A 144,179-nucleotide genomic window follows, 5' to 3' on the forward strand; every position below is an offset into this window, starting at 1 on the left:
TTACATGTTTATATAATTATTATTATATGTATTTTTAATATGTGTGGAGAATATTTATTCAATATCTATTGAATATTGCATAAACAAATTGAATTGAATTGCAAATATTTATCCTTGGCTTGGTGTAGGCCTACTAAAAAAGGTTGAGAATACAGAACCAAAACTGATAGTAATGTATGACAAAGTGAACAAACTTTTATAGTCTAAGGAACTTTCTTAGCCAATACATACAAGATTAAACCATTAGGTAAGAGTTCAAAATCTATTTCAAAGACCCATCCCTATAATTTTCGACTTTTTGTAAAAATAATGCAATATTACTTTAAAAACATTAAACCAGGTTATTCCTTGTCTTAGATGTACGTTTTATGGTAAATTATGATAAAATGAAAGAAACAATGCACTACCTAAGTAGCTCGCAGTTTATTTATTATTATAAAGTTGATTAAAATCATTAATAAACTTATATTAGTTTTCAACTTTCTGATCGTACCAGACGTAGCCATAGCCAGTGGAACAAAGCAAATCATTAACTTGTTTAGCCCAACAATGTTCATTTCTATTAGTTTTTCTTAGTTGAAACATGTAACGTTTAAAAGGAAATCTATTTTGATCCATTTCAATGATTTGTAACCAATAATGAATAATAGAAATAAAGCAATCAATGTTTAAGGATAGTCTGCCTAATTCTGATTTGACAGCCACGCTGGATGCGCTGTTTCCAATGCCTAAAATAAATCTTGAAAAACGTGTCCGTAAATGATCAATTGGTGATAAATTCGAAAATCCCCATGTCTCCCGTAAATTAAAATTGGTAAAACTTTGTCAAAAATGTGTTTCCATATATTCTCTGGTAGGTATTTTGTTTTGCTATTAATTGATTGTAAATAGTTACCATACGTTGTTTGCTTTTTGACAATTGTGTTCAATTGTGTTATTCCACTGACCATTTGAATTGAAAACCACTTCCAAGTAAGTATACGATTTAACAACTTCCATTTTAATGTTTATGTAATACCATTTTTCATATTTCCTTAATTTTTCACCTTTTTTAAATACCATTATTTTTTATTTGTTTACATTTACACTAAGACCCCATATGTCACAAAATATTTCCAATATAATTATTAAATTTTGTAAGCCTTTACTGTGTCTGCAAATAGTAATAAATCAGCAGCATATAGCAGATGGTTTATAAAGCAATCCGGCTCGAGTTATCTTTATTGTGTTTTGACAAACAGGTATAAAAACAAAATTGATTTCTGGTCATAAAACAGAATATAAATAAAAACATTCAAAAAGTTCAAAGCATATTGAAAACTTACGATAGATGTTTTTAATCGCATTTCCTACTGCCTAATTCTGAATCATACCAGTTATTCATTTCAGAATTACTTTATTTGCACTTTACCCATTGAAACCATGCTAATCAACCATATGTTGCTATAATTTCAACGATTTAGATTCAGGATCGCTGTCAAAAAATGTTGCATTTACGTCTATATGTTTGGATGAGTTTGAGTTCCACAATTTTTTTTGGACATAATTTAAATTAATAACTGTAGTTGTTAACTGTATACATTGTAGTTAAAAATATACATTATTATTATAGTATATTTAGAATGAATGATTGCTTGTACACAGTCACCCACAAGTGTTTGTAAGGCTTTGTATCACACAGAGCCTTATATAACCTTATACCATTGAAAAAAAAAAGCTATGACTTTTAATATAGTGTTTTTTATGAAAATATATAATATGTAATATTTTTGTTTTGTGCATTTTTTTAGATTTACCAAGTACTGTTGATGAGCAATTTCAAACACAATTTCAGAAACAGACAAGTGACGAACAGAAAACAAAACTTCTTAAGCCAGAGAGTGGTAAGTTTAAGAATAAGAGCTGCTGTATGTTTTATGATTGTATCTATATATAATTTAACAGAATTGTGATTAAAATGGGATTTCAGTAAAGAGAGAATTAGACGCTAATGTTATTTAAAAAATCATTTCTGAGCAGTACTGTAAAAAGGCGAAAAAGGGTGCAACTGATAACAAATAACAAATGGAGAGATTTTATTTATCATAAATAACAGTTGATTGTTTCCATTTAAAATACTGTAATAATGGAATGAAGCTAGTTTGCAGATTTATGTGGCATGCTTGCTTGATTTTTGCTTGATTGTTGATTTTTAGGTTATAATTATGCATTATCATGCGATCACGCGATCTACGCGCGATTTAATGAAATCACGTTTGTAATCTTCACAAGCATGAATCACTTTTTTAAACAAAATTTGGTACTCATAAATTTCAGGTCATTATTTCATCATATGACAATACAATTACGTGCGTAGCGCATATAACGCATGCGTACGCGCGCTTAAAATTTCCAAAATCGTCAACATTTATTTTCGATGAAATTAGACACTGCTTGTTAAACGTTAATGCGCACTCTTTTTTGTCCGATTTCTGTTGTACAACCTTTCTTTATATAATATCATCATATTTTATTCACTTTTCAACTCGAATTTGCGTTTTCTTACGAGCATGTCAAAAGTGACAGGCTACGCACGTGTAAGTTAACAAAATGGTGAAAATATGCTAAATTTAAAAAATAATATAGATCGTAAGAATGCTCGGGAACACATATTTTTTATTTCATTTTCTTGAAGTGTATGTATCATATGTATGATTTATTATGAAATTAAGAGTACAAAAGTTGATAAAGTCATCATTAATTGCATTTTAAATTAAAAAAAATTTATTTCGACAATCAAAAATTTATGACATTTTCTTAGGCCGAAATAACAAACTTTAACTTTCTTCCTTCAAAATAAAAGTTCATATATTAAAGTTAAAAGTATATAGAATACAATGTGGTTAATGATATTATACGCAGAGGGATCTTTAATCGGATTGTGATACCGGCTATTGTATTCGCGTTAGCAAGATCCTATATTATAAATAATTAAAGATTCTGAGAAAATCAATCAATCAATATATCTTTTAAAAATCAATTATCTTTATTTAAATCAATGCATATAACCTAATTCTAGTTTTTTTTTACTTTATTTACTCCAGATGTTTAAAAAATCTATTAAAATCTTGATTCAATTTTCAGATATTGCTGCACGTGAATTAGATTTTCAGAAAGCATACAATGAAGCCTTGAAAGATGGATCCGTTCCAGTCAATCTTGGAATGCTTAAAGTGATTGGGCAAGAAGGAGTGGGTAAAACATGCCTCATCAATGCATGTCTTGGAAAAGAGTAAGTAGTAGTAGTAGGACAGTGAAATGAACATTACAAAATATTTGTGAGTCAACTAAGAATTACAAACCAGCCAACTTTATTGATTTGTTTTTGATAAACTACCACTTTTTAAATATTGCAGTGATAGATAACAATAGTTGAATAAAAACGTCTATAAATATATAAATCGGTTTCTACATTAATCATAACACCATCAAATTTTCTATTGATTATAGAATTTACTTTTAGGCTTGTATTTAAAAAAAAGATCATACGAATGGTCGGATAACTTGACTTCCTAAATGTATAATTAATGAATATATTAAAATGGTTTTGAAGTAAAAGGAGAAAAGTGCATGTTTTACAATACCTGTACTTAAAATGACTGAAGTTCATAATTGGTTTCAAATATTTTTGCCAGATTTGAGGAAAAGCATGTAGTTACAGATGGCATAGCGGTAATAAGAACAGCAAGCACAACATGGACAGAGGCTAAAGCTGATAGTGGTAAACATGAATACATTTAGCATATTACTCTTCCCACCATCATACGTTATGTAACAATATTATCAATAATAATTATTATCATAGACACAGACAAGTTCACAATGAAATGGAGACATAGAATTGAATTCAATGCATACAACTGTAGTATGTGTCACATACATTACAATTGTTACTCTATGATCCCTTTATAACGCGCAAGTTACTGTATGTTACATTTTATGATGATGTACTGTAATTGTAATTTTACATTGACAGTGGTAAAATATCCAAAGTATAGTCACATATGAACGTATCTACTGAAATAATATGTACACACTTTCTCTTTCTCTACAGGTAATACAATACAACAGTATACAAAAATGGTCACTGACAAATTGAGAAAAAAGAAAACTGTAAACGTATGTCAGTAATAGTGTAATGAAAACGGGTCTAGGACAACTACCCCCTGGACAGCTACCACCCGGACAATCACCCTCCTAGGACAACTACCCTCTTAGGACAACTACCCTCTTAGGACAATTACCCTCTTAGGACAATTACCCCTAGGACAACTACCCCCTAGGACAACTACTAACTTCAAAACATAGGGAGAGAGATTGATCTTAAATGAAAGACTGTTTGATTGACTGGTGCAGCTAGGAAAACTGTATGTTCCTAGATTTATATACGGCATCTTCATGTCACACAAGAATAAAATAAGCCACCCCTTTATTTTTCAAGATTGGAATACATTTTAATAATTTTATCAATTCTCGTTTAATGTAAAATAACTGCTGACGATACGCATATTAAAAAATTGAAAAGCTTTCATATAAGATCAATCTCTCTCCCTCTGTTTTGAAGTTCAGTAAGTTTTACAAGATCGTAATTATAACCTACGGTGTAGGTGTCATGATATAGGTGTGGCTGTTCAGAGGGTGTTGTTTTCCTAGTAGACCGGCAGCCCAGAGACATTTGGTTAGATGAGCTAGGTACCAATATCTGACTATTTGAGTGTGTTGGGGGTCACTTGAAGTGAATGAAAATGGGAGTCTGCCGGGTACCCCCTGCTGCGTCTAGACCGGGGGGACCCCGAAACGTGCTAAAAAATCGGCACAGGTTAGATGAGAGAGATACCACCTAATTTTACCACCATGGGATGCCCATTGGCATCCTTATAACAGTATCACAAACGACAGACTTTTTCTCTGCTGCAAAAGGCCCGCCAGACCCCCCGAGGGAGGGCCTAAAATGGGGTTAGCATAGATGAGTGAGGTACCACTCAAAATCAATTCCAAACGAACAAGTTGTGTTCATACAATACTAAATGGATAACAACAGACTAATTGTCTGCTGCACCGCAAGTGCCAGACACCCTAAAGTTAGGCCCCCCTTCCCCCAACTAACCCAGCTTAGATATTGTAGATACCACCAGCAACCAATGTTATATGATTTAGCACATGTAGGCAATACCAAATGACCTATAATTACAGACTATCTGAACACTGCCCTGGCCCTGGCAGACCCCTCTAAAGTTAGACTAGAGACCCCTCTTTCCCCAACTAGCCCAGCTTAGATATTGTAGATACCACCAGCAACCAATGTTATATGATTTAGCACATTGTAAGCAATCACCAAATGACCTATTACAAACTATCTGTACACTGCCTTGGCCCTGGCAGACCCCTCTAAAGTTCGACTAGAGACTCCATTCCCCCAACTGGCCTAGCTTAGATATTGTAGATACCACCAGCAACCAATGTTATAATTATGATTTAGCACATTGTAAGCAATATCAAATGACCTATAACAGACTATCTGTACACTGCCTTGGCACTGGCAGACCCCTCTAAAGTTCCCCCATTTACCCCAAGTATATCCTTAGATATTGTAGATACCAACAAAAAAACCACACAAAACAACATATTTAATTGAATAAAGTTTAACTTTAATCGAACTAACACAAAACAATTGAAAATATATCACATCAATGACGATAAAATGACCATTACCATTTTAAAGGGAAAAATAGTTTAAGAGTTTCACTTCAAACTTATATAAGCCAAATATAAACAAGTACGGATTCGAGTAAATTTAGCATTCCTGCTAAGAATTGTGAGGATCTGGAATTCCTTGCCTTTGAATGTCAAAGATACATTCGTCTGTAACTCTTGCAACCTATTTTAAGAGAAAGCTTAGTAATCACCTTAATCAAATTCAGGATTGTAGTAACTTAATCAAAAGTGATTTGATTAATTAATAGTTGGTAATTTTAAATGCTGTATATTATAATCTTAATCCTCTATATATATTTATATATATAAATCCAAAGGCAAATAACTGAAAAAATGACAATGCTGTGGGTATCAGTGGCTGAATCTCAATAAAGATACAAAAAAAAAGTGAAAAGCTAAATCAAAAGGCTAAAGTAAAACAGCCAGAAACGTTAGCAGAGCTTTCGGGCAACACTAGCCCTTCATCATTGCAAGTGAAGGATAAGAGCTGGCAAGTGCTGCCTGGGTGGACAGGAATAAAAGAAATACAACAAAAGGAGACAGGGTGGAGTCTGAATAAGAGTAGAAAACAAAGAAGGTAGCTTGGTAGAGATACAGTATAAACAATTTTGGAATGAAACTAAACACGGCCAACAGCCATAAGTCGCGTGCTAAAACGCATAGTGATACCGGACCGACAGACAGACCGACAGACCGACCGACCGCCGACATAGTGAACTATAGAGTCGCGTCCACGCGACTAAAAACAGCTTAAATGGTGGTTAATATTGATACTTAAATTTAGGTAGACAATGGAATAATTTTACCAACCTGGGAGTATGTTTCTAATGTTAAGTACAAAAGGTTTTGTGGTTTTAAGTTGTAATTCCCAGTGGTTTTCCTTGTCTTTGCAAGTTTTGTCGCTCCATTTGACACATGGAATATTGCAATAACTCTGAAATTTGTTATCGAGTGACCAGATGAATTAAAATGTTCGGCTACAGGTTGAACAAGCTTTAATGTGTTGATAGCTGATCTGTGTTGTGTCATTCTCATACGGAGAGTGTTTTTGGTTTCTCCGACGTACTGTTTGCCACAAATATTACAGTATATGAGATAAATGACGTTTTTGGTTAGACAATTAATTGATTGTCTTATCCGAAAAATGTGGCCAGTTTGGTTACTCTTAAATTTTTCAGTAGAATCAACCAATGAACAAGTTTTGCAAGATTTGCCGCAAAGGTGACTGCCCAAATTTTGACTGTCATGAGAGTTAATTTCACTCTTACATTTGGATCTGACTAATATATCACGAAGGTTGGGAGGTCTACGAAATGCAATAATGGGTGGTTCCGGAAAAACAGTCTTGAGACGTTCTGTGGACTGTAGAATGGGCATATGTTTCTCAATAAATTAATAGCCCCGTAATGGAGGCAACCTAGGTTGATAGGTTTGTAATTTCTATTCCGGAGATGTCCGGTTAGTTCTTCGGTACGATTCTGAAAATCTAAATCTGAAGAACAGATACGTCTGATAGGTAATGCTTTACTGTTCGGTATGTTTTTAGTACAATGTTGGGGATGACAACTGCTAGGGAGCAGGTACATATTTTTATCAGTGGGTTTACGGAATAGGTCAGTTTTGAGAGTACCATTTTCTATGGTCACTATAGTGTCCACAAAATCAACGCTACTAGTGGATTTGGTAACTGTAAATCTTAGGATCGATGGAGTGTTTTTTTTTACCATCACAGAAACAGATTTTGCCACCTTATCCGCAATTTCCGGGGTGGGTTCCGTTGTGAGTTTACGATATATAATGAAGCTGTCTTAAGGATTCCTCTTAATAAAATTTGATGTCCATAGCAACAGTGGCAGAACCTTTATCAGCGGGTTTAATGATGATATCATTACGCTGACGCAATTTGGCAATGGCCTGCCTCTCTTGTTTTGAGATTGTCACGTTTATCTGGACTCGGGACGTAGTTTTGTACATCCTCCTCAATAGCCTGGATAAATGTTTCTAAAGCTGGACAACGATTTTTAGGTGGATTCCAGGAACTTTTTGGTTTAAATTTGTTAACGTTGCCTTCGTTTTGCGTGGTGCTGCTGTCTGAATCAGCAAAATATTCACGTAATCGTAATCTTCTAGAAAAAGACTCTATATCCAAAGATAGTTGTTGTGCGCCGACCTGCCTTGGTTTTGGGCAGAATTTAAGTCCTCGGGAAGGAAGTTTTTTCTCTCCTTCGGAAAGTCGACAATTTCAACAACTGAATCAGAGGTGTTGCTCTGATTCTTGTTATATGTCCCAACGAACCTTCTGCAGGGTTTCCTAAAAGCCCTGAAGTCATCCGAAGGTAGAGTCATTTGTGTTGAAATGACCAAGTCTGCATGGTAGACCAAATTTGTGATGTTCCCTTCGGGCCATTATCGTTGATTGTTTACGGCAGTCATTGGCGATAATCCTGAGTTTGTTTTGAAACTAGGATGCAGGAAGTTCTCTTTTCAACTTCTTAGTTCTAGAGTGAATTTCAACGTCAAACTCAGTGAGGATTTTGCGGCAATTGTCAATTTGGATCTCATTGAGATCTCTAATTTTGTTCAAATACCTTTTTTAATAGATACAGTACTACATATCTACATAAATAAAGTACATAAAAAAAAATTATATATATTTATAATTTTTTTTTTAAATATTTTTTTCGATCGAGATACGGTATTGTTCAGTCTATCTGAAGATCGTTTAACGTGAAACACCGTGTAGTAGACGTCCGTGTTCCATCTACTTTATAAAAATATATATTCGCTCTTGATTCCAATTGAGCACGTTTGCAGCCTCAACGCATCTATATAAGACTTGCACTGATGAAGGGCTAGTGTTGCGCGAAAGCTCTGCTAACTTTTCTGGCTGTTTACTTTATCGTTTTGATTTAGCTTTTCGCTTTTTTTTTGTATCTCCATTGAGATCCAGCCACTGATACCCACAGCATTGTCATTTTTTCAGTAATTTGCCTTTGGATTTATAAATATATATATATACATATGAATACAGGATTAAGATTATAATATACAGCATTTAAAATTACCCACTATTAATTAATCAAATCACTTTAGATTAAGTTACTACCATCCTGAATTTGATTAGGGTGATTACTAAGCTTTCTCTCAAAATATGTCCAAGAGTTACAGACGGATGTATCTTTGACATCCAAAGGCAAGGAATGCTAAATTTACCCGAATCCATACTTGTTATATATATTTGGCTTATAATTATATAAGTTTTAATTGAAACTCTTAAACTATTTTCCCCTTTAGAATGGTAATGGTCATTTTATCGTCATTGATATATTTTCAATTGTTTTGTGTTAGTTCGATTAAAGTTAAACTTTATTCAATTAAACATGTTGTTTTGGGTGGTTATTTTTTTGCTGCTGGTGGTATCTACAATATCTAAGGTAGGCTATATACTTGGGGTAAATGGGGGAACTTTAGAGGGGTCTGCCAGTGCCAAGGCAGTGTACAGATAGTCTGTTATAGGTCATTTTGTATTGCTTACAATGTGCTAAATCATAATTATAACATTGGTTGCTGGTGGTATCAACAATATCTAAGCTAGGCCAGTTGGGGGAATGGAGTCTCTAGTCGAACTTTAGAGGGGTCTGCCAGGGTCAAGGCAGTGTACAGATAGTTTGTAATAGGTCATTTGGTGATTGCTTACAATGTGCTAAATCATAACATTGGTTGCTGGTGGTATCTACAATATCTAAGCTGGGCTAGTTGGGGAAAGAGGGTTTCTAGTCTAACTTTAGAGGGGTCTGCCAGGGCCAGGGCAGTGTTCAGATAGTCTGTAATAGGTCATTTGGTATTGCTTACAATGTGCTAAATCATATAACATTGGTTGCTGGTGGTATCTACAATATCTAAGCTGGGTTAGTTGGGGGAAGGGGGGCCTCTAGTCTAACTTTGGGGTGTCTGGCACTTGCGGTGCAGCAGACAATTAGTCTGTTGTTATCCATTTAGTATTGTATGAACACAACTTGTTCGTTTGGAATTGATTTTGAGTGGTACCTCACTCATCTATGCTAACCCCATTTTAGGCCCTCCCTCGGGGGGTCTGGCGGGCCTTTTGCAGCAGAGAAAAAGTCTGTCGTTTGTGATACTGTTTTAAGGATGCCAATGGGCATCCCATGGTGGTAAAATTGGGTGGTATCTCTCTCATCTAACCTGTGCCGATTTTTTAGCACGTTTCGGGGTCCCCCCGGTCTAGACGCAGCAGGGGGTACCCGGCAGACTCCCATTTTCATTCACTTCAAGTGACCCCCAACACACTCAAATAGTCAGATATTGGTACCTAGCTCATCTAACCAAATGTCTCTGGGCTGCCGGTCTATAGGGGAATAGCAGTTGGATTAGAGGGTAGTTGTCCTAGTAGGGTAGTTGTCCTAGGGGGTAGTTGTCCTAGGGGGTAGTTGTCCTAGGGGGTAGTTGTCCTAGGGGGTAGTTGTCCTAGGGGGTAGTTGTCCTAGGGGGTAGTTGTCCTAGGTGGGAGTTGTCCTAGGTGGGAGTTGTCCGGGTGGGAGTTGTCCTAGTGGGAGTTGTCCTAGGGGGTAGTTGTCCTAGGGGTAGTTGTCCTAGGGGGTAGTTGTCCTAGGGGGTAGTTGTACTAGGGGGTAGTTGTACTAGGGGGTAGTTGTACTAGGGGGTAGTTGTCCGGGTGGGAGTTGTCCTAAGGGGTAATTGTCCGGGTGGTAATTGTCCGGGTGGTAATTGTCCGGGGGTAGTTGTCCTAGGGTGGTAGTTGTCCGGGCGGTAGTTGTCCGGGGTAAAGTTGTCCGGGCGGTAGTTGTCCGGGCGGTAGTTGTCCGGGCGGTAGTTGTCCGGGCGGTAGTTGTCCGGGCGGTTGTTGTCCGGGCGGTAGTTGTCCGGGCTGTAGTTGTCCGGGCGGTAGTTGTCCGGGCGGTAGTTGTCCAGGGGATAGTTGTCCTAGGGGGTAGTTGTCCGGGTGGAAGTTGTCCTAAGGGGTAATTGTCCGGATGGTAGTTGTCCTAGGGGGTAGTTGTCCTAGGGGGTAGTTGTCCTAAGGGGTAATTGTCCGGATGGTAGTTGTCCTAGGGGGATACTTGTCCGGATGTTAGTTGTCCTAGAGGGATCATTGTCTGGGTGGTAGTTGTCTGGGTGTTTGTTGTCCGGGTGTTTGTTGTCCGGGTGTTAATTGTCCGGGTGGTAGTTGTCCGGGTGGTAATTGTCCGGGTGGTAATTGTCCAGGGTGGTAATTGTCCAGGGTGGTAATTGTCCGGGCGGTAGTTGTCCGGGCGGTAGTTGTCCGGGCGGTAGTTGTCCGGGCGGTAGTTGTCCAGGGGGTAGTTGTCCGGGGGTAGTTGTCCGGGCGGTAGTTGTCCGGGCGGTAGTTGTCCGGGCGGTAGTTGTCCGGGCGGTAGTTGTCCAGGGGGTAGTTGTCCAGGGGATAGTTGTCCAGGGGATAGTTGTCCAGGGGGTAGTTGTCCAGGTGGTAGTTGTCCAGGTGGTAGTTGTGCAGGGGGTAGTTGTGCAGGGGGTGATTGTCCAGGGGGTAGTTGTCCTAGGGTGGTAGTTGTCCTAGGGTGGTAGTTGTCCAGGGGGTAATTGTCCTAGGGGGTAGTTGTCCTAGGGGGTAGTTGTCCGGGTGCTAGTTGTCCTAGGGGCTAGTTGTCCGGGGGTTAGTTGTCCGGGGGTTAGTTGTCCGGGTGGTAGTTGTCCGGGTGGTAGTTGTCCGGGTGGTAGTTGTCCGGGTGGTAGTTGTCCGGGTGGTAGTTGTCCGGGTGGTAGTTGTCCAGGGGGTAATTGTTCCGATACGAATGAAAACATAAAATGAATAAAGTAGTACCTACAGGACTATTGCAAACCAGTCACTTAGGCTTTCTTTCTAAATGAATCAATGATGCATTTATGAGCGGCTATTTCATTTTTTTTTTTGCTTCAATCCTTTTAAAATTTACTCCAAAAATTAATTTGGTTTTGCTTTTGAGAGTAAATAATATTAGTTTTTCTTATATTAAATTGTAAACAATACTGTATTTAACTTTGAATAAACATTTATTTCATTTTTATATCCATATATTGTTTTTGTTTTATGTGTCAGATTGACATGAAACCACTTACAGATGATGATGATGATGATGAGGATGGTATTGTTGTTGACTACAATAACGATGGCAACAATGATGGTATGTAACTTTCCCTTAAATTTTAATTATAATTACACAAGACAAAAACATTCTAATTATTCTTACATTTTTGTAGTAAAAGCATTAATAAATAAGTTTAACATGGCAGCGGCCATCCCACTCCTAGACAGTCCAACTTATACAACGTAATTTTGAAAACTACAACCATTTTTCTATATACATACAACGTACATTTCTAGTTGAACAAAAACATTTTTCTAAACTTTCTATTATTTAAAAGTCGAAGATAGCCAGGTCTCGGGTCCATTCTATTGTCGCCACAGATTGATATCTTCATCAGTACTTCTATAAATGGATGATTAGGTGGGAACACGAACGCTAGTTGATCATACCCAGTACCGTTTTGATCGTACGATTAATCGGGAAACCACCTCACGACATAGTCGAAAGACGCTGTACATGCAGGCTTGATGGGCATGTTTCCTAGTTAGCAAAGTTAAACAAAGATGAACTAAAACACTTAATTAAAACCTTAAAAGGGCCTTACAAAGATGCTTATTTTTTTGTATGAATCTAGAAGAATCAAAGTGAATTCACAGTCTACACCTACTATATAATATACATAAATATATACTGGGCTTATACAAATGTGCAGATTAATAGTTTGTACATATTAAAGTATCCTTTCATATCTACCATCCCCTTTCACTTACCTTCCCCTTTCACTTACCTTCCCCTTTCACTTACCTTCCCGGTGCGAAAGCTCATATGATGATAATGAAGACAACTATACTCATAGTAACTTTTTAACTGACTGATTAAATATGATGAATTGAAATTTTTGAAATAAAATTATGCTTGTTACGTCGTTTGTGGAATGACCAAAAAATTTGTTTCCACTACAGGTACTGATACAGCTACTCAAGCTGTTCCATTTGATACAGATCAACAATTAGATAAGGATGTAATCAAGAAAGTTGAGGAAAATAAGGAGGAGACTTTGGAAGAAACATTCAACATCTGGGACCATGGGGGACAATTAATATACCATGGTCTACATCGGGTAAGTAGGTTTCTGTATAGACTAACATGATTGTATGGCCAAGGTATAGTTGGTCTCCCGTCGTGCTGATCTGGTAGGCGCTTCACTGCTGGCTGCTGTTGGTCAGTGTCAGTGGTCAAGCTCACTTTTCAGTTAAGCTTGAGGACAACTATTAATACCTTTACCTTTTACCTTTATGAAAGTCTTTATTATATTAATATGTATTGTCCCCTGAAAAAATAATTCTTAAATATTTTTTTTTTAATATTCCATTTTAATGTAACATAATAGTTATCCACTTTGACCACAAATTGGATCGAAAAAAAAAATGTATATACCTGAAAAAATGTAATTTAAAGCAAAAAATTGTCAAATTGGCTACCAGCCAATGGATTTTTATATTTTGTCAATTTATAAGTGAAAACATTATTTTTTTCGTTTTTTTTTTCAATGGAAGTGATTAACTTTATTAAAACTACAAAATAAATATTCAAATTCTGATTTAATTAATCTTCATTTTTCATGTTTTTGGGGGACAATACATCTTTAAGGTCCACATACAATTAAAAATAATATTTGTTCATATGTTGTCAAAAGGCCTTCAAGAATATTAATCAGTCAATATTTAAATATTTTTGCAGATGTTCATGACACTTCAAGCACTATATATTGTTGTGTTTGATCTCAGTAAACCCTTGGATGATCTTGCTACTTTCATTGATTCATCTGGAGTAAGTATTTCTAGAGCATGGCAGCAGTAAGGTATTGTGATTGAACAAGTCTTTTATAAGAACAGTTTTTAAAAACTAAGCATTTCAAGTTTAACTGTGGTTAATTGTTCTGTAATTCTTTTTCAGAGGAAATTTCAACATCATTGGACCAATCTCCAGTTCATATTATCTTACATGCTGTCAGTTTATTCTCATAGTCGTATTGTGGAAGAAGACGAGGAGAATGAAGTTGACAAACCAACTATCCTTATTGTGGGTACACATAAGGGTAAGCTTGGTAAGACAGAAAAACAGCAAAATGATGAGGTTAATACTTCTTTTGTTTCTATATTATTATAAATAGCCACAACCAAAGATACATTGCAGTTGTAACTGTTTTTAAATATTACTTTAAATAAATTACAAAATTGACACATTCTTATTATGCGTAAACTGTTATTAAAATTATATACAAACAGGCAGAAAAGGTGTTTAAAATTATTCAAGATGTGCTTAAAACTAAACCATATGGAAATCATGTCTACCACAAATATTTTGCCATTGAAAACAGCCAACCAACTACAGATAAGAGCTTTAGTGATCTCAAACAAGTTATTGATACGCTTATGAATGCTTTAGAACAGCCTTTTCCTTTAAAGTGGATGCGTTTTCGATGTGATCTACATGATCTAAGAGGAAAAAAACAGCCCTCCTTTTCTTTGTGTTCTTTAAAAGAGGTAAATGTTATTTGTTTTGTTTACATTTTTTGAAATATTAAGTCGCAAGTATCTATCAAGTATCTAAAAAAAAAAATTTACGTTTCTAAATATAAGTACCCTTTAATTAAAAAATGTCCATAGACTAGCCAATTAGATTACAATATCCAAAATCAAATTTTCATCTCAGATATTTGCTGCCATTGTTTTATTTATAAATTGTTTGTTTGAAAATACTGAGGTAATTAGCCATTGAAATTGAATATTTCAAACTATTTTTTCATGTAATACCCACATTTTTTATTTAATTCTGAATAATACTAATTATTGTTTCTTTTAGATAAAAATTCTGACAAGTAAGAATGGTATTGTTGAAGAAAAAAACAAATCAGTCCTGCTTAACTACTTGTACGATATTGGTGAAATTGTTTACATGCCTGACAACAAATTATTAAGAGATAAAGTCGTGCTAGATCCGATGAGGCTGGTTGAAATTGTCACCAAATTTGTAACTGTGGTTCCCCCAAAATATCCCGTAAGTAGACTCATGTAATGTCTTGCATTGTAAAAACGTGTTACAGTAGTATAATTACTACTGTTCTGTGTAATTTATTATTCCTTAGCAAAGAATTTGTCATTGATAATATTTGATAGAGATGCTTAACATTTTCTATAGATAAAATAAAAGTATGCCGTAAGGCATCATTTGTAATTCACTGTAATTTTTTTACAAGTTTTAATTAGTTCACTTTTAATATTCTGCTTTCAATCTATTATAATTGAAGAACTATAAAAGTGAATAGCAAACTAACTTGGAGTCATTTCACAGTTTAACCCTTTTACTGCGTGTACCCGGTATTACCGGGTATAAACATGTCGTCCAACTGCATATAACCATCATTACCGGGTATGCCGGTATTAAACTATTTTCCTGCACTACATGTGACCTCTATATTTTTTAATATCGTCTTCTGTAATGATGTCATTAGTATGCAAATTACCATTTTTTTATCCACCACAAAAATATTTACAAAATTATCTCATTTAGTAGGTTTTTGCAATTTATTAAAAATCACCTGTCTCTCATTGTTACGCACAGTGAAAGGGTTAAACCACAATACGGTATTATACCAAATACCAACACATGGTTCATCTCTATTCTAAATGCTATTTCCGTCATCCTCACAAAATACGATGCATGGTTGATAGTTGGTTTTTTTTTAGGCCGCTAAATTTAGAGAATCTTTTGATAAGCTGGACAAAGGCATACTGGAAGAAGACTTGTTGCGAAAATTATGGAAAGATAGTAAAGTTGACAACGGAAAGAATTTTGAGTTCCTTGTAGCACTGATGATTCAATTAGGTTTTATTTGTGAGAGGAAGACAACCATCAGCCAAGATGTGGCAAGTACATCTACAGTAGGTTTTGTTTCTTTAATCTTTCATTTTATGCATGTAAGATTTGGGATAAAAAGTATTATTTTAATAGTTTGGATGTTTAATGTTCAGACAAAGCTTGAATAAACTTTCTAATGAAAATGTCTACATGACAGAGTATCTTTAGTTTGCTTAAAATAGTTTAAATGGCATTGTTACAAATTAACAATTTCAGAAATCAGTTGGAAAACGATCCTTTTTTGTGCCACTGCGACTTGCTATCAAGACAAGTAAAGTGAGACAATTACCTGATGATTCACAATCTATCAGCAGGCCTATCTATTATGACTTTGAGGGATATCTGCCAGACGTGTTGTTTCCGTATTTAATTATTGAATTCCTTAACAAATTTCAAAAGGAAGGAGTTAACCCAATACTCGCATGTAATTATGCAGAACTTTACCTCGACGAAAATCATCATGTGACTTTGTCTCTTGACAAATTTATTACTAAGAATGATGAGCGAAAGTTCTTGTTAAAGGTAATATATAATCTCTAATGTTCAATAAATATCACTAAATTATGAAAGTTAAATATTGTTGCTTAGTCTTTCCCTGATCTGTCATGTCAGAATCTACTTTAAATGCATATAAAACTAAAACTAAATTCTGATAACAAAACATTACATCTATTTTTACTTTCTAGATGGCTATTAAAAGAACAGATTCTTTTGATGAAACGAGTAATGAGGAGCCTTCAGCTGAAGCATGTAAATTGGTATGTATCTATACCAGTTTTGTTATCTATCTATTTGGAGGTAGTTTATGAAAATACACGTAGAAAGTTTTCTCCTCAATTTTTTGTCAGGTTTGCTTGATGTCTGAAAATGTCTGCATATTTACAATGTATACTGATTTTAAAAACCAATTACATATTACTTTCCAACATTGCATTGTATAGTATAATAATGAATGTCTATGAGTTGGATGGTAAGAATATTTTATGAGTTGAAAGATTGACTGCACTATTTTTAACAAAGCAGAGCCGAAAATAGAGCAATCAATGAATAACATATTCTCTCCATTCAACGAATACAAAATATTCATTATTTATTTTATAACACACCTATTTTTGATTAAATGTGTCCATCGTAAATCAGTGACGAATGTTAGGTCCGGGAAGCTAGGTCATTTAAAAAGGCGGTGATCCAACTTTGGACACGGAGTAGAACCGTAAACAGCGTAAACAAATTACATCCATGTTCTCTTTTATTTTTGTAATTGAATTGTAATTAATTTTAATATGTATCTGCCTATTAAAAGATTTATTCCCAATCAAGTTTTCAGATTTACACCATAAATCTAAAAACATTGCCTGCCTCACATTACATAAAATTTCTAACTTTGTAAGCTACTGCACCATTGATGCTTTTATATTTGTTGATATGATATTTGTTAAATTCAATTAAATTCAAATCAACCTTAAATTTATATCTTTAGGTTTTGTCAACAGTTGAGAAGTCATTCAAGCAATCTAAAGATGGTGGTAGAAGAGGGATTCCATTCAAGAGATGCATTCCTTGTCGGTGTAGTGATCAATTAGACAAAAAGCATTTTCAAATTCTTAAAGATTTCCAATGCAGGAAGTTTACGTGCACAGAAACTGGCAAGTCTGTTACGATGGATGTCACATGTTACAAGCGGCTGTTTGGAGGTAAGAGTCATTAAATTTATTTATTTTAATTAAGTACATTTTCATTAATACACTACTTTCTTCATGAAGGACTCTCACTCATAGAGCACAGGAAACTGAAAAACAAAAGGCTATTTCTGTTCTATAAACAATTTGTGACCTATTTTTGCAAAAAAGTGACATGTTTAAATAATTATAGAATAGAAAAAGAGGATACCTTACCTTATTTGAAAATAGACATTTGATAATACTCTTCCAGTAGTAGTACAACAATCATTATTGATAATCTATACATTGTTACAACATGCTGCTATTAGCTGTGATATTTTCATTCCTCTTAATACCAGTAGTAGTACAACATAATCATTATTGATAATCTATACATTGTTACAACATGCTGCTATTAGCTGTGATATCTTCATTCCTCGTAATACCAGTAGTAGTACTATCAGAATCATTATTGATAATCTATACATTGTTACAACATGCTGTTATTAGCTGTTCATTCCTCTTAATACCAGTAGTAGTACTATCAGAATCATTATTGATAATCTGTACATTGTTACAACATGCTGTTATTAGCTGTGATATCTTCATTCCTCTTACCAGTAGTAGTACTAGCAGAATCATTATTGATAATCTATACATTGTTACAACATGCTGCTATTAGCTGTGATATCTTCATTCCTCTTACCAGTAGTAGTACTATCAGAATCATTATTGATAATCTATACATTGTTACAACATGCTGCTATTAGCTGTGATATCTTCATTCGTCTTACCAGTAGTAGTACTATCAGAATCATTATTGATAATTTCTACTTTAGAGAATGAATTAAAATATTAACAATCTATTTACTAATGTCAAGATATTTAGAATAAAAAAAATGTTAATGTTGGTTCAATATTATAAACCTTTTTTTTTATTTGAGAAGAGTTTAATTTGTTGGCTCACTAGGATGCAACACAAGAATATAGGCACAACAAGTAATTTGACCAATGCCCAGTGAAAGATTGGATAAGCTCAGATGAGTTGTGCATTGCATCTTGGTGTGCATCCATGAGATACTTTGCTGGACCCAATGGTGTCCACTTACAACTAATATTTTTTATTTTATTTGCAGATGAAACAGAAAGAAAAAGAAGAAATTCAAATCAAGGTAATTGATTGAAATAAGTAGATAAGTTTTGCAAAATGTTGTACTTTTATGGACTCAATGATATTTAATTATAATAAAGTATTTGCCTTTGTTAATGCTGTGCTGCCCTCAATGACGATTATTTGGATCTCTAGGATGCAACACAAGAACGTAGGCACAACAATAGTAATTTGACCAATGACAAGTGAAGGATTGGATAAGCTCAGATGAGCTGTCGCTTGTTGTAGATTACTTGCATGGCCATTTCATCTTTGTGTCTCACATGATTATAGTTATTAAACATGGTATGCAGTGCTCCTCCCCTCCCTTAACAAACACTTAATTGATACTATCAGCTGAATCTGTCATAAGTAGGCACTTTTATAAGCAGATACTTTTCTGGACCCAATGGTGTCCACTTACAGAAGGTTCAACTGTGTAATATTTTTCATTTTATTTGCAGATGAAATTGGAAAGGGAAGAAAAAGAAGAAAACCAGACCAAGGTGATTGAAATATTATATATCAGATAAATAGATTATCTAAAAAAAAATTTAAATTGTACCTATGTTTTACTTTTATGGACTCGATGATAATTAACTAGTATTATAACATGGGTTCAAGGATGTACAGTGGCCAATCAGATGCGCTGAAATGAGTCACATGTGCGCTCTTATTTTTCACTATCATGTACTGAAGTGGAAAAAGTTCCCAGCAAAAAAGCATAACACCACTGCATGTAAATCATATGGCAGAGTATTACCGATCGTGCTAGGCATTTTCTAGGCTAGGCGGTAATTTGGTCGGCAAGCAAAGTGGTGATTGCTGCTCCCTAGGCCTTGTCGGTGATTTGGTCGCTGAGCAGAGTGGTGATAATAATTCATAGACCCATGTTGTAAAACAAATAACGCACAATTCTAAGTTTGTGCGTTACTGGAGATGCAACGCACTCTCTGGTATTAACAATGTTGTGCAACATACACCATTGTAAATACCCTCAAGTTTGCCGCATCTCCTCCAACGCACAAATTTAGACTTGTGCGTTATTTGTATAATAAATTATTTGTCTTTGTTAATATCAATGAATTTTATTTTAGCATAAGATGGGCACCATGATTTATTCAGTGCATACATGTTCTAGAAATGGATATGTGTATATGGCACGTCATTGTGAGAGTCTAACAAATACGCAGAGTATTTATATTATAATATCATGGACTAATATAAAGCTCTGTATGTTGTGAAACCTCTCAAAGCGCTGATCATACAGTAGAAACTGAGGAAAAAAACTAAACCCAAACCTAAGTATGTGATATGCCCTTGCAATGTGTGACTTGGCCCGTCATCCCCGACTCGAGTGCTTCCTACCCTAGTAAACAGAATATAACTATAGCAAGATATCAAATTTATATTCATGAAAGTGTTTTGGTATTGCGACTCGTAAACAAGCTTAAACTTGGTAAATCACCAGGTCAAGATGGTATAACTTCTACTATGCTCAAGATAACTGCTACATTTATTGCTGAGCCGCTTTAAAAATTGTTTAATTTATCCCTCTCAACCGGTAACATTCTCAATGACTGGATGAAGGCCAACGTGATTCCTTTCCATAAATGAAATTGGTATAGACAATTTTAAGTAGCAAATTTATGTTAGTGGCGGTTTTCATCACTGTTGGTTTTGATCGAATAAAAAATAAAATGATGAAAGAAATAACAGAATGTGATGATGATCTAAAACACTTTAATAGTTTAAAAAAATACATTGCTGCCTTTATTATAACAATTAAACATGTGATAATGTGCTGTATTGCTGGCAATGTAGAATTTGTATAGCATCCATTGAATTCATTATTGTATATTTTATTTGTTACAGATGATGTGGGGACAAGTTCAAATCAAGGTATGTTATATTAGGCCTATGTGTCACTAATGTTAATGTGATGTGCCCACATATGGACATGATGATGTCATATCACTACCATATTTGGGCATATCACTCATATTTGGGCACAGCACACTTTTTTTGTCAAACAAGTTTGATAGTGTAAACAGAGTTTTAGTAATGCACTACTTTCTTAATGATCAAATCTCGATCATCCAGTGTAAAAGTGCCATGTATATAAACAAATCCTAACATACTTTAAACATATACTTCTCATTTTTATTATTTTTAGGCAGCAGTGATGAGGATGAAAGAGAAGGAACATCACAGAGCCACCAACAAAGTGAAGGTAAGATACTAGTACTGTAGAAAAAGATATAGTTTTCAAAACACTCTAAAAACCCATCTTTTTTCTTTGTAATTTCTTTCTGTTTTTTCTCTCAGCGCTTTGGGACAATCTTTTGATTGTATAAGCGCTTTATAAATCGAACAACACACACACACATAATGATGATGAACAAGATGATAATAATTTGAAATTTAAGTTGGTGATAATGATCATAATATATTCTCTATATTTAGGATCATACAATGAACACAAAGAATATAACGTGGATTATTACGATAAAAATAAAACTAGATTTGAACTTTTTTCATTATTGACCTCAATTACTGTTCAATTTGTATAATTTGATTTTACATATTGTTGATATTCTATACTGATAATTAAATAAATTAAATTTATTTTGATGTCAAATGAATGTCCTGTAATTTTATTTGCAGACAATTTCCGAGACCTAAAAGCTGGTCTCAGTAGGTGCTTTGATGGTGAAAGATACTGTTGGCTGAGATTCCTACTATTTGATAAGTTGGATGTCAGTGACATTACAAATAAAGATTTCAATGGAAATGACCTACTCAATGCACTTGAAGTTAAAGGTTTAATCTCACCAACCAATGTTAATTTGCTGTTAGAGATTACAAATACATCTGAAATAGCACAGGCCAAAGATCTTGTATCAAAGTATATGACAGACAACAGCGTTCTGAATAGACATACTGATAGAACCAAGTTGTCATCTTACAGAAAGCGACTGTTTAAGGCCCTGAAACAAGTTGACCCAGAAGCATTCCAAAGAATTATTTCAAACTATGAATTGAGAATACATAGCTTCTCAAATGTTTGGAATGCCGTTCTCCATCTAGAGAAAGAGGAAGAATTAGCAGATGATCCAAACAAAATAAATAGGTTTGCAGATCGTCTCGGCACAATAGCAAAAAAAAAATTACTTGGTAAAAATATGTATTTTATTTTGTATTCATTTTGTAAACAATTTACGTAATTGTAATTTGATTAAAATGAAATATTTGGTTTAATTGTAAAAAAAAAAAAGGTAAAGTCGAAACCTAAGCTAATGCTAACGGCCGTGGTGCCCATCTCCATTTCCATAGCGTTTGGGCCAGACTCCACTAAGTGTGTATGTTTGTGTGGGGTACGCCACTCCTCCCGCACAAACGAGTCTGATTTACCTTCCCAGTACTTTTTACATACCGGTACCCATTTCTATCACCTGGGTGGGGAGGAACAATGTGGATAAAGAATCTTGCTCAAGGACTCAACACTGCAGTGACCGAGCCGGGGCTTGAACCGACAACCTCTTGATTGCAAGTCCAATGCTCTAACCACAGTGCTCCACTATTAATTGTAATCATAAAAGTTTTACCTGATTATTTACAGACGATAGTGGGAAAGAATGAGACAGCATCATAAACCAAGTGAAGGTAAATTATTAATTAAGTATTATACAAAATTGGGAGATAAACATAAAAATGAAGATCATATATGATTATAATATGATTAAGATGATAATGACATAGAAGTTGGTGATATTGAGGATATTACTCAAAAATTTAGGATTTATAAAACAAAGAATATACTGTAACTTATTATAGGAATAAAATAATTAGAGTGAGTAGTTTTTTTGTAGTTGTTTCTAAAAGCTGATTATAGATATAGAAAATTGTTGAATTTAATTTATATGAATTATGATTTCAACAAATTTATTTACTTAAAATTGAAAATGATTTTGTGGTTTTTCAAGAATTTGTATTCATAATCTTAAAACATTAATTATGATAAGAATGTTATCTACTGAATTTATTACATGAAATTTGAAATGATTTTGTGGCATTCCATGAATTATCATACTGTAAGTAATCATATTCAGATAATGATTATGATTTCAACAATGATTATGATCAATTATTATTCTTATATTATTATTATACTGAATTTATTACATTGGAAAATATTGTGGTGTTTTATGAATTTATATTCATTATTCATAATCTTAAAAAAGCAATTACAACTAGATTTAAACTCGTCACTTTGGACAAGTTTGGTTATCCGCCCGCAACAAAACGTATCTTGCGCATCAAGTACTTTTATGACTTTTCCAAAAAGTAGCCCATTCAGAATTAAAACTGCCCTTTCAGTGTAATAACAAAATAAATCCTTTTATTTGATTGTTTTCTCGTGATTCATTTTAAAATTTCAAACGCCGTTTACGCGCGCCCTTTCTAATGTTACAAATTTCGGTAGCTATAAAACAGTTAAAAATTGATGTGAAGCAAACATGGCTGAAAATTACGTTAAAAAATATTCATTTATTTCAAAGTTATAACCAATTTAAGATTTTCAGAAAATCGCGCTTAACTTACGCTGCGCGGCTCTGACAGCGTCCAAAAGCTTGGCTGCACAACTTCAGTTAAATGTCTAAATGCTGAACAAGTTTATACAACATATTATGTATAAGAGAAACAACGTGTACAAAATAAGAAGAATAAAACATTTCAAACGCCGTTTACGCGCGCACTTTCTAATGTTACAAATTTCGGTAGCGATACAAAAAGTTAGCAATTGATGTGAAGCAAACGTGGCTGAAAGTTACGTTAAAAAATGTTTATCGGTTTCGAAGTTATGACCGATTTAAGATTTTCAGAAAATCGCGCGTGACTTGCGCTACGCGGATCTGACATCGTCAAAAAGTTTGACTGCACATCTTCAGTTAAATGTCTATAATGTTGACCAAGTTACAGCATCATGTTGAAGAGAAAAAGCCTGCACAAAATCTGAGAAAGAAAGAAGAATAATAAAAAAAAAAAGTAACACTACAATAACAAATGCTTATCCGCTTGAGGCGGATAACCAATTTCCACAATAATCATGATACCATGATAACTAAATTTATTGATACTATTTTTCATTCGTATAGATCTCTCAGAGGATGATGATGAAGACTTAAGTCACAGACTTAGCCCAATGATGCAATAAACATGGACAAATTTATACAAATGTTAGACGACGTTAAAGTGTTGAAAACTGGTACCAGTACAATCGATTTTATCTGCGAATTAAATAGCGATTGGGTTGCGATGTAATGTTAGCGTGTCATACCTCAATGTACAATTGCATAGATATCCTGGTATCCCAGGATTAAAACACACTAGTTATTGTCTGTGGTGTTCTCTTTCCACAAAAAATTATCTGTCCCCTTATAATAGGATTAAATCAACCATTTGGCACTCTCAAACGTGTCCCTGTCCCTTTAATAGGGTTGTCCCCTGGAGGAGTTGGCTGTAGAGTTAAAACATATTTCCCCTCGTTTTATGAGGAAATGTCCCCTGAATGGGGGTGTCCTAAAGAAGGGTTTACTCCAGTAGTAAAGAGGAGGGGTGTGTCCCCTGAATGGGGGTGTACTAAACAAGGGGTTTACTCCAGTAGTAAAGAGGAGGGGTGTGTCCCCTGAATGGGGGTGTACTAAACAAGGGGTTTACTCCAGTAGTAAAGAGGAGGGGTGTGTTCCCTGAATGGGGGTGCACTAAACAAGGGGTTTACTCCAGTAGTAAAGAGGAGGGGTGTGTCCCCTGAATGGGGGTGTACTAAAGAAGGGGTTTACTCCAGTAGTAAAGAGGAGGGGTTCTACTGTTGAAAGATTTATTATAAGATTTCAGTGTACTAAATGGTACATGAATGTTAGCAACAAAAAAAAGATGACAAAACAAAATAACAATACTGGAATATTACAAAAAATAACAGTAGGCCTAATGGTGTCCCTTCCTTTAATAAGTACATGCGAAAATCAACCTATGGTTTCATGCAACGTATGTTGAATAGTGGTAACATCCTTGTTGCTTGTGTTTGCAAACATATGCTCCAAAACTCCAAAATGTATTGTAGATGGAGAAGCATTCTATATACTAAAGTTTAGAGTTTACGATTTTTCTTTTTATAAGTTTATTAATATGGGTGATATTTCCGAAATAAAAAGAAATTGATAATTGAAAACCAAAAAAAATGTCATCATGTGACCTAAAAATATACATGTGGGTATAAAACATTCCTACTGTTCCTCAGGCATTACCTATTGCTATATTTCTGTTTTTATATTTTGGCAAAAATCAAATGACATTTTTTTAATAAGAATTGATTTAAGTAAGAAGAATATGTGTTACTCCAGACCTCAATGCCATAAACAAATAAATAATAATTTTTTTTTTCTTATATTTTGGGCATAAACTATCAATATTATTTTTCCATGAAAGAAATTTATCAAATTTTACTCCAACAAACAAGACTTCATCTACTTCATTGATTACATTCTCTCCAATATACAGACATCCAATTTTTTTTAAATGTTTCTTCTGTTTTGAAAAATAATCCAAAGGTCAAAGTCACAATCCACTCTTGATTCCCTCTTTTATAAAAAACATTTGTAAAAAAAAAAGTAGTTCAAGGAATGCAGCCTTGCTTGTCAAATGAAACGACAACATTGATTTCAAGATTTTTGTCAAATACAGTCAGCTTTCTTAAAACAGAACTTTACAAATTTCAATTTTGTTACCGTTTCAAATTCTATTATTGATTTTATAAAAAGATTAAAAAGAAAATTAGACTTTTAGTTTCCTCAAGGAAATTGAGTAATTGTGTATTAAAAAGACCAAAGAAATCATGAAATAAAGTAGGTAATGCCGTAGTAGACAGTTGTCATCATATTGAAGCTGTAACTCAGTTGTCAATTGTGTACTCAATGCTGTAGTAGACAGTTGTCAACATATAGAAGCTGTAACTCAGTTGTCAATTGTGTACTCAATGCTGTAGTAGACAGTTGTCATCATATTGAAGCTGTAACTCAGTTGTCAATTGTGTACTCAATGCTGTAGTAGATAGTTGTCAACATATTGAAGCTGTAACTCAGTTGTTAATTGTGTACTCAATGCTGTAGTAGACAGTTGTCAACATATTGAAGCTGTAACTCAGTTGTCAATTGTGTACTCAATGCTGTAGTAGATAGTTGTCAACATATTGAAGCTGTAACTCAGTTGTCAATTGTGTACTCAATGCTGTAGTAGATAGTTGTCATCATATTGAAGCTGTAACTCAGTTGTCAATTGTGTACTCAATGCTGTAGTAGATAGTTGTCAACATATTGAAGCTGTAACTCAGTTGTCAATTGTGTACTCAATGCTGTAGTAGATAGTTGTCAACATATTGAAGCTGTAACTCAGTTGTCAATTGTGTACTCAATGCTGTAGTAGACAGTTGTTAACATATTGGAAGCTGTAACTCAGTTGTCAATTGTCTACTCAATGCTGTAGTAGACAGTTGTAAACATATTGAAGTTGTAACTCAGTTGTCAATTGTCTACTCAATGCTGTAGTAGACAGTTTAGTAGAGCAGTTAGTGCCATAAAAATAGCCAAGTTGTGCACTTTATTACCAAAGCATGAAACTTGCCACAAAGTTTCTTTGATGTATATAGATTAAAAATATCGGGGGGTGCCAAGTGTCCAACGTCCGGTATGGCGGCCATCTTGATTTCAAAATGGCCACCATAAAAACAAAAAGTCTTCATATCTTGGCAACTATAAACAGTAGAGACTTGATTCTGGTGTTAAATTGTTCACAAACCACATATTTCTATTTACTCTAATGAAAAGTTTCGTCAAAAAATGACCGGAAATGACGTTTCTCCCAGTTTGACCTTTGACCTCTTATCTGTATATCTCAGTAACTACTGATCATTTTCAATCGATTTTGGTGTCATTTTGTTCAGAATAGAGACATTTATATTTGTAGTAATGAAACATTTTCACATAAAATGACTGGAAATACAATTTATAACCTTTGACATATATAATATGTAAACAAGGTTTACATTGGTATAAATGCACCTAATTTTTTTAACGAAATAAATGACACTGCAAAAATGAGCAGGAATTATTATTCTGAATTTTTGACTTTTGATGTGATAGGATAGGTGTAAAGTATGACAGATCACTGAGAAACAGCAATCACTGAGCTCATCTATGCCGACTTGTTTGCTAAACTGTGATGTGTCAATCGTTAGATAAAAGTTTTGGTCCTCTCTCCATCTTTTTTTTTGCAATGTATTATACCATATGGACAATTGTCTGAAATAAAAGTTGAATTGAATTGTTAGATGCCATTTGGAAATATTTTTGATGTAAAGTAGCATTCTTTCGTTGGCCTCTTTGATGTTGCATATGAGACAAGTTCGGAAAGTTTGCATTTTCATGAGTTAAGAGAATACCGTCTTTCAAACTTACTACAAACTTATCCTGCATTTGTGCAGTAGACCTACTTTCATTAGTCAGAAACTCAAATAATTCTTGTTCATTTTCGTTGCATCTAAAAAAATGTACTCCATTTTTATGGTAATGGGCCTTTGCTGTAAACCATCTGTATCCTTTTCCTCGATTTTCTCTACTCATTGATTTTTTAGCAAAATCCGAACCAAATCAATTCGTAAAAGACATCTCAATATAATTATTCAAGTAATTCTCAAATTAGTGACATGGACCTACAATATACTGTTCTGTACAAGACCTTTTTAGGCATCCACTTGTGGACTTTCACTTTGAAGGTCTTGGTCTCCTAATCATACAAGAAACAATGTCTGATTTAATCAATCAAAGTAGTGGGTCCAGACAAAGAAGGGGATGTAAGACCATCCACAGACAAAGAAGGGGGTATAAGACTATCCACAGACAAAGAAGGGGTGTAAGACCATCCACAGACAAAGAAGGGGGTGTAAGACCATCCACAGACAAAGAAGGGGGTATAAGACCATCCATACACAAAGAAAGGGGTGTAAGGCCATCTACAGACAAAGAAGGGGGTGTAGGACCATCCACAGACAAAGAAGGGGGTGTAAGACCATCCACAGACAAAGAAGAAAGGGGTGTAGGACCGTCCACAGACAAAGAAAGGGTGTAAGGCCATCCACAGAGAAAGAAGGGGTGTAAGACCATCCACAGACAAAGAAGGGGTGTAAGACCATCCACAGACAAAGAAGGGGTGTAAGACCATCCACACACAAATAAAGGGGTGTAATACCATCAACAGACAAAGAAAGGGGTGTAATACCATGAACAGACAAGGAAGGGGATATAAGACCGTCCACAGGCACAGAAGGGGTGTAAGACCGTCCACAGACAAAGAAAGCGGTGTAAGACCGTCCACAGACAAAGAAGGGGGTGTAGGACCGTCCACAGACAAAGAAGGGGGTGTAAGACCACCCACTGACAAAGAAAGGGTATAGGACCACTTACAGACAAAGAAGGGGGTATAAGACCATCCACAGACAAAGAAGGTGATGTAGGACCATCCACAGACAAAGAAGGGGGTGTCGGACAATCCACAGACAAAGAAGGGGATGTAAGACCACCCACAGACAAAGAAGGGGTTGTAAGACCATCCACACACAAAAAAGGGATTATAAGACCATCTACAGACAAAGAAGGGGGTATAAGACCATCCACAGACAAAGAAGGGGTATAAGACCATCCACAGAGAAAGAAGGAGGTGTACAGTGTAAGACCATCCACAGACAAAGAAGGGGTGTAAGACCATCCACAAACAAAGAAAGGGGTGTAATACCATCAACAGACAAAGAAAGGGGTTTAATACCATCAACAGACAAAAAAAGGGGGTATAAGACCGTCCACAGACAAAGAAAGGGGTTCACGACCATCCACAGACAAAGAAGGGGGTATAAGACCATCCATAGACAACGAAGGGGGTGTAGGACTATCCACAGACAAAGAAGGGGGTGTAGGACCATCCACATACAAAGAAGGGAGTGTAGGACCATCCACAGACAAAGAAGGGGTGTAAGACCATCTACATACAAAGAAAGGGGTGTAAGATCATCCACAGACAAAGAAGCGGGTATAAGACCATCCACAGACAAAGAAGGGGGGTATAAGACCATCCACAGACAAAGAAGCGGGTATAAGACCATCCACAGACAAAGAAGCGGGTATAAGACTATCCACAGACAAGGAAGGGGGGTATAAGACCATCCACAGACAAAGAATGGGGTATAAGACCATCTACAGACAAAGAAGGAGGGGTAGGACCATATTACCGAGGAAGCATAGGCCTACAAAAAGAAGATGCAATCAAAATAGGCCTACCAGCCACTTGGAAAACAATAAATTGTAGAATAACTGAGGCTTGATTGTTGAAATATAAAGGGTTCTTTGTAAGGTCATTAATAATATATTGATATAAACACGATCATCATACTATTCATTTGACATTCAAATACAGTCTATCTCGAAAAGAAGCTCATACTATCACCTTTTCGAGGTTTGACGGTATTCCATAACATGTATGTTATTTCCTCTGTCAAACTATTAAAACTTTTAGCGAATCAGAAGGTGCCAACATCGTTGAACTACTAACCAAGCACAATATTTACCAATTTTATGTACAATATACAATTTAAGTACATTAATCATTTAATATAATTACGCCTATCAGGTCAAAGTTCAAAATTAGGTGCATTTAAGACCACCAAAAACCACATACAGTATATTCACATAATTAAAAATCAATAATTAAATGTCAAAGGTCATAAATTGTATTTCCGGTTATTTTATGTGAAAATGTTTCATTACTACAAATATAAATGTATTTATTCTGAACAAAATGACACCAAAATTGATTGAAAATGACCAGTAGTTACAGAGATATACAAATACGAGGTCAAAGGTCAAACTGAAAGAAACGTCATTTCCGGTCATTTTTGGACGAAAATTTTCATTAGAGTAAATAGAAATATATAGTTTGTGAACAATTTGAGACCAGAATTAAGTCTCTAATGTGTATAGTTGCCAAGATATGAACATTTTTTGTTTTTATGGTGGCCATTTTGAAATCAAGATGGCCGCCATACCGGACGTTGGACACTTGGCACCCCCCGATATTTTGAATCTATATACATTATAGAAACTTTGTGCCAAGTTTCATGCTTTGGTAATAAAATGCACAGCTCATGTCATTAACTGCTCTACTAGTTGTCAACATATTGAAGCTGTAACTCAGTTGTCAATTGTGTACTCAATGTTGTAGTAGACAGTTGTCAACATATTGAAGCTGTAACTCAGTTGTCAATTGTGTACTCAATGCTGTAGTAGACAGTTGTCAACATATTGAAGCTGTAACTCAGTTGTCAATTGTGTACTCAATGCTGTAGTAGACAGTTGTAAACATATTGAAGCTGTAACTCAGTTGTCAATTGTGTACTCAATGCTGTAGTAGACAGTTGTCAACATATTGAAGCTGTAACTCAGTTGTCAATTGTGTACTCAATGTTGTAGTAGACAGTTGTCAACAGATTGAAGCTGTAACTCAGTTGTCAATCGTGTACTCAATGTTGTAGTAGACAGTTGTCAACATATTGAAGCTGTAACTCAGTTGTCAATTGTGTACTCAATGTTGTAGTAGACAGTTGTCAACATATTGAAGCTGCAACTCAGTTGTCAATTGTGTACTCAATGTTTTAGTAGACAGTTGTCAACATATTGAAGCTGTAACTCAGTTGACAATTGTTTACTCATTTATTTGTCATTTCATATTGAAAAACAATTGCTCTTGCTATTTGAAAATGGACAGACAGACATGCTTACTATGTTTATATGATTACAGTCTAGATATCTGAAGTTAGATAATTAGTATACACATTCTGATTGGTAGGAAGTTACATTTTTTTTATATTGGAACAAAAAGTGGGGTTTTTTCAAATATTGATACAGTATTTTATAGTTAGATGGACAATTAGAGATGCCCCTACAGTCTTGTTGTTTCAAAGTGTATATTGCAGCTATAAACATGTTAAAGTAAAATAATAATTTGATAAATGAAGAAAATTCAAATTTATAAGGGGATGGGATATGAGGGCAGCAAATATGTGTTTGATGGTGATAAAATGATACTGATGATGATAATGTTGCTATTTGTTTTGTATTAATATCAATCAATCGTTGGATTTATAACTACGGTAGTTATGATTAATGATGCTAAATTGTATTTTAAATCAAGAAATCATGTAATAATTAGACCATGACAATCTAAATGTATTGTGACCAAGACAATGATATTTTCCACTCAACAACACAATTTGTTGTGGATAAATCTAAAAGCTGTAGGAATCACTGTATTTATGGTACAGGGATTTTAACAACACAATTTGTTGTGGATAAATCTAAAAGCTGTAGGAATCCCTGTATTTATGGTACAGGGATTTTAACAACACAATTTGTTGTGGATAAATCTAAAAGCTGTAGGAATCACTGTATTTATAATACAGGGATTTTAACAACACAATTTGTTGTGGATAAATCTAAAAGCTGTAGGAATCACTGTATTTATGGTACAGGGATTTCAACAACACAATTTGTTGTGGAAAAATCTAAAAGCTGTAGGAATCCCTGTATTTATAGTACAGGGATTTTAACAACACAATTTGTTGTGGATAAATCTAAAAGCTGTAGGAATCCCTGTATTTATGGTACAGGGATTTTAACAACACAATTTGTTGTGGATAAATCCAAAAGCTGTAGGAATCCCTGTATTTATAGTGCAGGGATTTTAACAACACAATTTGTTGTGGATAAATCTAAAAGCTGTAGGAATCACTGTATTTATAGTACAGGGATTTTAACAACACAATTTGTTGTGGATAAATCTAAAAGCTGTAGGAATCCCTGTATTTATAGTACAGGGATTTTAACAACACAATTTGTTGTGGATAAATCTAAAAGCTGTAGGAATCCCTGTATTTATAGTACAGGGATTTTAACAACACAATTTGTTGTGGATAAATCCAAAAGCTGTAGGAATCACTGTATTTAAGTACTGGGATTTTAACAACACAATTTGTTGTGGATAAATCTAAAAGCTGTAGGAATCCCTGTATTTATAGTACAGGGATTTTAACAACACAATTTGTTGTGGATAAATCCAAAAGCTGTAGGAATCACTGTATTTATAGTACTGGGATTTTAACAACACAATTTGTTGTGGATAAATCTAAAAGCTGTAGGAATCCCTGTATTTATAGTACAGGGATTTTTACGAAAAAATGACCAAAGTGGTGTTTGGCAGGTTGGGGAGGACAGACAATATTGTCACAAAATGTATTTATGAATTTGCTTTTCCTTCATCCAATGTACATGGTAGATGGATGAAGCTATTGTTCTAACCACGTGACTGGCATAGGTTTTTTTTTATATATCTATATATATATATATATATTTGTTATATTTATAATAATGTACACTAATTTGTTATTGAGCTATGGAGAATTTTTTTTTTCCGAAATAAAAGATGAATGAATGATAACTATTAATGATGTGCAATTGTCAGTCTGTGTTAACTGTCACCCTTTTTAATTCATATTTTGCAATATCAATATTGTCATTCTTCATACTGAATTTTGGTTAAAGTGTGGCCTAACTGTACTTAATAGGCCTAACAATAAATATAATAAGTCAATTCACATTAATATTTTGTTCTTTCTTTTCTAAGTTTGTAAAATTACAAAAACAAAACAGAACAAACACATATGTGTTTGTTCTGTTTTGTTTTTGTAATTTTGAACATATTTACATTAATTATAAATAACTAACATGTGCATATTATGCAAATGAGACCAGGTAAACGGAAGTACAGAATGATGTTTAAATATAATGAATTGAATAAATTGTAAATTTTTTGTACGGAACTGAATTATATTTTTTATATGAATGAATTTTATAATACCTATTTGTTAAAAATGAAATATTTTATATTTTGATATTTTGATATTTTAATTCAATTTTGTAGGCCTAAATTAAAACTCAATTAAGTATTTATGCTGCTGTGTTTTAATGTTTATATTCATATATTTTTAAATAAATAGGTGAATGAAAAGCTTTTGTTTGTTTGTAAGGATTGTGTATTTGTTTGGAAAGGGGAGATTTTAACATCGAGGATATCATTATACTGTATCAAAATGTACGTGGTTTGCTATTCATCGTATATTATACAAAATATCCATTCCACCAATCCAGAGAGTAATAAAGTTCTTCGATATATTACACATATAATGTTACGTAGACAACAGAGCCATATTTATAAAGAGTTACGACATTGGATTTAAGTCACGTGATATGCAGATCAATTTGTGTCAAACTTGTCTCCGTTAATGCATGTAAAGTATAGGAGCAAGAAATTACTTTAAACTTTTTCTTATATTAAAAAAATGTAATTGCACATTTTACGGTGGAATATCGACGTGCACAGCGTACAGAACCACTTGCGCCAAAGAATATTGCGCGCGCGTACGCTAGTACATTATAACGTTCGATTGATTGATTTTGGAACAAAACATCCCATAACTACGTCCCATTAATAACAATTATGTAATATTTTCAATTCATAATGCATGCTTTGATGACTAAATAAAATAATAAAGTGTCGTGGATATATTTGTTAATATATTGAATAGGTATGAACAATATTAAAATAATAAAGGCAAATTATTACAAATGAAATGATGAACGAGTCTCTGAAAGTTTGTGTCAAAAACACACAGAGAGCCATATACTGTATAAAAAGAGGGGTGAATTTGTGTGTTTTTTGTATTGGTTCATGCTTTGATGTATCCTGACTTGCATGTAGGCCCTAGCATTTATTCTTTTGTTATTATAGACACAATATATATATGTTACCAAATTAATACCATTAATAACATTATTTACTAAAATAAAAACGGAATCTAAGCGTTATTTCATTGACAACAAAATCTAAAAATAATGCATGGAACTACAGGAAAACGCTATACAAAAGAGACGCGCGCGCCCTCAGCGTGCGAATTCTTTGACACAAAAATGGCTTCTAATCTTCAATGTCGTAACTCTTTATATATATGGCTCTGGTAGACAAATAGTGGTTGCGCCCTCTATAAAAAATAAAAGTTTATTCACCCACCAACAAACCACTCACAACATGTCGAAGAATGTCAAACACAAGAAGTAAGTTTTTGTTTCATAATTTTATCATATACCATATCATATACGGTATACGGTTTATACTGTATCCTAGGCCTGCCTACTTAGTACTATATTATATCAGCCTAGATAGGCCTATAGGCCTAGCTAGGCTAGTTCTAAGTAGCTGGGGCAGGCCCTACCTCTAGCTATCAAAAAAGGCTTTTTAGTGGGCCTAGAGTAGAAAGCTGAGGGAGTCTCCACGAATACCGTCTCCACAACATGTCGTTAGAGAACAGATATCAACTGCATTGTGATTGGTCCTAAGACGAACATAAACACATGGATGGATGAGGTTGTTTTAAAGGGGGATTCTGGGTTTAAAATTGCTTTTAAATATCGTTTTTTATTAAATAAAAAGTATTATAACTAGGCCTAGGCCCCGGGGGGGTCACTCTTAAATATTTCCATACGGGAGGAGGTGCCGCATTTACGGGTATATTTTCGAGGGCCTGGTAGCACAAATATTGGGAGTTGGTAGCACAAGTGTGGGAAATGACAGGGTGAAATTAGTAGTTTAAGTCCCTGGCCCGCCCACCCGTGTCAAAATTTCACGATTTATCGCTAAATTTTGCAGGAATTTTAGCTTACTGGATGCTATAAGCCCGGCTATATAAGCCCATCGCGGGGCCCATCGCTAAATACCTTTTAATAGAGTTTTCCCCGAGAGTTTTCGCATCATCAGTATAACACGAAACATAGCTGGCCTAGGACAAAATCATTCAACTGTGACCGCTCTTGATCATCGGTGGTGTGCACCACTGCAAACGCGTCAAAATTCGCCATGAACGGTGGAGGTCTCTTTGGCTATGCGCAGATCATGCTGGGAACCAGTACAAATATTGCGCCCTCTCAGGCGTGGCCTTGATTTTGGTAAATGGTAGTTCAAGTCCGTAGTATTTTTCAGTAAAACAGGTAGCGCAAGTGCCTCATGTCTTGAAGTGGCTGCGGCACCCCCTTGTTTGGTTTATATACAAAACCCGGGGCCTAGGCCTATACTTACTATATATACAAACTAAACTAAACACTACAGTATATACATACAATCGGAATGAAAACATGTTAAACTACAAAACAACTAAACTAAATATCACAATCGGACGAGCATAATTGAAGATTTATTGACATAATTATGTTTTTTGTTTGTTTTACTGATCACCTGATACATTTACATTAAATGTTAAGTGTAAATAAATGAAACGAATGTAGATACAGAAACAAAATCATAATGGTAACAGATTCATTGACGTAATTACCGGTATATGTTTATTTGTTTTACTGATTACCTGATACATTTACATTTAATGTTAAATGTAAATAAATGAAACGAATATAGTACCGTAGTTAAACGAAATTGTAACAGATTCATTGACGTAATTATTATGTATGTTTGCTTTACTGATCATCTGATAGCCTACATTTACATTTAATGTTAAATGTAAATAAATGAAACGATTGTAGATACAGAAACAAAATGGTAACGGATTCATTGACGACATATTTATGTATTTTTGTTTTTTGTTTTACGACGACTCGGCTATACTAGTTGAACCTATTTTCCCATCTTTTTATAATGGTATAGTCCATACAAGTCGAGGTGGCCGAAATTGTTTTGTTTTGATCCTATTGTTTTAATGGCAGGTCTTTCTTAAGAAGGGCCTAGACCTAGACTTTTTTTATTTAGCCATGCTAGGCCTAGGCCTAGCCTACACAGACAGCCAATACGGCGCTAGGCCTACGCCCATAATACTAGTAACTAGGCCTAGCCTAGGCCTACTAGCTAGGCCTAGTAGTACTGTACGTAGAGAGGCATTAGGGCCAGGCCTAGCTTTCTACCTAGACCTACTATTCTCTTTTAGTCTAGACCCTTGTACTAGGCTAGCCTAGTAATAATGATGTAAGACGATCAGAGAAACTTAAACCAATAGACGATTTTCGTGCTACGGAAGCCATCTTGCAGAATATGTACAAAAAATAAAAAATATATTTAGATTATTAAGATAATAAATGTTTGCTGATGTCTTTAATATGACTGTATAGTCCCCTGGACCAGTCCAGATCAAATGTGAGATAACAAATTACCTACAGTCTTTAATGACTGTGTATAGCCCCCTGGACCAGACCAAATTAAATGTGAGATAACAAATTACCTACAGTCTTTAATATGACTGTCTATAGCCCCTGGACCAGACCAGATCCAAGGTGAGATAACAAATTACCTACAGTCTTTAATATGACTGTCTATAGCCCCCTGGACCAGACCAGATCAAATGTGAGATAACAAATTAGGCCTAAAGAGATCTGTGGAGCCCAAAAGTCTTTTTAGTATGACTTTGAAGCCCCCAAAACATTTTTTCATAGCTTTCACTCAATCACCATACTACTGTACTGTTATTGAGATTAAATAGTAAAGTTCATTAATAATGGATACAAAAGAAACATATTGTGGTTTTGGTTTACAAGTTGAAATAATTAATTAGGCCAAACAAAATATATTGTTAAGTTACCACTCTCTTCCCTGATTTTTTTAGCCTCTTCTCTTTTTCTTTTCTGAGGGACAACAAAATAACTAAACAATTACGATAAATCATTACATTTTATTTTACCAACAGGAACAATTTTATTGCATTAAATAGTTTCTTAAAGTTGAAAATATATGTATAGTGATTCATTTGTTCATGTTTGAAGGAATTAGTATCACTTTATTTCAAGATGGTAGCATGAAACAATGTTGATGACCTATTAAAGCATAGTACTTTAGTAAAAAAAAAAAAACGCCCTTGATGCTTAACAATTTTGACCTTATAAAACAGGTATTCTAAAATGTGAAACCTCAATAATATATAGAGTATGATTTAAACACTAGCATTCGTTTCCTTTCTTTTTGAATAATTGAAGTTGTGAATATGTTTTAACTTCCTGTTTTTGCAGTTAAATATTTTGCAAGATTGTTTGAGGAAGTCAGTATTGTATTTGGTGAATATTCATTTATTTATGGTCAAACACAGTAAAATATTGTACATTACATGGTTTGAAATTATTTTCGTTTAAAAAAAAATATAAAAATCAGTTAAAAAGGTTAAAATTTGGTAAATACAGATAAAGCATATATAAATTCAGATAAAATACATCATTTAAAATACAAAATACAAAAGATTGGTGTGTGTAGTAATGGAATAGCATAAAATGACTACTGTTTCCATGTTTCATTAAATTGCCTCATTGCAGTAGGGAGAAACAAGTTTCTCATCCTGTTGGTTTTCCATCTTGGGTACGGTACACTAAACGCCTTGACAATTGCTAAAAAATCACTCACTTGAACCGCATGAGCGCGCAGTAAGCTCTCTATTTGTTAGAGAAAGAAGACAGGGTTTTTAGTCACAATAACGATTTAGATTTATCTGCCAATAGTGATATCGATGTTTCACAAATATGTAGTATATTATGCTATTGAAATTAGTAAATTTTAGGTCATAATTTATTATTTCAAGCCCAGCTAGGCCTTCCTCTAGTAAGCCAGCCTTCAATTGGGCGAAAACATGCAGCCTGTCCACCAGGCTACGAACGAGATAGGCTAGTTTGTCTAGCCTAGGCCTAATATCGTCAAATGGTCATGATTAGCTTGTCAAATGTCCACAAAATGATACTATTTATTTAGTATTCTTTCAAATAAATACAACTTGTAATGCAAACTTATGAACCAGAAAAAAAATGTTGTATTTTGTTTGTAATAGTCTCTGATTTCCTACATATTTAAATAACTGTACAGGAAGTAATATATAAAACATTACATTATTGCTTCAGGTGCTGAAGGGTTAAGGGGGTGATTTATTATTTATTATTTTATTAGCTGCCTTCACTATCCAATCAATGTATATGTCATCTACTATAGTGTAATTAATTGTATAAACAGCCCCTTTAATTTAATGATATATTCAGCTTTCATCATCTATGCCATTTTCATCTATTCTATTTTCATCATCTATTCATCATTGATAGAAATTTCATTGATGCAATTTTCATCATAACCAATAACTTGCGTAAGCGATGTTTCATAGATTCTGGTATCACCAAAATATGTTCTGCTTGATGTTAATGAATAGTTTTGAGTTATGACATCGAAGAGAGCTTAGTTGTACAATCTTCATGGTAAATTCAAGCTAATTTACTACTGATGTTTATACTATGTATGCTGGTTTTGAATAAAATTGCATATAAGCAAGCTGCATCATTTTAATCGTCCCTAGATAATTATACTAATTTATCAAACTAAATGATATTAAAGCTTGTTAATATTTATTTTATATAATGTCATAGTAAAATTTATTTTTCACAGCATAGGTTTATCGTATTACTGTATGTTGACCAGGTTTATATAAGATGTTCTATCCACAAATTTTAGAGAATGGCAGGCACTAAATCAACAGAAAAAAAAATAACATTGATAAAAAAAAAAGATTCTTGACAATCACAACAGGTTCAATGCAGATCACTTAACCTTAAAGAAGGCAAGACTGATTGAGGAAGTAATGTAATTCACAGAATAAGGAAATAGGGTGTTGGCCCTTGGTATAACAATAAGCATCTTATAATAGGCAGCTTTATGATCGGACTGTGCAATTTTGAATGTAATGTTATTTTATCATGTATGTTTCTTTAGATTCAGTGTGTAAATGTGAGTTGTAATAGTATAGTTATTTATTTCATTTTATAATACTGTATTTTTACTTGTTGTAATTGTACAATGATCGTTTAGTATCAAACAGTATTTATACAAATAATTATTATTATCTATTTTAAGATCACAAACTATATTTAATGTAAAAATAATACTATATGGTCCTATTGCGATAACTTTTTTCGTCTTTAAATGGTTAAACATTTGAAAAATTAGTCGATTCTAATAATTATAGCGGCCCGCTATAAATGCCAAAATGCATTGCGCGTGGATTGATATTTCTGTTTTTCTTCTGTAATTCACCCACTTTTCGATCGATCGTGAGGCCAAAACAAATGGAAGACTCCTAACTTTTCAGCGAAAATACCGGGTTTTCCCCAATTTGTATCAACGGAGTCTGGCAAAAATAGAAAGACAATTAATGCAGCAACTATACAACGTCAGGCTAGGTATATAGCTAGCGTACGATGTTTGTACTTTACCGATGTTTACCAGCTAGGCCTACAAAACTAAGCCTAGATAGGCTAGGCCTAAAGACCGTCCACGAGAGGTCAGTCGCCGCGAGCTACTTAGGTAGTGCATTGTTTCTCACTTTTTATCATAATTTACCATAAAACGTACATTTAAGACAAGGAATGACCTGGTTTAATGTTTTTAAAGTAATATATGTATTATTTTTACAAAACCTCACAAATTGTAGGGAAGGTGTCTTTAATGTTTTATATTCTAATGGTACAAACAATGGCATCTAGTGTTAATAAGTCAACAAATGACCAAACAATCCTATAGACCTAGCTAGTAATAGCAATTAGCCTAGCAAGGTAGAAAGGCAGCAATTCTATTACAAAATTTCGAAAAGCAACTGAAACTTATCTACTAATTCTAAAAACTAACTAAAGGATTGACTAATTCTGGTTTTTTTTCCAAGATTTCATGTCTTGTAGAGATTAAAGATTAAGAGATTAATTAATCAAAATCATAAAAACAATCTAAAGCTATAAATTGAATTGCTTTTTTTGTCTAATTTAATACATGTATCTCAAACCTGCCAACTTTTTCAGTGGCCAATGCGTGAGACATTAAATTAAATTGTATATAGCGCCCTCTATGTTATAATAACTTGAAAAACGCCCTGAGCTGTATGTTAAATTTTTCGCCGAATTGAGTTTGCCTTTCCTGTACTACTGTACCTCAACCATAAAATACAAATAAACATATGCTTTAATAGGCCGGTCAGTCTAATTACCAAAAACAACCGAAAACAACCAAAACAACTGAAAACAGCCATAAACAACCGAAAACAAAATAAAATAATCTAAATACCGAAAACAAATTTGTATATACATTTTTAATGTCGCCCTCTACTGATGGTTGTTTCTAGAGTTAAGTCCATGACAGAGAGAAGGTTAAGACCGCGTGCGCAAAAGCCAAGGAAGACCCTACGAAATGGTAGTGTGCACAAAATACAACTAAAAATCGTACAATCAATCAATGATAACATCGCATTTACTTACATACAGAATCTATGAACATATTTTAATTTTAGTCATTTCGATTTTTAATCCAGAAACCAACGCATTTACTCCTCACAATAATTGTGAATCACATTAATCCATAGTATAGAAAGTAAATTGACTATGGTTAATCATGATCAATTTAATTATAGATTTTCAAAGATAATAATACAAAAATGATATTTTAAGAATATTGATAACATTAGGGACTATAAAGTATACTTAAAACCAGCTCACGATTAAGGATTCAATAAAATCTATTCAGTAAAATTACCGTAGTCGAGTAAATAACGTTTTTATCCTTAATCACTTCAGTATAGTGACGAAAATGCAAAGTTAGGTAAAATCATGCTTTGTTTTTGAAAATCTAAAGACTAAAAACGAAATGTGTTAGATTTTGGAAGTAAATGTAGTCTACGGTGTATATCATTGAATTTGTACGATTTTTTGGAGTTGTATTTTGTGCACACTACCATTTCGTAGGATCTTCCTTGGCTTTTGCGCGTGTGGTTTTCTCTCTGTACGGTCTTAGCTTTAGAAACACTCATCAATAGAGAGCGACATTAAAAAAAATATTAATTTTTTATTTTGTTTATTGGTTTGTTTTCGATTGTTTACGGTTGTTTGTGGTTGTTTTCGGTTATTTTCGGTTGTTTTCGGTAATTAGACTGACCCGCTTAGGCTATTTTATGCTCAAATTAAATGAAGTGTAGTCCTGGACTATTTTCCCTTCAAAATAGGCAACATTTTTCAGCATCAATACAATTTTCAGCATCAATACAATTTTCAGCATCAATACAATTTTCAGCATCAATACAATTTTCAGCATCAATACAATTTTCAGCATCAATACAATTTTCACCATCAATACAATTTTCACCATCAATACAATTTTCACCATCAATACAATTTTCACCATCAGTACAATTTTCACCATCAGTACAATTTTCACCATCAATACAATTTTCACCATCAATACAATTTTCACCATCAATACAATTTTCACCATCAATACAATTTTCACCATCAATACAATTTTCACCATCAATACAATTTTCATTATCAATACAATTTTCACCATCAATACAATTTTCACCATCAATACAATTTTCACCATCAGTACAATTTTCACCATCAATACAATTTTCACCATCAATACAATTTTTATTATCAATACAATTTTCACCATCAATACAATTTTCACCATCAATACGATTTTCACCATCAGTACAATTTTCACCATTAATACAATTTTCACCATCAATACGATTTTCACCATCAGTACAATTTTCATTGTCTGTGCCATTTTATTGATGCAATTTTCATCATGATGATGATTAGGTTTAAAAAAGGTGGTAAAAAATCCTTTTTTTGAACCAGAGGCTTCCATTGGTACACCATAGAGACAAAGAATCTAATATTAAATAACCAGGCCATTTTCTTGGGTGTTTATCTTGTTAAGTTTTAATAAATTGCAGTTGATAAAGAGGTTGTTAACAATAACTAGATATGAATATCAATCAATATGTTACTACAAAATAGAAAAAAAAATCATTAGAAGAATGTTGTAAACATTTAAAAATAAATCACAATTGACAATTTAATAATTATCATTGTCAAATTGACCTTATAATATACTAGCAATTTTACCCGCCCCAGGGCGGGTTTCAAACTTAGTTTAAAGCCTTCTCAGTACATAACACCCGACTCCAGTATCTCCCTATACTCACCAACCCCCAACCCTCTTCAATAACTCTTTTTTTTTTTAAATAAATTCTTCCCCCAACAAATTCAATTCAACTTTAGCTTCAAAATGAGAGGGGTATACATAGCTATGATATGCCTATGGTTTAAGTACGTTGTAAACTGTGTAAATGAATAGGTGTCATATTGGCTGATAATTAAAATATCTAATTTTGGTATTGTGTCCCCCCAGCCTTCTTTCTCCTTTAGCCATCCCAGCCACAATTAACTAACTTTAACTCTACCCCAGGACAGTTCAAATGTAGTAACTTTTCCTAGTACAATTCCAATCATTATACTTCATTACGCCAGTATTTCTACTCCCCTCCTCCTTCCCAACACACCCCAGATACTGGGTGATGTGTTTAGACGGTTCCAGTACTAATAATGTTAGCCATCACTCCAACCCATAATCCCTCAGTGGCAGTTTTCAAATGTAGTTTAAAATGTTCCCAGTACAGTTTCAGTCATGGTGATAGGCCTACATCCCCACCCCAAACTCTCAGCCCCTTCCCAGTGATAATTAAAATACTTTAACAATTTCCTACCACAATTCTGGTCAATTTTATAGCCTACCACCCCTACCCTAAGCAAAATCCCCACTATCCCCTGAACCCCAACTCTCACATCCTATCTCCCCACCCCCTCTCCCACTAAATCCCCGGACTTTTTGAAATGTAGTTTAAAACCTTCCCGGTACAATTGCGATCATTTTGATACCCCTGCATATGTATGGTTACATGCAGAAACAGAAATTTGTATAATGAACAAACATCGAAAGTATTTTCACATTTAATTTTTCCTTTTCTCTTCATGTCAAGCAATTTCTGTTATTTTCTTCATCACGTCTGTCTAATGAGTGAGTTCTCTCCTTTCAATTAGTTTAGTATGTCAACTTCAGTATTTGGGTAGTCTATAGAATGTGTTTTGACATAATTTTAGTAAAAAGATAAATATATTGCCACATATGGTGTTTCATACATATGCTAATTTATCGATTATCGAAAAAAAACACAGTGGTCTCCAAAAAAAATTGAAACGCTATCCGGTGGACTAACATAAAAAAGAGAATATTAACTACAGACTTGGGGCAAGTCGTCTAATATTTGGGCAACTAATCTTTGTTATATGGATGATTTTACCAATGTACAGAAACAATTTTATTGCATTAAATATTTTTTCTTTAGTTTAAAATGTATGTCAGTATAGTGATTCATTTGTTCATGTTTGAAAGAGTTGGTGTCAGTTTATTTCAAAATGTTAGCATAACTCAATGTCGATGACCTATTACAATATAGTACACCCTTCCTCCCCTGAAATTGACACTTAACAAGTATATATAACTTTACTTATTTAATTTAACTTTACAATCAATTGTGTTAATAATTAATGCATTTTAAGTTAAAGGCTAAAACTTGAATAGAGAAAGCTGATTTGTTTTGGTCTTTTTTGTCATAATTGTTAAAGTTATATTATTATATTATGAGAGTGACAAATAAAGTATTTACACAAATATATATATTTTGGCATTATGTGTACAATATAAATATAAAAAAAGATATTTTAAGTTTAAACACTCAAGTCGCTAGCATTACAAAGAATATATAATTTCTTTTTAAAGAATTGTAGGCAATTTAAAAAAATGTCCTAAATAGGATAGTTTTTGCAGTTTAATAAGCATGACAGATTTGCTCCTGTATACTGAAATCCATTAAAGATATATTGTCACCTGGAAAATATATATATATTTTTCTTGAATATGCAATTTTAATTTCATAATAGTTATTCACTTTGACCAAAAATTGGAGCGAAAATAAAAATTTTTACCTGAAAATAATGCAAAAAATAGTCAAATTATCAGACAATGGGTTGAAACTGCAGAATTCCCTATTCAAAGTTTGATTTTATTAATCTTCATTTTTCATGTTTTTGGGGGACAATATATCCAGTACCCTGTGGACCCCTGTTGAATAAATTTGAACCTGGTGAACTTAAGAACAACAATAATTAATGTTTAAATTTAAGCAACAACAAAATAAAGCTTAATGACTGATGATTGACAGTTTGGATTTATTTGTCATTGTCATGATAATAAAACAATTTAAAATAAAAAAGTAAACAAAATGTTTTTATTGTTCATGTGGATTGTTATTTTTTGTTTAATTTTGCATAAAGCATGCACACTACTCCCAGATAGTGTATCTTAGTTTCATTATGCAAATTACGATTTTGTAGGTTTAGATATTCATAATTAGGTGATACATTTTATATAAGGGCACTCTCCATACTAATGGGGAATTTAGGTGTAAGTTTTTATTGTTCATATGGATTGTTAATTAGGTGATACATTTTATATAAGTGCACTCTCCATACTAATGGGGAATTTAGGTGTAAGTTTTTATTGTTCATATGGATTGTTAATTAGGTGATACATTTTATATAAGGGCACTCTCCATACTAATGAGGAATTTAGGTGTAAGTTTTTATTGTTCATAAGGAGTGTTAATTAGGTGATACATTTGATATAAGTGCACTCTCCATACTAATGGGGAATTTAGGTGTAAGTTTTTATTGTTCATAAGGAGTGTTAATTAGGTGATACATTTTATATAAGGGCACTCTCCATACTAATGGGGAATTTAGGTGTAAGTTTTTATTGTTCATAAGGAGTGTTAATTAGGTGATACATTTGATATAAGTGCACTCTCCATACTAATGGGGAATTTAGGTGTAAGTTTTAATTGTTCATATGGATTGTTAATTAGGTGATACATTTTATATAAGGGCACTCTCCATACTAATGAGGAATTTAGGTGTAAGTTTTTATTGTTCATATGGATTGTTAATTAGGTGATACATTTTATATAAGGGCACTCTCCATACTAATGGGGAATTTAGGTGTAAGTTTTTATTGTTCATATGGATTGTTAATTAGGTGATACATTTTATATAAGGGCACTCTCCATACTAATGAGGAATTTAGGTGTAAGTTTTTATTGTTCATAAGGAGTGTTAATTAGGTGATACATTTGATATAAGGGCACTCTCCATACTAATGGGGAATTTAGGTGTAAGTTTTTATTGTTCATATGGATTGTTAATTAGGTGATACATTTTATATAAGGGCACACTCCATACTAATGGGGAATTTAGGTGTAAGTTTTTATTGTTCATAAGGAGTGTTAATTAGGTGATACATTTTATATAAGGGCACACTCCATACTAATGGGGAATTTAGGTGTAAGTTTTTATTGTTCATATGGATTGTTAATTAGGTGATACATTTTATATAAGGGCACTCTCCATACTAATGGGGAATTTAGGTGCAAGTTTCATTTTGATTGGTTCAGAAATGGTAATGGTAACATGCATAGTGAACAGGCTTGTTGTGGTTTTTGTTTATTATATATATAATTTAAATTTATATAAATTATTTAATAATTAAGTTAATATAAATATCAGGATAAGGATAAAACTGGTCAACAATTGTGGACAAATATTTCACTGTCACCTATCACCATCCTCAGACAGTGTGTCTTGCTTTTGTGACGTGTGTACACTCTTTTATTGACTTAACCAACTTGACTGTTAACATGTTCTTTACAAAAGGTTCTTTGTTAATATAAGTATGCAAGACCATGGATTAAAGAATAGAAGGATATGCATCGATGTGAGATCAAGGGTTCCTTGACTCTCGCCGACAGACCGCGGACCGCCCACAATGTTACAGTTTAATTAACCGCATGGTAACAACGAAACGGTCGCGTGCCTAATACTGTATATTGTTTACTGCACATGTGCAACGACATTTAACCTTGTTGTTGACTGCGCTTCTTTCGCACGTTCTCTGTTGCCCTGTATGTATTCATACATATTTGAACAGTATAATCAGTGCCGTAACGGCTATGTGCGCTCACTGGCTAAATCGAAGCTTGGGGCCCATGAGCAGTGCCCAGAGGAACAGGCATAAAATATGTCGAAAATGCTAAAAACGTCCGAGGCCTCAATCTTTGAAACTTGGAGGGCCACTTAGGTTTCCTAAACAAGTGGCTTCAGGCCTCTGCCTCACGCCACTGAGTATAATGTTTATTGAAGACAGTTATTAAATTTACATTGTATGTTATTTTTTTTTTTTTTTTTTTTTATTTTATTTTTAAAACCAGAAACAACAGCAGAAACAAATCCGCCACTTACAGCTTGGTTTAACAGATACAAAACAATTACAACAACTCAGAAACACTTAAATTACGACGGAACAGATAAAGATTGGAATTAAAAATGTCAATATGGGGATGGGCCTGGACTAAACTATTATAATATAAACTTAATCTACTGATGTAACCACTTTTGAGAACATTGACTCTACAAAAGGGAACACAAAGGATACTATTGTTTCTTAAATTACGGGCGGGAACACGAATACCGAAATTGGAGATAAAGTTGCAGTCAAAAATAGAATGAAGACATTTAAAAAGAAAAATAAGATCATTGTGACATCTACGTAATGAAGGGGGAGATATAGGATATATTTTTTTATCATCACAATTATAAAGATTGTTACATTTAAAAAGATTATTCTGATTGTGGTTGTGGCTGATGTAGCGCAAAAATCTAGAATAGAGTCGGTCAATACGTGAGGCTTGGGTTTTGGAGATTGAATTGTAAATAACAGAACAAAAGTCTAAATTAGGTTGGATTAAGGTGATATATAGATAAACTTTGGAAGAACGACCGAGATATTTTCCATTGCGCCACATCAGCCCAAGCAGCTTATTGCATTTATTTAGAAGATGATCAACATGAAAAGAAAAAGTAAGGGAACTATCTAAAATAATACCGAGATCACGATGTTGATGCACCTTATTAATAGGTTTGTCGTCGACGGAATAGACATAAACAATTTTATTTTTATTTAAAGTAAAGGACAAAATATTGCACTTGGAAGAGTTTAACATCATGCCCCACAAAGTGGACCAGGAACTAAATTTAGTAAGGTCTCCCTGAAGCATTTCAGCATCTTCATAACTGTTGATAGTTTTAATAATTTTTAGATCGTCAGCAAACATAAGACAATCTGAATAGCGAAACAGCGATGGAATATCGTTCACATACAAATTAAAAAGGAGGGGACCGAGGATTGACCCCTGAGGAACACCGGAATGAACTGGAAGCCACTCAGATGCCTCGCCATCGATAACTACACGTTGACGTCTACCATCCAAATAGCTTCTGAACCAGGACAAAAGATGAGGATTAAAACCAAGTCGTTAAAGTTTAAAAATAAGAAGATTGTGTGGCACCAAATCAAAAGCTTTTGAGAAGTCAGTATATATAACATCACATTGTGCTCTGCCCTTGATGGCATCATACACAGTTGTCAGAAGACAAGCAAGATTTGTTTCACATGACCTGTTGGGAACGAAACCATGCTGATAGAGAGAGATGGTAGAATGAACATGGGACCAAATGTGATTATACATGACTCGTTCGAAAAGTTTTGAGATGGTAGGCAAAATTGAAATCGGTCTGTAATTGGTGACGGATTTCTTGGAACCAGATTTGTAGATAGGAACAACATTGTTATTGTGAAGACCCTAGTGTAGGCCTACTTCATCAATATACCAGATAAAAACAATACTATATTGTTATTGGCTTAGAATTGTAGATGCTATAATTGTAATTAGTATAGGTTTCTACCGCGATTGATCTACGCTAATGTTTTTATGACATTAAAGTAGCATTTTATGACCTGTAGTAGCCCTACATCTGAGACAATAACTATTTATTTGTTGGTATTGTACTACCTTACTTTATGATCCATTTATTAATAGACTAAAAAAAACGCACTGCTTCCCCAGGGCTGTTAGTCAGGGTATTTGTGTGGGGTATTGTACTACCTTACTTTATGATCCATTTATTAATAGACTAAAATGCACTGCTTCCCCAGGGCTGTTAGTCAGGGTATTTGTGTGGGGTATTGTACTACCTTACTTTATGATCCATTTATCAATAGCCTAAATGCACTGCTTCCCCAGGGCTGTTAGTCAGGGTATTTGTGTGGGGTATTGTACTACCTTACTTTATGATCCATTTATTAATAGACTAAAATGTACTGCTTCCCCAGGGCTGTTAGTCAGGGTATTTGTGTGGGGTATTGTTAACCTTACTTTATGATCCATTTATTAATAGACTAAAATGCACTGCTTCCCCAGGGCTGTTAGTCAGGGTATTTGTGTGGGGTATTGTACTACCTTACTTTATGATCCATTCATTAATAGACTAAAATGCACTGCTTCCACAGGGCTGTTAGACAGGGTATTTGTGTGGGGTATTGTACTACCTTACTTTATGATCCATTTATTAATAGACTAAAATGCACTGCTTCCCCAGGGCTGTTAGTCAGGGTGTTTGTGTGCGGTATTGTACTACCTTACTTAATATGATCCATTCATTAATAGACTAAAATGCACTGCTTCCCCAGGGCTGTTAGACAGGGTATTTGTGTGGGGTATTGTACTACCTTACTTTATGATCCATTTATTAATAGACTAAAATGCACTGCTTCCCCAGGGCTGTTAGACAGGGTATTTGGGTGGGGTATTGTACTACCTTACTTTATGATCCATTTATTAATAGACTAAAATGCACTGCTTCCCCAGGGCTGTTAGTCAGGGTGTTTGTGTGGGGTATTGTACTACCTTACTTTATGATCCATTTATTAATACAGACTAAAATGCACTGCTTCCCCAGGGCTATTAGTCAGGGTATTTGTGTGGGGTATTGTACTACCTTACTTTATGATCCATTTATTAATAGACTAAAATGCACTGCTTCCCCAGGGCTGTTAGTCAAGGGTTCTTGTGTGGGGTATTGTACTACCTTACTTTATGATCCATTTATTAATAGACTAAAATGCACTGCTTCCCCAGGGCTGTTAGTCAGGGTATTTGTGTGGGGTATTGTACTACCTTACTTTATGATCCATTTATTAATAGACTAAAATGCACTGCTTCCCCAGGGCTGTTGAGTCAGGGTATTTTTTAGTTTAATATTTATTTCTGTAGTTATAATGCTTTATATTTCACATGACAGAAGATTGTTAAAATCTGTTGAATCAGTAAGTTTGTCTAACCGGCATAACATAATACCACACTCATTTTGGTAGAAATACACCAGGAGTAGATCCAGGATTTAGAGGGGACGGCTAATAATAGACTGGGTAAAGAAGCCTTGGCCACACTCATTTTGGTAGAAATACACCAGGAGTAGATCCAGGATTTAGAGGGGAGGGCTAATAATAGACTGGGGAAAGAAGCCTTGGCCACACTCATTTTGGTAGAAATACACCAGGAGTAGATCCAGGATTTAGAGGGGACGGCTAATAATAGACTGGGTAAAGAAGCCTTGGCCACACTCATTTTGGTAGAAATACACCAGGAGTAGATCCAGGATTTAGAGGGGACGGCTAATAATAGACTGGGGAAAGAAGCCTAGGCCACACTCATTTTGGTAGAAATACACCAGGAGTAGATCCAGGATTTAGAGGGGACGGCTAATAATAGACTGGGGAAAGAAGCCTTGGCCACACTCATTTTGGTAGAAATACACCAGGAGTAGATCCAGGATTTAGAGGGGATGGCTAATAATAGACTGGGGAAAGAAGCCTTGGCCACACTCATTTTGGTAGAAATACACCAGGAGTAGATCCAGGATTTAGAGGGGACGGCTAATAATAGACTGGGGAAAGAAGCCTTGGCCACACTCATTTTGGTAGAAATACACCAGGAGTAGATCCAGGATTTAGAGGGGAGGGCTAATAATAGACTGGGGAAAGAAGCCTTGGCCACACTCATTTTGGTAGAAATACACCAGGAGTAGATCCAGGATTTAGAGGGGACGGCTAATAATAGACTGGGTAAAGAAGCCTTGGCCACACTCATTTTGGTAGAAATACACCAGGAGTAGATCCAGGATTTAGAGGGGACGGCTAATAATAGACTGGGGAAAGAAGCCTTGGCCACACTCATTTTGGTAGAAATACACCAGGAGTAGATCCAGGATTTAGAGGGGACGGCTAATAATAGACTGGGTAAAGAAGCCTTGGCCACACTCATTTTGGTAGAAATACACCAGGAGTAGATCCAGGATTTAGAGGGGACGGCTAATAATAGACTGGGTAAAGAAGCCTTGGCCACACTCATTTTGGTAGAAATACACCAGGAGTAAATCCAGGATTTAGAGGGGACGGCTAATAATAGACTGGGTAAAGAAGCCTTGGCCACACTCATTTTGGTAGAAATACACCAGGAGTAGATCCAGGATTTAGAGGGGACGGCTAATAATAGACTGGGTAAAGAAGCCTTGGCCACACTCATTTTGGTAGAAATACACCAGGAGTAGATCCAGGATTTAGAGGGGAGGGCTAATAATAGACTGGGGAAAGAAGCCTTGGCCACACTCATTTTGGTAGAAATACACCAGGAGTAGATCCAGGATTTAGAGGGGAGGGCTAATAATAGACTGGGTAAAGAAGCCTAGGCCACACTCATTTTGGTAGAAATACACCAGGAGTAGATCCAGGATTTAGAGGAGAGGGATAATAATAGACTGGGGAAAGAAGCCTAGGCCACACTCATTTTGGTAGAAATACACCAGGAGTAGATCCAGGATTTAGAGGGGAGGGCTAATAATAGACTGGGGAAAGAAGCCTAGGCCCCATGGTTCTAATCAAAATTTTAAAATGTCCTCTTTCGCCATGCTTTTATAAAGTCTCCCACCATTTAATTTTTATGATTTCGGACCTCCACATACTAAAAATGGCAGTGTGAAATAACACTTTTGGTTTTTAATAGTAAATTAACAATAAATGATATCATTATTGAATAAAGAATTGTTTATCTCATAATAAATATATTTAATTCAAAATAATGTTCTGTTCTTCTTTATCCATTTTTTTTATCCATAATTGTTATTTTAAAATATTTTGTATAAAACTGGTAGATTGCTCACAATAAAATACAAACAGTAGTTTTTGTTTCATTATGCAAAGTATGATTTTTTTTAAATTAATAATTTATAATTAGGTGATACATTTTAATATAGCTTCTAAGTGCATTCTCCATACCAATTTATGATAAAAAAAATAAATAAAATTAATGTGATGTGAAGTAGGATTGGCCTTCCCATGGATATCTTTTTTCCTTCTTGATAAACCTAAGTACCAATAATTAACCAGTATATAGGCCAATAAATAATATTATAAATACTATTATCACTACATAAAATGGCATAGTAGGCCTCTACTAAACAACCAGAGCCTCCTAATTAGCCTTTAGTGAAAATTATTTTTTGTACCTAAACAATTCCTGGTAATCAAAATACACATTATTATCCTAAAGCACAAAATATTATTAACAAATATATCCACGACACTTTATTAATTTCATTTTTATCAACAAAGCATCCATTATGAATTAAAAATATACATAGTTATGTGATGTTTTGTTTCAAAATAAATAAATTTTATAATGTACTAGCGCAAGCAAGTACTTCTGTACACTTTGCACATCAATAATTCACCATCAAATATGCAATTACATTTTTAAAAATATAAGAAAACGTTTAAAGTATTTGTTGCTCCTAATCTATACTTTACATGCATTAATGGAGATAATTTATAATGACTATAATAATAATAATCACATGACTTTGAAGTTTAACCCAATGTCGTAACTCTTTATATATATGGCTCTGGCTCCGCCCATAATTCGTTCGTTTACATTGGTTGAATATGAATTATGATATCTTCCTAACACTACCTTGTTTATATTAAGTTTGCAAACAATAGATAGGTAAACAAGACTTATATTTTCTATTATAGGCTAGCATGCAAGACTGATTAGGAAGTCATGTGATGCACAGAAGCAGTGAGAATTATAAACACCCTATAGTCAAGTAGCGTCTGTTGATGTAGAGCTGTTCAGTCGGACTGATTTACCAGTGGATGGAGGATTGTTTCCAGGGTAGGGTACCAACAATTCTGTTGTTCAGATTCAGTTGTAGTGTGAGTTTTTATATTATTTATTTAATATTTCATTTGACTTACAGAATTGTGCTTTGTTTTATGACAATTACAGGAATAGCAATACTTTGTTTGGAAATGTTGGTTTATGGCAACCCAGTTGCATCCATTGAAGTGTTTCTCAACTATTTTATTTTTACAGCAAAAATTGCAATACAATAAAATTACAGATTTAATTCGAAATTCAGAGGCTTAAAAGGTAATCTTGGTGAACACTACAAGGGTGATCAGTATCTTTTGCTCAAATTCTGCCTATGTTATCACTTACCTTTCAGGCCTTTCGGTTAATAAATAGCACATGAATTGTTCAATAAAATTGTGTTAAAATGTTAATATCAAACCTACTAATGTCTGTTGTTGGACAGTACAAAGGTCACAGAAGTTGCTGCTGAATATCTTGTAGTACTAAGTATATTTTGAACGAAACATGTCTGACGTGAAAATAAAAAAGGTGTATTAGCCTGATAGTACAGTGATACGCCTGTATTCTTAAACCAGACTTTAGTTGTAGTTCGAACTTCGACTTCAAAAAATGCTAATTCAAGCTACGGGGCTCTAGCCCCCTTGTCGGGGAGGCTAGCCCTCCCTCCCCGGTCGGGAACACGGGTAATTTTTGTTGGGGAATATAATATACAGTACAAATCGTTCACGTTCACTTCGTAGCTTCAGCACCTAGAAAACCGCGACATTCTATTAAGTGAGTATGTCAGAGGGTTATTATGCACTTTATATGCATTCATTATTGCCAGCGATCTAACTACTACAATAGGTACGCTCTGCCGGTGTCCCTTTGTACGAATCGTTCAACATTGGGCCCATTGTGGTTTTCACGTGATATCATGTTCCATCCAGGGACCAAAATGTGTAGTGTCGTTACTTTCCAGGTGAAGTTTACCGACGCGTTACTTCGTGTACTGTGTATCAACGTACACTACAGCAAAAACAAATTATGTTAATTGTTCGTATGTTCACCAATTTTTAATTTACGATTAACCTCTGGGACCGTGGGGCACCTAAAATAAATATTTCAAACATTACTAAACAAAAAACATGCCATTTTCGCTTAGCCAACAACATCTTATTATAGCTAATGTCCTGTATGTCATGAACTTCTCACCGTACTCGGAAGTCCAGATGTATACACTTGCAAGGTATACTGATTTTCCCGACTAAAAATGGTCTGTGGACGCACCCCCCCCCCCCCCTTCCATATTAAGCCAAAACGGACTACTTTTTTAAGCCTCTAGGCCTGATGTTATCAAATTATAAGATGCAATTGTTGAAGACTTGCATCTCTAGTTTTCAAAATTTTCTTAGCTAAACCCAAACCATAAAGCTGGTCATAGGTAATTTCATTTCATATTTCGAAGTACAATAAGTGCATTTTCCGGGACCTACTAACAGCTCTATTTTTTAAGTTTGCTGCAATATTAGGATAGATATTTTGTGCAGTAAGGTAAAGTGCAAATAATTGAACACCAGATTCCTTCCCACCATGCATTGTGCAATGCCGTGATATCAAGCTATTTGTGATAAACCTTATTTAAGTTGAACGGTTTATTATAGCCATTTGTACTTATAATTATAAGACAGATGATTGGTAAACCTACAGTAAATTTGTAATTTGAAAAATCCAGGGTATTGATTAATAATAATGATTTGCTGTGTTTATTTGGGTCTGTTACCCCTAGCAACAAGATATTCAGGTAAAGCTCATTTCAAAATGTGTTATCAATAGGTGGTTCATAGATTATATAGTAGAATATTAACAAAATTGTTGACCAAATAACTGATAAGTTTTTCTGATAGTGATACTCACAATTGCCTAGAGGGATGTTTTTGCTGGTTTTTTGGGGTGTAAAGTATAGCGGCCAAACTGAATGGCAGCCATTTGTTGTGTATTAATTAAAGAAAAGTCATAATTGCCATTTGGGAAAATGAATCCACAAAACAAGATATGTCAATCAATTATTATGAACAAAATAATTTTTTTCATATTTAAAGATGAGACCATGGCCAGTTTAATATTAACTTGGTGATAAACTTAGATTTTACAATCGCACAATGTACACAATAGGCTTTATTTGTTTAAAAATCTAAAGTACAATATGTTGTAATGCTAGCACAGGAGTCATCTTCATTCAGTAACACCAGCATACAGTCATCTTCATTCAGTAACACCAGCATACAGGTCATCTTCATTCACTAACACCAGCATACAGGTCATCTTCATTCAGTAACACCAGCATACAGGTCATCTTCATGCAGTATAACACCAGCATACAGGTCATCTTCATGCAGTAACACCATCATACAGGTCATCTTCATTCAATAACACCAGCATACAGGTCATCTTCATTCAGTAACACCAGCATACAGGTCATCTACATTCAGTAACACCAGCATACAGGTCATCTTCATTCATGAACACCAGCATACAGGTTATCTTCATTCAGTAATACCAGCATACAGGTCATCTTCGTTCAGTAATGCCATCATACAGATCATCTTCATTCAGTAATGCCAGCATACAGATCATCTTCATTCAGTAACACCAGCATACAGGTCATCTTCATTCAGTAATGCCAGCATACAGATCATCTTCATTCAGTAATTCCAGCATACAGGTCATCTTCATTCAGTAATGCCAGCATACAGATCATCTTCATTCAGTAACACCAGCATACAGGTCATCTTCATTCAGTAATGCCAGCATACAGATCATCTTCATGCAGTAACACCAGCATACAGATCATCTTCATTCAGTAACACCATCATACAGGTCATCTTCATGCAGTAACACCAGCATACAGGTTATCGTCATTCAGTAACACCAGCATACAGATCATCTTCATGCAGTAACACCAGCATACAGGTCATCTTCATTCAGTAACACCATCATACAGATCATCTTCATTCAGTAACACCGGCATACAGGTCATCTTCATTCAGTAACACCAGCATACAGGTGCAATTGAATTGTCGTAGCCTTTAATGCAAAGGTTTCTGTCTGATGAAATTATGTTTTACCTTTCATATTTTCAGAACAGAATGTGTAGGCTTACTTTTACACTAGAAGCTATCAGTATTAATAATTGTTAAATGAACACGCTGTATTTTTGAAATGGAAAGGTACGTTTGTTTTTTATTTCAAATCCAACAAAAATAACCAGCTCCAATATGTAAACTGTTAAAAACAAATTAAAATGTTTGAATAGTTAGCAATACTTTAAAACTTTCTTTAAAGATTATGAAATCATAAATATTACAATTAAAGGGCTCATTCTCATCAAATAAAATGATGATATTGATTATTTCCATCAATCATCATTTTCATAAAATAGTGTAATAATTCATTATTTCTTACATTTTAACAGGTACAAATTAGTAGAAGCTTTGTTGTACAGGAGGAGTGATTTGCAAACAATTAAACAAATTTGTAAGACGCAACCAGATCTTGTGAAATCTATCAATAAGGTATTTAAAACAAGATGTACATTATTTTTATAATATTATCAAAGAAGAAATTTAATTAAAGTTTAAAATTATAGAGATTGTAATTTTCTTTATTAGTTATTATAACATTTTTTTATATAATGAATTACAATTATTTTGCAATATTACACTAATGATGTTGGTATAACCTGCATGCACTGATTAACAACATTAGGCTAAAAATAATAATATAAATACACACTGATGATGGAGGTATAACCTGCATGTACTGATTAACAACATTAGGCTAAAAATAATAATATAAATACACACTGATGATGTGGGTATAACCTGCATGCACTGATTAACCACATTAGGCTAAAAATAATAATATAAATACACACTGATGATGGGGGTATAACCTGCATGCACTGATTAACCACATTATGCTAAAAATAATAATATAAATACACACTGATGGAGGTATAACCTGCATGCACTGATTAACCACATTAGGCTAAAAATAATAATATAAATACACACTGATGATGGAGGTATAACCTGCATGCACTGATCAACCACATTAGGCTAAAAATAATAATATAAATACACACTGATGATGGAAGCTTACCTGCATGCACTCATTAACCACATTAGGCTAAAAATAATAATATAAATACACACTGATGATGGGGGTATAACCTGCATGTACTGATTAACAACATTAGGCTAAAAATAATAATATAAATACACACTGATGATGGAGGTATAACCTGCATGTACTGATTTAACAACATTAGGCTAAAAATAATAATATAAATACACACTGATGATGGAGGTATAACCTGCATGTACTGATTAACAACATTAGGCTAAAAATAATAATATAAATACACACTGATGATGGAGGTATAACCTGCGTACTGATTAACCACATTAGGCTAAAAATAATAATATAAATACACACTGATGATGGGGGTATAACCTGCATGCACTGATTAACCACATCAGGCTAAAAATAATAATATAAATACACACTGATGATGGAGGTATAACCTGCGTACTGATTAACCACATTAGGCTAAAAATAATAATGTAAATACACACTGATGATGGAGGTATAACCTGCATGCACTGATTAACCACATTAGGCTAAAAATAATAATATAAATACACACTGATGATGGGGGTATAACCTGCATGTACTGATTAACCACATTAGGCTAAAAATAATAATATAAATACACACTGATGATGGGGGTATAACCTGAATGTACTGATTAACAACATTAGGCTAAAAATAATATTATAAATACACACTGATGATGGGGGTATAACCTGCATGCACTGATTAACCACATTAGGCTAAAAATAATTTTATAAATACACACTGATGATGGGGATATCTGCATGCACTGATTAACCACATTAGGCTAAAAATAGTAATATAAATACACACTGATGATGGGGGTATAACCTGCATGCACTGATTAACCACATTAGGCTAAAAATAATATAAATACACACTGATGATGGAGGTATAACCTGCATGTACTGATTAACAACATTAGGCTAAAAATAATAATATAAATACACACTGATGATGGAGGTATAACCTGCATGCACTGATTAACCACATTAGGCTAAAAATAATAATATAAATACACACTGATGATGGGGGTATAACCTGCATGCACTGATTAACAACATTAGGCTAAAAATAATAATATAAATACACACTGATGATGGGGGTATAAACCTGCATGTACTGATTAACCACATTAGGCTAAAAAATAATAATATAAATACACACTGATGATGGAGGTATAACCTGCATGTACTGGGGTGTTTCCATAAATTAAGGGGCCAGTGGGTATTTTAGTATTGGTGATAGTTAGTTTGCTGTTTACTCTAAATTGGTAATAGTTATTTAAAAAATGATTTTATCATATGATAGAACAATAATATGGGTTAATACTATTACATGTTGGAAAAAAAAAATTGCCAAAAAAAACGATTTAAAAAAAAAATAAATCGTGGTGTCTAGCTCATTTTATTAAAATATGTGTGACATTTAAATACACTGACATATCAGAGTTTAAGAAATATACTACAGCAATAGTTATTTTGTATTTATTTATCATCACAATAGAGTACAAAGCAACGTTAAATATAAGCTAATTACAATTTCCCACGATTTTTTGTTTTCCACACAACGGTCCGCGACGTCCAGCATCACAACGTAACATTTCGTGTCTCACTTTGTTACGTTGTTAGTACGATCTTTATTAGTGAACAGACACAAGAAGTACCACTATAATGACGAAAATCGAATTACATTCACTACAACAGATCACTGAAATTTACCTTACACAATGTTCTACAAAATACCGATTTTATTTAGTCAGTTACAGACGAAAAACTATTTTTTTAGAACATTTCGTGTCTCGTATATTCGTTACGTAGTTATTCATAGACCATCGGTGGTGAACGCCGCGAGAGCTATTTCTGAAGTTGAAGGTCACGTGATTCAAGAAGCAGGCGAACTAAAGTCTCGGCGAAAAAATCATCGCTAGGATCCGCGCTAATTTCGAGTTACAGCGGTAGAGACTTTTCGTGTCCCTCTGTTACGTTGTTTCAACTGTTACGTTGTAAATAACTTCCACGCGCTTCATTGCATGTAAGTTTTGTGTATTTTTATATTGTTAGTTTTTAGAATTTAGAAAATAGTGGGTTATAATGAAAAATACAAGAAAATTAAACACCAAAACTATCTTCGTACTCTAACGTCAACATCATAGTCAAAAACTGGGTGTCGTATACACAATGAGACACGGTTACGTTGGTAGTTTGTTGATACTATATAGGCCTAGTTGATATTTATTTTAATGTGGTAGGAATGTTGTTTATCTCATAGCAGCTTCATAATGTATACCCAATGAACAGATATGTCTATAATTGATTAATATTTAACAAATTAATGAGCAAAATTGCAAAACATTTTCCACTAGGCAGGTTACAGCGTAACATCGTAGAAGATACGCCGTGTCTTGTTACGTAGTGTACTAGACCTTATACCGGTGTAGTATTTTGCAAATAATTAGCAATTAGTTACCATAAAATCTTTAAATTTTACATTATGTGTTTGCTATTTGGTTATTGCTTCTATATGACACAGAAAAATAAAAAGTTATTTAATTATTGTCACAAGAAATAGGGATAAAAGTCCATAGTTTACAACCACTTTCGTTTTTGACTATTCTATTTGTTACTGTAAGAAAAAAAAGAATTGTATTTGGTTCATTTCAGTTATAATAAAAAACATATTACACAAAATAATGTGTAATATTAATACATAATTTTGTTTATTTATTTAACGTTGCTATTCGACAAGATAAAATATGAATTAAATGTTTACTATAATATACATTTAAAATACCCTCCACTATAGTGAGCGAGTCCAAGCAACTTGGTTGTCGCGTATGCGCGCCTATCATATTTGGGCGATTTCACTTGATGTGTAGGGAATATTTAACTTGTTTCAATTACAATCTACGGAAGATATACTAAGGTTTTATAAATTTAATAATAATTAATAACTTCATTTAAATTGATAAAAACAATTACATATAATATAAACGCAAGGCTGTGGATAACAATTTATTATGAACGAAATCAAATCAAAACAACAAAGAACAATAGGTTCTCCTATAGTAATAGGATAGTATTACCACGTGCTTGGGCAATGAACTCTGCTCCACATTGCGATAAGTTTATTTTTAGCTGGCTCGGCGACTCCGAAGCTGAAAGGGGTGACTGGTATTTCTACAGGTCTGTACGATAATTATTAAGGGTTTTCCGAAATATCACGTGCTTGGCTAATGAGCTCTCCTCCACATTGAGATCGCGTTTATTTTTTAGCTGACTCGGCGACTCCGGCGGTATTTCTACAGCGACAGTGTATATACTCCATGTACGATAATTATTAATAGGGTTTTCCGAAACACCACGTGCTTGGCTAATAAAATTCTCCTCCAAATTGAGATCGCGTTTATTTTTAGCTGTTCAGTTTGGTGAACCTTTATTTTTTAATTTTTATTGAAAACCAACGTGATTGCTGGCTCGGCGACTCCCGGTGCTCAAATGGAGTGACTGGTATCATTTCGGTCATGGTTCGGTGAACCTTTATTTTGTTGGCCAAAACCCACACGCTTGCTTCGTCGGCTCCCTACAAAGAGATCGCGCTTAGTTTAATGGGGAACCTTTATTTACTCTTCGTTTTAAATATATTCCATAGACTTCAATATTATAACTAATCTACTGTTTTCCCGATGTGGTTTAAAAACAATTATAAAAGAATGAGAAATAAAGTCAACAGACATTTTACAACATTTAAAAATAATACGTAAACAACATTTATACCCAGTATAACTAAGACAAAATTATCAGTAACATATTAATTTTATTATAATAATAAAATGATAATAATAAATATTTGATGAATAAAATTAATATTTTAAACTAATAATCTGAAAAGAAAGCAATAGTTTTAGTCAAATTAATTTATGAGCATAACTCAAGAAAGACAAATATATAGGCCTACAGTGTTCATTTATTGTTTTATAATTAATAATAATAAATATTATAATCCATCAACATAAGATAAGAAAACACTTTCTTTAGTATAGTAGGCCTAACATATTTTATAATAATAATAGATATATTTATTTTTATTTAAATTGGTATAATTTATATTAAAAATACTTAATTACATACTTTATATTTCTATATGATGATGAATCAAATTTAACCCAGATGGGCAAATCTAATGTTTCATTGTCATTTTTTTCATTTATACAGATCAACAGTTTATCAACAATGTTACCGTTCCAATTGAGAACTGCATTTAACCCCGAAAATAGAGATGCCGCATCAACAAAAAGACCAACCAAAGAAACATCAGCACACAGACGGTTCTCGAATATACAGTAATTTCAGCGTAAAAAAAATATTACATAACTGAAATTAAATTATTAAACAGGGTTACATCAGGTGGTTAAAATCAGCACTGAAAGTACGAACCAACTTTATATACCATTGAGTAAACATTTTAGAAGTAATGCGCGATTTACCAAATTTTTCCCTTACGTAAATTTATGTAGATTATACGTTTTAATGATTGAACAAGAGTGTTAATGCGAAGTATATCCAAATGTATTCTCAATGATTTTACTGTAAATGACTATTAATAGTATATTTTAGCAGTTTGTTGTGTGCAGTAGTAATTACAGTTGTCACACTTTAAAAATAATGTAGTAGTTCTTGTTGACTTATTTAAGTGAACTTTTTGGTGTCTCTGTTACACGTGAAAACTTCAATTTTTTATTGCATGAATTATATTGTTTTATTGATTAAAAGATAGTATTTGATATACAATTTTTACCAGTTTATCAATTGTATGCAGTAGTAACCACATTTGTTACACTTTAAAAATGGCTGCATATCAAACCATTTCATAAAACATTGTGACGAGTTAAAGTGAACATTTGGTGTCTCCGTTACACGTGAAATCTTCCATTTATATTTCATGAACCATATTGTTTTATTTCCACATAGAGGTATGATCCTGATTTGACTTGTTGCTAGTAAATGTATATACTTGAGGTATATTCTGTTCATTTCTGTATTGTTTACATGTAATTTTTAAACAGCAGTAACTTTACAAATCTTTTATATAGAAATTAAGTCAACTTTAACGGCTTTGCATAATTATTTCATAAGCTATTTTTTAAATTTGAAAAGGTGTGATTTAAATAATATTTTTCTGCATTGAAGATGTTCCCAAAAGCTATTTAAAAATCCAATTTAAACAGTTTTAGGTTATTAATAATAACTTATAAGAGGGGTAGATAATGTGATTTTGGTGTCTCCGTTACACGTGAAATTTGCTATGCATGTTGATACTATATAAATGCTGTTACATAGAGACAACAGATTTAATGTGTATTTTGCTTTTTTTTTTTAGTTCAAGTACATGATATACTATTTAGAATTGATTATTAGACTTAGAATGTCACACTTTGAAATTCTGACCCTAATGTCACACCTTGGCCCCTTTATTTATGGAAACACCCACTGATTAACAACATTAGGCTAAAAATAATAATATAAATACAAACTGATGATGGAGGTATAACCAGCATGCACTGATTAACCACATTAGGCTAAAAATAATAATATAAATACACACTGATGATGGATGCACTGATTAACAACATTAGGCAAAAAATAATAATATAAATACACACTGATGATGGAGGTATAACCTGCATGCACTGATTAACCACATTAGGCTAAAAATAATAATATAAATACAAACTGATGATGGAGGTATAACCAGCATGCACTGATTAACCACATTAGGCTAAAAATAATAATATAAATACACACTGATGATGGGGGTATAACCTGCATGCACTGATTAACCACATTAGGCTAAAAATAATAATATAAATAAATCAAAGCTTAGCAGAATCTAAATGAAGCATACAAAACATGATATTGTGAAAAATGTTACAATTAGAGAAAAAGTAAAGACTTACAATAAACCAAATAAAAAACTAAATAGTTAATATGATTTATAAACTGATTTAAAGTGTACAGTTACCTATCAAATAACATAAATCTTTAATTTTCTCAATGAAAAATCTTCATAATAGTAACCTACAATAATAATAATATCCTGGATTTATATAGCGCCTAATGTTGTTAAACCTCTAAGCGCTGAACATTTTCCTGATCAAACACCTATGGAAACATTCTCCCATAACGCAGCTAGTAATAAGCGCAAAGTTGTGTCTTGATCTAAGCGGGTTCCCAATTATACACCTGGATGGAGAGAGGCAAACGTAAGTAAAGTATTATCTTGCCTAAGGATACAAGCAATGCAGCGAGAGTTGGATTCGAAACTCGATCTCACGATCAGCAGTCCAACGTCCTTACAATGTTGTTAACATTTTTATGACCTTAAAACAAATATAAATTGCTCATTATTACTGTATGTACTTTAACTAGATAACGATTGACAATGGTCTAATTAATTGTAAATACGAAATAAAATGGGACATGCTACATTGACTATTAATAAAATAACAAATTAAAAAAGGTTTATGTTAAAAATAGAATCTGATTTCAATAAAAAAGGATTATTAATTGTTAATAACCTGCTCCCGCCCTTTACTTACAGTACTTTACAACAAAATACTTCTGTCAGTCTTATCACATACAGTATGAATATGGGCTTAAAAGAGATCCTTTTCCAAACAAACATTTTGCACAAAAGGAAGAAAAATGTTTAGTTTAGTAAAAATGTTAGAAATTTAATATGAAATTATTCTTTTCAAACAGTGCCGTATCTTATCTTATGACTTTTTGGAAAAAATGATTCTATTAAAGTTGCCAGTTAAAATTTGATATACTGGTAATTAAGTGCCCACAGATGGTTCTCGAATAAATAAACTTCAGTAAATAACTGAAAATTGTCTAAGTCGCACTGTACACAAAGCAAATAAATACAGATATGTTGGAATTTATGTAGTCAAATATAATTGTCATCCTGAGAATTACCTTAATTTTGTTTATTACATGGTATTGTTCACCAAATTCCTGTCTTGGTACATTTGATGATGGGATGGTATCGGGCTTCATGATATGATATGATTTTCATCAAGGCAAATGGTTTAAATTAAATTTGTTATCGTTAATATCTAACTTAACTTAATTATGATATTGGTTTCATTGGGTGTTAAAAATCAGTACTGAAAGGATGTACCAACTTTCTCTACCATATTCTATTTTGTTCTCATTATTATTATTATTGACCACATTATTTAGCAGTAATTCTTGCTATGGTTTGGGTTGACAAAAAAACCCCATTTTCACATAATGTCTGTTGTCAATATTATACACCAGCAACATTGCGAAAGAAAGATGGTGACACTCCATTACATGCATATTTGTATATGTATTCAGTACCTACCTTAGAAATAGTAACATGTCTCACACAGCGTGGTTCAGTAACATGGCAAAATAAGGCAGTGTACATGAATAATAACTTACATTAAGTAATAGGCTAAAGTAAGCCCATTAACAAAAATCAAATTTTATTAAAAGAAACCAAATTAAAATAATAACTAAACAGTTGTATATGATTTATGATAACTGATTTAAAGTATACAGTTATCTATCAAATAACATTTATCTTTTTTCTTAATGAACAAAAACAATCTACTTGTAATTTTTTATATTCAGGTGAATCAGTATAATTTTGTTTAAATATTTTTGACCGTAAAACAAATATAAATTGCTCATATGTAGCTGTAAAGATAACAATGATTGACAATGGTCTAATTAATTGTAAAGATGAAATAAAATGGGACTACATTGATTAATAATAAAATAACAAATAAAAAAGGTTTATGTTACAAAAAATTAATAGAATCTGATTTTAATAACAAATAATTATTAATTAATAACCTGCTCCCTCTCTTACCTTACAAAAAAAATGCTTTCCTTTCCAGGATGGTAACATTCCATTACATTCATATCTGAGGATTGAATATACACAACCTACCTTAGAAATAGTGACGTGATGATAATTATGATTATTTACCACAATATTTAGTAGCAATTGTTGTTGTTTGTATTGACAAAAAACAAACAATTTCACATAATGTCTGTTGTCAGTATTTATATTACCTCATTATGATTCCTTTCCAGTTTGGTAACACTCTATTACATACATATCTGAGGAGTGGATATCCACTTACCTTAGAAATAGTGACGTGTCTCATTCAGCATGGGACACCAGTAGCATTGCAAAATGAGGTAATGTACAGGGATTTGCTGGTGTAATAGGCTAACATTCTATAGATCTGCTGTGGTAAACCATTCTATTTTGTTCTACTCATTTATTAATAATGATAATTATGATTATTTACCACAATATTTAGCAGCAATTGTTGTTGTTTGTATTGACAAAAAACAAACAATTTCACATAATGTCTGTTGTCAGTATTTATATTACCTCATTATGATTCCTTTCCAGTTTGGTGAAACTCCATTACATTTATATCTGGGGAATGTACGTACACCTACCTTAGAAATAGTGACGTGTCTCATTCAGCATGGGACACCAGTAGCATTGCAAAATGGGGTAATGTACAGGGATTTGCTAGTGTAATAAGCTAACAATAACATTATATAGATCTGATGAAGCAAACCATTCTATTTTGTTCTACTCATTTATTAATAATGATAATTATGATTATTTACCACAATATTTAGCAGCAATTGTTGTTGTTTGTATTAACAAAAAACAAACAATTTCACATAATGTCTGTTGTCAGTATTTATATTACCTCATTATGATTCCTTTCCAGTATGGTAACACTCCATTACATTCATATCTGAGGAGTGGATATGCACCTACCTTAGAAATAGTGACTTGTCTCATTCAGCATGGGGCACCAGTAGCATTGCAAAATAAGGTATTGTACAGGGATTTGCTAGTGTAATAGGCTAACATTATATAGATCTGATGAAGTGAACCATTCAGCAGTAATTGTTGTTGTTTGTATTTACCAAAAAAAAAACAATTTCACATAATGTCTGTTGTCAGTATTTATAAACTTCATTATGATTCCTTTCCAGGATGGTGACACTCCATTACATATATATCTGAGGAGTAGTTTTGTTTTGATTTAGATATTCATTTATAAGTCAACTATAATTGTAATGTGTTGTTGTTGTTTTAATATTTCATTTGTATCTGGATAGTATCCAAATATTATTTTCTTTGAAAGTTTATAGTAAAACTATTTGTTGTTTTATATTATGGCTCAAACATTTTAACACATCTACCTACTGTTCCAAAGTAAACTTTTATTCAATTTATCTCTCTCTCTCTCTCTCTCTCTCTCTCCTCCATCTTTCAATGTTGAAGGAGGTAGACTATAAACAGCAGCGCTTAAGTTTTGGTTTGGATACAGGAGTTATAGGTGGCGCACTGTACAAATTGATGTCATTTATTGGCAAATAGTAATTTCTATTCACGTCCTAATTTACAACCAATGTTAAAAAATAGTAAATCTATGTGTTATCACGTGATGCTCTTTCCTCCAATATCTAGATGGTAAATGTTTGAGCCATGACTGTATGTATGTGATGCGTAATTAAAGTGTGTTATATTGTATATCAATAATTTCTCAAAACTACTAATAACTAACCCATTTTTTTAATAGGATGGAAATACACCTGTCTCAGTTTTACAAAATAACTGGAGGATAAGGGACCAGAGTAAAACTGAAATTTTAAACTTCTTTAAAAGTAAGTGAAATTTTAATTATTAAAATTTTGGAATCAACTAGTTTTCATTACAAACGATAAAGATTTGATTTCTTGTCCCAAATGAAGAAGAATGCCCATATCAAAACTAGAAAATTAGCATTTATGATATCATTCACATGTTCAGATGGCAATAGATTAAATAATCCACTGGGATTGTAGTATACATGGAAGTTGTGATATGTTGCAAGATGTAAAAACCTTATTTTTTATGATTTGAAAATTGCAAATAAATTAGAAAAATTATTTTGCCATTACGATAAAAATACACAAAAATGCAAACTTTAAAATTCCTTTGAATTAACAATATTGAATAAATTAGGCCACACTTTTTTTTTTATGGAACGTCATTTTTCACATCAAATCAATCTCTTTATTCATCAATACATCAAAACAATTATACATAAACAAAATAAAGATGTGAAGATGAAAGAGACCTCCATGAAACCCAAAGGGGCTTGTGATAAAAGGCCCACTATAAGCTAGTTACAAAAAAGACATACAAAAAATAAATTAATAAAATTGATAAAAAATCCTGTATAGACAAATACACGGGATGCGCATTGTTAAGGAATATTTGAACTTTATTAATTGCATATAAATGTAAATGTATTTATTTTTTTTTTTAATGTAATCTATTTTATATATAATGGTAATATTTAAAATATGTATTCGCAATCGAGGCAAACAATTTACGATAGGAGGAGATAAATATTGAATTTAACAAGGCCATATAGATGGCTGCAGTCGCTTGCTCAAGTTAGTGTTTACCAACCGACCGACATAGTGAGTTGTAGAGTGGCGTTGCACGTGACTAAAAATCTTATTTTCTTGTTAATCCCATTTTTTGTTTCCACAATGAATGAATTTTCTTCACATACTTTTAAGCCAGCTTAAGAATACTATTTCTCTGTATGTAAAATTAAGCATCATACATAATGTATTTTACCTTGGCTCCTACAATTGTATTATCTTACGACTTACTTCCCATGCAAATAGGCACAAAATAATAAGTAATATTTGAGCATAAACGCTTAAATAATTGTAAAAGTTGTTATAAATTAATGAGCTTTCAGTAGAGTACTTACACACAGAATAATAGAATATAAAGTTTTATACTTATAAGGTTTCCTTCCACACATACTATGTTTTATTAATTATTATCTTACATGTTTATATAATTATTATTTTATGTATTTTTAATATGTGTGGAGAATATTTATTTAATATTTATTGAATATTGCATAAACGAATTGAATTGAATTGCAAATATTTATCCTTGGCTTGGTGTAGGCCTACTAAAAAAGGTTGAGAATACAGAACAAAAATTTATAGTAATGTATGACAATGTTTAACAAACTTGTATATGCTAAGGAACTTTCTTATCCAATACATACAAGATTAAACCATTATGTAAGAGTTAAAAATCTATTTCAAAGACCCATTCCCTACAAATTTCGACGTTTTGTAAAAATAATGCATATATATTACTTTAAAAACATTAAACCAGGGTATTCCTTGTCTTAGATGTACGTTTTATGGTAAATTATGATAAAAAGAGAGAAACAATGCACTACCTAAGTAGCTCGCGGTTTAATATTATAAAGTTTATTAAAATCATTAATAAACTTATATTTCTTCTCAACTTTCTGATCGTACCAGACGTAGCCATTGCCAGTGGAACAAAGGAAATCGTTCACTTGTTTAGCCCAACAATGTTCATTTCTATTAGTTGAAACATGTAACATTTAAAAGGAAATCTATTTTTCCATTTCAATGATTTGTAACCAATAATGAATAATAGAAATAAAGCAATCAATGTTTTAGAGATAGTCTGCCTAATTCTGATCTGACAGCCACGTTGGGTGTGCTGTTTCCAATGCCTAAAATAAATCTTGAAAAACATGTATGTAAATGATCAATTGGTGATAAATTCGAAAAGCCCCATATCTCACTCCCGTAAATTAAAATTGGTAAATTTTGATGTTTAAAATGTGGTTCCATATATTCTCTGGTAGGTATTTTGTTTTGCTATTAATTGATTGTAAATAGTGCGTTATTTGCTTTTTGACAATTGTGTTCAATTGTGTTATTCCACTGACCATTTGAATTGAAAACCACTTCCAAGTAAGTATACGGTTTTCTTCACCAAGCCCTTCAAAGTATAAAGTGTATATTTTACAAAATATTTATATTATACAAGTATTCAGAGTGTTAATTGCATTTTAATCAATAAATACATTTAGTGCAATTATTTAAATTTTTTTTTATTATTATTTACAAAAGTGATTAGATTTCACATCTGCAGTTTCTGCCCTGTGTTGATGCGTTTAGCGTACACACATAATGGGGAAGTAACGACTGGGAACAGTGGGCACATTTTCTGAGTGTTTTAGACCAGAAAAGCGCCCTTATTGTAAGCCTTTAAAGGTGCAATAATTCTTGTTTTACATCAGCCTATGGTGGGGCTCAAGTTCAAGTTATCTTTATTGTGTTTTGACAAACAGGTATAAAAACAAAATTGGTTACTGGTCATAAAACAGGATATAAATAAACACATATAAAAAGTTCAAAGCATATTGAAAACTTACAATAGATGTTTTTAATCGCATTTCCTACTGCCGAATTCTGAATCATACCAGTTATTCATTTCAGGATTACTTTATTTTCACTTTACCTTGAAACCATGCAAATCAACCGTATGTTGCTATAATTTCAACGATTTAGATTAAGGGTCGCTGTTAAAAAACGTTGCGTAACGTCTATATGTTTGGATGAGTTTGATTTCCACAATTTTTTTTTTAGGACATAATTTCAATTAATAACTGTAGTTGTTAACTGTATACATTGTAGTTAAAAATATACATTATTATTATTATATCCAGAATGAATGATTGCTTCTACAAGTGTTTGTAATCACACAGAGCCTTTGTATAACCTTATACCATTGAAAAAACTAAGACAATTCAAGAGTGTTTCCCAGCTGTGAATTTTAATATAGTGTTTTTTATGAAAATATATAATATGTAATATTTTTGTTTTGTGTATTTTTTTAGATTTACCAAGTACTGTTGATGATAATTTAACAGAATTGTGATTAAAATGGGATTTCAGTAAAGAGAGAATTAGACAAAACATTATTTCTGAGCGGTACTGTAAAAAGGCGAAAAGTGTGCAACTGATAACAAATGGAGAACAGTTTCCATCCAAAATACTGTAATAATGCAATGAAGCTATAGTTTGCAGATTTATGTGGCATGCTTGCTTGATTTTTGCTTGATTGTTGATTTTTTTTGTTGTTGATTTTATTTTTTCCTTGATGTTTTAAAAATCTATTAAAATCTCGATTCAATTTTCAGATATTGCTGAACGTGAATTAGATTTTCAGAAAGCATACAATGAAGCCTTGAAAGATGGATCCGTTCCAGTCAATCTTGGAATGCTTAAAGTGATTGGGCAAGAAGGAGTGGGTAAAACATGCCTCATCAATGCCTGTCTTGGAAAAGAGTAAGTAGTACTAGTAGGACAATGAAATTTACATTACAAAATATTTGAAGAAAAGAATTACAAACCAGCTAACTTTTAGCGATTTGTTTTTGATAAACTACTACTCTCTAAATATTGCAGTAATAGATCTAACAATAGTTAAATAAAAACGTCTATAAATATATAAATCGGTTTCTACAATGATCATAACACCATCAAATTTTCTATAGATTATAGAATTTCATTTTAATCTGGTATTCTTAAAAAAAAGATCATATGAATTGTTGAATAATTTGACTTCCTAAATGTATAATTAATGAATATATTAAAATGGTTTTGAATTGAAAGGCATTACAAACATATTTTGGTGCCAAAATTCGCTCAATACGCCCCAACCACTACCGAAAACACCGAGAATCAGCGTCATGGAGCATATTTTGTATTATTTGGCCCACTTACTATGATCCGATTTTCACCAGAGTTTTCTCCATTTGTCGGAAATTTAATATTATTTTAAATGATATATATTTTTTTACAAATATGATAGTAATTTTTCCGGACAACAAAAGAACGTGAGTGCCTATCGCCCATTTTCACTGCGTGAAACCGGAAACATCGTATGGATTATAGCGAATTTGTCTACAAAATCAACTCAGTAGAATACGTTATTGGGCTACGAATTTCACCGGAGTTCCTGCAAACGATTCCTTATTTAATTCTGATTAACATATCTAAGAAACAGCCTCTGATTCGTCGAATTCGCTCCGGACTAGGCATTTTAACCAATCACGTCAGATTTCTCAAAGAGTCTGGTTGTATCCTTTTACACGCGCTATTTTGAAATCCTCGTTTTACGTCCGTATTTATGCTGACATCATTTGATTATCCTTATTTATACTTCGTTTTCTTTCTACTTTTTTGGATTTTAAGTATAATATAGCTTTCATTAACTTGTAGATAAAGTTGAGTGTACTTGTACATTTTTTGTTTAATCATATGTTAAAAATGTCAAAGCCCTCTGCTTTTGTGTAGTGTTCATCGGGGTTTTTATGAGGTTTGGAACAGTCCATGTTGACCGGATAGACCGGAGTGGGGATGTGCAGCTAGCGTAAAGTGGTGGTTGTGTTAAATGAATTTAAATTATAATTTATAGCAATGCTCTAATAATACTGTAAAATGTTTAATTTAGAGGGAATACTTTTATAATACATAGTATGTTTTTTTCGTATGTTCACTTTCTATGAAAAATGCACATCGTGTCAATTAACCCCCTCTGGAAATAGTAGTCCATAGCTTATCTCCGACTGCCTGAATGACCTTCGTTGCGCGATCCTGTACACAAAGGCCGAATAAAAATTACTTTTGTGACAATAAGTTTGAAATGGAAAAATTGCATTTTTTACAGTACTTAAAATGACTGAAGTTCATAGTTGTTGGTTTCAACAGCCAACAATACCAACAATACTTTTTGTATTTTTGCCAGATTTGAGAAAAACCATGTAGTTACAGATGGGATAGCAGTGATAAGAACAGCAAGCACAACATGGAAAGAGGCTAATGCTGATAGTGGTAAACATGAATACAAATTAGCATATTACTCTTCCCATCATCATAGGCTATGTAACAATATTTAACTTTGATCTCATTATCATAGACACAAACAGGCCCACAATGAAACTGAGATGTAGAATGGAATTCAATAAATGCATACAACTGTAGTATGGTGTCAACAGTCATATTTTCACATACATACAGCAATTGTTACTCTATGATCCCTTAACACACAACCTATTGTTTGTTGATGTACTGTAATTGTAATTTTACATTAGATAATCAATCAGTTAAATTAATTGTCATCTATCAATGTATCTGCTGAAATAATACGTACTAATGTCTTTTTTCTCTACAGCTAATCCTTCAAAACAGTATACAAAAATCGTCACTGACAAACTGAGAAAAAAGAAAACTCTAAACGTATGTCAATAATAGTGTAATGAAAACATAAAATGAATAAAGTAGCACCTACAGGATTATTGCAAACCAGACACTTAGGCTTTCTTTCTAAATGAATCAATGAGGCAGCTATTTCATTTTTTTTATTCTTCAATTCTTTTAAAATTTACTCTAAAAAATAATTTGGTTTTGTTTTTGAGAGTAAATAATATTAGTTTTTCTTATATTAAATTGTAAACAATACTGTATTTAACTTTGAATAAACATTTATTACTTTTTTTATATCCATTTATTGTTTTTGTTTTATGTGTCAGATTGACATGAAACCACCTACAGATGATGAGGATGGTATTCTTGATGAATACAATAACGATGACAAAAATGATGGTATGTAACTTTTCTTTAAATTCTAATTACTAGAGGGTGACCTCGCTTTGCTCGCTCCCCCTCTAGGATGTGTAGACGATGGTTCTCGGAATGATATTGACTCTGGTAAAAAGGTTTTTAGAAGGACATTCTTGCCTGGATGTGTTCGGTCGGTTACTAGCTATTGTTTGTTGATGTATTGTAATTGTAAAAAACATGGACAGAGGCTGAAGCTGATAGTGGTAAACATGAATAAAAAGTAGCATCTTCCCATCATCATTGGCTATGTAACAATATTTATCATTATTCTCATTATCATAGACACAAACAGGCCCACAATGAAACTGAGATGTAGAATGGAATTCAATAAATGCATACAACCGTAATATGGTGTCAACAGTCATATTTTCACATACAATTGTTACTTTACTTTACAATTGTTACTCTATGATCCCTTAACACGCTAGCTTGTTTGTTGATGTATTGTAATTGTAATTTTACATTACTTAATCAATCAGTTAAATTAATTGTCATCTATCAATGTATCTGCTGAAATAAAACGTACAAATGTCTTTTTTCTCTACAGGTAATGCTTCAAAACAGTATACGAAAATCGCCACTGACAAATTGAGAAAACATAAAACTATAAACGTATGTAAATAATAGTGTAATGAAAACATAAAATGAATAAAGTAGCACCTACAGGATTATTGCAAACCAGACACTTAGGCTTTCTTTCTAAATGAATCAATGAGGCATTATGAACAGCTATTTCTTTTTTTTTCCTCAATCCTTTTAAAATTTACTCTTAAAAATAATTTGGTTTTGTTTTTGAGAGTAAATAATATTACTTTTCTCTTATATTAAATTGTAAACAATACTGTATTTAACTTTTAATAAACATTTATTTCTTTTTTATATCCATTTGTTGTTTTTGTTTTATGTGTCAGATTGACATGAAACCACCTACAGATGATGAGGATGGTATTCTTGATGAATACAATAACGATGACAAAAATGATGGTATGTAACTTTTCCTTAAATTCTAATTTCTAGAGGGTGACCTCGCTTCGCTCGCTCCCCCTCTAGGAAGTGTAGACGATGGTTCTCGGAATGATATTGACTCGGGTAAAAAGGTTTTTAGAAGGACATTCTTGCCTGGATGTGTTCGGTCGGTTACTAGCTATTGTTTGTTGATGTATTGTAATTGTAATTTTAATTAATTAATAATTTCTCTACAGGTAATCCTTCAAAACAGTATACAAAAATGGTCACTGACAAACTAAGAGAAAAGAAAACTGTAAGCATAATGTCAGTAATAGTGTAATGAAAACATAAAATAAATAAAGTAGCACCTACAGGACTAACTATTGCAAACCAGTCACTTAGGCTTTCTTTCTAAATGAATCAATGAGGCATTATGAGCAGCTATTTCATTTTTTTGTTGTTGCTTCAATCCTTTTAAAATTTACTCTAACAAATAACTTGGTTTTTTTGTTTGAGGGTAAATAATATTAGTTTTCTCTTATATTAAATTGTAAACAAAACTGTATTTAACTTGAATAAACATTTGTTTCATATTTATATCCATTTTTTGTGTTATTTATCAGATTGACATGAAACCACCTACAGATGATGTCGAGGATGATGATGGTATTGTTGTTGACTACAATAATGATGACAACAATGATGATTACAAAAATAACGACAACAATGATTACAAAAATGATAGTATGTAACTTTCCATTAAATTCTAATTATTATTATTACATATTACATAATACATATACATTACATTTTGTTGCTAATTTGCAATTTCTGTGATATTAAGTTTGTGCTGTAGTTATTTGAAATAAATAGATTATTAATTAGATTTTCCAATTTAAAGTAACTTTTAATTTTCCTATAAAATTATTAAATTTATGTGATCAGAGGTGGAGGTAAGGCAACCTTTAACCTGTGTAACAATTATGGTGACAATCATACTTTTCTACCTCTACTCTGACAGTGTCAACTAAAACTATAATGATGATAACAATGATGATGATTCAGTGTAACAATGATAATGAAGACTGCAATGATGATAATGACAATTAAAACAATGATGATAATCAGAACAACTATAACAATATGTTAATCACTTTTACAATGATTAAAATAATGATGCTTGTTTACATGTGTTGAGAGTGACCAAAACACTTGTTTCCACTACAGGTTCTTATACAGCTACTAAAGCTGTTACATTTGATACAGATCAGCAATTAGATAAAGATGTAATCAAGAAACTTGAGGAAAAAAAGGAGGACCCCTTGGAAGAAACATTTAACATCTGGGATCATGGAGGTCAATTAATATACCATGGTATACATCGCGTAAGTTATAATATATGTATTTGCCTTGAAGTTAATATTATATTGACATTGTTTAAATACTATACACAGTTAAAAGGAATTGTCTCTGTATATACTAACATAATGGTATGACCAAGGTTTAATTTGTGCATTCAGTAATCGCAAACATCTTTCCATGGTACTGCTTTATATAAATTGTTATTACAAATTTTGCCTACGTCAATAAAAAAGTATTTTGTTTTCAATCATAACTGATTTTAACAGTTTTATATGAATTTGTACTAGAAAAATGCTTTAATAAAAAAGAGTATCAATAGTAAATGTATAAACGCAGTTTATCAAAAGACAACCTACAGAATAAAATGATATTCGCGCAGTCACCTATCTTGCGCCGCGTAGCGGTGCTATACAATCTTTGCTTAAAGCATATTAATCAAATATTTGAATAAAAACAAATTGTGTTTTTGCAGATGTTCATGACATTACAAGCACTTTATATTGTAGTGTTCGACCTAAGTGTAGACCTCAATGATCCTGCTGTTTATATTGATTCCAATGGAGTAAGTATTTTGCTATATATTTTATGCATTACAATGAGTTTTATTTCATACCTTCCAAATGAGCTGCATAAATTTACATAATTGAAACCTAACCATTTTAATTGTGGTTAGAAATCATTTACTTCTTCATTTCATTTTACTAGAACAAAGATAAAATGTTTTTTAAACTAGTCTTTCTTTTTTATAGCAAAAGTGTAAACATCATTGGACCAATCTCCAGTTCATATTATCTTACATCCTGTCAGTTTATTCTCATAGTCGTATTGTGAAAGAAGATGAGGAGAATGAAGTTAACAAACCAACTATCCTTATTGTGGGTACACATAAGGGTAAGCTTGGTAAGACTGAAAAAGAACAAAATGATGAGGTAATCTATTTCTATAGCTATCTTAAAAAATAACCTAAAAGACATATTACTGCTCTAAAAATATGAAGATACTTTATTAACCAACTTTATATAGGTATATAATAATAAAAAAAATTTAAATATTATTTTAAATAAATATATATGTATATTACATTTTATAAACTTTTTGCAACCAGGCAAATATCATTTTTGAGAAGGTTCAAGATGTGCTTAGAGGAAAACTGTATGAAGAACATATATATAAATATTTTGCCATTGAAAACAGCCGAGAAACAACAGATAAAAGCTTTAGTGATCTCAAAGAGGTTATTGAAAAGTTTATGGCCACTTTAGAAAAAGATGTTCCTTTAAAGTGGATGCGTTTTCGATGTGACCTTCAAGACCTCAGGAGGGAAAAACATTTTTCTTTGTGTCCTTTAGAAGAGGTAAACTTTTTTTTAACCACATTAATAATCTTACTTTGAGCATTAGAACTGAATTAATAGTTCCATGTTCTGCCACAGTGTATTAATCAGAGGAACTCTACACCCAAATGTATAGAAAACTCGTTCTGACCACTGAAATGAACCGATCCATTATTAATCGGAGGGATTATAAAAATACATTATACCTTTTTATAAACATTTCATTGCAGTATTAATGTTATAAGTTAGGATTTGCAAAATGTTATTAATTTAATAATTTTTATCTGATTATAAAGTAATAATATTTCAAATAACCAATACTCTGATTAATAATGGATTGGTATTTAGTAGTCTCATAGCAGAATGAAACTAGAAAACTCAGATGTTAAAATCAGAGTTTTCTATACATTCGTCTCAAAAGTACAACAATAAAATAGACATGAGAAACAAACATTGCCACATGGTAAGCTGTAATATTAATCTTTCATATTGAAATATGGTATAGTACTGATTAGATTTCTGTAAAGACAGTCTAATTTGAATGGATATAGAAACAATTTAGGAATGAAGACTTGCATAAGAAAACGGTTTAACATCTTGTTCTATATTCTCTACACTGAAATACCAAAAAGTGTTGTTCATGTAACCATGGAGGTATACCTCCATTATGTAACAGTTCAAATACAAAATTAACGTTGGTAATAACTGTAAATCTACCATGTTATAAAAACGGAATATCATTTCCTATTTAACTATTTAAAAAAAATCTAATATTATAACCATTATTTCTAGCTCAAAATGCTGGCAACTAAGAATGGTATTGAAAAAGAACAATCGGTACTGCTTAACTTCCTGTATGATCTTGGTGAAATTGTTTACATGCCTGACAACAAATTATTAAGAGATAAAGCAGTGTTAGATCCGATGCAGCTGGTTGAAATTGTTACTGCTTTTGTAACAGTCATTCCACCAAAGTTTCCAGTAAGTACAGTAGGCCCATGTAATATTTCAAATTGTAAATACTAGATGGTACGCTCGCGTACCATCTAGGTCGTGCCCACAGATGGTTCTCGAATACATAATAATTTCAGGCACTGGCGATTTCAAATGTACAATAATGCAGGACAATAATACATGTCGTTTACAGGAACGAATAAATAGACACTGTGATTTATGTACTCAACTAAAATTAGCACCCTGGGAATTACTTCCGAAAGAGAAACTTGTCACAAAATGAGACCAATTGTTTAAGTCAAATTTAAACAAACTTAATTTGTGTTTTGTATGTAACATTATGGTTGAGGGATGGGGAAGAGGATGGGTGCAAAGAGGAACAATTTTTAAATATATTCTTTATCCATTTAGTAGCGAAATATTAATTGTTTTCATGTTTTACAAATAATATACCACTAAACACGGTAAAACATTGCGATGTAATACTTTGTTGAAACTATCACCGTCCTAGTCGATTGAAATAGTACAGTACATGTAACGATACACTACGACGTATATATGTTTATATAATGTTAAACAATTTGTGAAAACCACCTCTATTCGGGGCAAATCATAAATTCGATTTAATCGTTAATAAATATTAAATTATCTAACTCAACTTAATTAGTAGGCCTAATGGTTTTCAATTGTTTCTAGAGCCAATTCATACTTAAGTTGGTTCCTATACCCTACCCACCAAAGTTGTCGTTGATCCTTCGACGGTACCACCGTAGGCCTATCCTCTACTGGCTTTACAACGCTACTCATGCCAGTGAGGGAAGGGTGATGATGTGGAGGGTGGTTCCCGGGGTGGTTTAACTGCAATAATAAAGATTTGTACATAATATACGGCGACTGAAAACGCTAGCTCATTATCCGTTAAAAAAAATCTATATCCAACCAGCACAGATTGAAAACAAAATGATCGAATTTCTGTTATGAGTATACAGTACTTGCCTTTACGACGCCTGAGGGAATAGACACTTGTGGAACAGAGATTGGAATGTTCCATTCATTGCAAATCAATACATTTGTATAAACGTATATTAAATGTATCAAAATAGCATTTTTTAAGGAAAATCGGCCTGTCTTCAACATTATGATGCTGTACTCGAACTGTTCAACCGGTTTTCAGCTATTAAAAACAATTATCGTAGGAGGAGATAGGAAAATGCGAAGTGTCCTCGTATTATTGTATGCGGGTATTTTTCAATTTGACATCATCATTAGACAGTGTATACCACGATCAGAAAACACCCCTATTTGGGGCAAATCGTTGAACCTAAATTCGTTTTAATTTAATAACTAATTATCAAACTCAATTTAATTAGTCAACAGAGTTACATCAGGTGGTTAAAATCAGTACCGAAAGTACGAACCAACTTTATATACCATCGAGTAAACATTCTAGAAATAACGCTTGATTTACCGATTTTTGCTCTTACGTAAATTTATATATAGATGTGTTTGTGGTGTCACTCCTATGCAAGTTCGGTGCAGTTCCTTGTGAAAACATTATTTTTGATCATAGTACTTAAGAATTCTTTTTTTTGGTATAGAAGCCTGCATTTAGGAGACTTGACAAGGGCATACTGGAAGAAAAGTTGTTGCGAAAATTATGGAAAGAGCGTAAAGTTGACGAAGGAAAGAATTTTGAGTTCCTTGTGGCACTGATGATTCAATTAGGTTTCATTTGTGAAAAGACGACGACCAACAACCAAGATTTGGCAAGTACATCTACAGTAGGTTTTATTCAGTTATCTTTTTTAACATGTTATATTTTGTATGCAAGATTGTGTAAAAAATTATTTTTTTGGGATATATTTGTAGAGTTATGACATATTTTGGTTAAACTTTCTGCTGAAGATGTTTTTAACATGTACAGGAAATGATTTTCGTTTTCTTATTAAAAGAAATTTAAATGGCATTTTACAAATCAACAATTTCAGGAATGTGTTGGAAAGCGATCATTCTTTGTGCCACTACGCCTTGCTTTCAAGACATCAACTGAAGGGAAACCAATGCCTGATGAATTTCCAGCTATCAGTATCTATTACGACTTTAAGGGATATCTGCCAGATGTATTGTTTCCATATATGATTATTGATTTCCTCAACAAATTTCAAAAGAAAGGCGATGACCCAATACTCTTGTATAATCATGCTGAACTTTACTTCGACCAAGATCATCATGTGACCTTATCTCTTGTCAAATTTGTGACTACGGACGAGGAGGATGAAAGAAAGTTCTTGTTAAAGGTACTGTATCATATAATTTCTTGTGATTTAGTCATTTAATCTAAACATAAACTTAAATTCAGATACCAAAACATTACTTTTCTTCTTTTTTCAGGTGACTATTAAAAGAACAAATGTTCCTAATGAAGCAAGTAATGAAGAACCCTCTTCTGAAGCATGTAAAGAGGTATGTTATTTGATATATCAGTTTTTAAAACTATAAGATTTTTTATAGATATTTTTGTTGATTTGATTTTTTTGTAATTATGACATAGTTTAAAATAACTTAAATATTTAAAATCCTGTTTGTGTAGTTTACTTGATGTGTAATATAATTTGTAATTTTTATTGATATACATTATTAATTGAATATTAAATTGATTATTGACAATTGATTTATAAAAACATTACATCTTAAACAAATAAATGATATAATCTTAATATTATATAAATTTAAAATACAAACAACTTAAAGTACAGTTATCAAAGCTAGTTTATAAGTGATATTCACTGAAATGAAATTTTTATATGGTCATGAATCTTGGCCTCAATGCCTGCAATTAAAACTTTATAAACAATAATGAGGTTTATTGTATGGTGACAAGATTTTGTTACATTTTGACAAAATATGTAAAATGTCGATAGTAGTGATAATTCACCTTATATTTGTATTTTAGGAATTTATTTCAATTATTATTGTTTTACTTTTTCCTTTATAACTATTTTGTATTGTAAATGTTTAGCGAACATTTTAAAAATGTGTGCTACATTGTTTAAGTGTTAATTGCATGTTTTTGAATATTAACCTTTATATCTTTAGGTTTTGTTAACGATCCAGAAGTCATTTGCACCTACTAAAGATGGTGGTAGAAGAGGGATTCAATTCGAGAGATGCATACTTTGTGATATATGTAGTGATACATCAGAAAAGAAACACATTCAAAATCTTGGTGATTTCCAGGACGAGAAGTTGCCATGCTCCAAAACTGGCACGTATATGAGTATGGATGTTACACGTTACAAACGGCTATTTGGAGGTAAGAATAAAAACAGAGACAGACAAGTTCGATTTTATTTCACTGAAATATTTACTACTACAACCATTTGGTGTAATGGTTATGTAATCAGCCTTTCAACTAACAATAGTTTCAGTTGACTAACAATAGAACAGCAACGCCAAAAACAAACGGGTGAATTTGAAAATAATCATCAACAAACTTGTACATTAAATCTAATTATGTTTTAAAATTACAAATCACATATTATAACTGTTGCCTCTTGTACAAAAATGAAGTTTTTTGGACAAGTAGTTCTCGAGAAAATGCAATTTCAGTTTACTCAATACTTTAAGACTGTTCGCTGGCTTTTGAAAATTCTTTTAACACTAGCAGGTCTGAAAATAATTCTAAAAAGTTGTCCAGAATTGGGACCGTGGTCCAGATTGCCTCCAAAATTTAATGGAAAGATTTTGGGAAAGATCTTGTAATTACTTTTTGAGTTCCTGCTAACAAACAAACAAACAAACACACACGCGATTGACTACATATACCTCCTTGGCGGAGGTAAATAATAAAATTTATGTAAACCGATAAAATGTGGGGAAAAACCTAAATATGAGTTAGTACTAGTACTAAGAGGAATTAATATATCACAGTTAACAGCAGCATTTCACCTAACTCATATTTCATCATATGGCAATACAATTACGTAACGCATATAGCGCTTAACATTTTCAAAATTGATTTTGGATGAAATTGGAGTACGTTTCAGGCAATTTTAAGCGTTTAAAAAATTGCCATTAGTGCGCAGATTTTTCACAAGCCTTTATTTTAATAATTTCATCATATTTTATTCAACTCAAAATTGCGTAATACAAGCACCTCAAAAAGGACAGGCTAGGCACGTGTAAGTTAACAAAATGGTGAAAATATGCCAAGTTTTATAATTAATATAGGTCGTTTGAATGCTCGGGAACACCCATTTTGCATTTCATTTTCTTAAAGTGTATGTATCATATGTATGATTTATTATGAAATTAAAGGGGGGTTCCGGGTTTAAAATGAATAGTAAAAAATGTAAAATATATTTGTTTGTCTCTTGAACGGTAAAAGTTTCAATTTATATAAGCGCCCAGTGAAGCAGAACGAAGGCTGTGAAATAAGGCCAGATTACAAGTGCAGCTACGGCGATATGACACTGTGTTACCAGAATAGGAAATTCGTGAAATGGTCAATCTTCCGACGACCCGTTATCATTAACCATATCAATTACTTTTGTAAAATTATACTTATCTGATGTAATTTTAGTCGGTCTTTCCATTTATAAAGTCAATGTTCTATGAAAATTCATCAAAACAGTGAAAAATTAGATATGTTTGCACTTTACGTTTGCCGATTTTCGCACTGACTTAGGGAGGGCCTTCAAAATCAATGAAGCGTAACGTATACATTCCTGCTGAGCGAGGAGGAGAGAGCGAGACGACGATCGATACACGTGCTCTACCCTATACCACTTGCCCGCCTGGCAGCGTCACGTGATAAGCAGATACAGTATACAATACCAAACTGGTCGGGTCGAGTATACCCCGTCTATAATTACAACATGAACGATGTACAGTATTTGATTGAAGGTCGACTCGACCTACCGAAATGGTATAGATAATATAGCTCGAATGAGAGAGTTGGAATATTTGTAAACATAAGTATTGCTAATTTTAAGAAGTGTAGCCTAGTAAAAGGCCTGGTAGTATCAATTCGCATAGGGTCTACTACACTAGCTAGCTCAATTTTTAACTGGGCCGGATCGGCTAGGTCTCCTTCCTACTACCTGGTCTACTTGCTTGATGCAGTAGTATCCGCTTTTTTGGAGAGTAAACTAGGCCTATTTTAGGCCTACTTAGACGATCGGGAAACCATACGTGCGGACGGCGATATTTACAGCCGATTTTGTAGAATGTTTTAGGTTTAGATTGTTTAGGAGTTTGGTTGATAGGATGGGTTTGGAATCCACTGAGATTTGTTATTTATGGGCCAATCGTTTAGTAGTGGGCCAATCGTTTAGTAGTAGGCTAGCTAGGCCCATGATGGGCCCCAATGTTTTAGCGTTTTAATCCCTAGTCAGAATGGCTCTCACCCATGAAACAAAATGATTTAGGCTAGGCCTAGCCTAGTACGTGAAGCCGATAATACGATCTGTACTATTCAAGGTATAAAAATAGTATATAATTTATGACTCCGTAATCTGTACTAAGTTTTGTATTTCATTAAATGTCAAATAAATAGTTATGCTACTACTGTTATTATTGCACTTTAGGCATAGCTTAGAAAATCTACAAAAAATGTATTTCACAATGATCGGGTGGTCGTCGTTTGACAGGAGAGAGAGATTTAGTTGACAAACGCAACGTACATGACGTCGCGAGTTTGGAATCCACTGATGACGCGATTTTGTGAATATCTCATGAATATTAATGAGCTTCCCTAAGCTGCTGAAAAACAGACTTTCCATGAATTTACCCTAAAATGTATATGAAATTTTATTTTTTTAATTTCTCGTTATTATTTCTTCATTCTGACATGTCTATATTGTTATAATATTTTTTATTTAATAAATAAACGATATTTAAAAGCAATTTTAAACCCAGAATCCCCCTTTAAGTCATCACTAATTGCATATTAAATTTTCAAAAATTAATTTTGACAATCAAACAAATTATGACATTTTCTTGGGCCGAAATAACAAACTAAACATTAACTTTCTTCCGTAAATACACTTTTAGTCAGTTGCATGGCTCGGTGGTCTGTGCTCGTGTCTATGGCATTCAAGGTACCGAGATCGAGTTTCACCTTGGGGACGAAACGAAATAAGATTTTTTTTTATATCCGTATTGTTTGTTCAATTTTATTTCTTAGTGTATAGATTATACACATGATACACATGATTTATAATGAAATCTAGATAAAAAGTAACTTTTATCTTTATTATTATGTAACAAATGTGGTCTATGACATTATACGCAGAGGGATATTGATCAACAACATCGGCAAGGGTTCGAGGCCGACTCGCTCCTAGTTCTGGTGGTGGAACAAGTCTTCTCGGATAAGGACTATAAACCGTAGGTCCAGTGTACACAGTTATAACCTGTGTGTACTTTAAAGAAACCCAGTTCATTATTCGAAAAAGAGTAGGGGGTTACCCCGGTGAACTGGTTCACACAATAGCCCCTGTATCAGGGGGATTACCACCTATCCTATAGGACAGTGATTAATTCACTATTGGTAATCCTTGGCCACATTGCCTAAAGACATAAAATAAAATAAATAAATAAATAACATGCTGCTAATAGCTGTGATATCTTCATTCCTCTTACCAGTAGCAGTACTATCAGAATCATTATTGATAATCTATACATTGTTACAACATGCTGCTATTAGCTGTGATATCTTCAATCCTCTTACCAGTAGTATAGTACTATCAGAATCATCAGGCCCGTAGCCAGGGGGGGTTTTATGGTTCAGGCGAACCCCCCTTTACAGCGAACCCCCTTAACCAACTGCGAACCCCCATCCCCGACATGCCCAATACCTCACCCTCATCTCCAAAAATCCTCCAAATACGTGCCCCACAGTACAAAAAGTTGTTTGTAAATTGAAAAATTCGTAAACTTGTTCGTGAACCTTCTTCTCTGTATGAGCGTCAACTAGTGATACGTGTCTGTAAATTTCTAAAAGCTGCAAATGAATTGCCGATTTTAACCTAAAAAATAAATGTTTGGTCCCTGCATGTAACATGATATTGACGCGTCTCATAGCGAGCTGGCGCACGAACGATTCGTACAAAGGACACCGCCAGACAAACTGCGTACCTATAATTGTTTAGATCACTGGCAGTCAGGCAGCATGCATAAAGTATATAGCCTTCCGACGTACATCAGTATTTATGTGTGACTATGAAGTATAATGTATCATAGAGGATTATAGTGAATATTAATATTTTACACTATAATATCTATGGTATCAAGTACTGTAGTTCACATTATGGCATCCGATTATTTTTATTTTTTTCTAGACCACCAGCCGATACGTACTAAAATGTATCAATATCACCTATTTACATATTTATATTCCTCAACAAATTTCTGTAAATAAATATTATAGATAGAGCTAGCAAATAGCATTTGCCTTCGCCCAGTGTGCTTTTTTCGGGGCTGCTCCTAGATATACGTTCGCATTGAACTTGAACGCAAAACAAAATACGGAGTGAATGATCAAACAATCGGCGGTTCCGCACAGAGCACGCGCATCTAACATACGGCAACAAATAGTTATCGTCATTTAAATTATCGACGTGTTTGAGGAGGAGGAAAAAAGTACGATCTTTTTGCTCATTGGTTATATAGCATGCTGCACGAGAGTGTCTTTCCCGGCCATCTAGGGGTGTCATTTAACAAAATTCGCTTCGCATCAGGCTGGGGGAGGGGGGGGGGGGTTTGACCCAAATATTTAGTGTCCGAACCCCCCCTTGACAGATCCTGGCTACGGCCCTGATCATTATTGATAATCTATACATTGTTACAACAAGCGGCTATTAGCTGTGATATCTTCAATCCTCTTACCAGTAGTAGTACTAGCAGAACCATTATTGATAATAGCTGTGACATCTTGTAAAGTGGATAAATATTTTTTATTTTATTTGCAGACGAAAGTTGGCCAAAAGAAAGGAGAGGAAGAAAAACGGATCAAGGTAATTGATTGAAATATGTTGGTAAATAAGTAGAGAGAGAGAGAAAATAAAAACAAATTTAATATTTACAACATCTCAAACTGGTTTTGATTAGAATTGGGGGAAACATCTCTTGGTATCTTTATTTTATTTTAATCCTTAACCATAAAACATACAAAACAAATAAAAATCCATAGCAGCCAAAAAAGCTGAATTGGGGATTTGTTACAAAGGCCAAATTTTTACAAATTATAAATTTCACATATTTTTTTTCAAATTAATATTATAAATATTAAACAATTTAAAAATTACACATAAAAGCAAGCAAAAGGCACAAAGAAGCGTTTTGCTAAGAAAAAAAAAAACATGTAAAGTCATTATTATTTAAGAATTAAGCAGACAAGTGAGATATAGAAGAAGCGGTCATTTATTATATCTGGATAATGAGACCAAATTGTCCATATGCATTTTATCATATTTTAACTTTTAATCGCTTTTTAAAGATTTTGTGCAATAATGTGTGTGTTCTATATTTTAATTTTTTGTTTATATTTTATATATATATCGGTTTTTTATCGTACTAATATTTGCCAATCTTTAAGAAGAATTTCTTAAATTGTTATTTTATTATGATAATGGACAAATAAAGCTTTTCAATATTTCATTAATTTTTCATTTGCAGGAAATACAATGGCAGATTCTGAAACTTTGGACAGTTTCCGAGACCTAAAAGGTGGTCTCAGTGGGTACTTTGATGGTGAAAGATACCATTGGCTGAGGTTCCTACTATTTGATCAATTGGATGTCGGGGACCTTACAAATCCACATTGCAATGGACATGACTTACTCAATACACTTGAAGACAAAGGTTTCATCTCACCAACCAATGTTAACTTGCTGTTAGAGATTACAAATACATCTGAAATCCAACAGGCCAAAGATCTTGTATCAAAGTATATGAGAGACAACAACATTCAGGATAGACATACTGATAGAACCAAGTTGTCGTCTTACAGAAAGCGACTGTTCAAGGCCCTGAAACAAGTTGACCCAGATGCATTACGTAATGTTACTGCTTACTATGACTTGACAAAATATAACGTCTCCAATGTATGGGATGCAGTTCTCTATCTGGAGAATGATAAACAATTAGTAGATGATTTTGACAAAATACAGAGGTTTGCAGAACGTCTTGGTGGAATAGCAAGCAACACACTACTTGGTAATGGTATTTAATATTCTTACAAACTATTCCAAAGTTAATTGTAATGTAACTATTCATATCTTTCATTTGTTTTAAAATTTTACATGATTTAATTTCATTGTTTATATACTATACAAGTTGATAATGTATTGATTATTTTATTTATTAACTGATTATGTAATAGTGGGAAGAATGAGACTGATGAATATGACAAGATAGTGATAATAAAGACATTGCTTTACTAATATAGGATAATGTCATAAACACAAAAATATGTTGATGAAGAATTTGGAATTTTGTAATTTGGAAAACTGATTATAGATATAGAAAATGTAACTGAAAATTGTGTTTGAAAATTGTAAATACTGGACTAACTAACAACAACAACCCCCCCCCCCCCCCCACCTTTGGCTGGCTGACCCCTCCCCTGGGGGTAATCTATAAGAAATTTAGAAAAATGAAGCTGCTAGGTCTCCGGAAATTGCACTTATACATTGATATGATACAAAATTACCATTGTTGGGGGTGAGCTAAGAAAATTTTGAAAATTAGAGCTGTTAGGTCCCCGGAAACTCTATGGTTGGGTCTGAGCTAAGACAATTTTGAAAACTAGAGCTGCAGGTCTACAAAAATTACACTCATACATTGAAAATGGTGGAGGGAAAATTTGAAAATATGAAAAATTCATATTATTAAATTATCTGTTTTAAAAACAAATTCACTGAAATAAATGTAAATGTTTGTGTATATTAAATGATAAATAAGTTATTGCCATCTGTCACAATTTAAATCCCCATGTTATTAAAATAATACTAATGACAATGGCAGTAAAATAAGAAATAATTGATTATACTTACTTGGATAAAACATGCAAAATTGTATTATTTCACAAGATTCCAAAAAAACCCTACTTTTTTCACAGATGTGCAAGATGGTTCAGTGACCTCTGCATTACCACAGTCTGATATCCAAGGCAGTCAACAAGGTAGGATCCACTGGTTAATTCCAGAGGTTAATCATCTAAGTGGTTACATTTTAAAATAAAACTTAATAGACATATTATAATATAACTGTAGCACATTTTGAGTTATTCAAACTGTATACATTTTAGATGAAAATGTATAGTTATGTTACTCTCCAAAATGAACATAAAATGTATAGTTATGTTACTCTCCAAAATGAACATAAAATGATGAACATAAACAGTCATTTATTTGTGTGTCACTCATACAAAATAAAAAGCTTTGTCATTAAAATGTGTAATGTATAACTGTCTTTTTTTTATTTTTGTTGAACAGAATTAACAAAGCTATTAGCATCAGATTCACCAGTTACTGTTAATGAGGAATTAAAAACACAAATGAAGAAAGTGATGATTAAGGAACAGGAAAGAAAACTTGAAGCAGAGAGCGGTGAGTTAAGGATCATAAATTAATTTACTTTTTATTTCGTCACCACTCAACAGTGACACAAGTCAAGTCAATTGCAAAGTTCAACAATAGAAAATGATGAACATATTTAAACATAATTATATAAACAAAATCCAAAGATAAGGAATATTGTTATCAAAAGAACTGGAAAGAAAAAATAGACGCATTAGAAAATACCCTAAAAACATGGGAGAAAAGACACCTCACTTTTTTTGGAAGAATTACTATTGTAAAAACATTAGCGCTCTCAAAAATTATATACAATTCCTGCATTTTGCTAGTACCAGAAAAAGTAATAAAAGAGGTGGATAAATTAATTTTTAAATTAATTTGGGAAACTAAGAAAGAGAAAATAAAAAGAAAAACCATGTGTGCCAATTACAGTCAAGGTGGTCTAAAAATGGTAGAATTCAGATCTCGGGTAATATCTTTCCAAGTTAAATGGTACAGGAGACTGTATGAAAACGATGATGCCAAATGGAAATATTTACCTACATTTTATATAGAAAAGATAGGCCCAAAATCATTAACCTCAAATTTATCAAAAGTTTCGTGTAATATATCCGTACCACCATTTTACCTCTCAGTTATTAAGTCTATAGCAGTAGCTAATGCTTGTAATAATAGATTAAATAAGGAACCAATAAGCTATGATGACATTATTAATCAATCATTATGGGGTAATGAGTTTATATGTATTAAAAAGAAGCCGTTATATAACTGTAACTGGATTAGTTCAGGGTTTTTAAAAATATATGATGTAATAAATAATAATGTGTTTAAGCCTGCGATAGAGATAAAAAGAAGGTTAAGATGTACACAAAATTGGATCAGTGAATATTCATGTATATTGAAAGCCATTCCAAAAGAATGGAAATGTATTTTAAAATCAACACATGACATTAATGTAAATGATATACCTATTACAAACAATAAGGTCTTAAATATGACGTCTAGACAATTATATAGATTCATAATAGATGCTCAATATATTACACCTACGGCACAGGTTAAGTGGGAATCCATATTTGGTAATATGCCATGGACAAAAATATGGGTTAAGAAAGTTTCTGGTCTTAAAGAAAAAAAACTGGCACATTTTAATTTTAAATTGTTGCACAGAATATTGCCAACAAATGAAAGATTACATAGGCTTGTAAATTCCCCATGTTGTGACACATGCAATGTTATTGAGAATGATAAACATATGTTAGTAGAGTGCATAACAGTAAAATGTTTATGGAGAGAGATAAACGAAATAATTAGAGCAGTAAGCATACATATTCCTGTTTTTTCTTTCAAAAGACTTTTATTTGAAACTGACAATAATTACGTAAATAAATTATACACTTTAGGAGCATTTTGTATTTATAAAGTAAAGATATTAAGTTTATTGGAAAAAGAAAAAAAAATCAATCTCCTACAAATGTTTAAATCTGAAAAAAAGATAAGAAATATGTAAATCTGCAGGTATACTGTATATGCTCAACCAGATTAAGGAAGAAAATATGTAAATGAGATACCATGAATGATGAATCTATTACTGTATGTTTTTTTTTTTTTTTTTCTTGCTACTATAGTGTATGTTTTGTAAATATGTATACCTTGATGATTTGAAAACAAAAAGACAAAATGTGAAAAGCTTTTTATAGATTGATGATAAAAAAATGATGAAGGATAAGAAGGTTTAGGTTTAAGTGGTGAAGTGTTTTCATCAAAGCTTTCATATTATAGGTATATACCGTATATATGTAATTTGCACATTCTTACTGCATGTGGAATTTTGAAATGATAAAATGGTTAAAAAGAAAAAAAAATGTCTAATTTTTTTAATGGATCATTAAACACAAATGTTGTTAAATGATAATGTATGTATAAAAAAAATAATAGAATAAATAATAAGTAAAAAAAAATAATTGAATGAACCCACATAGGAAAAAAAAAGTTAAATGAAACTTTGATGGGTTATACTGTAGATGCAAAAAAGGATAATCTGTTGGAAATAAATTTTGTAAACATTTAAAGATAAAAAAAATCAATGTTAAAGGATGAGGAAAATATAATGTTAACAGTAAAAAGTTAGTAAGTAATTAGTATAACAGAGAATATGCACTGTTTAAATGAAAATATGTTTGCATAGATAAATCCAAAGAAAAATAAAATGGGACAAACCCATGGGATGGATTTATTAAACATAAACGTATTATAATTGTATGAAATAAATATGCATGTAGATGAAAAAAAAACAAAAACAACTATGTAAGAAAAAATAAGCTTTGTTAATGAAAATGTGTTATAGATAATATGTATAAAAAGAGGAAACTATGTAATCAATGTGGTTAAATGATAATGTATGTATAAACAAAATAATATATGGAAATAGTTTTTTTTTTTTTTTTTTAAAGAAAATAAGTAAAAAAAAAAAGTGGAATGAATCCACATAAGAGAAGAAAGTAAAAAAGTTAAATGAAAATTTAAGAAGTTATAGATGCAAAAAAGGATCTGCTGGAAATAAAAGTTTTGTAAACATTAAAGAACAAAAATATTAATATTAATGTTAAAGGATGAGAACAATATTATGTTAACAGTAAACATTTAGTAAGTAATGAGTATAACAGAGAATATGCATTGTTAAATGAAAATGTGGTAGATGAAAAAATCAAAAACAACTATGTAAGAAAAAAATAAGCTTGTTAATGAAAATGTGTTACAGATAATATGTTTAAAAAGAGGAAGCTATGTAATCAATGTGATAATATGTAAACAAATGAATAAAACTCTTTAAATAAGTATATGTAAACAGATGATTAAACAAACATTGTAAATATAATGATATGTATAGTGTATAGTGAAAAATATATGTAAAGAGAACAGTGGTATGGAAATAAAAGTGGGATGAACCCACATAAGATAAAAAAAAAAAAAATCCAAAGCTCTGTCTTACGCTGGCCTTTAATATACTGTTCAACGTATACTAACAATAACTGTCTTTTCTGGATTTTTTTATTGAACAGAAGTGACAAAGCAGTTTCCATTGGATTCATCAGATACTCTTAGTGATGAATTTCAAACACAAGTAGAGGAAGAGGAAATTAAACCTGAACCAGAGAGTGGTGAGTCTCATAAAATATTAGTTCAGTTATTAATATGGTTAAAATAACTTTAAATGTGATTTTATAGAATGGATTTCAGCTAAATTCTTTTTCATATCCTTTTTTTTATTTCAACATTTATTCAAAAAAAGAAAGTCCTTATAAACAGAAATATAAAGTGGTATTAGCTTTTAATTTTGTTCATACTTATTAGGCTAACATCATAATTTCATTCATTCATTTATTGCCAGGAAAAAACTACAAAATGACATTAACAATAGGAGGTTTAAAAAATAAAATTGTGTTTTAAATAACCAAATGTTTATTTTGTTCACAATATTTAATTCTTATTATTTCAGATCCAGAGCAGCCACAAAATCAAGGGTAAATGTTTATTGAGTTACACCAAAAATTTGACATTTATCATTATTTGTTTTAACAATAAATTTACAGCAATACTTCTGCTTTGTACTTTTAACCAAATTAATTATGTGTATAATTAATAATAAAACAGACAAAGTTCTTGTTTCTGCCTCAAAATAAAATATACCTGATGATGACCTATGGTCGAAAATACTAGTACAATAAATATTTTATTTTGATGCAGAAAACAAGAAATTTGTCTGTTTTATACATGATCTTGCCTATGCAGCACCTTTTTTTTCCCTAATTATGTGTATACTCTGGTATTAACTTCACTCAGTAACTTCATTTTTCATTCAGTACAAACACACTGCCAATTGGCTGCTGGTGTTGTATGTTTATACCAGAGAACTCCCTGTTTATACCATAATCAATCAATAAATAAGTATTGCGCGTATGCATGTAAATTGGTAAACAAAGATACAATTGTAGCAATGTTAACTTACTGGAAATCTAATGATTTTTTTCACTGATTTAGAATAAATTAATGTTTTAAATGGTTATTTATGCCTATTCAATTTATTGATAAAAAATTAATACTTATCTTATAGTAAGAGGTAGAAGGAGTCTGAAAAAGTAAATTTAAGATTAATTATAATGTTATAATTGTTAGTTAGAATTTTAATAATAATTTGTGTACATTTTTAGTTCTAGACCGAGCCGAAAGAAATGTTTGTTGAAGTTTTTAAAAGGTATTTAACTATTCTATTTCAGAGTCTCAAAAATTGTTTTTAAATTCAAGCATTGTTTTCAACCTTCTGTAGTTTCAATTTGTAAAAATTATTTTTGTATACCTTTTACCTATAAATATTTTTTTTTGTCAATATAAAAAGTCAATAAACACAAATATATTGATAGGTAGAAATTGTGTAATTTTAAGAAAAACTCTTAATATAATTGTAAGAACCTTGAAACCTCTCAAGAATATTTTTTAAACAAGATAAGGATTTATGACAAATTTTCTCTTTTAGATTACCGGTGGAAAGTTTTTGCATTTTGGTTAATTCTATTGGCAGCCTTTGTCATCTTAATTATTATATATGATGGCTTAGCAGCAAGAATTGGCATTGGTATTGGATTGTTGGTAACTGTTGGTATCTGGTGTGTACATAAGAAAGTCACCAAGTCTTTCCCCCGTATTCTTAAACCGGACTTTAGTCGTAGTTCGTAGTTCGAAGTTCGACTTGGAAAAGTCGTAGTTCGAGCTATTACTTCAAATTCGATTCAAAAACGAAGTAGTCGAAGTTTGCAGTTCGACTTAATGAAGTCGAGCTTTTAGTCGAGTTGCACACGTCTGGGTAACAAAGGCTATACATTGGCCAATAACAAGAGAGTATTTTAGGAGCAGACGAAATTTTGCGCATTGATATCACTTTCCATTTCTTACAACACTTTTTACGCATCAGGACTATATACATGAAAAATAATTTTAATCGTTAATTATTAGAACAATATCAGTATTAATTTAACAGTGAAGTATATTTGATTAACAACAAATAAAATCTTTAAAATATATTTAGGAACCATGGCGGTACGGTAACTTTTATATTTTCTAGGCCCCCAACAAAGTATGATCGCCACGAACCACACACTTCATAGCGTGACAAGAAAGCGCTAGGCCCCCTAAACATTCCATCGCGTGGTGAATTGCCGCATCTCCCATTGTCGCTATGGCGTGACGTAGCTCAAGTCGGACTTGCGCGAAGAAAATAATGTAATTTGTATACAGTTGTAAATAAAGATGATTTTCATTATTATAATTTATACCAATGTATATTTAATTAAGCTAATATAAATATAGATATTTCATTCTTCAATATCTGGCCAATATAACAACTCAATGACTGTTACGTTTTTTATAAACATCGTTTAAAAACCATTTAGTCGACCATTTAGTCTGCCCCCTCCAGGACTAAAAAAATCGATCAAAATCCGTCTCGATTTAGTCGAGGTTGGCCTGATTTAGTCGGTGATTTAGTTGAAGTTCGGTTTATGAATTAAAATGACGTCATTTTTCTAGTTTTAGCTCGAACTACGACTAAAGTCCGGTTTAAGAATACGGGCGTTGTACTCAGTCAACAAACGTAGCAGCAGACGAACAGAGAGCACGCTATCCAAAAATTTCCCAAGAAGAACAATAGATCACAAGGAAAGACACTGTAAACAGCCCTTGTATAAAGAATATCAAAGATAGATGTAAAATGAAAAATATGTGAAACAAAATGGGAGGTTTTTTCACGATGATGAATGACTAGAGGTTTAGAGGGTGTTACTGTAAATTAAAGATGGCCATCCAAGGGTCAATATCACAATCCACACTCCATTCAAAATTATTTTCCGCTCAAGGAATTCAGCCTTGCTTGTCAAATCAAACTGCAACATTGATTTAAGGATTTGTTTTTGTAAAATACAATCAACTTTTTAAAAACAGAACTCTCATTAGAATTTTACAAATTTCAGTTTTTTTAACGTTCCAAATTCTATTATTGATTTTATGAAAAGATTTAAATTAAAATTAGACTTTTTAGTTTAATAAAGTGGGTAATGCAATGCCAGTATTATGTATGTAAATAATATTAGTTTTATTAAGCTTAACATGCTGTAGTAGACAGTTGTAAACATATTGAAGCTGTAACTCAGTTGTTAATTGTGTACTCAATGCTGTAGTAGACAGTTGTCAACATATTGAAGCTGTAACTCAGTTGTCAATTGTGTACTCAATGCTGTAGTAGACAGTTGTCAACATATTGAAGGTGTAACTCAGTTGTCAATTGTGTACTCAATGCTGTAGTAGACAGTTGTCAACATATCGAAGCTGTAACTCAGTTGTCAATTGTCTACTCAATGTTGTAGTAGACATTTGTCATCATATAGAAGCTGTAACTCAGTTGTCAATTGTCTACTCAATGCTGTAGTAGACAGTTGTCAACATATTGAAGCTGTAACTCAGTTGTCAATTGTGTACTCAATGCTGTAGTAGACAGTTGTCAACATATTGAAGCTGTAACTCAGTTGTCAATTGTGTACTCAATGCTGTAGTAGACAGTTGTCAACATATTGAAGCTGTAACTCAGTTGTTAATTGTGTACTCAATGCTGTAGTAGACAGTTGTCAACATATTGAAGCTGTAACTCAGTTGTCAATTGTGTACTCAATGCTGTAGTAGACAGTTGTCAACATATTGAAGGTGTAACTCAGTTGTCAATTGTCTACTCAATGCTGTAGTAGACAGTTGTCAACATATTGAAGCTGTAACTCAGTTGTCAATTGTGTACTCAATGCTGTAGTAGACAGTTGTCAACATATTGAAGCTGTAACTCAGTTGTCAATTGTCTACTCAATGCTGTAGTAGACAGTTGTCAACATATTGAAGCTGTAACTCAGTTGTCAATTGTCTACTCAATGCTGTAGTAGACAGTTGTCAACATATTGAAGCTGTAACTCAGTTGTCAATTGTGTACTCAATGCTGTAGTAGACAGTTGTCAACATATTGAAGCTGTAACTCAGTTGTCAATTGTGTACTCAATGCCGTAGTAGACAGTTGTCAACATATCGAAGCTGTAACTCAGTTGTCAATTGTCTACTCAATGTTGTAGTAGACAGTTGTCAACATATTGAAGCTGTAACTCAGTTGTCAATTGTGTACTCAATGCCGTAGTAGACAGTTGTCATCATATAGAAGCTGTAACTCAGTTGTCAATTGTCTACTCAATGCTGTAGTAGACAGTTGTCAACATATTGAAGCTGTAACTCAGTTGTCAATTGTGTACTCAATGCTGTAGTAGACAGTTGTCAACATATTGAAGCTGTAACTCAGTTGTCAATTGTCTACTCAATGCTGTAGTAGACAGTTGTCAACATATTGAAGCTGTAACTCAGTTGTCAATTGTGTACTCAATGCTGTAGTAGACAGTTGTCAACATATTGAAGCTGTAACTCAGTTGTCAATTGTCTACTCAATGCTGTAGTAGACAGTTGTCAACATATTGAAGCAGTAACTCAGTTGTCAAATTGTCTACTCATTTATTTGTCATTTCATATTGAAAACCAATTACTCTTATTATTTGAAAATGGACAGACAGACATGCTTACTATTTTTATATGATTACAGTCTAGATATCTGAAGTTACATAATTAGCATACATATTCTGATTGGTAGGAAGTTACATTTTTTTTCAAATATTAATACAGTATTTTATAGTTAGATGGGCAATTAGAGATGCCCCTACAGTCTTGTTGTTTCAAAGTGTATATTGCAGCTATAAACATGTAAAATAATAATTTGATAAATGAAGAAAATTCAAATTTATAAGGGGATGGGATATGAGGGCAGCAAATATGTGTTTGATGGTGATATAATGATACTGATGATAATAATGTTGCTATTTTTTTTGTATTAATAACTATGGTAGTTATGATTAATGATGCTAAATTGTATTTTAAATCAAGAAATCATGTAATAATTAGACCATGACAATCTAAATGTATTGTGACCAAGACAATAATATTTTTCACTCAACAACACAATTTGTTGTGGATAAATCTAAAAGCTGTAGGAATCACTGTATTATGGTACAGGGATTTTAACAACACAATTTGTTGTGGATAAATCTAAAAGCTGTAGGAATCACTGTATTTATAGTAGGCCTACAGGGATTTTAACAACACAATTTGTTGTGGATAAATCTAAAAGCTGTACAGGGATTTTTACGAAAAATGACCAAATTGATAATGATAACTATTAATGATGTGCAATTGTCAGTCTGTGTTAACTGTCACCCTTTTTAATTCATATTTTGCGATATCAATGTTGTCATCCTTCATACTGAATTTTGGTAAAAGTTTGGCCTACTGTACTTAATAGGCCTACAATAAATATAATAATTCAATTCACATTATGTGTTTGTTCTGTTTTTATTTTGTAATTTTGAACATATTTACATTACTTATAAATAACTAACATGTGCATATTATGCAAATGAGACCAGGTAAACGGAAGTACAGAATGATGTTTATTAAATATAATAAATTGAATAAATTGTAAATTTTTTTGTACAGAACTGAATTATATTTTTTATATGAATGAATTTTCTAATACCTATTTGTTAAAAATGAAATGTTTTATATTTTGATATTTTTCACTTTTAATTCAATTTTGTAAATTAAAACTCAATTAAGTATTTATGCTGCTGTGTTTTAATGTTTATATTATTATTTTTATAATAAATACTAATGAATGAAAAGCTTTTTTTTGTTTGTAAGGATTGTGTGTTTGTTTGGAAAGGGGAGATTTTAACATCGAGGAGATCATTATACTGTATCAAAATGTACGTGCTTTGCTATTCATCGTATATTATACAAAATATCCATTCCACCAATCCAGAGATGTTACGTGGCAAAATGGTGGTTGCGCCCTCTATAAAAAATAAAAGTTTATTCACCCACCACAAAGAATATATATCACAAGAATGAGTATTCCGCGATTTTTGCATGAGAAATTTGTAACAGAGAGCTCCAGTGAGTGATGCCCGCCCTCATAAGGGCGGATGTATACATTACTAAATAAGACTTGATTTAATAGACATGATACATGCGGGGATACATGTCACATTAAATAGAATTATGAAGATAGTTTTTGCAATTGTAAACTATTTTATAATACATATTTATTAACAAACTAGTGTTTATTCACTTTTAAGTTTTACAGACAATTATTTACTAACATGCTAAGTTAGTTCACAAAAAAGGCCTAACACAGCAACACCAAAAATCAACGAATATTACTCAGCACGGCCTATTCTTTACCATTGCCGTGTACTACTGTACGCCCGGTAAATTAAGTATTGCTTTTATGATATAAATTAGTATAAAACACATGTTATTAATAGGAGAAAATGTTAAATGTCATTAACATTTATTTGTTTTACCAGAAACAAGTTAAATATAGGAATATTATTAAACTATCCTTCATGAAAACGCGTAAACAGCAACACGCCCGGTCACGCTATCGTAGCGCCCGGTTGATAAAGCAAACTGTTTATACGGCAGTTTTTACTAAATAAATTGCATAAAACGAACAATTAAATATCCAAATAGTATTTAACATGATGTTGGCATGTAGTTGATAACATTTTTTATCATGAAAATACTACCGGTGGTCCAGCCTTTGATTAGTGAAACCGTCACAAAAAGTTGTATACATCCCAGATACATCCACACTTATGGCGGCGCCCTACCACATGGACAATATTACTGTTACAGTGAAAATCGCGGATTACTCATTCTTGTGATATATATTCTTTGCCCACCAACAAACCACTCACAACATGTCGAAGAATGTCAAACACAAGAAGTAAGTTTTTGTTTCATAATATTATCATATACCATAATCATATACGGTATACGGTATATACTGTATCCTAGGCCTACCTACTTAGTACTATATTATATCGCCATGGCTAAAGATACGGTACCGTATCCTAACTTCCGTTTGCTAAAGGTACAGTAAAATTGCATTACGTCATAGTCGCGAAAACAGTGATCAACCGGCGGATTAACATAGAATACAGAAATTTACCGTTTCAAAAGAGGCCTACCATACGTACTATAACCATGCTAAGGCTAGCCTCGGTATATGAGTTTGTTTGCCAGACTGGGGCCCAGCTGCATGTGTGTGCTGATTTCTGTGATTAAGACCTGGGGCTAGGCCTATTGTCTAAATCATAGTATTTGAGGGCCCCTTTATTGTCCGCATTTGCTTTTTGTTTATGGTCACCATCTGTAAACAAAGTTTATTAAAAAATATAGGCCTAAATAAGGCTATTTGGAATAAAAATCCTCATAGAAACTATAGGCCTATGGATGAATGAACTAGACGCAACACAATTTCCAACATTAAATTATAATTTCTTTACTTCTAATTTGGTTATCAACATATTTCTACTGTAGTGTAGTGTTTAATGTTGTATAATGAAATAATATTTGAGATTGAGTGCATGATTAAAACGCTTTATGTAACGTCCACCAACCACATGATCTTGCTCTATTACTACAGCATCGACGATTCTGGATTCAACATTACTAGGTCTAGCCCTGAGGCTGAGTCACAGAATCATCAGCGCACACATCCATGCAGCCTGGCGCCGCCGATAGGCATTCTCTACGGACGCGATGTGAAAAAAAATGCAAAGTCCTTATACGATGACGTCGCACACTTACCAGCACCCCATTGGCTGATTATGACGTAATGCAATTTTACCGTACCTTTAGTAAACGGAAGTTATGATACGGTACCGTATCTTTAGCCACGGCGATATTATATCAGCCTAGATAGGCCTATAGGCCTAGCTAGGCTAGTTCTCTAAGTAGCTGGGGCAGGCCCTAGCTATCAAAGGCTTTTTAATGGGTCTAGCTAGAAAGCTGAGGGAGTCTCCACAACATGTCGTTAGAGAACAGATATCAACTGCATTGTGATTGGTCCTAAGACGAACATAAACACATGGATGGATGAGCATGGGGGGGGGGGGGGGGGTGTCACTCTTAAATATTTCCATACGGGGGGAGGTGCCGCATATATTTTCAAGAGCCTGGTAGCACAAATATTGGGAGTTGGTAGCACAAGTGTGTGAAATGACAGGGTGAAATTAGTAGTTTAAGTCCCTGGCCCGCCCACCCGTGTAAAAATTTCACGATTTATCGCCAAATTTTGCAAGAATTTTAGCATACTGGATGCTATAAGCCCGGCTATATAAGCCCATCGCAGGGCCCATCGCTAAATACCTTTTAATAGAGTTTTCTCCGCGAGCATCATCAGTATATTAAACACGAAACATAGCCGGCCTAGGACAAAATCATTCAACTGTGACCACTCTTGATCATCGGTGGTGTGCACCACCGCAAACGCGTCAAAATTTGCCATGAACGGTGGAGGTCTCTTTGGCCATGCGCAGATCATGCTGGGAACCAGTACAAATATTGCGCCCTCTCTGGCGTGGCCTTGATTTTGGTAAATGGTAGTTCAAGTCCGTAGTATTTTTCAGTAAAACAGGTAGCGCAAGTGCCTCATGTCTTGAAGTGGCTGCGGTACCCCCTTGTTTGGTTTATAAAATTAATTAAAACATGTTAAACTACAATACAACTAAACTAAATACTACAGTACAATCAAAATCAAAACATATTAAAAACTACAGTACAATCGGAATTAAAACATCTTAAATACTACAAACAATACAATTAATTAAATTTAAAATATGTTAAACTACAAAACAACTAAACTAAATATCACAATCGGACGAGCATAATTGAAGATTTATTGACATAATTATATGTTTTTTGTTTGTTTTACTGATCACCTGATACAAATAAATGAAACGAATGTAGATACAGAAACAAAATCATAATGGTAACAGATTCATTGACGTAATTATATGTTTATTTGTTTTACCATAGAGATACTATGATATCTCTATGGTTTTACTGATTACCTGATACATTTACATTTAATGTTAAATGTAAATAAATGAAACGAATATAGATACCGTAGTTAAACGAAATGGTAACAGATTCATTGACGTAATTATTATGTATGTTTGCTTTACTGATCATCTGATAGCCTACATTTACATTTAATGTTAAAAGTAAATAAATGAAACGATGATCTCTTTGCTTTTCTTCCTTATATCTTTACTCTTTTTAAAAGTTTTACTAACGATTTTTATTTTATTTTATTTTATTATATTTATATTTTTGCTTTATGTACACGACAACTAACGATTAAATAACAGTTTTTCACATCGCAACTTATACAACGTAATTTTGAAAACTTCAACCATTTTTCTATATACATACAACGTACATTTCTAGTCTAACAAAAACATTTTTATAAACTTTCTATTATTTAAAAGTCGAAGATAGCCAGGTCTCGGGTCCATTCTACTGTCGCCACAGATTGATATCTTCATCAGTACTTCTATGAATGGATGATTAGGTGGAAACACGAACGCTAGTTGATCATACCCAGTACCGTTTTGATCGTACGATTAATCGGGAAACCACCTCACGAAGATACCGTAGAAACAAAATGGTAACACTAACAACTCCCTGGTAACAGATTCATTGACGTAATTATATGTTTATTTGTTTTTTACTGATTACCGGATACAGTTAATGTTAAATGTAAATAAATGAAATGATTGTAGATACAAAAACAAAATGGTAACGGATTCATTGACGACATATTTATGGATTTTAGTTTTTTGTTTTACGACGACTCGGCTATACTAGTTGAACCTATTTTCCCATCTTTTTATAATGGTATAGTCCATACAAGTCGAGGTGGCCGAAAATGGCACCTGATCCTATTGTTTTAATGGCAGGTCTTTCTTAAGAAGGGCCTACCGTAGGCCTAGACTTTTTTATTTAGCAAAGCTAGGCTTAGGCCTAGCCTACACAGACAGCCAATACGGCGCTAGGCCTACGCCCATAATCTAGTAACTAGGCCTAGCCTAGGGGGTGTCACGAAAGCTCAGACCACGAAAGCTCAGACCCCCTAAGACCTAAGATCACGAAAGCTAAGACCCAACACCTAAGATTACAAATATTTATCTTTCGCACCTGCCTTGTATTTTAACTCCCAACATTTATTCTGAATACCACACCTTAGAATTGGCACTTTCATGAAAAAGAATCACATAAAAAGTAACAAATACATTTTTAAATTGATGATTTTACAGACGTTTTTCTCGCACACAAAATGACTAGCCTACAGTACAGTAGGCCTACCCCATGGCAGGTATATTCGGACCTTCAAAATGAAGACAGGAACATGTTCATGGACATTGATTATTAACAACTTAGGGAGTTTTAAAGGAAGATGTGATTGGATATTGAGTGAGAGCGTCATTTCGACGATCGAGCATTCTCTACTCTCTAGTATTAGAGCATGACGGATTAATGAATAAATAATATGATCAGAACTATGGAGCGCCAATCATTGTTTTGTCTAGTAACCTAAAGAAATTGCCTGTCGTACATGTTTACAACACTAAATGTTTAAAATTTCATTTCTTTCACTCTGACACTACAGTTTTCAAAATAAGTTTTTTTCTGTGGAAAGTCCTGCGTTGCAGTAAAAAGCCGATGGGATGGTAATTGTCTTTATCATTCAATATCCCGTATTTTTTTGTGTAATTATATTTTTCTAATTAATAAAAGATTTTTTATTTTGTGTATGTACAGTACTTGTATCTGAATATTTGTTACTTGCAGCCAAATATACCATCATTTTGAGTATATGGAACACAATGCATATTATGATGAATAAACCACTGTAATAAGCAATGAGGCCGTTTTCCTATGTTATAGCATTGTGTTCCTGTGGTATCATATTGGGTATATGGAACACAATGCATTATTGATAATGAATTAACCACTGTAATATGAGGCCGTTTTCCTATGTTAAAGCATTGTGTTCCTGGGGTATCATATTGGGTATATGGAACACAATGCATTATTGATAATGAATTAACCACTGTAATATGAGGCCGTTTTCCTATGTTATAGCATTGTGTTCCTGTGGTATCATTTTGGGTATATGGAACAAATGCATTATATATGATGAATAAACCACTGTAATAAGCAATGAGGCCGTTTTCCTATGTTAAAGCATTGTGTTCCTGGCGTATCATTTTGGGTATATGGAACAAATGCATTATATATAATGAATAAACCACAATACGAGGCCGTTTTCCTATGTTAAAGTATTGTGTTCCTGGGGTATCATTATGGGTATATGGAACACAATGCATTATATATAATGAATAAACCACTGTAATATGAGGCCGTTTTCCTATGTTAAAGTATTGTGTTCCTGGGGTATCATTATGGGTATATGGAACACAATGCATTATATATAATGAATAAACCACTGTAGCAATGAGGCCGTTTTCCTATGTTAAAGTTTTGTGTTCCTGGTGTATCATTTTGGGTATATGGAACACAATGCATTATATAATTATAATGAATAAACCACTTCAATAAGCAATGAGGCCGTTTTCCTTTTGGGTATATGGAACACAATGCATTATATATGATGAATAAACCACTGTAATATGAGGCCGTTTTCCTATGTTAAAGTATTGTGTTCCTGAGGTATCATTTTGGGTATATGCAACACAATGCATTATATGATGAATAAACCACTGCAATATGAGGCCGTTTTCCTATGTTAAAGCATTGTGTTCCTGGGGTATCATTTTGGTTATATGGAACACAATGCATTATATATGATGAATAAACCACGTAATATGAGGCCGTTTTCCTATGTTAAAGCATTGTGTTCCTGGAGTATCATTTTGGTTACCGTATATGAAACACAATAGTCTAGTAGGAAGGAGGGGTTACCGTGCACCCCCATGATGTATTTTTTTAATGTACATTTTTGTAATCCTGAATATATGTAATTAACATTTTTTGATGTTCCCAAGACGAAATATTGTCCCATGGGGTTTTTAGGGGGCCATTTTGGTGGCCATCTTGGATTTATCAAAATCATAAATATAGACGGTACTTGACAAAGACTGATCATAGAGGTCTGATTTTGGTCTTAAATTGTTCAGAATATGCACATTTCTATGTACTATAATGCATTTATACAGTAATGAATAAACCACTTCAATAAGCAAAGAGGCCGTTTTCCTATGTTAAAGCATTGTGTTCCTGTGGTATCATTTTGGGTATATGGAACACAATGCATTATATATGATGAATAAACCACTGTAATATGAGGCCGTTTTCCTATGTTAAAGTATTGTGTTCCTGGGGTATCATTATGGGTATATGGAACACAATGCATTATATATAATGAATAAACCACTGTAATATGAGGCCGTTTTCCTATGTTAAAGTATTGTGTTCCTGGGGTATCATTATGGGTATATGAAACACAATGCATTATATATAATGTTTAAACCACTATAACAATAAGCAATGAGGTAGTTTTCCTATGTTAAAGCATTGTGTTCCTGGGGTATCATTTTGGGTATATGGAACACAATGCATTAAAGATAATGAATTAACCACTGTAATAAGCAATAAAGGCCGTTTTCCTATGTTAAAGCATTGTGTTCCTGGGGTATCATTTTGAGTATGTAACAACACAATGCATTTATACAGTAATGAATAAACCACTTCAATAAGCAAAGAGGCCGTTTTCCTATGTTAAAGCATTGTGTTCCTGTGGTATCATTTTGGGTATATGGAACACAATGCATTATATATGATGAATAAACCACTGTATGAGGCCGTTTTTCTATGTTAAAGCATTGTGTTCCTGGGGTATCATTTTGGGTATATGGAACACAATGCATTATATAATTATAATGAATAAACCACTGTAATAAGCAATGAGGCCGTTTTCCTATGTTATAGCATTGTGTTCCTGGGGTATCATTTTGGGTATATGGAACACAATGCATTATATATAATGAATAAACCACTGTAATATGAGGCCGTTTTCCTATGTTAAAGCATTGTGTTCCTGGGGTATCATTTTGGGTATATGGAACACAATGCATTATATATAATGAATAAACCACTGTAATGAGGCCGTTTTCCTATGTTAAAGTATTTTGTTCCTGGGGTATCATTTTGGGTAATCCGTATATGGAACACAATGCATTATATTATATAATGAATAAACCACTGTAATAAGCAATGAGGCCGTTTTCCCATGTTAAAGCATTGTGTTCCTGTGGTATCATTTTGGGTATATGGAACACAATGCATTATAGGCTAATGAATAAACCACTGTAATATGAGGCCGTTTTCCTATGTTAAAGCATTGTGTTCCTGGGGTATCGTTTTGGTTATATGGAACATAATGCATTATATATAATAAATAAACCACTGTAATATGAGGCCGTTTTCCTATGTTAAAGCATTTTGTTCCATATAAATGTTCAATATAGGTTGCTCCATCCATATTGCAAAAAAAAAATAACTATCGAGCCATATTACCGATTTTTTTAATTTACGTTTTTACAAAATATACACTTATGAAAGACCATACAATTCCAACGCATTTTTTAAACCTAATAAAGATTTTGAAAAAAACAACCAACAAAAAACGTTCATGAATGAAATTTTGTTTCTGTGAATAGAGCAACCTATATTGAACATATAAAAGAAGTTTCAAATGTTTTTAAATTCGAAAAGTATTTTTTATCGATGTTTTTTGTATATGTTTTAAGCAAAATTCTATCCACTAGATGGTACGCTCGCTTCGCTCGCGTACCATCTAGGTCGTGCCCACAGATGGTTCTCGAATACATAATAATTTCAGCGTTAAAAAACTGGCGATTTCAAATGTACGTACAATAATACATGTCGTTTACAGGAACGAATAAATAGACACTGATTTATGTACTAAAATTAGCACCCTGAGAATTACTTCCGAAAGAGAAACTTGTCACAAAATGAGACCAATTGTTTAAGTCAAATTTAAACAAACTTAATTTGTGTTTTGTATGTAACATTAGGGGTGAGGGATGGGGAAGAGGATGGGTGCAAAGAGGAACAATTTTTAAATATATTAAATATATTCTTTATCCATTTAGTAACGAAATATTAATTGTTTTCATGTTTTACAAATAATATATCACTAAACACAGTAAAACATTGCTATGTAATACTTTGTTGAAACTATCACCGTCCTAGTCGATTGAAATACAGTACATGTAACGATACATCACTACGACGTGTATGTTTATATAATGTAAAACAATTTTTGAAAACCACCTCTATTCGGGGAAAGTCATAAAATCGATTTAATCGTCAATAAAAATTAAATTATCTAACTCAACTTTATTAGTAGGCCTAATGGTTTTCAATTGTTTCTTAGAGCCAATTCATACTTAAGTTGGTTCCTACCCTACCCACCAAAGTTGTTCTGCGTTTAGGGGATTTGATGCACCGTAGGCCTATCCTCTACTGGTTTTACAACGCTACTCATGCCAGTGAGGGAAGGGTGATGATGTGGGTGGTTTAACTGCAATAATAAAGATTTATACATAATATACGGCGAGTGAAAACGCTAGCTCTTTATCCGTTTAAAAAAAATTTATATCCAACCTCTGCAGCACAGATTGAAAAACAAATGGATCGAATTTCTGTTATGAGTATACAGTACTTGCCTTTACGACGCCTGAGGGAATAGACACTTGTGGAACAGAGATTGGAATGTTCCATTCATCGCAAATCAATACATTTGTATAAACGTATATTAAATCTATCAAAATAGTATTTTTTAAAGAAAATCGGCCTGTCCTCAACATTATGATGCTGTACTCGAGCTGTTCAACCGGTTTTCAGCCATTAAAAACAATTATCGTAGGAGGAGATAGGAAAATGCGAAGCATCCTCGTATTATCGTCTGCGGGTATTTTTCAAGACGGACATCCATTAGACAGTGTATACCACGATCGAAAAACACCCCTATTTGGGGCAAATCGTTGATGAAATTTGGAGATATGAAACTTTGTTAGGAGTAGAATCAGCTTCCAGCATTGAATGTTAAAAATATGTTTATATTAATCATTAATCTATATATAAATTTACGTAAGGGCAAAATTCGGTAAATCGCGCGTTATTTCTAGAATGTGTACTCGATGGTATATAAAGTTGGTTATAATCTCGGTACTGATTTTAACCACCTGATGTAACCCTGTTTACTAATTAAATTTAGTTAGATAATTAGTTATTGACAATTAAAACGAATTTAGGTTCAACCATTTGCCCCAAATAGGGGTGTTTTCCGATCGTGGTATACACTGTCTAATGGATGTCCTCATGAAAAATACCTGTACACAATAATACGAGGATACTTCGCATTTTCCTATCTCCTCCTACGATAATTGTTTTTAATAGCTGAAAACCGGTTGAACAGCTCGAGTAGAGTATCATAATGTTGAAGACAGGCCGATTTTCTTAAAAAAAATACTATTTTGATAGATTTAATATACGTTTATACAAATGTATTGATTTGCGATGAATGGAACATTCCAAATTATTTGGTTTAACCATGCTTGCATACCTCCATGATTTAACACAAGTAGGTCAATTTATGGGCCCTTTGAGAATAAACATAAATAGTATTGTAAAGCTATACAATACTGTAAATAGGTATTAACCACTTTTGATAGCCATTTGAATCGCAAATTTCTTATTGTGTGGGTTGGTAGGCCTACTGTTTATTATATATAAACAAATATACTAATAAACTTTATTACTGTGAGTGTGGGTAGCCCCTACTTTTAGATTATAAACACATAATAATATAATACTTTATTACTGACAGTTGCTTCTCAACGTTTGTATTAATTAATAATTACAAAAAAATATAAACGTCGTGGTGGTGTATCGTTACATGTACTTTACTATTTCAATCCACTATGACAGTGACAATTTTAACAGTTATTAAATCGGAAATGTTTTACTCTATTTAGTGTTATGTTATTTATAGGCCTATTAAAAAAAAAACCCAACCCTCAATAATGTTAGATACAAAATACAAATTGGGTTTGTTTAATGAGTCCAAATGAAACATTTGGACTCATTTTGTGAGAAGTTTCTCTTTTGGAAGTAATTCGCACGGTGCTAATTTTGGTTGACTACATAAATACATAAATAAATGTTTTATAGTCATGCGGTACGTAGGCCTACATTTTGAAATCGCCAGTTTTTTTACGCTGAAATTACTATGTATTCGAGAACCATCTAGTTAATAATAATTATTAATAAATTAATAGAAAACTAGAGAGGGCGCTCGAGTTTATTCAATTTACTGTAATATACACTGTTACATACTATTTTATTGGGAAGATGCCCCCACACTTCATCTCCTGAACTAACATAGTACAGTATAAGTCAAATTAATTGTTTTACATTTTTTTTATTGAAATCAATCTGCCTCAAAAAATATTATAATAGTACAATAACAGAAAGGTAGATAGGTATTTTTATAATTTTTCAATTTAAAAATGTAAACAGAAAAAAAACTGAATAAATTTTTATACATACATTATAAATGAAATAAAATAACTACTATTTTAGTAATGCATACACAAGTACAGAATATCAGAAATCAATGAATTATGTTTCTAAATATGGCATTATTAGGCTAATTCCATATACCCAAAAATGATACCACAGGAACACAATGCTATAACATAGGAAAACGGCCTCATATTACAGTGGTTAATTCATTATCAATAATGCATTGTGTTCCATATACCCAATATGATACCCCAGGAACACAATGCTTTAACATAGGAAAACGGCCTCATATTACAGTGGTTAATTCATTATCAATAATGCATTGTGTTCCATATACCCAATATGATACCACAGGAACACAATGCTATAACATAGGAAAACGGCCTCATATTACAGTGGTTAATTCATTATCAATAATGCATTGTGTTCCATATACCCAATATGATACTCCAGGAACACAATGCTTTAACATAGGAAAACGGCCTCATATTACAGTGGTTTATTCATCATATATAATGCATTGTGTTCCATATACCCAAAATGATACTCCAGGAACACAATGCTATAACAAAGGAAAACGGCCTCATATTACAGTGGTTTATTCATCATATATAATGCATTGTGTTCCATATACCCAAAATGATACTCCAGGAACACAATGCCTTAACATAGGAAAACGGCCTCATATTACAGTGGTTTATTCATGATATATAATGCATTGTGTTCCATATATCCAAAATGATACCCCAGGAACACAATGCTATAACATAGGAAAACGGCCTCATATTACAGTGGTTTATTCATCATATATAATGCATTGTGTTCCATATACCCAAAATGATACTCCAGGAACACAATGCTTTAACATAGGAAAACGGCCTCATATTACAGTGGTTTATTCATCATATATAATGCATTGTGTTTCATATACCCAAAATGATACGCCAGGAACACAATGCTTTAACATAGGAAAACGGCCTCATATTACAGTGGTTTATTCATTATATATAATGCATTGTGTTCCATATACCCAAAATGATACCCCAGGAACACAATGCTATAACATAGGAAAACGGCCTCATATTACAGTGGTTTATTCATCATATATAATGCATTGTGTTCCATATACCCAAAATGATACTCCAGGAACACAATGCTTTAACATAGGAAAACGGCCTCATATTACAGTGGTTTATTCATCATATATAATGCATTGTGTTTCATATACCCAAAATGATACGCCAGGAACACAATGCTTTAACATAGGAAAACGGCCTCATATTACAGTGGTTTATTCATTATATATAATGCATTGTGTTCCATATACCCAAAATGATACCACCGGAACACAGTGCTTTAACATAGGAAAACGGCCTCGTTGCTTATAGTGGTTTATTCATCATATATAATGCATTGTGTTCCATATACCCAAAATGATACCACAGGAACACAATGCTATAACATAGCAAAACGGCCTCATTGCTTATTACAGTGGTTTATTCATTATATAATGCATTGTGTTCCATATACCCAAAATGATACCCCAGGAACACAATGCTTTAACATAGGAAAACGGCCTCATTGCTTATTACAGTGGTTTATTCATTATTATAATGCATTGTGTTCCATATACCCAAAATGATACCCCAGGAACACAATGCTATAACATAGGAAAACGGCCTCATATTACAGTGGTTTATTCATTATATATAATGCATTGTGTTCCATATACCCAAAATGATACCCCGGGAACACAATACTTTAACATAGGAAAACGGCCTCATTGTTTATTACAGTGGTTTATTCATTATAATGCATTGTGTTCCAAAAACCCAAAATGATACCCCAGGAACACAATACTTTAACGAGGAAAACGGCCTCATTGCTTATTGAAGTGGTTTATTTATCATATAATGCATTGTGTTCCATATACCCAAAATGACACCCCAGGAACACAATACTATAATTTTGCTATGGTTACTTAATTTTACTTAATCTTTATTAATACAAATATATTGATTTCCAAAGTGGTTCACAAAAGTTCTACAAAACTAAATGAAAATGATACACATTAATAAAACGCAAATTCAAGAAATGTTTCTACACTTCATACAAAAGAAAAATCATGGAAGTGAATTGGATTAACACATCTACTTTGCAGAAAATGTAAACAAATAATACTGTAACTGAATTGATAAGCACTGATCCCTTTAAACTTTACTAATAAAACACTATCAATTACGAAGGGAAAAAACATGTTTCCACAACTTGATACAGAGAGTAGAGAATGCTCGATTGTCAAATGACGCTCTCCATCAATATCCAATCACATCTTCCTTTAAAACTCTCTAAGTTGTTAATAATCAATGTCCATGAGCATGTTCATGTCTTCATTTTGATGGTCCGAATATAGCTCCCCATGGGCCATGTTCAATGTTTTTGTTTCTATGGAACGTCAAAAGAGCAAAAATTATATAGGGGGCTGAAAACTCTGTGGAGTCCATCTACAGTGTGGATGGAACAATGTAAAATTAAAATTGTAATGATAATAGTATAATCATGCAAGTACGAAGAAATAAATAAATACTAGCAAATAAATTTTAATTTAAAAATCATGATAAGTTTTTTTGTTTCGTTTTCTTTCTGTTTTTATACTTGTACTATTATTGTTGCTCTTTTGGCGCTCCATAGAAACAAAAACATTGAGCATGGGGAGCTCGAGGAGTTACATTGTCATTACAGTATACAAAGAAACACATCTGTAAAATCATCAATTTAAAGGATTTATTTATTTGTTATTATGTGTTTCTCCTTCTGAAAGTACTTATAAGTCCTAATTTTAAAGTGTGGTGTTCAGGATAAAGTTAGTCAACAAATTTGGAGTCAAAATACAAGAAAGGCAGGTGCGTAAGAAAAACATCCTCTGAAGCAACACAATGGAGTAAATATATACCAACAAACAACCCGTCAAGTTTGTTTGTTGTAAAGAAAAAATATACATTTACTCAACGGGCGAAAATAATGTGAGTTTATCTATGTTTTGCGGTAGTATTAAATTATATTTATGGTAATAAATGAAACCTACTGTGTTTAAAATTATGGGATCAGGTGCCGTTTTCGGCCACCTCGACTTGTGATATTTAGTTTAATTGTTTTGTAGTAAAACATGTTTTAATTCCGATTGTATTTTAGTATTTAGGATCGATGTTTTAATTCCGATTGTACTGTAGTTGTTTTTAATATGTTTTGATTCCGATTGTACTGTAGTTGTTTTTAATATGTTTTGATTCCGATTGTACTGTAGTATTTAAGATTTTCTAATTTCGAATCGTATTGTACTAAAATTTATTGTGTTTAAATCCAGATAGGCATAACATAGTATTTAATATGTTTTAATTTTGATTATACTGTAGTTTAGTTTTTATATATAGTAAGTAAGTTACCTACTTATATAGTTAATATTGTTACAAAATCTTGGCATTCCGTAACACAGTACCTAATAATAACATGCCTTATAAAAAGTACATGCTTGCTAGTTTTTGATGTTCTGTATTGTAGGTTACATAACAGAACAATTGTATTGTCTTCCCATTCAATAGACACCATTCTCTACATAAAACATAATACACCACACCCCTATCATAATAATGGTATAGTCCATACAAGTCGAGGTGGCCGAAAACGGCACCCTGATCCAAAATTATGTATGGATAAACAAGTATTGTTTTTAAGCTGTAGTATATCTTAGTATTTGTAATCTTAGGTGTTGGGTCTTAGCTTTCGTGATCTTAGGTCTTAGGGGGTCTGAGCTTTCGTGGTCTGAGCTTTCGTGACACCCCTAGCCTAGGCCTACTAGCTAGACCTAGTAGTACTGTACGTAGAAAGGCATTAGGGCCAGGCCTAGCCTTCTACCTAGGCCTACTATTCTCTTTTAATCTAGGCCCTTGTAGGCTAGCCTAGTAATAATGATGTAAAGCGTTCAGAGAAACTTAAACCAATAGACGATTTTCGTGCTACGGAAGCCATCTTGCAGAATATGTACAAAAAATAAAAAATATATTTAGATTAATATTAAGATAATAAATGTTTGCTGATGTCTTTAATATGACTGATAGCCCCCTGGACCAGTCCAGATCAAATTTGAGATAACAAATTAGGCCTATTATAAGAGATCTGTGGAGCCCAAAAGTCTTTAGTATGACTTTGTAGTCCCCAAAACATTTTTTCATAGCTTTCATTCAATCACCATTTTTTTAATTTATTCGGTATATAAAAATATATTACAAAACGACAGTCAAGGACTGAAATGAAATGTATTAGTTAATAATATTAAAGTTGGATACAAAAGAAACATATTGTGGTTTTGGTTTACAAGTTGAAATAATTAATTAGGCCAGACAAAATATATTGTTAAGTTACCACTCTTCCCTGATTTTTTTAGCCTCTTCTCTTTTTCTTTTCTGAGTGACAACAAAATAACTAACAATTACGATAAATCATTACATTTTATTTTACCAACAGGAACAATTTTATTGCATTAAATAGTTTCTTAAAGTTGAAAATAGTGATTCATTTGTTCGTGTTTGAAGGAATTAGTATCACTTTATTTCAAGATGGTAGCATAAAACAATGTTGATGACCTATTAAAGCATAATACTTTAGTAAAAAAAAAAAAACGCCCTTGATGCTTAACAAGTATTTATATTTTTTGACCTTATAAAACAGGTATTCTAAAATGTGAAACCTCAATAATATATAGAGTATGATTTAAACACTAGTTCGTTTCCGTGAATATGTTTTAACTTCCTGTTTTTGCAGTTAAATCTTTTGCAAGATTGTTTGAGGAAGTCAGTATTGTATTTGGTGAATATTCATTTATTTATGGTCAAACACAGTAAAATATTGTACATGGTTTGAAATTATTTTTGTTAAAAAAAAATATAAAAATCAGTTAAAAAGGTTAAAATTTGGTAAATACAGATAAAGCACATATAAATTCAGATAAAATACATCATTTAAAATACAAAATACAAGTAAGATTGGTGTGTGTAAGGGAACAGCATAAAATGACTACTGTTTCCATGTTTCATTGAATTGCCTGTTGGTTTTCCATCTTGGGTACACTAAACGCCTTGACTTGCTAAAAAATCACTCACCTGAACCGCATGAATGCGCAGTAAGCTCACTATTTGTTAGAGAAAGAAGACAGGATTTTTAGTCAAAATAACGATTTAGATTTATCTGCCAATAGTGATATCGATGTTTCACAAATAAGTAGTATATTATGCTATTGAAATTAGTAAATTTTAGGTCATAATTTATTATTTCAAGCCTAGCTAGGCCTTCCTCTAGTAAGCCAGCCTTCAATTGGGCAAAAACATGCAGCCTGTCCACCAGGCTACAAACGAGATAGGCTAGTTTGTCTAGCCTAGGCCTAATATCGTCAAATGGTCATGATTAGAATGTCAAATGTCCACAAAATAATACTATTTATTTAGTATTCTTTCAAATAAATACAACTTGTAATGCAAACTTATGAACCAGAAAAAAAAATGTTGTATTTTGTTTGTAATAGTCTCTGATTTCCTACATATTTAAATAACTGTACAGGAAGTAATATATAGAACATTACATTATTGTTTCAGGTGCTGAAGGGTTAAGGGGGTGATTTATTATTTATTATTTTATTAGCTGCCTTCACTATCCAATCAATGTATATGTCATCTACTGTAGTGTAATTAATTGTATAAACAGCCCCTTTAATTTAATGATATATTCAGCTTTCATCATCTATGCCATTTTCATCTATTCTATTTTCATCATCTATTCATCATTGATAGAAATTTCATTGATGCAATTTTCATCATAACCAATAACTTGCGTAAGCGACGTTTCATAGATTCTGGTTTCACCAAAATATGTTCCGCTTGATGTTAATGAATAGTTTTCAGTAATGACATCGAAGAGAGCTTAGTTGTACAATCTTCATGGTAAATTCAAGCTAATTTACTACTGATGTTTATACTATGTATGCTGGTTTTGAATAAAATTGCATATAAGCAAGCTGCATCATTTTAATCGTCCCTAGATAATTATACTAATTTATCAAACTAAATGATATTAAAGCTTGTTAATATTTATTTTATATAATGTCATAGTAAAATTTATTTTTCACAGCATAGGTTTATCGTATTACTGTATGTTGACCAGGTTTATAAGATGTTCTATCCACAAATTTTAGAGAATGGCAGGCACTAAATCAACAGAAAAAAAAATAACATTGATAAAAAAAAAGATTCTTGACAATCACAACAGGTTCAATGCAGATCACTTAACCTTAAAGAAGGCAAGACTGATTGAGGAAGTAATGTAATTCACAGAATAAGGAAATAGGGTGTTGGCCCTTGGTATAACAATAAGCATCTTATAATAGGCAGCTTTATGATCGGACTGTGCAATTTTGAATGTAAAAATGTTATTTTATCATGTATGTTTCTTTAGATTCAGTGTGTAAATGTGAGTTGTAATAGTATAGTTATTTATTTCATTTTATAATACTGTATTTTTACTTGTTGTAATTGTACAATGATCGTTTAGTAGCCTATCAAACAGTATTTATACAAATAATTAAAGACACCTTCCCTATGTTTTTTAGATCTATTTTAAAATCACAAACTATATTTAATGTAAAAATAATACTATATGGTCCTATTGCGATAACTTTTTTCGTCTTTAAATGGTTAAAAATGTGAAAAATAAGTCGATTCTAATAATTATAGCGGCCCGCTATAAATCCCAAAATGCATTGCGCGTGGATTGATATTTCTGTTTTTCTTCTGTAATTCACCCACTTTTCGATCGATCGTGAGGCAAAAACAAATGGAATCGACTCCTAACTTTTCAGCGAAAATACCGGGTTTTCCCCAATTTGTATCAACGGAGTCTGGCAAAAATAGAAAGACAATTAATGCAGCAACTATACAACGTCAGGCTAGGTATATAGCTAGCGCCGTACTATGTTTACGTTACCGATGTTTACCAGCTAGGCCTACAAAACTAAGCCTAGCTAGGCCAGGCCTAAAGACCGTCCACGAGAGGTCAGTCGCCGCGAGCTACTTAGGTAGTGCATTGTTTCTCACTTTTTATCATAATTTACCATAAAACGTACATTTAAGACAAGGAATGACCTGGTTTAATGTTTTTAAAGTAATATATATGTATTATTTTTACAAAACGTCACAAATTGTAGGGAAGGTGTCTTTAATGTTTTATATTCTAATGGTACAAACAATGGCATCTAGTGTTAATATGTCAACAAATGACAAAACAATCCTATAGGCCTAGCTAGTAATAGCAATTAGCCTAGCAAGGTAGAATGGCAGCAATTCTATTACGAAATTTCGACAGGCAACTGAAACTTATCTACTAATTCTAAAAACTAACTAAAGGATTGACTAATTCTGGTTTTTTTTCTCCAAGATTTCATGTCTTGTAGAGATTAAAGATTAAGAGATTAATTAATCAAAATCATAAAAACAATCTCAAGCTATAAATTGAATTGCTTTTTTTGTCTAATTTAATACATGTACCTCAAACCTGCCAACTTTTTCAGTGGCCAATGCGCGAAACATTAAATTAAATTGTATATAGCGCCCTCTATGTTATAATAACTTGAAAAATGCCCTGAGCTGTATGTTAAATTTTTCGCCGAATTGAGTTTGGCTTTCCTGTACTACTGTACCTCAACCATAAAATACAAATAAACATAGGCTTTAATAGGCCGGTCAGTCTAATTACCGAAAACAACCGCAAATAACCAAAACAACTGAAAACATTTACTCCTCACAATAATTGTGAATACATTAATCCATAGTATAGAAAGTAAATTGACTATGGTTAATCATGATCAATTTAATTATAGATTATCAAAGATAATAATACAAAAATGATATTTTAAGAATATTGATAATATTAGAGACTATATAAAGTATACTTAAAAAATAAAACAAGCTCACGATAAAGGATTCAATAAAATCTATTCAGTAAAATTACTGTAGTCGAGTAAATAACGTTTTTATCCTTAATCACTTCAGTATAGTGACGAAAAAGCAAAGTTAGGTAAAATCATGCTTTGTTTTTGAAAATCTAAAGACTAAAAACGAAATGTGTTTATAGATTTTGGAAGTAAATGTAGTCTATTTTGTGCACACTACCATTTCGTAGGATCTTCCTTGGCTTTTGCGCGTGTGGTTTTCTCTCTGTACGGTCTTAGCTTTAGAAACACTCATCAATAGAGAGCGACATTAAAAAAAATATTAATTTTTTATTTTGTTTTTGGTTTGTTTGTTTTCGGTTGTTTTCGGTTGTTTGTGGTTGTTTTCGGTTATTTTCGGTAATTAGACTGACCCGCTTAGGCTATTTATGCTCAAATTAAATGAAATGTAGTCTTGGACTATTTTCCCTTCAAAATAGGCAAGTTAATTTCAAAATAATGTTTTTCTGAATATTTTTTTTTTGATGCGTAAGAAATAGCTACATATGCGTGAGGCATAACAAAATTGGACCTCATGCGTGAGACTCATGCATTATGCATAAGAGTTGGCAGGTGTACAGTATACCATTTTCCTCATCAATGCCATTTTCATCATCTGCAATTTTCACCATCAATACAATTTTTACCATCAATATAATTTTCAGCATCGATACAATTTTCACCGTCAATACATTTTTCACCATCAATACAATTTTCGCCATCAGTACAATTTTCACCATCAATACAATTTTCACCATCAATTTAATTTTCAGCATCGATACAATTTTCACCATCAATACAATTTTCACAATCAATACAATTTTCACCACCAGTACAATTTTCACCATCAGTACAATTTTCAGCATCAATACAATTTTCACCATCAATACAATTTTCACCATCAATACAATTTTCACCATCAGTACAATTTTCACCATCAGTACAATTTTCACCATCAGTACAATTTTCACCATCAGTACAATTTTCACCATCAATACAATTTTCACCATCAATACGATTTTCACCATCAATACAATTTTCACCATCAGTACAATTTTCACCATCAGTACAATTTTCACCATCAATACAATTTTCACCATCAATACAATTTTCACCATCAATACAATTTTCACCATCAATACAATTTTCACCATCAATACAATTTTCATTATCTGTGCCATTTTATTGATGCAATTTTCATCATGATGATGATTAGGTTTAAAAAAGGTGGTAAAAAACTTTTTTTTGGAACCAGAGGCTTCCATTGGTACACCAAAGAGACGTAAAAAAATGAATTCATAAAAAATGCAATATATAATATGTTATGTACCCAATATATCGTTTATTATTGTTCTGAAAAAATACTAAATAATAATGATATACATTCCAAAAATTTATAAATTAACATATTTCTCGTTTTCGGCAGGAAATTTAACTGAAAATATTGGAATCTAATATCAAATAACCAGGCCGTTTATATTGTTAAGTTGGAATAAATTCCAGTTGATAAAGTAATTGTTAACAATAACTAAATATGAATATCAATCAATATGTTATTACAAAATAGAAACAAAAATCATTATAAGAATGTTGTAAACATTTAAAAATAAATCACTTTGGGAATTGACAATTTAATAATTATCATTGTCAAATTGACCTTATAATATACTAGCAATTTTACCCGCCCGAGGTTTCAAACTTAGTTTAAAGCCTTCTCAGTACATAACACCCGACTCCAATAACACCCGACTCCAGTATCTCCCTATACTCACCAACCCCCACCCCTCTTCAATAACACCCCACACTCTTTTAAAAAAAAAATAAATTCTTCCCCCAACAAATTCAATTCAACTTTAGCTTCAAAATGAGAGGGGTATACATAGCTATGATATGCCTATGGTTTAAGTACGTTGTAAACTGTGTAAATGAATAGGTGTCATATTGGCTGATAATTAAAATATCTAATTTTGGTATTGTGCCCTCCCCCCCCCCCCAGCCTTCTTTTTCCTTTAGCCATCCCAGCCACAATTAACTAACCTTAACTCTAGCCCAGGACAGTTCAAATGTAGTAACTTCATTACGCCAGTATTTCGGCTCCCCCTCCTCCCTCCTCCCCTCCTTCCCAACACACCCCAGATACTGGGTGATGTGTTTAGACGGTTCCAGTACTAATAATGTTAGCCATCACTCCAACCCATAATCCCTCAGTGGCAGTTTTCAAATGTAGTTTAAAACGTTCCCAGTACAGTTTCAGTCATGGTGATAGGCCTACATCCCCACCCCAAACTCCCAGCCCCTTCCCAGTGATAATTAAAATACTTTAACAATTTCCTACCACAATTCTGGTCAATTTTATAGCCTACCACCCTTACCCTGAGCAAAATCTCCACTATCCCCTGAACCCCAACTCTCACACCCTATCTCCCCACCCACCTCTCCCACTAAATCCCCAGACTTTTTGAAATGTAGTTTAAAACCTTCCCGGTACAATTGCGATCATTTTGATACCCCATATGTATGGTTACATGCAGAAACAGAAATTTTTATAATGAACAAACATCGAAAGTATTTTCACATTTAATTTTTCCTTTTCTCTTCATGTCAAGCAATTTCTGTTATTTTCTTCATCACGTCTGTCTAATGAGTGAGTTCTCTCCTTTCAATTAGTTTAGTATGTCAACTTCAGATATTTGGGTAGTCTACAAGTAGGTTCTAGAATGTGTTTTGACATAATTTTAGTAAAAAGATAAATATATTGCCACATATGGTGTTTCATACATATGCTAATTTATCGATTATCGAAAAAAAAAATTGAAACGCTATCCGGTGGACTAACATAAAAAAGAGAATATTAACTACAGACTTGGGGCAAGTCGTCTAATATTTGGGCAACTAATCTTTGTTATATGGATGATTTTACCAATGTACAGAAACAATTTTATTGCATTAAATATTTTTTCTTTAGTTTAAAATGTATGTCAGTATAGCGATTCATTTGTTCATGTTTGAAAGAGTTGGTGTCAGTTTATTTCAAAATGGTAGCATAAATCAATGTCGATGACCTATTACAATATAGTACACTCTCCCTCCCCTGAAATTGACACTTAACAAGTATATAACTTTACTTATTCAATTTAACTTTACAATCAATTGTGTCAATAATTAATGCATTTTAAGTTAAAGGCCAAAACTTGAATAGGGAAAGCTGATATGTTTTGGTCTTTTTTGTCATAATTGTTAATGAAGTTTTTATTTTATATTTTTATATTATGAGAGTGACAAATAAAGTATTTTCACAAATATATATATTTTGGCCTTATGTGTACAATATAAATATAAAAAAAGATTTTCTAAGTTTAAACACTCAAGTCGCTAGCATTACAAAGAATATACAATTTATTTTTAAAGAATTGTAGGTTAAAAAAAATGTCCTAAATAGGATATTTTTTGCAGTTTAATAAGCATGGCAGATTTGCTCCTGTATACTGAAATCCATTAAAGATATATCGTCACCTGGAAAATATATATATATATTTCTTGAATATGCAATTTTAATGTCATAATATTAATAGTTAAAATAGTGAAAATAAAATTTTGTACTTGAAAATAATGCAAAAAATAGTCAAATTATCAGACAATGGGTTGAAACTGCAGAATTCCCTATTCAAAGTTTGATTTATTAATCTTCATTTTTCATGTTTTTGGGGGACAATATATCCAGTACCCTGTGGACCCCTGTTGAATAAATTTGAACCTGGTGAACTTAAGAACAACAATAATTAATGTTTAAATTTAAGCAACAACAAAATAAAGCTTATTGACTGATGATTGACAGTTTGGATGTATTTGTCATTGTCATGATAATAAAACAATTTAAAATAAAAAAGTAAACAAAATGTTTTTATTGTTCATGTGGATTGTTATTTTTTGTTTAATTTTGCATAAAGCATGCACACTACTCACAGATAGTGTATCTTAGTTTCATTATGCAAATTACGATTTTGTAGGTTAGATATTCATAATTAGGTGATACATTTTATATAAGGGCACTCTCCATACTAATGGGGAATTTAGGTGTAAGTTTCATTTTGATTGGTTCAGAAATGGTAATGGTAACATGCATAGTGAACAGGCTTGATGTGGGTTTTGTTTATTATATATAATTTAAATTTATATAAATTATTTAATAATTAAGTTAATATAAATATCAGGATAAGGATAAAACTGGTCAACAATTGTGGACAAATATTTCACTGTCACCTATCACCATCCTCAGAATTCTATTTCCTATGGTGATGTCCAGAAGAGGATTAGTTGGAATCGGAATTAGAATGCTGTGAGAGTATCACTGAAATATTCATTACAAAATATCATGTTGTTTACAACTAACACATAAGAATAATCATTTGTGAATTTAAATACTTGGTAATATCATGAAGGAAATAAAAAAGATTACATTATTTTTTCCTCCATGATAGTACACAGTGTGTCTTGCTTTTGTGTGTACACTCTTTTATTGACTTAACCAGCTTGACTGGATATCCAGATGCCAATTGTGTAGTAAAATGATTTCACTTAACCAACTTGACTGGACAATATGCAGATACCAATTGTGTAGTAAAATGATTTATATGCTCTAGTTAACATGTTTTTTACAAAAGGTTGTTCTTTGTTAATATGAAGTATAGAAACTACTTATAATAATAATATAAGTTGACAACTTATATTTTCTGTTATTTTTCAGTATGCAAGACTGACTCTCAAAGTCATGTGATACACAGAACGCTGTAAACTAGGTGTTGGCACTTAGCATAACAATAAACACCTTTGACGATGGACCAGAGAATGGAGGAATATTCAGACATGAACCTACAAGGGTAAGTTATGGTTACCAATACCAGCAACTCTTTATGAATTTATTGTTAGCCTGTGAGTTATATTATTCTTGTTTGTATTTCATTACAGTAATTTGACTTTTTAAGCTCTTTGTCATTTGAAAGTTACAAATAAACAGTACAGTTAAACAAACGCAAGACACATGAATTATGATTTATCTAATCCAGCAGAAGTATGTTGTGTGAGAACATAGATTACAATTTTGTTTGTGATAAACTTACAGAAGCTCTGTCTACACTATCAAACTACAGTATTTGGACAAAAAGGTCAGGTCAGGTCGTACAGATCATCTTCAGGCAGTAACACCAGCATACAGGTCATCTTCATTCCAGTGGTGGCGCCAGCGGGGGGGCTACGAGGGCTCTAGCCCCCTCGTCAGGGAGCCTAGCCCCCCCGTCGGGGAACACGGGTACTTTTTGTCGGGGAATATAATATACAGTAAAAAACGTTCGCGTTCACTTCATATAGCTTCAGCGCCTAGAAAACTACGACGTTCCATTGACCGTGAGAGTACGTCAGAGGGCTAATATGCACTTTTATGCATTCATTATTGCCAGCGATCTAACTTACTACTAAACATTAGCTTGGTACGCACTTGTCTGGCGGTATCCCTTTGTACGAATCGTTCAACGTTGGGTCGAGACGCGTGATATCAAGTTTCATCCAGGGACCAAAATGTGTAATGTAGTTATTTTCCAGGCGAAGTTTACAGACGGTTACCGAAGGGAACACAGGTACTTTTTGTCGGGGAATATAATATAGAGTAAAAAGCGTTCGCGTTCACTTCGTAGCTAGCTTCAGCGCCTAGAAAACCGCGACGTTTCATTGACCGTGAGAGTACGTCAGAGTGATATTATGCACTTTATATGCATTCATTATTTCAAGCGATCTAACTTACTACTAAACAATAGCTAGGTACGCACTTGTCTGGCGGTATCCCTTTGTACGAATCGTTCAACGTTGGGTCGAGACGCGTGATATCATGTTCCATCCAGGAACCAAAATGTGTACTGTAGTTATTTTCCAGGCGAAGTTTACAGACGGTTACGTCGTGTACTGCGTCGACGTACGCTACACTACAGCAAAAACGAATTATGTTAATTGTTCGTATGTTCACCAATTTTTTAATTTACAAGTAACCTTCTGTACCGTGGGGCACCTAAAATAAATTTTTCATCCATTACTATTACTAAACAAAAAAATATGCCCTTTTCGATTAGCCAACATCTTATTATAGCTAAGTTATAACATTTTCAATATCCTGTATGTCATGAATTTCTCACCACTCGGAAGTCCAGATGGTACGCACGCATACACCTGGGAGGAATAAACTTATTTCCCCGACTGAAAAAGGTCTACTCTTGCGTTTTTTAAGCCTCTAGGCCTGATGTTTCCAAAGTATAAAATGCAATTTTTTGAAGACCTGCAGCTCTAGTTTTAAATATTTTCTTAGCTCAGCCCCAACAATAAAGCTGGTCATATTTCGAAGCTCAGTCACAACCATGATAGGGACGTCTATATTTTGTTTCATGTTTTGAAGTATGATAAGTCAAATTTCAGGGACGTCCAACTCTATTTTTCTAAATTTTCTTTGAACATTTATTTTTTAAATTGAAAAATATGGATTGAAACAGTCATCGCGCATCGTTTTTTTACACGCAGTATTTTATTTATGCATTATAAAAAAATGGAAAAAATGGCTACCCTAAATCTGATTAAAAAGACCTCAAATGACGCTAGAACGCGTGGCTCCCGAGGGCTTCGCCCCCCTGGACCCCCACCGGGGGCCCTTGGCGGCCCCCTGGCCCCCAGCCTAGTGATGCTCGCATAGCCCCCTCGTCGGGGAATGTAGCCTCCGCGTCGCGAAGATCCTGGCGCCACCCCTGCTTCATTCAGTAACACCAGCATACACATCATCTTCATTCAGTAACACCAGCATACAGGTTATCTTCATTCAGTAACACCAGCATACACATCATCTTCATTCAGTAACACCAGCATACACGTCATCTTCATTCAGTAACACCAGCATACACGTCATCTTCATTCAGTAACACCAGCATACAGGTCATCTTCATTCAGTACACTAGCATACAGATACAAGTTAATTGTCGTTGCCTTTAATGCAAAGGTATCTGTCTGATGGAATTATATTTTATACATGCTGTATGTATGAAACACATACAGTAATGTTGAAATATAAAATGTTTCTGCTGGAATAGCTTTTCATTCTGATAATACTGAAAGTTTCCATCCATTTGTATATCCAGTAAGCAATTGATTATTATCAGTATTGCCTTTGTACCACACAGTTACTGTGACACAAACAATTGGTATTTTTTGCATTGCATTGTTTTGAATACAACACACATATTAGGAATTAATGATGAATCGCACTAGTTTCTTTTATTTCCTGAAAATTATTTGTAAAGCTCTGTCTACACCACCATATATGGACATGATGAGGTCATATCACTACCCTATTTGAGAACATAACAATTTCTTTGTCAAGTTTGATATTGTAGACAGAGCTGTGGTTTGTCTAACAAAAGCTATGCATTTAATAACCTCAGGCTACAGAGTTGGAGATATGAACATTTAATAACCTCAGGCTACAGAGTTGGAGATATGAACATTTAATAACCTCAGGCTACAGAGTTGGAGATATGAACATTTAATAACCTCAGGCTACAGAGTTGGAGATATGAACATTTAATAACCTCAGGCTACAGAGTTGGAGATATGAACATTTAATAACCTCAGGCTACAGAGTTGGAGATATGAACATTTAATAACCTCAGGCTACAGAGTTGGAGATATGAACATTTAATAACCTCAGGCTACAGAGTTGGAGATATGAACATTTAATAACCTCAGGCTACAGAGTTGGAGATATGAACATTTAATAACCTCAGGCTACAGAGTTGGAGATATGAACATTTAATAACCTCAGGCTACAGAGTTGGAGATATGAACATTTAATAACCTCAGGCTACAGAGTTGGAGATATGAACATTTAATAACCTCAGGCTACAGAGTTGGAGATATGAACATTTAATAACCTCAGGCTACAGAGTTGGAGATATGAACATTTAATAACCTCAGGCTACAGAGTTGGAGATATGAACATTTAATAACCTCAGGCTACAGAGTTGGAGATATGAACATTTAATAACCTCAGGCTACAGAGTTGGAGATATGAACATTTAATAACCTCAGGCTACAGAGTTGGAGATATGAACATTTAATAACCTCAGGCTACAGAGTTGGAGATATGAACATTTAATAACCTCAGGCTACAGAGTTGGAGATATGAACATTTAATAACCTCAGGCTACAGAGTTGGAGATATGAACATTTAATAACCTCAGGCTACAGAGTTGGAGATATGAACATTTAAAATCAGACAAGATAGTATCAGACAATTTGATAGCTATAAAGATGTATTATTCCCCATTTAAAAATAATAATTCATTTTTTTGGTTGAATGCCATTTTAATGTCCCATAATAGGTATCCACTGTGACCAAAAATTTGATTGAAAACATTTTTTTACCTGAAAAAGCAAAAAATTAATCAATTTGGCTGCCTTTGTGTAAAGTGAAAACGTTATTTCTTTTCGTTTTTTTGTGTACAGAAGTGATTAACTTTATTAAAACTACAAAATAACCAGCTATTAAAAGTCTGATTTAATTAATCTTCATTTTTCATGTTTTTGGGTGACAATCTTTAAACTTATATTTTAACAAAATGACATTGTTGTGAGTATCAGTAGCTGTATCTCAATGTACAAATATAATAAGCAAAAGCTAAATCAAAACAACAAAGTAAAACAGCCAGCATCAGAAACATCTATATTACTTCAATAGGAATTTAGATAGTTTATATAGAAATACAGATAGTTTACATCCCAGGAAAGATTAAATGTTTACCTTTTATATTTTCAGAAGAGAATGTGTAGGCTTACTTTTATACTAGAAGCTATCAGCATTAATTATTGTTAAATGAAGACATTGTATTGAAAATGGAAAGGTAGGTTTTTTAATTGTATTATTTCAAATCAAACAGATTAACCTTCAATTAATTTATAGTTTAAATGAAAAAAACACTTTAAGATATTATTTTGAGAAACTTTTCAAATAAAACATAAATATTACAATTAAAGGGCCCATTTGACAGAATCAAGAGGTTATATGCATGATAATAAAATTATATTACAATTAAAGGGCCCATTTGACAGAATCAAGAGGTTATATGCATGATAATAAAATTATGTTACAATTAAAGGGCCCATTTTCATCAAATATAATGATGATAATATTATTTTCATCAATCGTCATTTTCATAAAATAATGTAACATTTCATTATAATCTTTTATAATCATTTTAACAGGAACAAATTAGAAGAAGCTTTGCACAGGAATGATTTGCAAACAGTTAAACACATTTGTAGAACACAGCCAGATCTTGTGAAATCTATCAATGAGGTATTACAAATATATTTTCATAATATTAACAAAAAGAAATTCTTTTCATTGAAATTTAAAATTGTTTACTACATTATTTAGCTGTAATTTGTGCTGCTGTTTATATAGAAAGAAAACCAATTTAACATAATGTCTGTTGTCAGTATTTATAAACTATATTATTTTAATTCTTTTCCAGGATGGGAACACTCCACTACATGAATATCTAAGAACAGTAAATCCTACCTTAGATATAGTGACTTGTCTTGTACAGAATGACACATCTGCAGCAACATTGCAAAATAAGGTAATCTACATGCTAGTGTAGTAGGCAACCATTCTCTGCAGTAAACCATTTTATTTGTTTATCAATAATGACAAATAGGATTTTATACTACATTATTTAGTTGTAATTATTGCTGTTGTTTATATTTACAGATAAACAATTTCACATAATGTCTGTTGTCAGTATTTATAAACTTCATGATTATGAGTCCTTTCCAGGATGTATATTGGAAATTGACTATACTATTATAGTTAGGTGCTTAAACCATTTGAAACAAACTAAATTGCTCAGAAAGCAAATGGCCCTCTGACAAAAGTAATCTTTGTTCCCCCTTTTGATTTATTTCTGGTTCCACTCTGGGTACCCTGATTTCAGTTCCATTTTGAATTTGTCATCAAAAAGAGCAATTATATATAATGTTTATTTCTGGTTCCGCTCCTGGGTACCCTGATTTCAGTTCCATTTTGAATTTGAGCAATTATATATAATGCAAACTATAGATTGATTATTAATTTACATTATACATTTTTGTTACAAATATGTTCATTAGTATCATACTCTAGTGTAATAGGCTAACATTCTATATAATCTTTAAACATGTGTCTTGGTTCATATAACCTTTCACCGTGACCTTTTGACCTTTCAACACATTTTCAAAATGTGTATACCAAGCAAAAAATGATTGTTTGACATCAAAACCAATTTCTGAAGACAAATTCTTTGGACCTCTGTAGTAGTAGTAGTAGTAGCTACTACAGTATCATTAATTATGACCATTTTATATCTGTTTTCTTGTTAGTAGAACAACCTAATTGCACACATGATGTGTAATAAACCAATCAAATCAGATACACTAGTCAGGTGTCTTATAATACTGTATATGTAAATGTATGTTTTTTATAGGAGGGGAATACACCTGTGAATGTTTTAGAAAATAACACGCAGATGGTTTACCAGGAAAACGAACAGATTTTAAAGTTCTTTGACAGTAAGTAAGTTTTCTATTAAAATTGTAATTAATAAACTAAAGGACAGCCAGTTTTTAATTTTGTTCTAAGATGCGTGTGATGGCCGAGCGGTTAAGAGAGTGGAACCGTAATCCAGTCTTAATATCAGCAAGGGTTCAAGGCTCACCCCCTCCGTAGTTTTAGTGGTAGAACAAGTCTTCTTGGATAAGGACTATAAACCGTAATTCCAGTATACACAAATGCTTGTTTGCACTTTGAAGAACCTAGTACATCTTTCGAAATGAGTATTGGGTTACCTCAATTTACTTGTTCACACACAGCCACAAATTGTATAGATAATTTAGAAGTTTTGGCCATTTTTAAGGAGTGTTATCTTAGAAAATAGCTTACCATATGTCTTTATATTCATGCATTGGATATTCTTGTTGGATAGTGACACACCGGTATGCTTTCAGCGAGAAAAAATTATTATGCAATCAATTATTGTAACTGAAAAATTGCATTTTTTGGTTTTTAGTGTAAATTTAAAAACATAACCAATGAATCCCTTTAGAATAGTAGCTAACCTGGTTGTAATTGTTACTGTCATTATAAACACTGGCCAAAATGTATTTAAATCATCATGGATGATGTTAAAGGTAAAGGTTGTTACACAGTACATACATAAAGCCTATAGACATCACCACACACATAATAGTGCAATAACATTTAACTATCTGGTAATGAATAATATGATCAGTTTGTAGCCAGGCATGGTACCATTTCTGTAACAAATAATGTTCCATTATTATCTAAGTTGAATGAATGTTTGGTTTATATAAAACATTTTTAAAGTTTTAGGTTTTGAATCATTAACTAGCAGAATCAAAAGCATTCATTCAAGACTTACCTCGTGCCTATTAGTTTCAAGAATATAAATATTTTTTGTCCTTAAAGGAAAGGAACATCCTAATATTTTACCTAACTATTATAAAAATAACCCTAACAACTTAATATTCAGAACAATTTATGTTTAAATTGGATTTGTAGTTTTCTAGTAAACAGGATTTTAAAGCTGTTTTCAAGACATTTGAAAATCGCTATCTTGTGCTCACGGCAGCCTGTTTGTGACGTCAGATACGACCGACGAAAATTTTAAGATTCGCGGTTGCATTCGGCGCTTCTATTGGCTAAGCGAATCCGCTAATATGATTGGCTAATAACGCTAATTTATGGTTATATCCCGCACTTCCATATTGAAATACTGTACTAAGACGATGGACGCTTGGATTTGCTTGAATGCGTCCACCTAATCTGACGTCACATAATTGCTCTTAACCTGTCAAAATGGCGCTATTCAATTTCCGATATGTTGTCGTTTAAAAGTCTATTTTTTTACTGAATTGCTTACTATTGTACCTTGAACCATTGTAATCATTTTCGTTTCGTTTTTATTACATTTATCTATAAGCACAGTGGAATATTTAGCCCAGGGTGTTCCTTTCCTTTAAGTCAGTTTTTTCTGAAAGAGTAGTGGTAGATTTGTTTTGTGCGTACTAGTACTGGTGCACCACAAGGTACCGTATTGGCACCTTTTTTCGTTTGGAGTAAAGCAGGATATTTGTAAAATGTTTTACTCATCAGTGATGTTATCTATTTGGGGTTATTGTATGTTGGGCTGGGCAGGGAATATCAGTAAAGGGGATAAAGACCGAATTGAAAAGGTGCTGGGTAGAGCGGGGAAAGTAATTGGTTCGTCTGTGCAAACGCTTGACTCTTTCTACAGCGAACGTCTTGCCGATGTGTTCCATGCTATATTGGAAGACACCAAGCATCCTCTTCATAAGGACATTATCGGCTCCGTTATCGTTAGAAGTGGTAGGATGAGGACGGTGAATGCGCAGACGGACCGTTACAAGTACTCGTTCTACCCAGCTGGGATAAGGCATTATAACAAAACATTTGTTAGATAGTCCCCTTTACAATTATATTTATTTTAGGCAAGCCAAAGTTTATGAGCACTGTAATTTCCATTACTATTTTGGACAATAAATGAATCTGTATCTGTATCTGCATAAAAGTGTCTCCTCAACCTACACAGCTTTTCACAGTACAAAGAATCATATAAACTACAGTAATGGGAAAACAACTGTAGTAAATTATCCTTTAATTACATAGTTTAAGTATTAATGTCTAAGAAGAAAAAAGACTGAAGTGAATGTTATGTTCATCTACTTTTTTATTACTAAATACTAAAAGCCTTTGTTGTGAAATAATAAAAGCTTATTAAAATTGAATTGAAAAATAGTGTGGTACACATATATAGGAAGGAAGGATGGATGCCACCCAAATGTAGCCTGGTTTTGTTTAGTCCAACAAGCTGCATTGTTTTGTCCACTTAATAGTAATAATACTACTACTAGCCTAGGCCTAGAAATACCATTAACTTTTTTTTTTCTCAACAGGGGCCTAAGCACTCTACTACTAACGAAGAAAGAGTTATATAGGCCTAGCTTATATGGTTTTCTTGCAAATATTAATCATCTGTTTATAATTGTTAGTTTTACTGCCATTATTAGACACCCAGCATTATTAGCCTAGAGTAGTATACTGCTACTCAGTCCTAACCAGCTAGGAAGTATATTGAGTCAGTAGCCTACTACACTAGCTAGCTATGGCCAGGCTAGGACGTCGTGTGGATAGGGGTAGTAACAAAGTGCGAGGCAGCGAGGCACGCGAGGCAGGGAAGGCATGCGAGGCAAGTCAGAAATTTATGCGAGGCATCGTTTTACCATCATCAAAAAATGCGAGGCATCATTTTATCATTTCTCAAAATTGCAAGGCAGGAAATCACCGAAATTGAAGTAGCCTAGGCCTAGGCCCGCTAGGCTAGTTTCCTTTTGCACCTGCCTTGTAATTTAACCAAGGCTTTATCCTGAATACCACAGCTTAGAATTAGTAGGCCTACTTTAATGAAGAAAAATCACATAAAAGTAACAATAAATCCATTAAATTGGTGATTTTACAGACGTTGTTTTTCTCGCATTCGCACACTCAATGTTCAATATTTTGGTTTCTATGGAACGCCAAAAGAGCAAAATTAATTAGAGGGCTAAAAACTCTGTGGAATCCATTTATATTTAACGCATTATTTGGTGAAAATCAAGTACAATTTCAATAGATTTTGTCACTGTCAGTAAGGAAAAATGTTACTGTTGATAATGTACACGGTTTCGTTAACCTTTTAAAGAATAAAATAGAAAAATTCATCATAATATCCTTAGTAGGATGTCCTAGGTCTAGACTAGGTAGTGATGTTGATTTAGGATCGATTATTATTCTTTGAAAACAGAACAGTATCAGCAGTAACATATTACAACATTTTTATTGACAAATTAACAAATATATTGAAATAAAACGTGTTTTTCACCAATAAATGCATGAGAAATTGACGCATTCCACTGAGTTTTAGTCCTCTATTATCGTTGCTATTTTGGCGCTCCATAGAAACAAAAATATTGAACATTGAATAAGTGAAATTCGCGAACAGTGTGCGAGAAACACGCCTGTAAAATCATTAATTTAAGGATTTATTTGTTACTTTTTATGTGATTCTTTCATTAAAGTACTCATGAGGTATACTTCTAAGGTGTGGTATTCACACGATAAAGTTAGTTATCAAATTTGGAGTAAAAATACAAGCGAAGGAAACTAGCGCCAGGTTTATTAGTACGTACATGGACAACAATAAATAGAAATCGTTCGTAATATACCTAGCTTACTAAAACAGGAATAGTGTATCATTATTAAATATTACACCAATTATTATTTTATCAAAATTGATTAAATTATTTTCTACATAGGCCTTTATCTAGGTTAGGGCTAAGCATATTAGCTAAAGTTTAATTTTAGGCCTAGTATTACAATTGTCGGACGTAAGTCTTTTTTTCACACGCGCTCCAGAATTCTGTCGCAATTTTTTTCTTTGCGGCATGTTATTGGATCGGCATATCAGTTACCTTTTATTCACCGCCAGTTATTGAACTTGTCCTGGCAATCGCTGTTCACCTTATTTGCGAGAGAGGTACACGTGTTGTTCCTAGAGAATGGAATGTCAAAAATGTCTTTGGCACGCCGCTCAGAGAGAAATCTGTGCGTTGCTGCTGAAACCACGTGCTATAGGAGGGGAATGCACCACAATCCTCTGAGCTGAGGGCTGAATCATTCCGCTACCTGCTAAATAGTAAAGAGGGATTTTCCATCTCTCGGGTCTACCGGATCTAGGCGCAGGGGTGTGACAAAATATTATTTTCACTCTGCTATGTTCGAGAGACATGTGAGTGAACACGCTCGAAATGCCAACAAACATTGCAGTCATTTGATGAGTGTGTCGCTATAACAATTATTGTTTATCGAAAGTTGAAGACTGTCGTTCAGATTTTTTAACCGTAGTTTGGGCACTTTTGTAAAAGTAAAATTTGACACGATATGACTTGAATGAAAAAACAATCGTTACATAAAAATAAACAACATGATGAGTGTATACACGAATCTATTTAGATACGCTTGTATCGATTGATTATTAGGCCTATAATATAGCATAATAGCACGTTAAGATATGCCTCGCACCTTTTTGAAATTGTAAACTATATGCCTCGCACTTTTGGAAATGATAAAATGATGCCTCGCACAAATATTTGGCTTGCCTCGCGTGCCTCGCTGCCTCGCACTTTGTCAACACTCTGTGGATAAGCTAGGCTAGCAATCTTTTGGCCTCTTAAGCCTGTTTTCCTGTCGACGTTGAAATACGTTGAGTTGCGTTGAGTTTAAAATCGTTAAAGTTGAAAAATTATAACGACAACGGTGATCGAGTCGGACCGCCAATATTTTACACAACTTTTAACGCTCGTTGAAGTTGGAATTCGAATCCAAAAATCGTACGTATATACCTTGAAAACCTGGTCCTCACATTTCGAAATATTTTATCGACATCTTTTGCAGTGAACTTACTTCCTGCTTTTGTTTGAATCATGGTGTTATTTAGCTCTACAGCTATTTGTTCTAAAGCTGTTTTTCTTGTTGTTCTTTTATTTTTGTAAATTGAAGACTCGTACGTACAACAACTCGTACCTCTAACATATATTCATGACTATTTTTTCACATGAATCCATTCTGAATTAAAAAAAGGTTTATAATATTACTGTACTACTAGCAGACCTACTACCTACTATGCCTAGCTAGGCCTACTATACAAATAATATTAATTAATTGAACCGGTAATCACTAGGCCTAGGACAACTTTTTTTATTTATTTATTTTTAAAATTTTTTTTACTACCTACTAGTACTAGCTACTCTTAGGTCTACTCTACTACATTAGCTACTAGGCCTATCCTTCCTACTACTCTAGCCTAGCTTAGAGCAGGGCCTCTAGCTTGCTAAGCCTTCTACTCTACTACATTAGCTACTAGGCCTATCCTTCCTACTACTCTAGCCTAGCTAAGAGCAGGGCCTCTAGCTTGCTAAGCCTTCTACTCTACTACATTAGCTACTAGGCCTATCCTTCCTACTACTCTAGCCTAGCTAAGAGCAGGGCCTCTAGCTTGCTAAGCCTTCTACTCTACTACATTAGCTACTAGGCCTATCCTTCCTACTACTCTAGCCTAGCTAAGAGCAGGGCCTCTAGCTTGCTAAGCCTTCTACTCTACTACATTAGCTACTAGGCCTATCCTTCCTACTACTCTAGCCTAGCTTAGAGCAGGGCCTCTAGCTTGCTAAGCCTTCTACTCTACTACATTAGCTACTAGGCCTATCCTTCCTACTACTCTAGCCTAGCTAAGAGCAGGGCCTCTAGCTTGCTAAGCCTTCTACTCTACTACATTAGCTACTAGGCCTATCCTTCCTACTACTCTAGCCTAGCTTAGAGCAGGGCCTCTAGCTTGCTAAGCCTTCTACTCTACTACATTAGCTACTAGGCCTATCCTTCCTACTACTCTAGCCTAGCTAAGAGCAGGGCCTCTAGCTTGCTAAGCCTTCTACTCTACTACATTAGCTACTAGGCCTATCCTTCCTACTACTCTAGCCTAGCTAAGAGCAGGGCCTCTAGCTTGCTAAGCCTTCTACTCTACTACATTAGCTACTAGGCCTATCCTTCCTACTACTCTAGCCTAGCTTAGAGCAGGGCCTCTAGCTTGCTAAGCCTTCTACTCTACTACATTAGCTACTAGGCCTATCCTTCCTACTACTCTAGCCTAGCTAAGAGCAGGGCCTCTAGCTTGCTAAGCCTTCTACTCTACTACATTAGCTACTAGGCCTATCCTTCCTACTACTCTAGCCTAGCTTAGAGCAGGGCCTCTAGCTTGCTAAGCCTTCTACTCTACTACATTAGCTACTAGGCCTATCCTTCCTACTACTCTAGCCTAGCTAAGAGCAGGGCCTCTAGCTTGCTAAGCCTTCTTGCCTATATTATATACTAGTGCCTGTCTAAGCCTGGTTAGCTTACATTGCACAGACCTACAAAAAGTTAACAAACTGGAAACAAATTAAAATGTTTTGACTTTTAATTCTTTTCAATTTAAATTATCGCGCGACGAAAAAAATGTACGTATAGTATATCGTCTGTTTATCAACAAAGATTACATAATTTGTTAACCATTTGATTGGTCAGTTTCAACGATCGAATGACGTAATTTGCTAACCATTTGATTGGTCAGTTTTAACGATCGTGCCGTTGAAGTTGGACCGAGTTCAACTTCAACGATCGTAATCGTTAATTTGTTTCAACGATTTTCAGCGTCGAAAATTACCCGTTTTCCTGTAAATCGTTGAAATTTTAAGGAAATGTACAATGACGACGTAAAGACAGTTTTACCCCTTAAAATCATCTCGATTCAACGCAACTCAATGTATTTCAACGTCGACAGGAAAACAGGCTTTATTTTCTCTAAACTGTGTTTCTAACAAACCATAATCATACACCATGTTGAGCAGGAACAATTTTCATACAAGCATATCATCTTTTTTCGCTGAAAATGTCTGTTTACAACGTTTGTTTAAGTCAAAATAAATAAGCGGAGGTCCAATAGTTTGTATAGAGAGGTCCCATTGCCATGTTTCTACACACTCAGCACACCAACTTTTTTTGTTATCTAATACCCTGAGACAAAATAATCACGAGGTGTGCCGTTGCAAATTTACTGCGGTCACCTTGAAATCCAAGATGGCGTCAAAAATGGCCGCCATTTTATAGTGATGCACTTTATTGTCCATAACTTAATAAATATTTGATGTATTTTGTTGAAAATAATGTTGATTAATAGCTATTTACATTATCTATTCAATAAAATAATTTTATTTTAACTTTACTGTAATGAAATAACCTTTTTTAAGCAAAAATATAGAATTTTAGCAAAAAATTCGGAAAAATGTGCGATATATCATATTTATTATGTTAATTAAGGCAAGAAGCCATAATTATTTTTTTTTCAGATATGCACAAAAACTGTCCCAATATATACTTTAAAAAATGTGTAAACTACATGTGCTTGTAAAAAGGCAAACATAAGTTATTAACGATTAAGTTTGTGTACTTGTAGCAGGGATTTAATAATGTTTAGTGAAATTGTGAAGTTGAGGGCGCTATTTAAGTAAGTGAAAGGTACTCTATTTTCGGTTGTAACTCATTAAATACTTAACCGATTATGATGAAAATAGATTTATTTTATAAATAATTAAACCTTCTTCCTTATTAATTATTTAATAGTCATGTTAGATAATAAATACATATGAAAAATGTATTATTTGTGTAAATATAATTAAAACTATATCTTTTTATGAATTATGTTATGAATTATATTACTTCCTCGACTCGCTCGCGACATGTGTTGATTCTGTACACACTGCTGCACTCCGCGCGTTTTGGGGGATTCCCTAATCTGTAATCATAATATGATTGGTGAAATACAATCACGTGATACATATTTTTGAACTTTGCGGATAATTTTGAACATGTTTCCTTTGCGGGACCAAATCACTCATGCCGATACATCACGATGCATATCAAAATAGAGTACCAAAATCAATCGATCATTTCTCAAAATTGCCACGCACGATTCTGGAGAACTTGTTGTTATATTGTTAACTATAAAATTAACATTTGTAAATATGTTAAGAAATTCTAGACCCCTAACACTGGAACGAGATGAAACTATACGATTTACTGCTTATGGCCTATTAGGGGAATAGAACTATTATGAAAGATTTATATTTATTTTTACTTTATAATTTTATATTAGAATTGTTAATTCCTGCCGAAATATATGCCAGAGGTGCAGATGCAATTAAGATATATAAAGATGAGCTAGAAAATGGTGAAATTGCAGTTGTAAATGCAAGGTGTATGTTCCTTGGAAAAGAAGGTGTAGGCAAGACTAGTTGTGTAAAGGCTATGCTTGGAGATAGGTAAAAAATAAAATTGATGTGTGTATATGTAGTAACTCTTTAAGTTTTTAAACTAAACAAAAAAACAAAAAAAATGTGTGTTCATACCAAGCTCGCTATTGTTTACTTGCTTTGTCCTATTGTAAACTAAAGCCTAGTTTGGCTTAGTTCACACACTACCAGTCGATTATCTTGTGATGACCATCACCTCAGCTACTTTATATTCGACTATCTTTACTTATACCTAACATTCTCCTAAAGACGGTTGTAGCATATAACATACTTTATTTCCTTTTGGAAACGCCTGGTGTACCACAAACCTGGCTCTACTATTGGCACCAAGAAACTTTATTCTCTGCTAAACGATTGCAATGAAATGTTTTTGGAATTTTAGGAAAATTAGACACTGAAATATAAGAAAAATATTAGGTTAATTTTGATTTCAGATTTTTAAAATTTAATTTTTATAATTAAAGATGTATACATATGTGGGATTTCAATCTTGAGATTTTTCTTTTTAAAATTATTGTCAAACTTATATATTAACTATAATACAACTTATAAATATTGTTCAACTTTACTAATACATTGTTATAATAGAAACAATTCCAGAGAACCATCTACTGATGGTATCGTTACAACTACAGTGTTTCAGGCAAAGGAGGATTGTAGCAAATGGAAAAGGGTGAAAGATGTAGATGGTAAGAGTCAAAGAAATGCTAGAGGATTGATTAATTTCCGTATATAATATGTTTAATCATCTAATGAATATTTCAGATTCAAAATGTTGCTATAAATTTAAACCTTAGTTTTGGAGTTCCATTATTAATCTAATACTGTACATTGTATAACAGCAGTTTAATGACATTTTGAACAATGTTATTAAGTAGGCCTACTGTAGTTAAAAGTGTAGCCTCTACACATAAATCTGATAGTAGGCCATGAACCCTTAAATAACCCCTAACCTATAAATATGATTCAATAACACAATAGTGATAATTGAGTTTACTACACATTAATATAGTGTAAGATGGAAACACAGAATATTTGTCAAAGGGTTCAGTTCCATTTTGTAATTCCTGCCGACGTTCTCTGTTCCGTTTCTTATTTTTGTTTGTTTTGTATGCTTTTACTAGCAATAAAGAATAAAATAAAATCTCCCTCCTTATAAACAAATTATTTCATCACAATAGTTGCACCCAAAATAACGAGTCATGTTGGCTGCATGTTAACATCCTTTTCTTACATTTTTTATAAAGATTGTACTAGAATTTTTCACTCTGTTCCAAAACTTAAAATTACAAAAAACTTATCAATATCCATTTAAAACTTTTGTATTTTACCTCATACAAACTAAATATTTACCTATTCTTCTTTCTTTGTATAGATGTTGAGCTTACCAAGAAATTTCTTGCACACGCATTAGCAAAAAATGTTGATAGGAAATTAAAGAAAGGTTTGCACATTACTGCATTCAAATCTAAATATCATACCAGATTGCATTCATAATCATCTAAAAATTAAGAATAACATACTTATAATGCTTATTAATGATTTTTTGTTTAGAAAGCAATGATACAACACTTCAGGCTAAATTAAAAAATGTTGTGAGTCAAAATGTGGGAACAAGAAAGGTAAATGTGAGCGACATAACTAGTATATGGGACTTTGCTGGTCAACTAGACTACTATATAACACACAGGGTATGTTTGTCTTAATTATCATTAAGTAAAATCTTCTTTTCTTTTACTTCTTATCTAGATTTAGATACAAGTAATTGTATCTGTACCATCATAATAAAAATGACAATAGAAGATGTTGGGCAATAGTAACCAACATAATACTGACAATAAATGAAACATATATATCCTCTGTTTTGTTTGTGCCATAGCAAGTTTTTCACAGTTTTGTATTTCAGTTATTTTCTATATCCAACAGTATTCATTGATATTAACCTTTTACAATTTACTAAAGTAACTAACTATTGAATTTAAATAATATTCTAGGTGTCCGTAATGTTACATTATTTCAAGTTAAGACTTTTAGACCATTTTGAACTTTTTTGGTAGCCAACATTTGAAAAACCTATGTTTCTTTATTATTTATAATTATAAATGTTGACTTTATTTAGGGCATAATATGTAAAGCCTCTATGCACTTAAAAGTAACAAGTTTTCAATTAAAAAAACAAAGAAATAAATGAAAAATAGGTATTCATTTTGTTTCATTTTAAGTTATTGTTTGGACGCACTTTATCAATGCAGTGTGCCACTGTTGTAAAAGTAAGGTTTAATTATAGTATTCTATCTATTAACCTTTACGTTGCATTTATATCTTTCAGTTCTTCCTGACAAACAAAGTATCATACTGTGTTACGTTTAATGTGATGGATAACTTGGATAAACCAGCTCATCCACGAGATTCATCAATTGTAAGTTCACCAAGTATTTCAGATTATTTTGTCAAATTTATCAACAGAGAATTGTTTATTTTCTAATTACATTTTGATTTTAGGATTCACTGGGAATGACTAATTTGGACATGAATTTGTTCTGGATAAGGTCTATTTATGAACATACTGTGCTACAACATGGTTCAGGAAACCTCATTTTAATTGATGGCAAGAGTATAGCATCGCCTCCTATCTGTTTGGTTGCTACCCATATGGATAAATTGTTAGGGACAGAATCAGAAAAACAGATAAAGGTAATAGCTATAGTATACATTTATAACTTAAATATTATTTGACTCTACACATCTACACACATTGCTTATTTATGAATGGTACATCAGAATGGATAAGCATCACATGAAATAAAAGAAGAAACCTTTTTGTGTATTGTTAATATAAGAATACAATTTTACTAATTAAAGGCTGAGAGGATGTTCATGCAGATGTTCAATGCAATGAAAGGAATGCCATATGCCAAGCATGTAGATCGTGAAATGTACATGGTGGATAACACTGTAAAATCACATGAAGGTATTGAAAAACTTATAAGAAATGTTGGTAGATACATGAAAGCAATGGTGAAGAAAGTTCCAGTAAAATGGGTTGATTTGCAAGAAAGGTTACAAGTAATTGGAAAAAGGAGATTATATATTACTTTAACAAAGGTAAGAGTTTGTTTTTCAAAATACAGTATATACAAACTATAGCATTTTCTCTAAAAACAAATCTAAGTTTATACAGATTATTAGCAATAATATTTAACATTTCAGAACAGTTAATAGTGCTATGTGCTTTTTAACCCATTGACTGCCGGATGTTTATTAGCCCATTGTTCTGTACTGCCAGTACATTTAAGTGAGGTATTTCCTGCTTGCCAGCTCATTTTTTATCAACGAGAATAAACAAACTTTTTTACAGGGTAGTATTATTATTATAAACTATTGAAAATTTGAGAAAATAAATAATAAAACAAATATTCATCAGACATTTCTACATACAAATGTATTTCTATTATAAAGTTTTTAGCAATATTTGTACAGCTAGCTATATCTAGGCCAAGCTAGCTAATAATATAGTAGTAGTAGCCTAGCGCATACCACATTGCCTGCCTTGGCCTTCATCAATTTATTTCTAGGCCTAGCTAGCTATCAATATCTAAGCCATCATGATCAAGCCCAGTAGCGACAACTTCGCGGTATAATACTGCTTCATTTTCATTTCAAACCGACATTTTAAACCTCAAAATACTCAAATTTTTAATATAGTAAGCCCTACAAATTTTCGCGTCACAATATAGAATGGTTCATTGGCTTTCATTAATAATGCATGTCAATACAATTAGACTCGATGAAGACGTGATGTAGGCTATTTTATTGCGACGTTAATTGTTTCGCATTAACGCGAAGTTGGCACAGCCAGTACAACTAGCCTAGTTGGCAGTCAATGGGTTAATCTATAAAAGTTATAAAATTTCTTCTAGTATTAATTATTTATTTTTGAGTGAATTTTTAATTCTATTTTAGGTTTCAGAGCTTGCTACCCAATGTGGAATTTCTAAACACATGCTCACCGCTGCAATAACGTATCTAAATGATGCCGGAATAATCATGTATACCGGCACTAATGAGAAATTAAAAAACATTGTGATAACAAATCTTCACTGGATGATTAACATTTTGACAAAAGTTATCACAGTAGTTACACCAACTATTATCATGGTAGGTAAATGCATATTATATGATATACTAGATGGTGAATAAAAGTAAAATAGCCTTATTATATATTAATTTTGGTCTTAGTTTGCTTTAACATATCAGTATTTTTATTACCTTTAGCATCCATTTGTACTGTGTTTTTTTATACATAGAACGATGCAGAAGACAGGAAGCAATTACAGAGGCTGTGGAAAAAGCTTGACTGCGAAGGAGTTCTTGAAGAGAAGTTACTACGTTATTTGTGGGGGAACGAAGATGGAGATCTCTTTGATGTTTTTGTAGAACTGATGAAAGTATTTCGTTTGCTCTTTGAGAAGACAAAGGTAGGCACATAGTATACACTTTTAATGATTTAAAAAAATTATACTGTAAAGCTCTTGCATAAAAACATATTACTGTAATACTAACCACTTGTACCAATTTATGTGTAATTCTGATATATTATACTATAATAACAGGGAATTAAAGAAGGTACCCGGATATTTTTCATTCCCTGTCGAATGAAAGTTGACAAAAAAGACATTTTGAAAGTCACAGCAGATGACAGACAAACATTATCAATTTACCTGACTCCAACAGACTTTCTTCCTGACGCTGTGTACAACACATTGGTTGTTGCATTTCTTGAATTGATGGCAGAAAAGGGTAGTGATGATTCAGAAGTGTTCCGGAATCGTAGTGACTTTACATTTAATGGTCACACTTTAAGCTTAGGTTCTGTCAAAATTAACCATGAAAAAGAAAAACCATATGCTTTAAAGGTATGAAATTAATTACTATTTTTTCTATTAATTATATTCTACTTTTAAGATTTAATATAAAATTTGTATTTAAAGAGAAAACATAAAACCAATTAACGTTGAATATAGTATATATATGCATTCTGTTCTATGTCTATGTATTACGCACTTTTTTCTTTCATAGTACTTCAAACCTAGCTCTACTATTTTTGTTTATTTTAACGATGTATTGTTCCCCCAAAAACATGGCAAATTAATGATGTTAAATAGCCCATTTTGCAGATTTAATCAAGTTGTTCACTTCAGTGAAAAAAACAACAAACAAAAGTAATATTTTCACTTTTTGAAGACAAAACAAATGGTTAAAAAAAATTGTTTCAAACCAAATAATATGTGACATTAAATAATAACATACTGTATTAACAAAATTTACAATTTTCATATATAGTATATCTTTAACACAACAAGATGTTCAATTTCTTTTGAATTCATGATCCATTTCAATGTTTATTTGTTATTATGTATTTATCCATCTGTATTAATTATATGCATGCATAGATAAATGTCAAACGATACTGTTTGAATGTTTTTCTTAACAGCTTGAAATATCACGCTGGACTGACATTAAGCAAACTATAACTACAGTAGATGATGGAAAAGAAGGAGAGGTGATATTTGAACTGCAACCAAGTGTCTGCATGGAGGTAAAAAATATGAGATTATCACTTTTAAACAAAATTATTATGTTATATAAATTATAAATAACATTTTATTCCCATGTTTTAGGTACTAAGCTATTTGAAAGAGCAACTAGAAACTGTCTGCAATATATACGAGGGCATTGGCTACACTCTGCGTGTGTTATGTACTGCTTGTGATCCATATGAACATCACTTAATTGATCTTGAAAAGTGTTTGAATTCCGATTCTGTTCCATGTGGAAGAAGAACTGCTATGGATACTGCTCGTATAAAGCACTTATTTTCAACGAGTAAGTTGGTTTGGTTATTCTTTAATGTTGTCATCACCATTACTTCATTCTAATGAATTCTCAATTTTTGTCATCAACAAAGATAACTTCATCTTACAAAATTTGCAATCATCTTAATTTGGACATACTGTACTATGAAACCTTCACTGGTCTAATGTTAGACACCAATCTATTGATATGCTGGCCATGTCATTTTTTCTCAAATAGTTTCTAATCTTTACCATTGCACATTATTCGCATAATGCCTTTTAAATGTAATTTAGAGTTAAATTTTGTTGTATTCTAATATCCGAGTAACACTTTATGTAAGTATTTATTTTTTATCATTAAAAAATATGTTTTTGTATTACTGTACTCGGTAGATAATATACTGTATATAAGAATGAAGATTAGATTGATCACCAAGCTATGCTATGAAAACAGTTTTTCTTTCTATACAACTACTTGGTGTATTTGATGCACAAATTTTACCTCAAATTGTGGGTGTGTCTTATACACAGGTCACTTCTTCACGCACACCAAAAAGCCACACAAAGTTAACACTACAGCAGTAGCCTACAACAACTCTTACTGTAGGCCTAGCTAGTTCTAATTTTATTGCAATAATGTCTTGCATAGAGGGTCGATTACTACATAGTGCATTAGATATTCTACCTAGGCCTTCACCTATTCTTTACTACTCTGAACTTGTGTGTGCGTAGCTAGATCAAATAAAACACAATTATGGCAAAGTCCACTAATTACGGTGATTATCACGTTTTAATTACACTTGATACTGTGGTTTATTAAATTACATCCCTATGTTAACAGTCACATATTTCTGTAATCATATAGACAATAGTTTATACATCAAGTGTCATCTAAAAGAACTTGTTTTTAAAGTGCTAATAAGCTTCCCCTAAGTTCATATTTGTATTGTACAACCGTCAGTGCTGGCACATGGTTAGTGTCCTACAGACTAGTATTGACATGCATTTTTATAATAGACTTAGTTCAAAATTAATAATGATATTGCTGGTTTATTACCAGCCCTGGAAACTTATCATTTGAATTGATTTAAATCAAATGGTCACACACACAGTAACAAGGTATATATTTAAATAATATATGCAATTAAAGTAACTTAATTATGATTGTTATTAGACATAGATACTGTAGATAGGCTAAGCCCAACCACACAGTGCATTGTAACTGAAGAAATATGGGTATTTCCCTTTTCACATACTGATTACGATGTATTAATAGCTGGCCCAAACCAAACTGAAACTGATATATTGGGAAGAATAAACTATATTTAAACAGATTTTCTAACTGCAAAATTAGAAAAATTAATTTGACATCCAAGTCATTGCATTAAGATTCAAGAACATAATTCCAATTTATAGAGATAATAAATTATTTAATTCATCACAAAGAGTAAAGCTAGAGTTTAGCTTTACATTCAAGTAGGGTAGTGTAGTTTAGTGGTAATGTGCTTGCCTTCCAATCCCAAAATATGGGGTTCAATCCTGACTCTTCCAACTCCACTCCCTGACCCTCAAGTTTATGCTTGCTGTTAGATGTCTATGAAATAAGACCAAAAAAAAAAAAAAAAATTATTTTACTTTGTTCACTCTCACAAATGTGTTCCTCTAAATATTATTTTGTTATCAGTCGAAAAAAATATTCCATTTGCTGTTGCTGTTCATGGGAGAGACTTTAAGGAAGCATACAATGAAGCCTCGAAAGAAGGATCCGTCAAAATCAATCTTGGAATGCTTAAAGTAATTTAGTATATAGTATAAGAATGTATATGAAACATAGGTTGTATTTTTGCAAAGGGTTACCTTGGACAACATACTGTACCAGTATATATCTGTCTATATATCAAGATGTGTCATCACTATCTTGTTTATATTGAAGTGGATTCTATGAATAGTATTGGTACAGTATTATAATTTATGGTATATCTTAAATCCTGTTGAACCAAAGTTTTAGAACATAATATTGTGGCTACTGTAATGTTAAATTTAACTGAGGCTAAATTTCTAAAAAACCAGTACTATGGTCAGATTTAGACTTCCAAGGAGTGAGTGGCTTATATTGATTAATTATCTCCTGTACAGTACACCATGTTGGCTGTAAAGTCTTGTGGTTTAAGTGGTCAATTTCACTTTTTCACAGACCTGCAATATGATACACTGCATTTTGTCAATCTATATATATAAATTATGGTTAATTCTGACATAGGCGAGCACAATGCAAAAACTTCGGTACAAATCTCCGCCTTGGATACCTACCTGATCTATCTCAGATGTACCGCGAAACGTAGATTTGATAACATTAGTTTTCACATCGACACTATTGTTCCATATTTCTATCTTAGGAAGATATTATAAAGAGTTTTTTACGAAAATTTATGATTTCAAAAGTATATTTTCAACTCAATTTCAATTCTTCGCAGGTCAAAGTAATTTCCGGGTTCACCTTGCAACAACCTGGTTTCAACTATTTTCTCTCTTTTATACACAAGGGAGCAGTTGAAATAATAGATTTGACCCTTAAGGTGACTGGAAACAGGCACTTTCCATCAATCAATACAGTGTCCCTTTGGAAGAAGGAAGACAAAAACCGATAGTAGGACTATAGCTTAAGTTGCATAGCCATTTAAGGTTTTTGTTTATTTTAGGAACGGACCGCGCGTGTGTGAAGGTACAGTAGTTAAAAAATAAAAATTATACTGAAAATTAATAAAGATCAAATTAAATATAGGTCATAAAGAATCGGAATATATTGTGGGAAATAGTATTATAAAATTACATAGGGAGATTTGATGATAAGACATTTTGTTTAAAATCGAGTGAAATCCCGATAGTTGATTGAGTAAGCTGGCAGGAATAACTGTAGGCTATCTGTGTCCTGTTAGGACCGAGATGTCTGCCCATGTTGCAAGCCGTAATGTCTTCTTTCTTGGGCCCACTCTATCACGGCAGTTGGTTTCAAAAGATGTTTAAATTAAATAATGTATTAATAATTATTAGGATGGTATTTATTTGAATAAACGCCTCTCCAATAAAACATCACTTTGAATAATAATCATTATATATTCATCGCACTGTTATCTACAATTTACCAAGCATTTGTTATTCGTTTTTACCACTTTTCATATCTGTTAGAGAATTCCATTTGATTATAAATGTTCCCTCGAATAAGCACCCTCCTCAAATGAACTCCGCCTCCCCACCTCCGCCCGATAAGGGCCCTACCAAACAATAAACACTATACTTTAAAATGTTATTAATCATCTAAAACACTGTGAAACAGAGTAGTTTAGTTTTACGAATGTCAAGCATTTTCAATAATGGTAACCGACAGAAAACGTACAAGGAGAACATTTTTATCATTCCGAGAACCATCGTCTACACTTCCTAGAGGGGGAGCGAGCGAACGAAGCGAGCTCACCCTCTAGTATTCTTAAATAAAGTCTAGCCAAAAATATGATTAGCAAACACTAGACTTTGTTGTTTTCTTAATCTATCCATTATCATCAGTCGGATTTTTTAAATTAACAATTCAGTTATCATATTAAAATAATATATTGTTATCATGGCCACTGATCCCATAGTTTTACAAGTCTTTTTGCAATGCAGATCGGTTTATTTCTTGAAATGTTGTAAACAAGGTCGTGATTATAGAAATGAAATTATTTGCACCATTCCACGAATATAAAAACATTCACTATTTGTTTTATATAACATCTAAGTAGATTCATGCATTTCATTTAAATTGTCATCTTAATGGGATTGTCCACTGAGTAGGGGTTGGCCGTAGTGGTAAAACATATATTGCCCTTTGCTTTGCAGGGGCTTACCAAAAGGGGCTCTACTGTATTATACATGAACATTAATAGCTTGCTGAATTAATTGCCATTTGAAGTCATTGCATTCATTGCTTTAAACATATTTTAATTTATAGATAATTATTTATCACAAAAGAAAACAGTTATTGATTTTTTTATTTCTTAGACTTATATGGCATGGTTGGTTTATCAGATGAGAATATTCCATCTGCTATTACTGCTCATGGTACAGATGTTCAGGAAGTGTACACTAAGGCATTGACTGAGGGATCTGTCAAAATCAATCTTGGAATGCTTAAAGTGATTGGGCCGGAAGGAGTAGGTAAAACATGCCTCATAAATGCTTGTCTTGGAAAGGAGTAAGTAATAGTTAAAGGACAGTGAAATGAACTATGAACTATGCGAGTTAACTATTAAAAAAATATGATTCATTTTAATAACCAATTCCCTAATATCGCAGCCTTAAGAGTAACTCAAGTTCACTAATGGTTTCAAATAATTTTCACTTCAAATTTAATTCCAAGCATAATGTTTACAGCACTTAAAAGTGACCCAAGTTCATTATTGGTTTCAAATGATTTTCACTTCAGATTTAACCCCAAACATGATGTTACAGATGGAATAGCAGTGATAAGAACTGTAAGCACAACATGGACAGAAGATTATGACGATAGTGGTAAACATAAATATATTTAGATTTTCATCCCTCTTGCAGTGAATTATGATAAAATATTGAAAGATAAACTGGAGATCAATACCACTACTGACACACAGTAGTATATTGTTGGATACTATGTTAATGTTGATATGAACAGTCGTGTAACTGGCTGATTTCTGCATGATTTTTTTTTTACATATTAAATATTGTTACTCCTGATCTTTTCTGATGCAAAACATTTGATAGTTTGCTTCTTTCAGGATTGTATTTCATGCAATTTACATTATCAAGTAGTTTTAAGAGTGCTTGTCACCAAAAATCAGACATATTCGTAATTTAGTGGCAAGGGTCAAAATTTCGAATTGGCTCATA

At 32.9% G+C, this 144,179-nt stretch overlaps 2 protein-coding genes and 1 long non-coding RNA gene across 3 annotated transcripts; all 3 read left to right on the top strand.

Moving 5' to 3' along the window:
• The first annotated feature begins 664 nt into the window (after positions 1-664).
• LOC140047619 (uncharacterized) lies at positions 665-26,879 on the top strand. Its single transcript, XM_072092656.1, has 22 exons — positions 665-755; positions 1,791-1,883; positions 3,124-3,271; positions 3,675-3,760; positions 4,094-4,158; positions 11,852-11,936; positions 12,803-12,960; positions 13,581-13,670; positions 13,797-13,976; positions 14,129-14,386; positions 14,706-14,900; positions 15,590-15,784; positions 15,978-16,283; positions 16,448-16,519; positions 17,242-17,455; positions 18,559-18,594; positions 19,037-19,078; positions 20,448-20,474; positions 20,749-20,805; positions 21,240-21,749; positions 22,195-22,238; positions 23,732-26,879. The coding sequence occupies exons 1-21, from the start codon at positions 665-667 to the stop codon at positions 22,212-22,214; spliced, it is 2,928 nt and encodes a 975-aa protein (XP_071948757.1). The 3' UTR covers positions 22,215-22,238; positions 23,732-26,879.
• A 44,589-nt stretch (positions 26,880-71,468) lies between these two features.
• On the top strand, positions 71,469-72,542 carry LOC140047859 (uncharacterized). The gene is made up of 3 exons (XR_011844974.1): positions 71,469-71,537; positions 72,103-72,167; positions 72,467-72,542. It is a non-coding gene; the product is annotated as an uncharacterized lncRNA (long non-coding RNA).
• A 226-nt stretch (positions 72,543-72,768) lies between these two features.
• Positions 72,769-119,172, top strand: LOC140047620 (uncharacterized). The gene is made up of 20 exons (XM_072092657.1): positions 72,769-72,816; positions 73,127-73,247; positions 73,731-73,888; positions 74,338-74,427; positions 74,615-74,794; positions 74,971-75,219; positions 75,991-76,179; positions 77,751-77,933; positions 78,141-78,449; positions 78,544-78,615; positions 79,249-79,465; positions 84,126-84,170; positions 84,832-85,371; positions 86,276-86,338; positions 86,652-86,765; positions 89,798-89,896; positions 90,235-90,259; positions 90,947-90,990; positions 91,270-91,392; positions 119,126-119,172. The coding sequence occupies exons 1-20, from the start codon at positions 72,784-72,786 to the stop codon at positions 119,170-119,172; spliced, it is 2,901 nt and encodes a 966-aa protein (XP_071948758.1). The 5' UTR covers positions 72,769-72,783.
• Positions 119,173-144,179: the final 25,007 nt, after the last annotated feature.

This window comes from Antedon mediterranea, chromosome 4 (assembly GCF_964355755.1).
Source record: "Antedon mediterranea chromosome 4, ecAntMedi1.1, whole genome shotgun sequence".
Lineage (NCBI taxonomy): Eukaryota > Metazoa > Echinodermata > Crinoidea > Comatulida > Antedonidae > Antedon > Antedon mediterranea.

Excerpts from the sequence above, each read along its gene's own strand:
- LOC140047620 (XM_072092657.1), top strand. The coding sequence starts at position 72,784 with ATGGTCACTGACAAACTAAGAGAAAAGAAAACT. Across the intron at positions 73,248-73,730 it reads CAATGATTACAAAAATGATA|GTTCTTATACAGCTACTAAA; the intron begins GTATGTAACTTT and ends TTTCCACTACAG. Across the intron at positions 90,260-90,946 it reads GAGCAGCCACAAAATCAAGG|TTCTAGACCGAGCCGAAAGA; the intron begins GTAAATGTTTAT and ends GTACATTTTTAG.
- LOC140047619 (XM_072092656.1), top strand. The coding sequence starts at position 665 with ATGTTTAAGGATAGTCTGCCTAATTCTGATTTGACAGCCACGCTGGAT. Across the intron at positions 756-1,790 it reads AAATCTTGAAAAACGTGTCC|ATTTACCAAGTACTGTTGAT; the intron begins GTAAATGATCAA and ends GCATTTTTTTAG. Across the intron at positions 4,159-11,851 it reads GAAAAAAGAAAACTGTAAAC|ATTGACATGAAACCACTTAC; the intron begins GTATGTCAGTAA and ends TTTATGTGTCAG.